The sequence below is a fragment of the Lepus europaeus genome, chromosome 3, assembly GCF_033115175.1.
Source record: "Lepus europaeus isolate LE1 chromosome 3, mLepTim1.pri, whole genome shotgun sequence".
NCBI classification, from domain to species: Eukaryota; Metazoa; Chordata; class Mammalia; order Lagomorpha; family Leporidae; genus Lepus; species Lepus europaeus.
The window spans coordinates 146,602,617-146,746,795 of record NC_084829.1 but is presented as its reverse complement, the minus strand read 5'-3'; the positions used below and the strand labels follow the sequence as shown (position 1 = coordinate 146,746,795).

The 144,179-nt window shown below is 39.1% G+C and overlaps 1 protein-coding gene across 3 annotated transcripts; it reads left to right on the top strand.

The window, feature by feature from the left end:
• The first annotated feature begins 23,839 nt into the window (after positions 1–23,839).
• On the top strand, positions 23,840–142,546 carry EPM2A (EPM2A glucan phosphatase, laforin). 3 transcript variants are annotated; one of them, XM_062186883.1, is made up of 4 exons: positions 23,840–23,955; positions 85,845–86,019; positions 132,774–133,015; positions 140,222–142,546. In XM_062186883.1, exons 2-4 carry the CDS (start codon positions 85,958–85,960, stop codon positions 140,497–140,499), a joined length of 582 nt encoding a protein of 193 aa, XP_062042867.1. In that variant the 5' UTR covers positions 23,840–23,955; positions 85,845–85,957; the 3' UTR covers positions 140,500–142,546. The 3 variants fall into 3 exon arrangements, with proteins under 3 accessions (XP_062042867.1, XP_062042866.1, XP_062042868.1); XM_062186882.1 differs by lacking the exon at positions 23,840–23,955 and adding an exon at positions 23,992–24,499; XM_062186884.1 differs by lacking the exons at positions 23,840–23,955; positions 132,774–133,015 and adding an exon at positions 23,992–24,499.
• Positions 142,547–144,179: the final 1,633 nt, after the last annotated feature.

Genomic DNA, 144,179 nt, shown 5'->3' with positions numbered 1-144,179 from the left:
ATAAAGTATCAGATATTCAAACAATGAGATAGATAAAGCCACATGAACAATATGTATGAATTCTGAATGACAATGTTGAGCAAAAGATAAGTTACAAAAGAATACATGCAACATGATTTTTTAAAAAAAATTTTATTTCAGGGCCAGCGCCGTGGTGCACTAGGTTAATCCTCTGCCTGTGGTGCTGGCATCCCAAATGGGCGCCGGTTCTAGTCCCGGTTGCTCCTCTTCCAGTCCAGCTCTCTGCTGTGGCCTGGAATAGCAGTGGAGGGTGGCCCAAGTGCTTGGGCCCCTACACCCCGTCTGGGAGACCAGGAAGAAGCTCCTGGCTCCTGGCTTCAGATAGGCACAACTCTGGCTGTTATGGCCATTTGGAGAGTGAACCAATGGAAGGAAGACCTTTCTCTCTGTTTCTCTCTCTCACTGCCTGTGATTCTACCTGTCAAATAAATAAATAAAAAAATGTAAAAGAAAATAAAATTTATTTTAATTGGTTTTTAATAGATTCAATATGATTTGTAGATACAATTCTAAGAACTCCCTCCATCCCTCACCCTCCTTTCTTCCCATTGTCTTTTCTCCTCCTTTTCTTTTTTTTTCAGTTTCTGATGTAACATATTTTAAAATTACATTATAGTAAAAAGGCATAACACTTCATCAAATAAGAAGTTTAACAAGAGCAAAAATATCCTAGTTTAGTGGGAATCTAGACAATAGCTATTAACAATAATTGAACAGAAAAATGACCATTTCACCTACATACAGTAAATTTTAAACTGTTCACAGATCATTAAAACTATAGTAGTATAATATTCTTAACAATTGGTTTGACAAAGTTATAAAACAAAGTTTTACAAAACCATATTTGTAACAATACTGATCCACAAAGGCATTTCTTTCTTTTTTCTCTTTTTTTTTTCTGTTTCTTTTCAAAATTTTATCTCCTACATACAAGGGAGAACATGCAGTATTTGTCTTTCTGGTGCTGGCTTATTTAATGCAACCTGATGTCCTTCAGTTGTATCCATTTTGCTGCAAATGGTAGAATTTTATTCATTTTTAAAGCTGAATAACATTCCATTATGTATATATACATTTTCTTTATCCATTCATCTCATGATGGACACTTTGGTTGTTGCACTATGATTTCATTCATACAAATCCTCAAAAATATGCAAAACTAATTTTTTATTATGAGCATCCTCAGAAGCAAATTCTCTATAAACATTTCAAGTTCAAGCGTTGTACTGAAACATATGAAACTACAGGACTTCAACAATTTTGACCCACAAAAATTAGCAAATATTATTTAATCAAGCAGTTTATTCAGAAGAAGAGAAATAGCAGAAGAGTGAGGAGGAAGTGGACAAAGAAGGAGACCAGATGATAGAGTGCATTTCCAAGCTAATTACCACTGTGACTCTCTAAATCTTATTCCTTTTAGGAAATGCTAGGGAAACAGTGAAACATGCATAAGAATTAGCTTATTTTGGGGGCAAAGAGTTGCAACATTTATACGCCATTCCCATTCCATTTCTTAAAAAGGATTTATTTATTTGAATGTCAAAATTAGAAACAGAGTGGAGAGACAGATCTTTCATCCACTGGTTCACTCCCCAAATGGCCGCAACTGGGCCAGGACAAAGACAGGAGCCAGGAGCTTCATCCGGGTCTCCCACATGGGTGCCTGGGACCCAAGTACTTGGGCCATCTCCCACTGCCTTCCCAGATGCATTAGCAGGGAGCTGGATTGGAAGCAGAGCAGCCAGGACTCAAGCTGTTTGACATATGGGAGGCTGGGGCTGCAGAATACAGCTTAATCCACTATGCTACAGCTCTGGTCTCTCACCCCCAAGTCCATTTTTGTTAGAGGTCTGCTCCAGGGTTTGCATAGATGTCATATAGCAACCCTTTCTACCTCTGACATCTCTAACAGTGGGTACCATCATATGTTCCCAAAGGGATTATTATTTATGCAAAGGATTAAAACTTACAATAAGCCCTTTCTTGTTTTGGTTGCAGTCCCAACTGGCAATCCTCCAAGCTACCCAATGGATGATTGAGGCAATATTCTCAACTGTGGTATATATTCTCCAAAATCCAAAGGTGACTACTAATGTCTGTGCTATTTTTTTTGTTAGTTGTAGCAGTTTCAAAGTACAATAACTTGTCTATTATTTCTAAGGGGACCTGCTTGCATACCCCAGAACACTGAATCTCTGAACACTCTGTTGATGTTACAGCATCCTGAATCTTTGAAGGAATTATAGCCAACAATCTGGTGCCCATTTTCCTCACTAGGCTATCCATGGAATTGTAAATTTTGATCCATGGTTCCAGTTATTCTGCTGAATATATTAGTTGGGTGTAGTGTCATGATAAATGTCCAGATGACAGAGGTTCATTTGAATTTTTTGGCTTGAGATCAGGAATTCTAGTCCTGGGAAGATAGTGATATAGATAACATCATCCACCATGATCCATATGGGAGGTCCTCTCAGTTCTGACTTGGACATATCAGCCAGGTACTGCAGCCCATTTGGTAAACCATTTGCTTCCTCTCATGGAAGAATTACTCATCTTAAGTCAGGCTGTGTTGAGGCATAACTCTAGTAATTGCTGTACAAGCAAGCCATCAGAGGAAGTAGGTCCAGATTTTGAAAGATGTAGAGATGCTCCTATCCCCTGTACAGGATTCTTTAAGCACATGAGCGTGTATTCTTTTGGTGGAAGGATTGGTGGAATCACTATTTAATATTTGCTATAAAATTGTAAAGTCCTTCCTTAAAGGTACCAGACATCCCCTTCCATTGATGGATACAAGTTCTAAGAATTGGCTCAGATTCGGAGACTGGGTAAGGATATAAGATTTTCTGTTGGGGTGACTGATAGTGTATTCTGCTTCGTTCTTGATTATATATATATATATATATATATATATATATATATATATATACCTATATATATGCCAAGCAATATCCTTGTTGGCTGCTTTTCTAAATTGCCAGTTGTAACACCCTGTTAGTTTTCAGTACAGATATGCCTATGAGAACTGGCCCAGTGCTTTCCATTCCAGTTTTGCTATTTATATTTTGATCTTCCTCAGATGAGTCCTCTGCAAAGTCCCCAAGAAAGGAGAGACTACTATACTGTAGCACAAAAGAGTGGAGCATTTATATAGCATAGGGAGTTCAGGATGATCTGAAGGGTCAACATTTTCAAACACAAAAAGCCAGATGTTCCCATCCCAAGTGTCTGGCAACCACACCTTCTTTGTGTTTAGCAATAATTTCTGGGCCTTTGAATCTGCCTTTTAATGAAATTTAGATATGTTCACAGTTAGATCTTGGGCCCACTTTTCAGTAATTTGCTCTCTGGTTATAGGTAATAAGGGTCTCTTTCATGCCATTTAGAAAAAAATTCCGATTTTCACACCCTGAGTGTGTTGAATTATGTCCCCAAAGAGATATGATTATATCCTAACCTCCTGTGGCTGTGAATGTGACCTTATCTGGAGTTTGAATCTTTATAGATGTATTCAAGTTAAAATTAAATCATACTGGATTAGAGTGGACCCTTCGTGCAATGATTACCATCTTTATAAGAGATAGGAGTGGGGGATTCAAGCACACACACACACACGTACACAGTGAAGAAGGCCTTGAGAAAATGGAGACAGAAATGGAAATGAATCAAACTGCAAGCTAAGATTCATCAAGGGTTACTGGTGATCACTAGAAGTTAGGAAGAAGCATGGAAGGATTATTGCCTAGAGCCTTCAGTAAGAACATGACATTACCAACATCTTGCTTTAGGAATTCTAGTTTCATCAACAGTGAGAGAATAAATCTCTGTTAGTTTAAACCACCCAGTTTGTGAAACTCTATCATGAAAGTCCTAGGAAACTCTACCTGTATAATTTTATAATTATAATCATGTTATATATTTTTAATGTTATTTCATTTTTATTTATTTGAGAGAGAAAGAAAGTGATCAGCATCTGTTTGTTTACTCCCCAATATCCAAAATAGCTGCAGTTTTGGAGCAGGCCAAAATTAGCAGCTCAGAACTTTATCTGGATATCCCATATGGATGTTAGAAACAAAGTACTTGAGCAATTACCTTCTACCTTCCAGGTACATCAGCAGGAATGCTGGATTAGAAGCAGAGACAGAACTCAATCCCAGAAACTCTGATATGTGTTGGGAGAAGCTTAACCTACTACACTACAATACCTGCTCTGCTGTCCCATATCTTTTAAACAATAGACCTATTGTGCTAGTATGGGAACCAAATCTGACACAAGTGATAGTCAATATATGTGATGTTATCCTACCAGACACAGGATTATTACTGCTCTGTGCCTAGAATTTCCCAACTTCATAATTCCATCCTGAGGACCCTCTTCTTAAAGCAATTTATTAAATCAATCGTTTGACTTTGGATTCTACCAGAAGCAAATTTTGAATAAGGAGTTGAATGAATGTGGTATATTTGGGGGGTGAATGACTTATTCATAAGGGAGTGAGGAAGGTTGAGACACCAGCTACCACTCTGAGCTACTAAAACTTAAATAAGACTTTATAGACTCAGAGCCAGCGTAAAACATACCCCACATTGAAAGGAAAATAGGGCTAATGGAATATTTATATAAATTCCCATATGTCTTTGTTTGAAGGTACTCCTGGGGTATTCTCTCCAGCATTTCTAGCCTGTTATGTACAGCAAAGTGTACTCCAGCATTGAATGATATCTTTCAAGCAAAAAAGTTAGGCATTGGCTGTTGATATGCATGAAGTAGTAAGGGCAATGGGAGATATATTGGACACCGGTAGCTTCCACCACAGAAAATTATATTATGGATATTATGTGAGAAATAAAACAGTAAATAGAAGTAAGAAAACAATATCATAAAATACACACTTTCAATGTTCTTTAAAGGATAAAATGAATTATTTACCTTGCTCTAATTGTACTCTTGATTTGTACAAGTAGTTTTATCTGACATCTCAAACTATTAAGGCATTAGTTGTATTTTAAGGATTTAGAGGAATATGTTGTCAAATAACCAACCGACTGTTGAGTCTAGGCCAGCAGGATGCTTTGTGCAATTTAGCTCAGAAAGAAAGCAATCTAACTTTCAAGCTCTTGGGCTTTAAATGTAGACTTCATTGCTAATTCTTATGACCAACCTCTGTTGATATGAGTGCATTTATTCCTGAATCCTGAAAATTTCAGCATTATAATATATATTACTGACAGGTATTTGCCAAGAAGTTTTTCTTATGTGAACTTCTCTCTCTTGATGAAATATAACATTCTAGATAAATGGCATACTATTAAAATCAATCATATTCTCAATGCTGATGATGAAGATCAATGCTTGCATATAATTTCCTACTTGCCAGACACTGTTTTTTGCATTTTATCATATGAGTATGATATTTTGTTTCATATCCAAATCAACTCTGTGAATAGGTTCATTTATTGTTACCATTTTATAGTGAAGAAATTGAGACAGACAAAGGTTTAGTAACTTGACCCAGATTTCACAGCCAGGAGTAACAAGCGTTAGAAACAAAAGTTGAGACAGCTTTTGTCAAAAAGGGGTTTCTGCAAAGAAGGGCACTAAGTTATGATTCAGGACTATGTAGTTAATGACTACATTAAATGTATATGACCCAATGCCAGGGTGGCTGGCTATTTAAAACGAATGTTAATGTATCTAAAGGGAGACATACTCTAATACAATAATAATGGGAGACTTCAACACCCCCACTTTCATCAACTGTCAGAAGAACCAGACAGAAAAGTAATAAAGAAACAAAAGAGCTATGGACCAAATGGACCTGACTGATATCAACCGAACCTTTCATTCCATAGTTGCAGAGCACACCTTCTCATCAGTGCAGGGGATTTCCTTTAAGATATACTATATGTTTGGCCATAAAGCAAGTCTCAGCAATTAAAAAAAATTGAAATTGTACCATGCATCTCTTTTGACCACAATGGAATGAAGCTGGAAATCAACAACTCAAGAATCTCTTGATAATATGCAAATACATGGGGACTAAACAAAATGCTCTGTAATGAACAGTGGGTCATAGAAGAAATAAAGAGAAATCAAAACAATTTCTGGAAATGAATGAAGACAACAATACAGCATATCAAAACTTATGGGCTAGAGTATAAGAAATGTTGGGGCCAGCACTGTGGTGTAGCGGGTGAGGCTGCCTGCAGTGCTGGCATCCCATGTAGGTGCTGGTTCGAATCCTGGCTGCTCCACTTCCAATCCAGCTCTCTGCTATGGCCTGGGAAAGCAGTAGAAGATGGCCCAGGTCCTTGAGCCCCTGTACCTGTGTAGGAGACCTGGCGGAGGTTCCTGACTCCTGGCTTTGGATCAGCACAGCTCCTGGTATTGTGGCCAGTTTGGGAGTGAACCATCAGATGAAAGACACTTCTCTTTCTCTGTCTCTCCTTCTCTCTCTGTGTAACTCTGACTTTCAAATAAATAAATAAATCTTAAAAGATTATAAAAATATCTACTCCCAACCTGTGTGTACTGATGGTCCTCTTCCCCACTTAATGCTGGTTAATGCCACTCTTAGGATCATTGGTTACTATCCTCACTCTGTCTTTTATGACCTTGTCTGAATATGATCAGAGTCGGCGAACTTGGTAGGCTTCCATAGCCTTGGCAACTCATATGACAGCCTAGGGTGGTTACTGGTGCCATATACTAGAGTGTCAATTTGTTGGGTCAACAACAGGAGTCACTGTGCACTTGCTCCTCATGTGGGATCTCTGTCCTTAATGTGCTGTACATTGTGATTTAATGCTATAACTAGTACTCAAACAGTATGTTTCACTTTGTGTTTCTATGTGGGTGCAAACTGTTGAAATCTTTACTTAATATATACTAAATTGATCTTCTGTATATAAAGAGAATTGAAAATGAATCTTGATGCAAATGGAAGGGGAGAGAGAGTGGGAGAGGGGAGGGTTGCAGGTGGGAGGGAAGTTATAGGAGGGGGAAGCCATTGTAATGCATAAGCTGTACATTGGAAATTTATATTCATTAAATAAAAGTTAAAAAAATATAAGAAATTTTAAATGTTAAACACTATAATGTTATAGCAATTGATGCTTACATCAAGAAATTGTAAAGGCATCAAATAAATGAGCTATGAATGCATCTGAAGGACATAGAAAAACAACAAACCAAACAAAATTAGTAGGAGGAAAGAAATAATCAAAATTACAGATGATAGTCAAAATTGAAACTGAAAAACACAAAACAAAAGATCAGTGAAGTGAAAACTGGTGTTTCAAAAAATAAACAAAATTGATACACCATTGGTGCCCCAAAAAAGGAGGAGACCAAATCAATAGACTCAAAGACGAAAAACAAAATTTAACAACAGAAACCACAGAAATAAAAAGAATCATTAGGAATTACTAGAAAGGCTGTATGTCAACAAACTGGAAAAATCTAGAAGAAATGGGTAGATTCCTGGACACATACAATCTACAAAAGTTGAGTCATGAAGACATAGAAATTTAAACAAACCAGTGCTTAAAGAGATTGAATCAGTAATAAGGATCCTTCTAACAAAGAAAAACCCAGGACTGGACGGCTTCACTGCTGAATTCTACCAGGCATTTAAAGAACTAATTCCAATTCTTCTCAAGCTAATCAGAACAATTAGAAGGGAGGAAATCCTCCCAATCCTTCTATGCAGCCAGCATCACCCTAATTCGTAAACCAGAGATAAATGCAACAAAGAAAGAGAACTACAGAACAATTTCTCTGATGAATATAGATGCAAAAATCCTCAACAAAATCCTGGCTAATGGAATCCAACTACACATCAGAAAGATCATTCTCCTGGACCAAGTGGGATTTATCCCTGGTCTGCAGGGATGGTTAAACATCCATAAATCAATAAATGTGATACATCAATTTTTTTGACAGGCAGAGTTAGACAGTGAGAGAGAAAGAGAGAGAGAGAGAGAGAGAGAGAGAGATCTTCCTTCCGTTGGGTCACCCCTCAAATGGCCGCTACAGCTGGCACACTGTGCCAATCCTAAGCAAGGAGCCAGGTGCTTCCTCCTGGTCTCCCATGTGGGTTCAGGGCCCAAGCACTTGGGCCATCCTCCACTGCCTTCCCGGGCCACAGCAGAGAGCTGGACTGGAAGAGGAACAACCGGGACAGAATCTGGCGCCCTGACCAGGACTAGAACCTGGGGAACCGGCACTGCAGGCGGAGGATTAGCCAAGTGATCCATGGCGCCAGTCGATACATCAAATTAACAAACTGAAGAACAAAAATCAAATGATTTTCTCAATAGATGCAGAGAAAGTATTTGATAAAACAACACTGTTCCATGATGAAAACCTTAAGCAAAAATTGGGTAGAGAAAGAACATTCCTCAACACAATCAAGGCAATTTATGACAAACTCATAGCCAACATCATATTGAATGGGGAAATATTGTAAATATTCCCAATAAGCTCTGGAACCAGGCAAGGATGCGCTCTCTCACTGTTGCTACTCAATATATCCTGGAAGTTTTAACCAGAGTCATTAGAAAAGAAAAAGAAATCAAAGGGTTACAAATATGGAAGGAGGAAGTCAAACTATCCCTATTTGCAGATGACATTATTCTGTATACAGGTGATCCAAAAGACTCCACTGAGAGATTATTGGAACTCATAAAAGAGTTTGGTAAAGTGGCAGAATATAGAATTAACACACAAAAATCAATAATCTTTGAATACACAGACAATGCTATGACTCAGAAAGAATTTCTAAGATCAGTCCTATTCACAATAGCTGCAGAAAATATTAAATATCTTGGAATAAATTTAACCAAGTAGATCCAATGTCTGTATGATGAAAATTACAAAACATTAAGGAGAAAAATAGAAGCTACAATAAATGGGAAAATCTTCTATGTTAGTGGAATTTACAAGCAATTTCCAGATTCAATGCAATCCCAGTGAAAATATCAATGATATTCTTCTCTGATCTAGATAAAATGACACTAAAATTCAATGGAAACACAAGAGACCCTGGAAAGCTAAAGCAATCTTAAATAACAACAACCAAAAAAGCTGCAGTTATCATAATATCAGATCTCAAGACATACTACAGGGCAGTTGTAATCAAAATAGCCAGGTACTGACAAAAACAATCGATGTGTAGCCCAATGGAATGGAATAGAAGCTCCAGAAATTAATCTGTGCATCTACAACCAACTTATTTTTGACAACGGAGCTAAAGTCAATTCCTGGAGCAAAGACTGTTTCTTCAACAGATGGTGCTTGGAAAACTGGATCTCTGTATGCAGAATTATGAAATAAGACTCCTTCTTTACACCTTATACATAAATCCACTCAAAATGGATCAAAGACCTAGATCTATGACCCAATACCATCAAATTACTAGAGAACATTGGAGAAACTCTGTAAGACATTGACATAGACAAAGACTTCTTGGAAAATACACCAGAAGCACTGGTAATCAAACCCAATGACAAATGGGATTACATAACTGAGAGGCCTCTGCACTGCAAAATGAACACTCAGAAAAGTGAAGAGACAACTGACAGAATGGGAGAAAATATTTGCAAGCTATGCAACTGATAAAGGGTTAATATCCAGAATCTATAGAGCTCAAGAAACTCAACAATAAAACAAACAATCCTGCTAAGAAATGGGCAATGGAATTGAACAAGCATTTTTCAAAGAGGAAATTCAAACAGCCAACAAACACATAAAAAAATGATCAGGATTACTAGCCATCAGGGAAATGCAAATCAAAACCATAATGAGATTTTACCTCATCCCAGTTAAAATGGCTCTCACATAGAAATCAAAAAACAATATATGCTTGCAAGAATGTGGGGAAAAAGATATCCTAATCCACCGTTGGTGGGAATGTCAACTGGTGCAGCTGTTGTGGAAGACAGTATGGAGATACTTTAGAAATCTGATTGTAGACCTACCATATGTCCCAGCCATCCCACTCTTGGGAATTTACCTAAGGGAAATTAAATCAGCATATGAAAATTATCTGTGCCCCCATTTTTATTGCAAGTCAATTCACAATAGCTAAGATAGGGAATCAATCCAGATATCCATCGACAGGTGACTGAAATGACTGAATAAAGGAACTTTGGCATACATACACTATGGAATACTACTCATTGTTAAAAAAAATCAAATCTTGTCTTTTGCAACAAAATGGATGCAACTGGAAACATAATACTTAATGAAATAAGCCAGTCCCCCAAAAACAAATACCATCTTTTTTCTCTTAATTGTGGTAACTAAAGAATATCTTAAACTTATGAATAGGAGTGAAATCGACATTCTGGGATTTGATGATTGTTTATAGCCCCTGACTTTACTGTTGAAGAATGGTTGTTCTTTCCTTCATACTACTTGTTGAACTCCTTACATAGTTAGAATTCAGTGAACAGAAAATAGATCTTTGTAAAAATTAAGAGTGGGAAAAGGAGAGAGAGAAAGAAGTGTGGGAGAGGGTGGAAGAGTAGGGTGCACAGATTCACTATGTTCCTAAATCTGTGTGTATGAAATTTGTATACCCTAAATAAATTTTTAAAAAGGGGGTCTCTGTAGATTCATGTAACCAAAACATGGAAAGGTCAAAGAAAGTGTTCACCTTAAAAAATGGATTCATCACTTCAAGATTTCATGGTTCTCTTGTGTTGCTTCTCTAAAGAGTTTTAGGTCACTCACACCAATTGTCTTTTTAAGACTGGAACCTTGGCTGGCAGTAGTCTGTTTTGATCTTAGGTTTTTTTTTTCTTTTTTTGTTTGTTATATAGTTTTTTTTTTATTTAATAAATGTGAATTTACAAAGTGCAACTTTTGTATTGTTGTGGCCCCCCCCCCCACAACCTCCCTCCCTCCCTCCCACGGCCCTCCCCTCTCCCACTCCCTCTCCCATCCTGTCCTTCATCGAGTGTCATTTTCAATTACCTTCATATACTGAAGATCAACTTAGTATATACTATGCAAGGATTTCAACAGGCTGCACTCACACTACTGCACAAGGTATAGGGTATTGTTTGACTAGTAGTGTTGTTTTTAAATTTCATAGTAAAACACATTAAGGACAGAGATCCTACGTGGGGAGCATGTACCCAGTGACTCCCATTGTTGATTTAACAATTGGCACTCTTATTTATGACGTCAGCATTCACCTGAGACTCTTGCTATGAGCTGTCTAGGCTGTGGAAGCCCCTTGAGTTCACCGACTCTGAACTTGTTTAGTCAAGGCCATATCACAGTGGAGGTTCCTTCCTCCCTTCAGAGAAAGGCGCCTCTCTCCTTGATGGCCTGCTCCTTCTGCTGGGGTCTTGTTCACCAGGATCTTTCATTTAGATTGTTTTTTGCCACCGTGTCATGGCTTTCCATGCCTGTGAGACTCTCATGGACCTTTTAGCCAGATCCGATTGTCCCAACGGTTGATTCTGAAGCAGGAGTGCTGTTTTGGGTGTTTGCCATTCTATGAGTCTGCTGTGTGTCCTGCTTCCCCCGCAGGATCATTCTCTCCCTTTTAATTCTATCCTTCATTATTTGCTTACACTGGTCTTATTTGTGAAATCTCTTCGACACATACCCTATCTTTTTGATCGGTTGTGTATTTATACTTATCACTTTACCAAGTGCGCTGGCATTGGTACCTGCCTCCTTGGTAAGACTGAGTTGAAATTGAGTTGATCTTAGTTTTAAAAAAAAAAAGTCTTCCTTTTTTGGATGAGGTTGGGTAACTTGGAAAGTAAGTAGTGTAACAAATTTCTTTCCCCTGAGAAGATTTAAGATCGCTCTTGATCAGTATCCCAGGGTGTTATTTCCAGGAATATACCAAAGAGATGAATGTGGTTTAAGATGTATGTTAAGGCTCTCGGCACACATGAATTCTTCCTCATCTTCCTCCGTGGCAGGTCTGCCTGTCATGAGCCCACAGTTGCTACATCTTATGGAGGTGGAGAACCAAAAGCAGCACTTCCAGCAGTTGGTGCACCAGTTGACTGAACTCAGCAGAAGTGCACGGGCAAGCTGGGGTCATAGTTGAACAGTTGTGCTGGGGCCTATTTTGTGCACTTCATTGATGCAAACCAATTCACCTTGAATTGACTGGATCAGACACAGAAATCCAAGCCAGTCTTTTCAGAAAGCTTTCTAACTGACCTCAGCAAGTAGGTAGTTCAAAAAATGAAGGATCATCAATGGAATGGTTGAAGAAACAATATGGTGGGATTGGTTCCCACCTTTTGTCACTTCTGGGACATCCAATCACCTGAAAATGAACAAAATCCAATTGTTTTGTGTGTGAGGTTTGAGGGTCATGTGTGTATTTGGTTTCATTCATTTTATCTAATTGTGTGAGAACAATTAACAGATGAATGGAAAACTCTATTAGATGTGTGTTACTGTACATGGGACTATGGTTTCCTTAAGATCCCCTTAATTGCTTCCTATAGTTTTATAGTGGACCCACATAGGTAAGATATTCTTAGTGTGGATCTATTTCAGATTTCTGAGGTTACCTCTGTGTCTGTCAGAAAGGGCAGCAAAGTGGGAAGAGTCAATGGCTCTTAATTCTGGTCTTCCCTATCTACTATCTGATTATTAGTGCCGGGACAGATCTATAGAGTGATCATGTAGACCACAGAAGCCAGTGGGGAGGCCCCAGTGGTTGAGTTCCTTCCACCTATGTGGGCACCATGATTGAATTTCCAGATCCTAAGTTTGGCCCATGTGAGTCTCAGCCAATTCAGGCATTTGGGGAGTGAACCAGTAAGTGGGAGCTTACCTGTCCTCCACCACCTCTTATATGAATGTACAAAACATTTTAAAAATGTGTATTATATAGACCATTACTTTCTTTTTTTAATTTTTTTAACTTTTATTTAATAAATATAAATTTCTGAAGTACAACTTTTGGATTATAGTGGCTTTCCCCCCCATAACATTCCTCCCACCTGCAGTCGTCCCATCTCCCACTCCCTCTCCCATCCCATTCACATCAAGATTCTTTTTTTTTCATTTTAAATTCTCTTTATATGCAGATCAGTTTAGTATATATTAAGTAAAGCTTTCAACAGTTTGCACCCACATAGAAACACAAAGTATAACATACTGTTTGAGTACTAGTTATAGCATTAAATCACAATGTACAGCACATTCATAGCCTTGGCAACTCATGACAAGAGCCTAGGGTGATTACTGATGCCATAAACAAGAGTGTCAAATTGTTAAGTCAACAACAGGAGTCACTGTGCACTTACTCCTCATGTAGGATCTCTGTCCTTAATGTGCTGTACATTGTGATTTAATGCTATAACTAGACCATTACTTTCAAAGAGCGATAGAGATTATTCTGAAGAAGTTCTATGGTTATACTATTTGCAAAACCAAAATGTCACTGCATTCATTTTCTTGAAGCAAATCAATTGTCTTATCATGGATTTGTTTAAGTTCTGCTGGATGGATCACTGACACTTGAGGTCACCTCATTATCAGTCACAGGATTCATGGAGGAACAGCATACAAACAAGGGGAAGCTTGTCTTTCTTGTCCTCCTTCATTTTCTAGGCATATTGATTTATAGATGAAAACAAATAAATAATAAAATTTAAAAAGTTGTTTTTATAAGAACCTCAGTTTCTTTGTGTATCTAAGAGAGGGGAACATGGAAATTCTTCTTGCTCTTTCAAATCTGCAGCTCTAAATAATTCTTTCTTTGAATTTTCTAGCCCAGTATAATATGGTACAGCTAACTTTTAAATTGACTAAATAATAAAGGCATTAATCTAGTGAATTAAGTTATGTTGCTATTAATCCTGTGGTAGAATTTCTAAATAGAATTATCCATTGGTACTTTACCTGGGAAATACAAACTTAATTAAACCAAGGAGTGTTTTCAGGTGAATCTAGTGGCCCTAAAGCGACTATGTCAGAGATGAACATTTACAGAAAATTAAAGATTCTAGGAATTCAATCTTTTCTTCAGAATAATAACAAATAATGCTTCCTAAACTGAATGCCACTGCTTTGCCAATATATTTACTTATAAAAACAATTTAATTTAATACTTTGAAATGTTTGATAACTGAATGAGGTTTTCAAATGTATATTAGACTTAACATTATGGACAATGTTTGCACTGTAAGCTTGTGAGGGCATGTACTCACCTAGCTAGTCCTGAAGGTAATAAGCAATAGAGTAAAGCAATTTACAATGTGCTAATTTCTTCTCTTGTGAAATAGGATAATTGAACTCATGACTTTGGTGTGAAGCGGTTCCCTTCTTGATTTTGTTTGATCTTCTCTTTTTCAACATTACATATTCAAGATGTTATTTTTCTCCAATTCTTCTTGGTAGAACCACTGTAACCTTTTAGACTTTCTATCCATTGTCTTAATTACAAATCATGATATATGAAACATATCAGCTAAAGTACATAATTAGCCTAAAATGTAATTGAATGATGTAAAACACATATTGGCCATACAAATACTTTAGTATAACCATTTTGGTATTCTTGTCCTTTGTTCCTCTAAAATTACTTTCTCTGGGATTGTCTGACTCTGCTTTTGTTGATGTAGTTTTTCCACTTGGAAACCAGCTTCCTCACATACGCTATCTTCCTTGTTTTCTGCCTCTCCTGTATTCTGATTACAAGCAGACATAACATCAATTCTGATCTCTCAAGCTATTGATGCTTCAACCCTCTTCTTACCTTTATGGTGCTTGTCACTAGTCAGTTATCATTCTGTAGCAAGTAATTTAGTATTATAAAATTTAAAAATATTAAATTTTGTGCTGCACTGTAACTTTTTGCGTGTTTTTCTTTCCAACCACTACATTATAAACACCTTGGGAGCAAGGATCACTTTTATAATTTACATGCAGAGTTGCATGTTTCAAGTCATATAATCCAATATCTTACACTTCAAAAATACTTGTAAATATTTTATGCTACATACTTGTCTTTTGTGGACGAATTTGAAAACATGAAAATGTTGTTCTTTTCATTTACCACTGCATAGTGCAGATTAACACCTACTGTATGCTGATCAGATTAATAAGCATTTTCTATTGAAAAGTAGGAGTTCAAAAGTCAAATAACTTAAAGGGGCCACAAGGTTTCCATATAAGTTCACTTGCCTTGTTATTGTAACTTTTTAAAAACATATAATGCATTTACCATACACATTCATCTGTTTAAAGTATACAACTCAATGACTTTTAGTGTATTCAGAGTTGTAAACCATCACCACAATCAAGGTTAGAACATTTTCATACAAAAAGAATCTCATATTCTTTAGTTTTCTCTTAGCTACTTCCCATTTCCTTCTAATCCTTAACCCACTGCTACACTCTTTCACTATTTGACTTTCTTTTTTTTTTTTTTATTTTTGACAGGCAGAGTGGACAGTGAGAGAGAGACAGAGAGAAAGGTCTTCCTTTTCGCCGTTGGTTCACCCTCCAATGGCCGCCGCGGTAGCCCCGACCGGGACTAGAACCCAGTGTGCCGGCGCCGCAAGGCGGAGGATTAGCCTAGTGAGCCGCGGCGCCGGCCATTGACTTTCTGTCTCTATAAATTAGCCTATTCTGGACATTTCATTGAAATGAGAGAATATAATATGTGGTCTTTTGTATCTGGTTTATTTCACTGAGCATAATTCTTCCAAAATTAAGCCTTGTTGTAGCTTATATAAATATTTCATTCCTTTTATTGCCAAATGGACATATATAATTTGTTGATTCAACCATTTCATTACAATTTGGGTTGTGTCCAATTTGGAGCTTTTAATAATAATGTCACTATGGATATTCATGCACAGCTTTTGTGTCGACTTATGTTTTCATTTCTTGTGGAGGACTGGAATTGATGGGTCCTAAGGAAAATTTCTTCTTAACTTTTGAGGAACTGTCAAATTATTTTCCAAAATAACTGTACTATTTTACATTCTTACTCACCATAAGTAGGGACCCAATATCTTCACATCCATGCTATTTATTTAGTTTTTATTATTTTTTATATGATAACATGTTTTTATTTTATTTTTATTTATTCAATAATATAAATAATATAAAATAATATAATTTTTATTATATGAAATGGTATATATACAATTTTATTATATAAAATTTTATTACATAAAATTATATTATTTTGTATATTATACTTTATTAATAGCATAATATAAAGAATATTTATTATTTAGTTTTTAAATATTATCATATAAGAAAACAAGAAAACAACTCATGAAGTAGAAAGATAAGCAGCAATTTGACCTCTATATCATGTTCAGTGGTAGAGACTATAGTGTCAGGAATGCACGCCTACACAAAAGGGAGGAAGCCTCAGCTGTGGTCCACTGTATGTGCCTTAGAAGCTGTACACTCTTTTTGCCAAATTTTCTAGTTTTGTTCAGTGAATATTTGTGTAAAATTTTTCAAATTTGCATTTTGGCAACTGGTCAACTAAAAGTTTGCATATGCTTGTCTGTTGGAGTTTCTGTTATAGAGAGAATAACAGTGGCTTCTAACATCATAGGCAACAAAATCAAAGCTACTGGGATTAATTCCCTCAGAAGGAGCAAAATTGGCCATTATTGCAAAGCTTCCACTCAGTGACTTTCCTCCTTCTTATCTGTCACTCCTTCATGGGTCACTTTGTAAGTTCTGCAAGCCATCCCCTCCTTTTGCAGTGGTGTAGAATCCTCTTATGAATAGCAGCTGACCACCAGTTGATCACAATTTTACCTGAAATTGAAGTAAAATATTCTAAGTCAGGTGAAGAAAACTTTTCTACCTGAAAAAGGCTTCTCTGGTCTCCTTTCAGGGGAGGAATAACTAGAATCTTTGTTTTCTGTTATACTCACCTCTCATAGGTTCCTGAACTATGGAAGGGAGGTCTATGGAGTTTCTGGTGAAGTTCCTGAAGAATTAAATTTTAGTGGAGGGTAGAGTGATTCATATGGAAGATCCCTTAAAAAAGACAGTCATCATCACAAAACATGTGTACAAAGTCCAGGCTGCTGTGTTAATCAGCTTTTTATTACTAAAATAAAATGCCTGAAGCAGACTAGCTTTACAAAGGAAAGAGGTTTATTTTGTTGTTGTTGTTGTTGTTGTTTTTAAGATTTATTTATTTATTTGAAAGTCAGAGTTACACAGAGAGAGAAGGAGAGGCAGAAAGAGAGAGGTGTTCCATCTGATGGTTCACTCCCCAATTAGCCACAACAGCCGGAGCTGCACCAATCCGAAGCCCAGGAGCCAGAGCTTCTTCCTGGTCTCCCATGCAGGTGCTTTCCCAGGCCATAGCAGAGAGCTGGATTGGAAGTGGAGCAGCTGAGTCTTGAACTGGTGCCCATATGGGATGCTGGTTTTCAGGCCAGGGCGTTAACCCACTGCACCACAGCACCAGCCCCAAAAGGGATTTATTTTGATTCACAGTTCTGGAGATTCACAGTCTAAGATCAGATGATCCCAGTATTTTAACATATAGTGATGACATCCTTGCTGTCAGAATTCTGAGTTGGTGCAGAGTGCCATATGGAAAGAGATTGGGAGATTCCATGTCTGTATATAGCTTTGTCCTTATTCAATCCAGGATTCAATCATGAATTCAATGAATTTAATCATCCCATCTAATGTACTCACTTTTCCAAAGGCCTTACCTCTAAATACCACAACTGGATTAAGTTTCTACCCTCTTAATACTATTAATTTATGACTTTGAAGTGTAAACTCCTCCATGAGTTTAGTGGCATAATCATATTCAATCCATAGCAGTTACTGCTCTAAATCTAGTTAGGTATGTCTATATGAAGGTGCTTTGAAAAGTTTATGGAAAAATGGAATTATCTAAAGACAAGTTTAATTTGATGTAAAGAACTTTGAAACCCAGGTATAATTTTTTCATGATATACATTTCCAAGAATTTTTGAAGAGCCCTTGTATTTGTCCTTGTTGATATATGTGATCTATTTACAATTTTGCTAAGGATCTGTATCCTTTTGTAAGCATTCTGAGGTTTACCAAACTGTATCTAAGCAGTTCTAATTAATTTTTAAAACATGTCTGAAGTCAGGACTTTACCATGCTATAGGAGATAGGAAGTGAAATGTGCCATATCTGTGCATTCATAGTCCTCGTGGCTTTATATATATTTGTCTCTATGGCATCAGATTTGACAAGAAATGAATATCTTACAGGAAGAAAGATATACCCAGAGGAAAAGGTTTGGAAAATGAAGCAAGGATTGAGTTTTAGTTTCCACTACAGTAAAGCACTATAGTGTGTGAGCTGCATACTAATATACTGGGTAGCCAGCTGGAAGAGCTGTTGGGTCAGAAAAATCCCGACTTTGTCAACTCTAATCTGTATGGCCTTAGGAAAATCAGTGAGTGTCCCAAAGACTTGGATTTTTCCCCTTGTATCATGGGGGTCATCATTACATCATAGAAAGGTTGAGAGTTTTAATAAGATTTAAAGTCAGGCACCCAACACAGTGCTTAGCCCACTGTCAACAGGAGCTCAATAAATAAGAAAATGTATCTTAATTGAGAATTAAGGTGCCAGATTGACTTCATGTCCTATACTATTCAACAAACACACCTAAGAATTATTCCATTGTTTATAAGATTATCTATGTCTCGATTTCTTTTACTATTTCAGGAACTGTCTCTTGATCTCATGCAAATGCTTATAGTTTAAATCCTAGAGGTTTTTGTAAATGGTACTGAGAGGGCAAAAACTTAATCTAATTATGGTGTCAATGTTGTGGACCTACTGGGAGGTTCTTAGGTCTATGGGGGCATGTCCTTGGAGGGTAGTTGTGAGAGTGTTGGTTAAACGACAAAACTGGTCCCAGCAGCTGACTCTGCTTCCTGGTTCATTATGTGTTTGTTTCTTTTTACTTGCTTTGCCATTTCTATTTTCTGGTGTCACAGGACAGCTGAATGGGGCATGCCTGAACATGGACTGTGAACCTCCAAAGTGTAAGCTGAAATAAACCTTCTTCATTCATAAGTAGCTTGTCTTAGGTACTTCACTGTTGTAATAAAAAGCTGACTAATACACTGTTGATTAAGGCCAACTCTCAAAGTTATATATGAAACCTTATAGATGTTTATCTATTAAAGATATGAGTGATTTCTGTGTAGTCGCATGGATAAATTCAAAGGTTAGTATAATTGCCCAGTAGGAAGTTATTCAGTTTTCTGTGTAATGCAGCAATCTTTATCTAGCATTTTTTAGATACTTATACATTTTATCTTAAAGTTTCTTTGACCTAACTTTACTATCCAGATTGTTCTACTATTAATTTACATGAGAATAATTTTACAAAATTACTATTTGAGGATAGTAGCACATTCTTAGAGAAATGTGTATCGTTGAATAAGTAGTCTGTTCCACTAATTAAATGTGGTATAATACCTCCTCCACATTACTTCTGCATTTCTAACATTTTAATTCCTACTAAGAACCAGAAATTACTAGGAAGCCCAGGATAATCACTCAGCTCCTGGTTTAATCTTTCTTTTGTATTGAGAGTCAACAGGATTTCACTGAAGATTTCTCATTTCCAGTTACCACAAACCCCTTTCTCCTTCTTTGAGTGCTCTTCCTCCAGCTAACAGTGAGGTAAAAGAATGTTTTCAAACTCATCTTCTGCCTGCACCCCAATCAGCTTCATGCTTCATGTTTATAATACTTTTACTCCTAAAAATCTTTTTTTTTTTTTTTTTTTTTTTTTGGAGAGAGAGAGAGAGAGAGAGAGAGACCTCCTATCGACAGGTTAACTTCCCAAATACCCACAACAGCTGGACCAAATCTGGGAGCATGGAAATTCCGCCTAGTTCTACATGGGTGCCAGGGTCTACTCACTCCCTTTACCCTGCTACTCAAGTACATGAGCCGTCACTGCTGCCTCACAGGGTCTATGTTGGCAGGAAGCTGGAACTAGGAGATTGAGCCAGATATTGCACCCAGGTACTCAAAACAGGCATCTTAACTGCTAGGCCAAAGCCCACCCTTACTTTTGCTCTTAATGTAACATACCTACAATACCTACAATGGTTAGGAAAAAAATAAGTAAAGAAAATGCAAGTTCTTAGAAAGTATTGGTCAAGGTTGCCCCTACCCGCATTCTCTATTCTCTACTAAGTATGGATGAGCAAGCTCTATTTAAGCTCTCTCTCTCTCTCTCTCTCTTTTTTTTTTCCTCCAAACCCTTGGCAATGCCCTTGGGAGTTTCAAATCACTCCTTGCAGCCAGCACTCCTTTATTACTAAGGGTTGAGGTATCAGGACTTCTACCATTTTTGAAAAAAGGTATTAGCTATCCAACCATTCAAGTTAGTCCCAGACCTAGGAGGATCTTTTTACTTCTGAAAGAAGCTCTAAACTGGTGTCTCTAACCTGGATGTCCTTTCATTTGGCTTGGCCCTCTAGTTTCTGTAGGTAGAGTCAATTTAGGTTATTGCTTAAGAAAACAAAGGCTTGAATGATCTGTTGAGAATTTCTCAACTGAGAGGTAAAGAGAATAGGTGTGGCTCCTACAATGATGGGCATTGGAAGTATGATGGAAAGACAAGTCAATGTCTTTTGAAAGGGCACATGCTTATCTGTAATTTCATATCTGGAACATTTAAACACTATTTTAATAGCATAAATTCAATGTCAGAAATGTGGCTAAACAGGCTACTGGGGATGTACTGAAGAGGCACTACTCCTCTATGGTGGGATGGGTGGGATGTGGAATCATTGGAATCTACTGGAGATAGATTTGTATATGTAACAAGAAGGGACATGAATTTTTTAAATAGTTGAGAAATGCTGTGGGATTTTGGACAAAGACTTAGGACAGCTTGTGTCCTATTTCTTCAGATTCCCAGCAGGGTTTCAATTTTCCAGCCCGGAAAAATGTTATCTATAACATGCAAAAGTCTCTCAGTTGTACTGAAACTTTTTCTGGAAGGTTTTTGTTTGTTTTAAGCTGCAAAATGAAAAATAATAAATGTGACAATTGAATTCTTAAATCTGTTTTGTGAAGTGGTAAACTAATACTTACCATGGTCTCTGAACCATTTGGATAAAATGTGGATTACATCAGTGAGCGTGTATCTACATACACAATATTATAAGGGAAGATTTATGACAACTCAGGAGCTAGTGAAAGATTGCTTCAGAAAACATAAATCAGGAAAGATTCAAGCCATAGCTTTTCCTAAGGGGGCTTTGAAAGAATTTACATTTGAATTGGCTCCTAAAACTCTAAGTTTAAATTTATCACACATTATTCAAGAAATACTATAGTTATATAGAAGACAGCACTATAGAAATGAAATGATACAAGTTTTCTTTGATCTTTTAAAAATTACTGTCAGAATTGTTATTCTATTGAGATGATTTTTACTCTACATTCAGCTCATCCCCATAGCACCAAGTATCAGAACTCAGATAAATTATACAAGTAATTTTTTAAATAATTACCATAATATTTTTGTAATATAAAAAGAAACGTCAAATGAAGAACCCAACAAGGAAAAAGATCTGGGAATAACATACTTTTTTAACTGGTAAATTTCTTCATCTTGGCTTTTCAATCTTTTTCTGTTGCCCATAGGATTTGTGTATAACGGCATAAAAATTGCAATTTCCTAAGGCACAAGATCAAATAATCTCTAAATATCAATATATTTATGTCTTTATAGATTCCTCATGATTCACCTGACCATCATTCCTAAGGATAAAATCAGTTACAGGAAATAATTACACGTAGTTCACTTTTTATTAAGAGCTGATAGAGTATGACATTTAAATATGCTGGGACTTAAATGCATTATGTATATTATATATACACAATGAATCACATATCTTTTATTATGGATAGGATAAACAGGATATTATTATAGGATAAACAGATACCTTTTAGAACCTGGCTCTGTTCCTTCCTTGCTGTGAGATGTTTACTGAACCCTACTGTGCCTCATTCTCCTCACATCTAGAAGGGGAATAATAATCATAGTTACCTCATAGGATTGGTAAGATAATTAAATGAGATAACATGAATATGAAAACCATGTGTCTGGCACACAGGAAGGGCTCAATTGCAATCATTAAGGCTTATGTTTCCAAATGATTGATGGTCAAAGTGCAATTGAGGTTTTTAAATATGTCTTTTACCCCATATTTTGATACTGTTCTTTCTATTTCCATCTTACTTGGTGCACAACATAGCTATCAAACTTGTACCATGTTAAGCTTTTGCCATAAAATAAGTTTTAGCTTATCTTGTTTAGGAGTTCAAAGGGTGCTTATTGTAATGGTTAAAATTATTTAATATTTATGAAGACAGAAAAGTAAATAATATCTGAGGTGGATGTTTGGTCTGGTTATTAAGATGCCACAGATGCAGGCAGCAGAGTAGAATGTGAAAGTTCTAAACTGTTAGCTCCCAGGTCCTTAAGAAATAAGATCAATTAAAGTCTGAATTCCATTGTGGACAAGAAGTATTCTTGGCCAGATGAGTATTATTTTCCTAAAATTAGTCTAAAAATATTTTATTACAGTCGTTTGAATAAACTGACTCACATGCCATTGTGAGTTAATGTCTGTTTTGCTACTGAATCAGCCGTATTTGGCCAGCCTTGCTGTCTTCACATTTTTCTTGATGTTTATCCTTAAGCTTAGCAACCAACCAAACTTTGAGTGAAGCACCAATGTTTAAAGAGTGAAGCGTATTATTAATTTACTAACGGTCCCACAGAGACTGAGTTTGCGTAGTTTACATTTTTTGTACCTCTATTTTATTCTGAATGCCTGAGATTCTGGCTTTTTCGTTACTATTCACAAGCTTCCAAACACTGGAAAAATGTGTCTTTGTGTGCCTTTAATTCACTTCAGAGATTTGTGTTATGTTAGATGTTGGTGACTACACAAATTTTAAGGACATGAGAAAAATTTCATTAAAAAATGTAACAAAATGTAAACAGGATATTTAGCTTATATCAGTGACAGACTGAAGTATCCTCTCCCCCAAAGATGTCAGTACAGTATTTTTCTTCTGGTCAATTAGTTATAAACTTGTTTCTTGACTCGAAAAATTTTTTAAGTTTAAAAAATTAGTAACCTCTACTAAATTTAAACACAGGGTCTTATTTTTACGCTGTTTCAAAAAAAATCATGGAAATTATATATTACAATCTCTGAATTATAAGTTTTTTTAGACTTGAAGGGGACTTGGAAGTATTTACTTCAAACACATTGAGAACGCGTTGAATACAAACTTAAATGCATTATGTATATTATATATACACAATGAATCACATATCTTTTATTATGGATAGGATAAACAGGATAAACAGGATATTATTATAGGATACACAGATACCTTTTAGAACCTGGCTCTGTTCCTTCCTTGCTGTGAGATGTTTACTGAACCCTACTGTGCCTCATTCTCCTCACATCTAGAAGGGGAATAATAATCATAGTTACCTCATAGGATTGGTAAGATAATTAAATGAAAACAAAGCACAAATACAGTGTTTTTCAAGGGAGAAAGTGATTGTCCTATCAGGCGTCGGACTGCAGAGCCAGGGCAAGGCACACAATGATCTTTTCTCAGCTCATGGTCTTGCGCTCGGCGGTGGCAGGTCTTCAGACTGGACGATTCGCGTACACCTCCAGATCACAAAGCACCCGGGGTCCAGAGGGAACAAGTGACTTGGCTAAGACCCGAGGCCGCTACCCAGGGGCCAGTCCATTCTTCATGACTCTCTCAGAGACCATGTCCAGGCTCCTGTAAAGATGCCCGGGCAAGCGCGTGGCTTAGGCTTCGCCTCCCTGTTTCCAAGCCCCGTCTTCCCGTCCCTGCCGCCGTCCGAGGAGGCGTTCTAGGTAGGTGCCCGCCAGCAGAGCCCGGCTGCTGGCAAGGCTGTGGCGGCTCTGGCGGCAAGCACAGGCCTGGAGGCGGCCCGGGCTCCGGGGCCGCGTGATAAGGCCCAAAATAGGTGCAGACCCACACGTGTCCCCGCCAGCGCCCGGGCCTCCGCTCCGACGCCCAATCGCTGCGGCCGCCTGGCGCTCGGGCCGCGTGGGCCGGCGCGCGGAGACCGGCCCCAGGAGACAGCGCCCGTCGCCATGCGGTTCAGGTTCGGGGTGGTGGTGCCGCCCGCCGTGGCCGGGGCCCGCCCGGAGCTGCTGGTCGTGGGGTCGCGGCCGGAGCTGGGGCGCTGGGAGCCGCGGGGCGCCGTGCGCCTGAGGCCGGCGGGCACGGCGGCGGGCGCCGAGGCGCTGGGGCTGCAGGAGCCGGGCCTGTGGCTCGGGGAGGTGGAGCTGGCGGCCGAGGAGGCGGCGCAGGACGGGGCGGAGCCGGGCCGCGTGGACACGTTCTGGTACAAGTTCCTGAAGCGGGAGCCGGGAGGAGAGCTCGCCTGGGAAGGTACTGGCAGCGAGCGCCGCGCGCCGGGCCCCGGCCCGCTGTGGCGCGGCCCGCATCTGCGCGGCGGCTTCCCCAGGCGCTGTGTGCCCGCGCGTCTGCGCTCCGCGGGCGCCCCGGCTGGCCCTGCGGGGCCGGCCGCGCTTCCCCGGGGTCCTGCGCTGGGCTCGGCCGCACGGCCGCCGTGGCCCCGCACACCCGCTCGCGCCGGGCGTCCCTTCCCGCCGCCTCGCCAGCGTCGCGGGCCGCTCCTCACGGTCCCGGGCCTGTGCTGCCGCTCTCCTCAGCTCTGCCTTGTGCTTTGCGAGGCCTCAGAAACCGGATCCGTGCTACTTAAATATAGGGATTTTTTTAAGAATTTGAAACTCATGGAAATTAAATATAGGGATTTTTTTTTTTTTAAAGAATTTGAAACTCATGGAAAGTCCTGAGTGTTCCCATGTTGGTTTTTTCTTTTCTTCATTCCAGTTTTATGACAGCTGAGACAGCCTGATTATTCTTAAAGAATACTATGTGCCCGTTACTAATACCACCAAAGAAGTGTACAAAGGACCCACATAACACTTTAAGCGTATTGCCAGTGCAAGCTATAGTGAAATCATTTCTTAAAATTCATGGGAAGAAATGGAGCTAAAAGTAGGTGTTTATTCTGGTGCAAGGTTTTTTTTGTTTAAATCTATGCATAGTTTTCTTGCAATTTGCATTTTCCATGCATTATGAGAGGGTTTTTTCCCCCTCCCAAATAAACTACACCTTATGCCCATTTCCCACGGACATTCTGTAGGACACTCATACATGATTTGTATGTGTTAGTATATATTTTCACTTTCACAAAAACTGTATAACGTATAATTTTGAATCTCGTGGGATTTTTTTTTTTTAACTTAAAATGTTGTGGGTACCATACATTTCCTGACACTACATAGAGATGTATTTCTTTTAAAAAAATTTATTTGGGAAGGAGAAGGGAGCAGAGACGGAGACAGAGACAGATATTTAGAGAAAAACAGAGCATTCTCCCTTCTGCTGATTGACTTCCCAGATGTCTGCAAAGGCCAGCACTAGGCTAGACTGAAGCTGTGAGCCCAGAACTCAGTCCAGGTCTCCCATGTGGGTAGCAGAAAGCCAATTACTTGAGCCATCCATACCTCCCAGGTCTCAATTGGTATGGGACCTAGGTACTCCAATACAGGACACAGGCATTTTAGCCAGAGACTTAACTGCTAGACCAAATGTCTACCCCTATTTCATTTTAAAATGGTAGCAAAAATATTTTGCATCTACCAATGTGCATTAAGGTTGTTTTTAATTTTGAATTTTTCTGGTATAAACAATAATGGCTTAATTGAAAGTCCATGTACTTTAAAGTTATCTTTAAACATTTGGAAATTTTTCTGTGGGATAACTTCAGAGAAGTGAAATTATTAGGTCAGAATTAAGGACTGCTATGTTATACCCCAAAAAAGGAAATAGAAGTGTAGACTCTTGCCAATGACATGTGAATTGAGATAACTTTTTTTTTTTTAACTGAGATGTGCAAGGTGTTATATTGGAGTATGTGTGAACAACAGTTGTTTAATGCCAATGCAATGAATGATATTTTACAAGTTTATATGAAAAAATTGACTATTTACTTGATACTTTTGTGTTAACAAAGATTCAGCAAAGAAGATGAGTATGCTGACCTATGTTAATTATTATCCTTGTTCCTCTCCTTGTACTCCATTGGGTTTTACGGTCTGGTAGCATTTATTGTCCTTTCCTTTTGCCATGCCAGAAATGAAAGGTGCCTGCTTCAGTTTAATCTTCCTTTACAGGCAATAGTATTATTAATAGAGTAGAATTATTTTATAATAAAATAATAAGGTAATACCTGACCATTTTAATAAAAGTTCAAGTAGTGGAAAATGAAGGTCTACCTTTCTCCAAACTCTCCCCCTTTCCTGTTTTTGGTCTTTCTAATATTCCTCCAAAAACTCTATATAATTAGTGTTGCTACTTCTTATTGTATCAGTTTTAATTTTCTGTTTTTAGTTTTTCTGATACCATAACAATATACACAATATATTTCATTAAAATTTTATAGTATGCATTGATACTTAGTGGATATGCATACAGTTAACCATCATCACTTACCATGAATGATAAGGAATTTAATGCAAATTCATTATCTTTTTCCTACTGATTTGTGTATTGCTATAAAATTGTTGACGTTCTATTCTAAAAGTTCATTATTGTAATTCTGCTAAGTTACTTCACAAGAAAATAAGAAAGATATCTTACCTGCATATTCTTATCTCCTTATTTTGGCTTCATTCTAATTGTTAGGATTTTATAGTTTATATTTTGTTTTCTAATTGTCACCATGCCTTCTAATTTTATGTAAATAGACTGATTCTTAGGTTTGTAAGTTAACAATCATTATGAGAAGTGGTGTAACAAAGTGTTTTAAAATCCAGGATTCTGGAGCCAGATTTTCTGGGCTCACCAGTCAGTGTGTGGACCTAGGATGAGTCACTTCATCTCACTGTGCCTAAAATCTCACTATATTGCCTAAAAAATGAACTTTATTAGAATACAAGATACACTAAGTAAAAAGAGGGCATATGCTAAATGTTGTATAATAGTTATATTATTCTTACTATTATTATTTGGAAATCAAGTTGTGCCAGTAGACTGATAAGAAGGGAAATAAATTTTGTGACATAGAGAATGTATTTCTGAAAAGAAAAATTCCCCTTTCTTCACTGTTAATCATCCTCAAATTTTATTTAAAAGTAATACCAGACTTTGTTTTACGTCATATTTGGAGAGAAATGCTTTTCTACAAATTAATGTAATCTTTCTTGTTAATTTTTTAAAAAGAATAATTATGCTAATCCTCAAAATTTTTTACCTTAATTATACTAGTTTACGAGTACAAATTGCTTACCTCTTGAAAACACTTTTTCATCTGCTGTGAATCTCATTCACTGAAATATTCTTCTCAGATACTGTTTTTCATCTCTAGAAATTCCATTACATACAATTTTTTGTTCATCTCTTGCTTTCATTGCTTCTTGACCATTTCCCTTGTATCTGTTAGATTTGTATATTCTCTAATGAGTGATTTTTCTAACAGTTAAGGTTAATATTTCCCTGCCATTTATTTAATGCCTTTTCTTGGTACTGTGGCTGAGCTTTATCTGTGGATCTCTTTTACACATTTTAGATTACATTGCATGTACGTTTAAAAAATAAAAAGTTTATTTAGAATAGCGTTATATTTACAGAAAAGTTGGTGAAGATAGTGCAGACTGTTCATTTACTCTCTACCCATTTCCTGTATTGTTAATATTTTATGCCATATATTAGTAGAAGATACACATGGAAATTAAGGAGCCAGTATTGATTTTTTTATTAATTAGGGTCCATATTTCAATCAGGTTCCCTTTTTTTTGGTCTAATATTCATTTTCCTTTTTCAGAATCTCACCCTTAATACCACATTGCATTTAGTTTTCATGCTTGTGATTGTTTCTCATACTTTCCCTGTTTCTGAGATGACCTTGGCAGTTATGCAACATATTCATTAAATACTTTGTGGAATGCTCCTCAGTTGGGATTTTCCCAGTGGTTTTCTCATGATTAGACTGAGATTATGGTTTTTTTTAAATACAATGACATACTTTCAGTTTATTTCATAATCAAAAGATTAACCCTCCCTTAAGTAAAGAATTCAACAAATACTAAAAAGAAAAAACACTGTTCTTCAACAGTAAAGACAAGGAGTGTAAACAAGAATCAGTTCTCAAAATGTTAATTTTGCTTATATACATTACTTTTTGGTAGTCTATTAGTTACCACAGAGTAGCAAAAACCTATGGTATTTTTGGGGGAGACTGGCTTATTTGACTAAACTTAATGGTTTCCAGTTGCATCCATTTTGTTGTGAAAGACAGAATTTCATTCTCTTTTATAGCTGAGTGTGTGTGTGTGTACCACATTTTCTTTATCCAGTCATTGGATGATGGGCATCTGGGTTGATTTCATATCTTAGCTATTATGAATTCAGCTGCAGTACAGATGCTCTTTCATATGCTGATTTCATTTTGTTTGGGTAAATTCTCAGGCGTGGGATGGCTGGGTCATATGGTAGATCTGTTTTCAAATTTTAGAGGAATCTCCATATTGTCTTTCACAATGGCTATACTAGTTTACATTCCCACCAACAGTATATTTGGGTACCTTTTCTCCACATCCTTGCCAGCATTTATTGTTTGTTGAATTCTGTATGAGAGCCATTCTGACTGGGGTGAAGTGAAAGCTCATTGTGGTTTTGAGTTGCATATCCCTGATGGCTAGTGATCCTGAGCACTTTTTTTTATGTGTCTGATGGCCATTTGAATTTCCTCTCTTGAAAAATGCCTGTTCAAATCCTTTGCCCATTTTTAACAGGATGGTTTATTTGTCGTTGTTAAATTTATTGAGCTCTTCATAGATTCTGGATATTATTTTTCAATTCAATAGTTTGCATATATTTTTTCCATTCTGTCAATTGCCTTTTCACTTTGCTGAGTGTTTCTTTTGCAATGCAGATATCTCTCATCTATGTAATCCCATTTGTCAATTTTGGCTTTGGTTGCCTGTGCTTCTGGGGTCTTTTCCCAAGAAGTCTTTGCCTATGTCACATCTTGCAGGGTCTCCCCAATTATCTCCTCTAGTAATTTGATGGTATCAGGTTGTAGATTTGGGTCTTTGGTGCATTTTTACGTTTTTTTTTTTTTATAACTTGTAAGGTAGGGGTCTTGTTTCATACTTCTGCATGTGAAGGGAATTATGGGTTTTGATGAGATGATTACAGAGGCAAAATGTCTTTTTTTTTTTTTTTTGACAGAGTTAGACAGTGAGAGAGAGAGAGACAGAGAGAAAGGTCTTCCTTCCGTTGGTTCACCCCACAAATGGCCACTATGGCCAGCGCACTGCTACCGTTGCACTGCAACGGATCCAAAGCCAGAAGCCAGGTGCCTCCTCCTGGTCTCCCATGCGGGTGCAGGGCCGAAGCACTTGGGACATCCTCCACTGCCTTCCCAGGCCACAGCAGAGAGCTGGATTGGAAGAGGGGCAACCGGGACAGAATCCGGTGCCCCAATCGGGACTAGAACCCAGGGTGCTGGTGCCGTAGGCAGAGGATTAGCCAAGTGAGCCGTAGCGCCAGCCGGTAAAATGTCTGTTTTTTTAAAAAAATTTCTTTATTTAAAAATGAGAGTTACAGAGAGATAATGAGAAAGAGACATCTCTCATCTGCTGATTTGCTCCTCAATGGCAGCATTGGCTGAAGCTTTGACCAGACCAAAGCCAGGATCCCGGAGCTTCATCTGGGTCTCCCATATAGGTAGCAGGAACCCAAGTATTTGGGCCATCTTGCACTGCTTTCCAGGTATATTATCAAGGAGTTAGATTCAAAGTAAAGCAGGTGGGTCTTGAAGTGTCACTCATATGGGATGCCATCATTGCAGGCGGTGACTTAACCCATTGTGCCATGCCTTTATTGTAAAATGTTTTGCTTGTCTCATCATATCAAGTGTGTATGCCTTCAACATGACTCATTTCTGGGGCCAGGCATTTGGCCCAGAGGTTAAGACATTGCTTAGGGTACCCGCAATCCATGTTGATGTGTCTAAGTTCAAGTCCCAGCTCCACTCCTGATGCTCTCTTTTTGTTAATGTGCACAATGGGAAGCAGCAATGTTGTCTCAAGTGGATGGGTCTGTGCCGCTCATGTGGGAGACCCAGATTGAGTTCTGGGATCAAGGCTTCAACCTGGTGTTTCAGGCTGTTATAGGCGTTTGAGGGGAGTGAACCAGCAGATGGAAGCTCTGTCTGTGCCTTCCAAATAAATAAAATATGTAAATTTAAAAATCCAAGTACTGTTGATACAGATGGTGATCAAGTAGCTGAGGTAGTATTAGTTTTCTGTCATGTAAAGTTACTGTCTTTCCTCCGTTTCTATGCACAGCTCACGTTTAAGGAGTGGGAAGTTATATGCTACCTCCTTGTTGACAGGATATTTATATAAACTACTTGGAATTTGTTTGCCTGGGGGATTTGTTTCTTCTCACCTTCATTTATTTATTCAATAACTTTTAAATTAGTGTGCATCCATGGTTATTGTTTTTTTGCTTTGGGTCTCTTACTACTTTCTTAGTTTTGTTGTTCAATTTGTTGTAGATTTCGCCATTGAGAGCCCTTTCAGTAGTCCCTGTGTCTCTGTGATGTTCCCTCATTGTTATGCGTATTATTTTTTTGTGTATTTGTTTTTGAGAACTTTTTTACTTTTTGGCACTAAGAAGTGCTCTGGGAACATCTTTTGTAGACCTTCTCACAATAAGATTAACCATTTCTCCCAAGAGCTCTGTTTTGTGTCAAATGCTATTAGAAACCAAGATTTGAGTACTTGGTGTGCTTGTTGCTTCAGGCATATTGTTGTTTGTTGGTCCTCTGAACCCATAGAACATTGAAATATTTATGGATATATTAGTTAACATTATGTGTGCCTGGGGAACAGATACATACACACATATGTATATTAGTATGGTCTAAACTGTGTTTTTCTTGTAAAATCAGATTAATTGATTTGGGATTTTCTTCTTTCATGCTAAAGATTCTAACTTTTTAATTATAGCCTTCCATTAAATTGTGTCCCCACCCAATAGTGCTCTAGATAAGGTTTTCTATTTTTAGATTTCAATGACTGTACATTTGACATTCAGATTTTTTTACTCAAATATAGTTCGTCTTCATTTCATATTATCTTTTGTACCACAGTAATGTCTGTGTTGCAGTGGAATTGATATATGAAGATTTTGAGTCATTTAATACTCTATTAAGATTTAAGGAGACTTTATGTCCATGAGATAACAAATTACTTTGCTAAGTTTTTATAACAAAGTACCACAGTTTGAGTGGCATAAACAAGAGAAATCTGTTTGTTGTCCCACAATTCTAGGGCCTAGCAGTTTGTGATCAAGTTGTCGGTTGGGTGGATTCCTTCTGTGGGCTGTCTGAAGTTTCTATTCCAGGCTTTTCTCTTTGGATTATACATGACCACTTTCTCCCTGTCTCAGGCTCCAAATCTCCTCTTGTAAGAGCACTGCTCATATGGGATTAGAGCAGACCCTTATGACCTCCTTTTAACTAGATCTCCTCTATAAAAACCCTATCTGCAATGAGTGAGGACTTCAGCATATGAATTTTCAAGGACATAGTCCAACCCAGAATGGATAATAAGCTTTTTTCAGTATTTCACTCATCAAATTGTTCTTAATATTCCAGGTGTCATGATTTGGCCCTTTCCCTTCCATACTATATCACTTGTAGCAGGGAGAACAAAGAAATTTGATGAGTGAATTTTAATAGCTCATACATAAACTCTGAACTTTGAGACATCATTGATGAGAAACTCTGTTATTTATTATTAGTGGAAGGGGAATTGAGAGAAAAGAAATATGAGAGAAATACAGAGGTGTGTTGACTCTCCTGATCCTTTCTTATGACATCTCTCTTAATCCTCCCTTCTTTCTTTTTCAACAGAACATTCATTTAATGTGTTGCTTCAGCCAGAATGATCCAAAGTTTTGAGAACATTGTCGAGAATTTTTTAAAAATTAAAAATGAAAGGTGTTTTTTTCTCCTCATTCTTGATTCAGACCATAGTCTCCTTCATACCCACAGCAAATTGTGCCAGACTAAAACAGTACAGGAGTAGAAATTACTGTAGTTTCTCATTATGTCTCCCTACATACACAGTTCTTCAGCATTTGCCAGAGTTCATGGGAGCAGAAATGACAAGGCTTGAGACTTTTAGGTGACCTGCTCATTTTCTCCTGAAGCAGATGGAGCTATAATCTTAGACCAAATTAAAAGACATACGGTAAATGCTTACACAATGGAAGGAAAAAAGGTTTGAACCCTCTCCTGCCTGCATTGTTCCCCAAAAGACGCTAGAGCAACTACAGTCTTTTGAGATGATCATTGGTGACATTATCAGAAACAAAAAAGTAATACTTTGGATAAAGCATTTGTTTGAACTAGTATAACAAAATTTATAATGTTTAGAAAATAAAATGTTTCTGATGTGGCTTTTTCCTTTGTGCAAACTAATGCTAGTGTGTGTGTGTTTGTGTGTATGTGTGCATATGTATGTGGTGTTATGTGCATGTGTTTTAGTGTGTGTGTATGTGTGCACATGTGTAGTAAGAGTAGATGGGAAGGGGCCGGTGCTGTGGTGCAGCAGGTTAAAGCCCTGGCCTGAAGCGCCGGCATCCCATATGAGCGCCGGTTCTAGTCCTGGCTGCTCCTCTTCCGATCCAGCTCTCTACTATGGCCTGGGATAGCAGTAGAAGATGACCCAAGTTCTTGGGTCCCTGCACCCATGTGGGAGACCAGGAAGAAGCACCTGGCTCCTGGCTTCAGACTGGTGCAGCTTTGACCGTTGCGGCCATCTGGGGAGTGTACCGGCCGATGGAAGACCTCTCTCTCTGTCTCTACCTCTCTATGTAACTCTTTCAAATAAATAAAATAAATCTTTAAAAATGAAAAAAAAAAGAATAGATGGGAAAAAGATTATGAATGGTGCTTGCAGAAAGGTTTCAAGTGGCCTAAGGAAATTGTGGAAGTCTGAGAGGATGTCAGATTCCTGTGAACCAGGCAGACAGACACTGGCAGGGCATATCTGACCTGGGGACTCTGCTAGGTTGGGAGTTGCCTCTGTGTGTTGGTATCAGTGTTGGTGTCTGGACTTCCATTTCAATAAGTTCAGTAGCATGTTTTGTTATTTGAGCACCATCACCAATTTGAATTTCATTAACTGGAAAATTCTCAGTCTTTTTGTTCCAGATTAATATTTGAGAGAGAGAGAGAGAAAAGAAGAAGAAGGAGAAGGAGAAGGAGAGGGAGGGGGAGGGGAGGGGAGGGGGAGGGTGGGAGAGGAGAGAAGGGAGGGGATCTTCCATCCTCTGGTTTATTCCCCAGATGGCCAGAATGGCCAATGCTGGGCTTGTTGGCAGCCAAAAGCCAGGAGCTTCATACTGGTGTCTTACATAGGTAGCCAGGGCCCAGACACTTGGGCTGCCCTCTGCTGCTTTTCCCAGGCCATTTGCAGTGTGCTGGGTTGGCAGCAGAGCAGCTGGGACACAACCAGCACCCATATTAGATGCTGTCATCACAGGTTGTAGCCTCAACTGCTATGCCATAATGCTAGTCTTCAAGTGCTCAGTTTTCTGCTCTGATGCTGGGGTCCTGGCCTGTGTCTGGCTAGCCCAGGTCTGTAAATATAGCCATTATATATAAGAGTGAGAAGCTTAATGTTTTCAATTCTGTGACCTTCATGCTTTTATATGGTAAATTAGAATGTCACATTAACATAGAGCTCTATCCTGAATTTTAGATAATTAAAACCTTAGAGAATTAGGGGAATGTTTACTATGAAATTATTTTCTTGTTCAGTTTGATCATAAAAGGCTCTATACTGTTTCTATGAGCAATAAGAATTTTTAACATAGTGTGATCTGTAATGTGAAACTTTCTGGATATTATATCTGTGGATTTTTATGAATTCTTAGTATCTTTAAGAAAAACTAAATTAGTTATCCAGAATCTAGTTAGTGTATACAAATAATTGTAAATGGAAGTAAAGCATTTTACATAAAGTATGGACTAAATAAACCCTAAGTGGTTTATTTATGTTAGTTTTTGGTGATCTTTCTCACATTTTTTCAGAATGAAGGGGTATCCCATAAAAGAAATACTTATTTTTGAAACTTTTTATTTATTTAATTTATTTGTAAGACATAGAGACAGAGATCTCTCTTCTGGTAATTTACTCCCCAAATGCCCACAACAGCTAGGACTGAGCCAGGCTGAATCCTGGAGACTGAAATTGAGTCCAGGTCTCCCACAGGGGTGACAGGGATCCAACTATTTCACAACTTCCAGAGTGCAGGTCAGCAGAAAGCTGGAATCAGGAGTGGAGCCAGGGCTTGAACACATGAACACTTATGTGGGATTCAATTGTTCTACCTGGTGTCTTAACTGCTATGCCAAATGCCTGCCCAAAAAAGTATTTATTGAAAAAGTTCCGTATCCTAGTGCTGTGTGTATTTTTTGCACAGACTTCTGTCTTTTCTTACATGGCCTGGTTAAAAATGTGATTCTGAAGTTTTCACTTGAAAACATTTTCTTTTGATTACGATTGAAGAGGTTTTATTATTTCTCAGAGGGAAGTACTTAGAATTCATTACTGAATCAGTCAGTCTAATTAGAAGTGAGGATTGTAGAGATGCATAATCCAAACCAGACTTAAAATATGCAAAAACTCTTTTGGATATTATGATATTACAAAGGAAAATTGCCATAAAAACAAAAATGCCTTAATTTCATTAAATCACATATTTAGAATTTGCTAAAACTTTATTTTAGTGAAATATAAAAAAACCACTAATGATTCAGGCTCAGTATTTGATGTCTGCGTTCTTCTCAGTTAATGAATGTCTTTGAATCCCTATACCCTGGAGTTGGGGTGCGAGCTGAAAGTTTCAAAGATGAGAAACATTAGGACTGGTGTTGTGGTACAGTGGTTCGCTGTACCCCATATGAGTACTGGTCAATTCCTAGCTGCACCATTATCAGTCCAGCTTCCTGCCAATGATCCTGGGAAAGTAGCCAAAGATGAACTAAGTGTTTGTATCTCCGAAACCCATGTGGGAGACCCAGATGGATTTCCATACCCTTAGCTTTGGCCTGGCCCAGGCCTGGCCATTGTAATTATTTTGAGGAATGAACCAGCAGATGGAATATTTCTCTATCTCTCTGTCTCCCTCTCACCTTAATGCTGCATTTTTTAAAAAAATTATTTAATGTATACAAACTTCATGCATTTCATTCCATATATACAAATTTAGGAACATAGTTATTCTTCCTACCTCACCCTCCCTCCTGCCCACAATCACAGCCTTCTTCAACCTCTCTCTCCTATTACCACTCTTAATTTTTACAAGATCTGTTTTCAGTTTCCTTTACTTACCCCACAGTAAGTAAAGAGTTCAACAAATACTATGAGGAAAAGAAATCAACACTGTTCCTCAACAGTAGAGACAAAGGCTGTAAGAATCATTGGCTCTCAAATGTCAATTTCATTTTTATACATAACATTTTAGATACTCTATTATTACCACAAATAAAGGAAAACATATGCTATTTGTCTTTTGGGAACTGGCTTATTTCAATAAGTATAATGGTTTCCAGTGGAATCCATGTTTTTGTAAAACACAGGATTTAATTTATTTTAAATCATTGAGTAGTATTCCCTAGTATATATATGCCATAATTTCTTTTTCCAGTCATCAGTTGATGGACATCTGGGTTAATTTCACATCTTAGCTGTTGTGAATTGAGCTGCAATGAAAATGAGGGTACAGATAACTCTTTCATATGCTGATTTCATTTCCCTTGAGTAAATTCCAAGGAGTGGAATGGCTAGGTCAAATGGTAGGTCTATATTCAGCTTTCTGAGGTATCTCCATCCTGTCTTCCATAGTGGCTATACCAGTTTACATTCCCACCAGCAGTGGATTAGGGTACCTTTTCCCCCACATCCTTACCAGCATTTTTGCTTCATGATTTTTGTATGAGAGCCATTCCAACTGGGGTGAGCTGAAACCTTATTTTAATTTTGATTTGCATTTCCCTCATGGCTAGTGATCCTGAGCATTTTCATGTGTCTTATTGGCTGTTTGAATTTCTTCATTTTGAAAAATGCCTGTTCAAGTCCTTTGCCCATTTCTTAACTGAATTTGTTGTTGTTGTTGTTGATGAGTTTCTTGAACTCTTTTTTTTTTTTTTTTTTACAGGCAGAGTGGATAGTGAGAGAGACAGAGAGAAAGGTCTTCCTTTTTGCCGTTGGTTCACCCTCCAATGGCCGCTGTGGCCGGTGCATCATGCTGATCCAAAGCCAGGAGACAGGTGCTTCTCCTGATCTCCCATGTGGGTGCAGGGCCCAAGGACTTGGGCCATCCTCCGCTGCACTTCCAGGCCATAGCAGAGAGCTGGCCTGGAAGAAGGGCAACCGGGATACAATCTGGCGCCCCAACCGGGACTAGAACCCGGTGTGCTGGCGCCGCAAGGTGGAGGATTAGCCTGTTAAGCCATGGCGCTGGCCCTTGAACTCTTTATATATTATGGCTATCAATCTTTTATGAGATGCATAGTTTGCAGATATTTCTCCCATTCTGTTGGTTGCCTCTTCACTTTTCTGAGTATTTATTTTGGAGTGTAGAAGTTTCTGATTTTAATGTATTCCCATTTGTAAATTTTGGCTTTGATTACCTGTGCTTCTGGGGTCTTTTCCCAAAAAGTCGTTGCCTATACCAGTATCTTATAGATTTCTCCAATGTTCTCTAGTAATTTGATGATATCACATTTGTTCTTCAGTTTTTAAATTTGATTTATTACATTTATTAATTTGTGAATTTTGAACCATCCCTGTATGCTAGGGATTAAATCCCGCTTGGTCTGGGTGAATGATCTTTCTGATGTGTTGATGAATTCCATTAGCTAGTATTGTTTTAGGATTTTTATGTTTATTTGTCTATAATTCTCCTTCTCTCTTGTATATTTTTCAGGTTTAGGAATTAAGATGATGCTGGCTTCACAGAAGGAGTTTGGGAGATTACCTCATTTTTTGTTCTTGTGAATAGCTTGAGATAAGAATTGGAGTTAGTTCTTTAAATGTTTGGTAGACTTCAGCAGTGAAGCCACCTGGTCTTGGGCTTTTCTTTGTTGGAAGGGTCTTTATTACTGATTCAGTCTCAATCTTTGTTATTTGTCTGTTCAGGTTTTTTTTTTTTATGTCTTCATGACTCAATTTTGGTAGATTATATGTGCCAGGAATCTATCCATTTTTTTACATTTTCTGATTTGTTGGCATATAGCTGTTTCTAGTAATTGCTGATGATTCTTTTTATTTCTGTATTATCTATGGTTACATTTCCTTTTCATCTCTGGTTCTATTGATTTGGTTCTTCTCCTTCTTTTTTTTGTTATTTGGGTCAATGATATATCAATTTTTTTTTTCAAAATGCCAGTCTTCATATCACTGATCTTTTGTGTTTTCTTTTTTTGGTTTTAATTTTGTTTATTTTTTCCCTAATTCAGTTATTTCTCTCATCATGCTATTTAGAGTTTTGGTTTGTTGTTTTCCTAGGTCCTTGAAATGCAATGATATCTCATTTATTTGGTGCCTTTTTAATTTCTTGATGTAGGCTCCAGTTTCTATAAACTTACTTTATAACACTCCTTTTGCTGTATCCCATAAATTTTTTTTTTGACAGGCAGAGTGGACAGTGAGAGAGAGAGACAGAGAGAAAGGTCTTGTCTTCCTTTTTCCGTTGGTTCACCCTCCAATGGCTGCTGCAGCTGGCGCACCACGCTGATCCGAAGCCAGGAGCAAGGTGCTTCTCCTGGTCTCCTATGCGGGTGTAGGGCCCAAGGACTTGGGCCATCCTCCGCTGCCCTCCTGGGCCACAGCAGAGAGATAGACTGGAAGAGGAGTGACCAGGACTAGTACCTGGTGCCTCAACCAGGACTAGAACCTGGGGTGCTGGCGCTGCAGGTGGAGGATTAGCCAAGTGAGCAAGTGAGCCACAGCGCTGGCCTTTTGATTTCTTCCATGATCCACTGTTTATTTAGGAGCATGTTTTTTTAGTCTCCATGTGCTTATATATGTTCTAAAAATTCTTGAGTTGTTAATTTTCAGCTTAATTGTGATCTACAAAGATGTATGGTATGATTTTAATTTTTTGGAAATACTGAGACTTGCATTGTGGCCTAGCATGTGGTCTATCCTAGAGAAAGTTCCATGTATTGATGATAAGAATTTGTATTCTGCAACTGTGGGATGACTGTTTCTCTAGATATCAGATAGGCCCATTTGGTTCATGTAGATTAGCTCTGTTTTTTGTTGTTGTTGTTGTTGTTGTTGATTTTCTGTCTGGTTGATCTGTCCATTGATGAAAGTGGGTTGTTGAAGTCTCCCATTAGTATTGTATTGGAGTCTGTGTCTCCCTTTAGGTCCATTAGTATTTTTTTTTTTTAAATATCCTGGTGCCCTGATATTGGGTGCATATACATTTATTATAGTCACATCTTCTTGTTGATACCTTAATCATTATATAGTGTCCTTCTTTTCTCTTTTAACAGTTTTTGTGTTAAAGTCGATTTTGTCTGATATTTTAGGATGGCTAAACCTGCTCTGTTTTGCTTCCTGTTAGCATAGAATATTATTTTCCATCCTTTCACTTTCAGTCTGCATGTATCTTTGGTGATGAGGTGTTTTTCTTGTAGGCAGCAAAGAGGTAGGTCTTGTTTTTTTAATACATTCAGCCAGCTTATATCTTTTAATTGAAAGGTTTAGACGATCTACATTCAAGGATACCATTGATAAGTAATGACTTGGCTCTGCCATTTTTCATAAATATTCCTATCATTTACTTTAGATTTCCTTTTACTTTTACTGGGAGATTTCCTGCCATCACACTGTTTCATAATTATGACTGTCTTTTTCTGTTTCTGTGTGTAGGACATCCTTAAGCATCTTTTGTAAGACTGCATGCGTGGTAACAAACTCTTTCAATTTCTGTTTGTTATGGAAAGTCTTTGTTTCACCCTCATTCCTAAATAAGAGCTTTGCAGGGTACAGTATCCTGGGTTGATAGTTTTTTTTTTTTTTTTTTTTTTGCCTCATAAGACTTGGACTGTGTCTCTCTATTCTCTCCTAGCCTGTAGGGTTTCTGATGAAAAGTCGGCTGTGAGTATAATTGGAGACCAACTGAAAGTAATCTGGCATTTATCTCATGAACATTTTAGAATATTTTCTTAACCTTTTACTGTGGACTGTTTGACTACACTGTGTTGTGGTGAAGATCTGTTCTGGTCAAATATATAAGTAATTCTGTGAGTCTCATGTATTTGGACATACCAAATTAGGGGAGTTTTCTGTAATTATTTCATTGAATAGGCCTTTTAATCAATTCTCCCCACACCTTCAGGAACTCCTAAGACTCATATATTTGGTCATTTGATAGTATCCCATATATCTCTTTTTAATTTTTCTAATTTCTTCTTTTTTTATTTGACTTAAAAATTTCCAAAGATTTGTCTTCTAGCTCAGATATTCTTTCTTCTGCCTCACCAAATATGTTGTTAAGGCTCTCCTTATTTTTCATTTGGCATATCAAATTCTTCATTTCTAATATTTCATTTTGTTTTCTCTTCAAGATGTCAATTTCATGTGAATTTTTCATTCATGTCATGTATAGAATTCTTTAATTTGTGAATTTACTTCTCATTGCTTCTGAGTAATCTTATGATTACTCTTTGGGATTCTGCTTCAGGCATTTCATCAGTCTCTTCATCTTCATATTCTAATGTTGAAAGGTTGTTGTATTCTTTTGGGGAGTCTTATTGTCTTCCTTATTCTTGTTTCTTTAATATCTGCATTTACTTTTAGGCATTTGTGGAGATACTTTTTGGTTTTTTTCCTCTTATAGCTTTTATCTTTGACTATGCTTCTATGGCTTAGTGGAGTGTCTGCTCTTTCAGTGAATACCCAGAAGAGTGTGCTGGGCGTGGCCAGGAAGCTCTGGTCAGTGCTCAGAGTGGAGTGAGTACCCAGGGTGATACCCAGGTTGATGGTGGTAGATCTCCTGTTTTTTATCAGCAGGGAGGGTTTGATCTCTTCTGTTGGCATACTCTCACGCTCACCTCTTCTCTTCTAAGGTGAGCAATGCCAAGGTGTTAGCTCACTGTGGGTGCAGTACTTATCCACTCTGATTTAAGAACTGCACAAAGGATCTGTGCAGTCCTCAGTGTGAACACAGATCTTGTTGCAGTCACCCAGCCCATGCAGTCACGGAGCTCAGAGCATGTGAAGCTGCCCACAGTGATTGCCCAGAGACTCATCTATACCCTGCCCCCTTTTGTGTAGTCAGAGTTCCCACAGTCTCAGCACAGAAGACCCCACAGTCACATATAGAGGATCTTCTCTGCCCCACTAGACTACCCCATCCACAGAGAGGCAGAGAGATTCCTTGAGCCAGCTGCCCTTGGGTGCTCCACTTTGGTGGTTTCAGTCCCTTAGCCTGTCATAAGTTGAGAGGCTGGGGGCGGCTCACAGTCCTATATGGGTGTCCAGCCCCCTGTCATTCCTCCCAGCGAGACTCGAAATCAATGAGGAGTGCAGACTTTTCTGTCTGGTAAACCCCTGTATCACATGTGTACACAAGAGCCACAGGTTGCAGCCCCTTCTCATTTCACAGTAGTGTTTTCTCACCATCAATTGCCAGGTTCATGATCCTGAGCCCCTGCTACAGCTACTGACAAGATGGCGTCTTGTCTAGACCAGTTGCTGGGTGCATGCACAAGAGCTGGCTCAGCTGTTACATATGTCCAAAATGGTGCCCACCCTCTCTCAGTTGCTGGATGCAATTGTGGTGGTGACACAGAGAGAGAAATGTCCCATTTTTCTGCTATGTTAGCAGGTACATAGTCCTCCACAGAGCTCATGCTGGATGCAAACCAGGGTCTCCCCACGGCTTTATTGCCAGTGGCATGGCCTGCTGCAGTCCCTCTCCAAAGCTGGCATTATCTCAGGCTCTTGGCTGCTGGGATCCTGTGTTGTGTCAGTGCCTGTGATGTGTGCCTGTACCCTCCACATAGGTACACAAGTCCCTCTTACTTCTGTAGAATTTCCACTGCAGTTTAACCCTATCTCTCCCATGAACTCTGTCTTTCAAATAAATACATAAATATTTCAAAAAAAGATGAAAACTTCACAACTCTTGAGTTTATGAGGCATTTTTCAGCCAAACAACAACAAAAACCAAACCAAAACAAAACAAAACACCAAAAAAAGAAAGGTAAGAGAAGTTTGAAAATGTGCATATGTGCCCTGTAATGGGAGGAGTTCATCTCTGTGGGCATTCAGGAAGGAGAAGGTGCCAGGGAAGGCATTTTAAAAAAAATTATTATCCCTGATTGTCGTTTAAATTTTGGTTTTCTTTTTGCAAAAGTTTTTAAAAGATTTATTTGAGAGAGAGAGAGAGAGAGAGAGAGAGAGAGAATGAGAGAATATGAATCAGTTGCCCATCTGCCAATTCACTAAGGAGCCATGAATACCACCTAGAGACACAGGTGCAGGATCCAACATCTGCTGCCTTCCTGCATTAATAAGAAACTAGAGCTGGCAGTAGAACCAGTATTTGAACCCAGGCTCTGACGTGGTTTTCCCAAAGGCGTCTTAACTGCTAGGCCAAATGCTCTCCTTGAAAAAGACTTTGTACAAGGATAGTATGTTGAACTTGATGGTTAGTGAAGAATTAGGATCTCCTCTCATTTATTTTGTTTCTGAAATTATGGGAATAAACATAGAAAAATTATTTTTAAAATGTTAGTTTGGATCTCAGAAGAAAATGGGTGCTCTAATTTTATCCTCCATGAGAGCTGGTGAGGAGAAGGATAGTTTCATTAAACTGAGAAGGGAAAAACCAAAGTTGGAGAGATACAGAGGCATTTAATTCTGTGATGGCGAGTCTTCCTGGGAGTGTTGTGGTGAGCTGGGCCAAATTGCATGAACATCAGCCCTTGTGTGAAGGAATCCTGAGGGAGAAGACTGCTATAGGATAGCTGATGAGGAGGGTACAATGGGGACTGCAGCAGGATGGAGGAACCACCCACTGTGGGATGGTCATTAGAGCCTTCTTACTATAAGCCTAGAGGACTTGGATAGGAACAGACTTGCCTTCCTGCCTTCCTGCCTTTGTTTCTCTCTCTTTCTCTTACTCTCTCTTTATTTTAAACATTCTACTGAAAGGCAGTATATAAACAAAGAAATGCATGTAAGTATACAGATGAGTTTTTGTCATCTGATCACATTACACTCATCATCAATATCCAAATTAAGTACCCCAAGAGTCCTCACTATTATCCCCACAGCTTTTTTTTTACATTATTACATTTATTTTTTTATATTTTAACATGGAAAAATATTGTCATTTACATGTATGATTAGTGAAGCAATATTTATAACTCTATGCCAAATGATATAAAACCCACCCAATATTTATACTCTATGTATTAACAACCATGGATAAGAGAAAACGTATGATATTTGTCTTTTTGGATCTAGCTTATTTCACTTAGCATAATGATCTCCAGTTACATCCATTTTGTTGCAGATGTTGTTCTTTTTATGACTAAGTAATATTCCATCATGAATATATGCCTCATTTTCTTTATCTAGTTATCAGTTGATGGACATCTAGGTAGATTACATATTTTAGCTGTTATGAATTGAGTAGTTAAAAACATGATAGTGCAGATATCCCTTTCATATGCTGATTTCATTTCCTGTGTATACATTCCCAGCACTGGGATAGCTGGATCATAGTTTAGATCTATTTTTAGTTTTCTGAGGAATTTCCATATTGTTTCCCATAATGGATGTACCAGTGTGCATTTCCAGCAACAATGTATTAGGGTAATTTTTCTCTACAACCTTACCAGAATTTGTAATTTGTTAAGTTTTTAGATAATCACCAGTCTAACTGGGGCAAGGTGACATTTCATTGTGGTTTTGATTTGCATTTCCCTGATGGCTACAGTGATCCTGAGGATAATTTCATGTGTCTGTTGTCCATTTGTATTTCATCCTTTGAAAAATGCCTGTTCATATCCTTTGTTTATTTCTTATCTGGATTCTTTTTTTTTTTTTGAGCTTTGTGCATTCTTTAAATATTCTTTTTCTTTCTTCTTCTTCTTCTTCTTTTTTTTTTTGACAGGCAGAGTTAGACAGTGAGAGAGAGAGACAGAGAGAAAGGTCTTCCTTTCTGTTGGTTCACCCCCAAAATGGCCACTACGGCTGGTGCACTGCTGCTGGCGCGCTGCGCCAATCCAAAGCCAGGAGCCAGGTGCTTCCTCCTGGTCTCCCATGGGGTGCAGGGCCCAAGCACTTGGGCCATCCTCCACTGCCTTCCCAGGCCACAGCAGAGAGCTGGACTGGAAGAGGACCAACTGGGACAGAATCCAGTGCCCCAACTGGGGCTAGAACCCAGAGTGCTGGCGCCACAGATGGAGATTAGCCAAATGAGCCATGGCGCCGGCTGCATTCCTTAAATATTCTGATATTAATCTTTTACTTAATGCAAAGTTTGCAAATGTTTTCTCCCATTATGTTGGCTGCCTCTTCACTTTGTTTCCCTTGCTCTCCAGTAGTTTCTTAGCTTGATGTAATCCAGTTTGTCTATTTTTGCTTTTATTTTGTGTAATTATGGAGTCTTATGCAAGAAATCTTTGCCTAGTCCAAGGTCTTGCAGTGTTTCCTCTATGTTTTCCTCTGATAATTTGGTAGTTTCAGGTCTTAAGTTTAGATTCTTGATCCATTGTGAGGTTTTTTTTTTTTTTTTTCAATTTTATTTATTTGAGAGGCATAGTTACAGACCATGAGAGGAAGAGACAAAGAGAAAGGTCTTCCCTCTGTTGGTTCACTCTCCAAATGGTGAGATGAGTTTTGTGTAGGATAAAAGGTAGCGGTATTGTTTCAAACTTCTGCCTGTGGAAATCAAATTTCACCAGAATCATTTGTTGAAGAAACTGTTCTTGCTCTACGTATTGCTTTAAGCTGATTGGTGAAAGATTAGTTGGTTGAAGATGCCTGGATTAATTTTTGGGCTTTCTATTCTGTGTTATTTGTCCATATGTCTTTTTTTTTTTTTTGCCAGTATCCAGGCTGTTTTGATTATAACAGTATGTCCTGAAATCTGATACTAGTATGTTTCTGGCTTTACTTTAATTATTTTAGATTGCTTTGGCTATTTGGGGTCTTTTGCTTTTCCATATAAATCTTAGGATTTTTTTTTTCTAGATCTGTGAAGAAAGTCTTAAGAATTATGATTAGGATCACATTAAATCACATTAAATTATGATTAGGATCACATTAAATTGCTTTGGGTAGTATGGATATTTGATTATATTAATTCTTCCAATCCATGTACATAGAAAGTTGTTCAGTTTTTATGTCTGTTTTTATATCTTTCATTAATGTCTTATAATTTTCATTTTCTTTCTTTCTTTTTTTTTTTTTTTTTGATAGGCAGAGTGGACAGTGAGAGAGAGAGACTGGGAGAAAGGTCTTCCTTTTGCCATTGTTTCACCCTCCAATGGCCGCCGCAGCCAGCATGCTGTGGCCGGCATACCGCTCTGATCCGAAGCCAGGAGCCAAGTGCTTCTCCTGGTCTCCCATGCGGGTGCAGGGCCCAAGGACTTGGGCCATCCTCCACTGCCTTCCCGGGCAATAGCAGAGAGCTGGCCTGGAAGAGGGGCAACCGGGACAGAATCCGGCGCCCTGACTGGGACTAGAACCCAGTGTGCTGACGCCGCAAGGCGGAGGATTAGCCTATTGAGCCGCGGCGCCGGCCATAATTTTCAATGTAGAAATCTTTCATACCCTTGGTTAAATTTATGCCAAGTTATTTAAATTCTTTGTAGATATTGTGAATGGGACTGATCTTCCAAGTTCTTTCACTCCAGACATTGTTGATATAAGAAATCTATTGATTTTGCAAATTTTCCACAAATTTTTTTAGGAATTTTTTTTTTCTTTTTCTTTTTTTTTTTTTTTTCCCATGCTTCTTTTTTTTTTTTAAACTTTTATTTAATGAATATAAATTTCCAGTGTACAGCTTATGGATTACAATGGCTTCCGCCCCCCAATAACTTCCCTCCCACCCGCAACCCTCCCCCCTCCCGCTCCCTCTCCCCTTCCATTTGCATCAAGATTCATTTTCAATTCTCTTTATATACAGAAGATCAATTTAGTATAAAGATTTCAACAGTTTGCACCCACATAGAAACACAAAGTGAAACATACTGTTTGAGTACTAGTTATAGCATTAAATCACAATGTACAGCACATTAAGGACAGAGATCCCACATGAGGAGCAAGTGCACAGTGGCTCCTGTTGTTGACCCAACAAATTGACACTCTAGTTTATGGCGCCAGTAACCATCCTAGGCTGTCGTCATGAGTTGCCAAGGCTATGGAAGCCTTCCAAGTTTGCCGACTCTGATCATATTTAGACAAGGTCATAAAAGACAGAGTGAGGATAGTAACCAATGATCCTAAGAGTGGCATTTACCAGGTTTGAACAATTATACAGCATTAAGTGGGGAAGAGGACCATCAGTACACACATGTTGGGAGTAGAGCCATTGGTGGTAGAGTAGAGGTTATGATTACAAAGGAATGAGGCCCAAGTGCACTAGACAGGGCCTAGAACAAAGGACAGAGTCATTATTAGAGGAGCTAAGAAAGGTGCTGTCTAAGCTACAATTAAGTTTTCTGATTGAGAGGCAAATAGAACCTGATAGAAGGGGCTTGATAATAATCTGGTGGGCTTTAGGCCTTGTAAATTCAGAGGCCCAGACCTATCTATCTCTTCACATGGGGTATATCCTAAGGGAGGTGTGAACCTCCTAGGGGAAGGCACTCTGTTGACTTTCATTACTTGGCTGGCCTGGGAGGAGAGCTGGCCAGGTAAAGGCAGGGGGCATCTCTAACAAGAAATTTACAGTTCTGCCTGCAATGTTGCTGACCCTACTTGACCATCCCCTCAGCTGCAGTGGTCACTTTGGAAGTTGGGCTGAGTGAAGGGCTTTTCAGCTTAGAGCCAATAAGATCTGTGGCTCTGACCTGGGCATCCTTCGACTCCAGGGCAGGTCCATTACCAGTGATCCAACTCTTGGCAGAGCTGCCAGGGCTCTTCACAAGCTGACTTCTGCTGAAGCCCAGGCTTACCACATTGAAAGCCACTGCAGTGGACTGGCCTGTTGGGTCTCCTTGAGGGCAGATCACTGTACAGATCAGCCATTAATAGGCCTGCCACCCATTGCTTCTGATGCCGAGCTTTCTTTTCCTCCTGGTTTGTGTTAAAGCAGACCAGAGGATGCAAGTCAAGGGAGTGCCCGTTTCCCATCTCTAATCTTCGGTGGCCTGAACTACAAGTCTATAGTCACAGGCATGTTCTGTAGTAGTTTTTCTAAGGTAGACAATGCCCATGAGGAAAATTATATTCTCACTTTAAAACTTTCTTTCCCTTTGGTCTGAAAGGGAGGTTTTTTCTACTTACTGTATACTTCGCTGATGGCGAAGTGAATCTAGCTATGAGATTATTATTTGAGTTCTTATTTTGGCTATGCTATTGCAGAAAAATGTTAGCCATCTCTTTTATAAGGTCTAAAGATTAAATTGTGCATCCTACAGATTCCTTCAGAATAGAATTAGTTTCCTACCTTGAAGAGAATAGAGAAATGAAAGAACAAGTTGGGCTTAGAATAGAGAAATGAGGGAGCAAGTCCTAGATCGCTTGCTGACAATAGCAATATCACATGAATACTTAGCAAACCGTTTCAACCATTAGATAACAACTTAAGAAAACATTTACCAGAAGGTCCAATGCCTTCTATAAATTTTAAGAATCATGTATTTGAAAACACCTCTTAAATATCTAACATGGTGTAGTTTGTTTAGCCAGTAAACTTAAGCACAACCATCTAAAATGTTTTTAGTTTCTTTCTACCAACAAGTCTAAAACATATGATACACAGATTCAGGTCCCACAAATTAAAATGTATCTTTGATTGATTTTAGCAGCTTAAATTTATGGACAATCTTATCTATAAGCCATTTAAAATAAAACTCTTAATAAAATTTCCCCATGTGGACATACAATATGTACACACATATAATATAGCATAATAGACCAATACATCAATTTTAATAATAGCTTTTAAAATCTTTAACTCTTTTTGTAGATTGCCAATTGATTTGAATTGCTTTTTCTTTTTAGTAACCTCAGTTAACCATACTTTCTCTCAGTTGGTACTGTTAATACATTATTGGCTTCATCTGTTTACAGAGCCATCCCAAAGTACTGAATACAATAAAAGTGGCTGGAAAAAGTCCATAGGAACCTATAGGAGGACAGCTAAACACAGAACCAACAACGCTTTAGTTTTATGAGCAGCAGATATTCAAATTTTTGAAAAAAGCCCATATTTAAATAACCCATTGCTCTTAATAAAAATTCAGCTGTTTTTGAACAATTAGAATTTAACAGACATCAAGAGAACATAATAGATTACTTTAACACATTGCTTTAACAGAGCATCAGAGTTTAATTCTATGTCAAAGAGAAATTGAGCTTCCTGTGATCTTTTGCTATGAGGTTTCCTTCCTTTACCTTCTTTCATATTGGTGACCGTGTTTCTGTGTTTCTGTGTGTAACACATCTTTAAGCATCTTTTGCAGGGCAGGATGAGTGGCAACAAATTCTTTCAGTTTCTGTTTGCTATGAAAAGTCTTCATTTCACCTTCATTCACAAATGAGAGCTTTGCAGGATATAGTATTCTGGGCTGGCAGTTGTTCTCTCTTAGTACCTGGGCTATGTCTCGCCATTCCCTTCTAGCTTGTAGGGTTTCTGATGAGAAGTCTGCTGTGAGTCTAATTGGAGATCCTCTAAGAGTGATCCGACGTTTCTCTCTTGCACCTTTTAGGATCTTTTCTTTATGTTTCACTGTGGTGAGTTTGATTACAACATGTTGTGGTGAGGATCTCTTTTGGTCATGTTTATTAGGGGTTCTATAAGCTTCCTGTACTAAGATGCCTCTGTCCTTCTCCAAACCTGGGAAATTTTCTGCTAGTATCTCACTGAAAATGCCTTCTAATCCTTTCTCCCTCTCCATGCCTTCAGGAACTCCTAGAACCCGAATGTTGGGTTTTTTAATAGTATCCTATAAATTCCTGACAATATTTTTTAGATTTCTAATTTCTTCTTCTTTTCTTTGGTTTGCCTGTTTCCTTTCCTGTTCTCTGTCTTCTAAGTCTGATATTCTCTCTTCTGCTTCGCCCATTCTGTTTTTAAGGCTCTCTAATGTGTTTGTCATTTGATCTATTGAACTCTTCATTTCATTATGATTTCTAGTCACTATCAGAGTTTCTTGTTCCACTAGTTGTTTCATTTCATTTTGATTCCTCCTTAATATTTCACTTTCACGAGAGAGATTTTCTATCTTGTCCATGAAGGATTTCTGTAGTTCAAGAATTTGTTTTTGAGAACTTCTTAATGTTCTTATCAATTTTTTGAGATCTGCTTCTTGCATTTCTTCGATCTTATCATCTTCATAATCTTGAATTGGGGTGTCTTTTTCATTTGGGGGCGTCATAGTTTCTTCCTTGTTCTTGTTAGCTTGGTTTTTGCGTTTGTTGTTTGGCATGTTGGAGATATTTGGTTTCTTCACTGTGGTGTTTTTTCTTGTTACACTATGGCTCTATATTAAGTGGACTGTCTGCTTTCAGTGGAGCCTTAGAGGCTTGAGATGAGTGTGGACTGAGAGCTGTGTTTGGTTCTTCAGGGTTGAGGGTGTGTCAAGGATGACACTCCCAGGTTAGGTGTGGTAAATCTCTCTTTCTTTTTTTGATTCAAAAGGGAAGTAATTCCGCACAGCTGAACGTAATTGGAGGTAGTTAGCAGGCAAATGATATACCCACAGGAGCCAGAGATCGGAAGCTCTTTCCCAAGGACCACACAGGGAATCTCTGCTGCCCTCAGTGTGGGCTCCAATTCTCCTGCAGTCTCCCACTGGGTTGCCAAGTTAGATGCTAATCTCCTGTTATTTCACCCCTCCCCCCAGAGTCAGGTGTTTCTGCTAGGCTCAGGGCTGGTGCAGACCTGAGGTCGCCCTGCTTATGACGTATGTCCAAAATGGCGCCTGCTCTGTCTTGCTCGCCTGTGAGAGGTGAGCGGAGAGAGAGAAACTTGTGTCCGTATCAGTCACTTTTTTTATTTTTTTTTTTCTCTCTCTTCTAGTTAGCCTGGTGAACTTTTCCCCACGGAGTTTCAAGCCTCGTTCCCTCTAGCCTCCTCTTTCCACTTGCCTGCTGGTATCTCGGGCTATGGAGGTTCGGCTCACCTCGCGTTCCAGCGCTGGCGCGTTGAGTCTGCTGCTGGTGTCCCGAACTTGGGCTCCCACGCTCTCCACGCAGGTCCACTGTGAATCACTAGTTCCGGAAGAGTTTCCTCTGCTGTTTCATCCCCTACTCTTCCTTGACACTGCAGTATCTCCACTTATATTAAACTTTCTCTCCCCCCGGACTAAGTGTGCTTCCTGCCTATTCCGCCATCTTGCCGCCTCCAAATTTTTTTAGGAATTATAATAGTCTCTTAGTGGAATCTTTTGGTTCCACTATATAATAGATCATGCCATCTGCAAACAGGGACAATTTGACCTCCTCCTTTCCAATATGTATTCCTTTTATTTCTTTTTTGTTCTTTTTTAAAATATTCATTTTATTTATTTGAAAGACAGAGTTACAGAGAGAGGTAGTGCCAGAGAGAGAGAGAGAGAGAGAGAGAGAGAGAGATATCTCCCATGTGCTGGTTCACTCCCCAAATGACTGCAATGGCCAGAGCTGAGCTGATCCAAAGCCAGGAGACAGGAACTTACTCTGGGTCTCCCATGTGGGTGCAGGAGCCCAGGGACTTCCACTGATTTCCCAGGCCAAAGCAGAGAGCTGGATTGGAAGCGGAGCAGCCAGGACTTGAACTGACGCCATATGGGATGCTGGCGCTGCAAGCTGCAGCTTTAACTCGCTGAAACACAGCTCTGGCCCCTGATTACTTTTTCTTGCCTAATAACTCTGACTAAAATGACCAGAACTATATTGAATAGTGATGGAATTGGGCATCCTTGTCTGGTTTCTGTTTCTTAGTGGAAATGCTTCCAGATTTTTCCCAGTTAATATGATGCTGGATGTGGGTTTCTCATTTCTTGCCTTGATTGTGTTAAGGTATGTTCCATCTGTCTTCAATTTGCTTAAAGTTTTTATGATGAAAAGATGTTATTTTATCAAATGTTGCTTTGCATCTGTTGATATAATCAAATGGTTTTATTCTCAATTTGTTAATGTGATGTATCACATTTATTGATTTGTATATGTTGAACCATCCCTGCATCCCCATGATTTTTTTGATGTGTTGTTGGATTTGATTAGCTAGTGTTTTGTTGAGGACTTTTGCATCTATATTCATCAGGGATATTGGTTTGTAGTTTTCTTCTTTTGTTGTATATTTCTCTAGGTTTGAAATTAGGTTAATGCTACCCTGATTTATAAGGAAGGGTTCCCTCCCTTTAAATTTTTTGAATAGTTTAAGAATAACTGGCATAGGCTTACCTTAAAAATTTGGTAGAATTCATCAGTGAAGCCATGGGGTCCTGTTTTTTTTTTTTTTAAGATTTATTTTTATTTATTTGAAAGAATTACAGAGAGAGATCGGTCAGTCTTCCATCCACTAGTTCACTCCCCAAATTGCCAACATATCCAGAGCTGAGCCGATCCGACATCAGGAGCTAGGGGCTTTTTCTGAGTCTCCCATGTGGGTGTAGGGGCCCAAGCCTTGGGCCATTATCTGCTACCTTCCTAGGCTATAGCAGAGAGCTGGATTGGAAGAGGAGCAGCTGGGACTAGAACCAGAGGCCGTATGGGATGCTGGCCCTTCAGGCTAGGGCTTTAATCCACTGTGCCACAGTGCTGGCCCTGATCTTAGGCTTTTTTAGACTTGTGTATTTGGTAATTTTATGGTATCTCATAGGTCCTGAATACTGTTTTAGGTCTTCTAATTTTTTCTTCTTTTTTTTCTGACTGAGGTGTTTCAAAAAACCTGTCTTCTAGATTGGATGCTCTTTTTCCTACCTCACCAAGTCTGTTTGGCCTTTCCACTGAATTCTTGTTATTTGGCTTATTGAATACTTCATTTCTAATGTTTCTCCTTAGCTTTTTTCAATATCTCTGTCTCTTTGCAGTTTTCCAACTATGTCATGTACTTATTTCCTTGTTACACTTACTTGTTTCTCTGTTTCTGACTAACCTTACAGTTATGCTTTTGAATTCTTTTCTAGTAATTTCATCAATCTCACAGTCCAATATTAATGTATTATTATGTTCCTTTTGGAGATTCATATTGTTTTCCTTGTTCATGTTTCTTGGATTTTTTTTATTTAGTAAATATAAATTTCCAAGGTACAGTTTATGGATTACAATGGCCTTACCCCCCCCCCCATAATTTCCCTCCCACTCGCACTCCTCCCATCTCCCGCTCCCTCTCCCATTCCATTCACATCAAGATTCATTTTCAATTATCTCTATATACAGAAGATCAATTTAGTATATATTAAGTAAAGATTTCATCAGTTTGCACCCACACTGTTTCTCAGATTTCTACATTGATTTTTGTGCACCTGTGAATTTTCTTGTTACTATCTTCTGTGGAGCATTTTTTGTTTGTTTGACAGAATTAATCCTGTAAATGTGCCTCTGGTGCTTGATTGTAAGCCTAAGGCTTACATTTGTGTTCCAGGGATGTGTGCTAGGTGGGGCCAGGGAGTTCTGGCCACCTTTTGTGGTTGGAGCAAGGGTCCAGAGTGACACCCATCACGGGTGTGTGTGAAGCACCTCTGGCTACAGTCAGTTGGGGGAAGAGATATTGGAGCCAGCTAATGTGTTTACAGTCCTTGCCTTTCTCTGTGTCAGGGTGAACCAGCTGATTTACAGCCTAGAGTGAGATCATGGTGCCACTGCACTCTACCCATCAGGCACTTGCAGCATACAGAGCACTGAGCCTCTCTGCATTGCGTCCCCCGATCTCTCTGGGATATCTGTCTGTAGCTTGCAGGGAGCTCTTAGTCTCCACAGCCCAACTGGGCAGGTGCTCAGGAACCCCACTGCAGACTGATACTCTCTCAGCTCTGTGGCCTATGCCTAGAACTCTCACAGTCACAGGGCGTAGCGGATCTGCTTTCTGCCCTGCAAGCTACTCTGTTTCAGGCTCCAGCGTCTCTGGCCTCAGTGGGACTACCTGCTGTTTTTAAATCAGAACAGAGTTCTTTGTGCTACTCCACCACAGCAAATTAAGTTGATGCTTTGTTGATTTGAGAGGAAGGAGGCAGCTTGTCCTCCTTTCACCAAGCAAAGTAGTTGCTCAGACCCTGACGACTCCCCAGGTTGGATTCATAGCCAGTAGGGACCATGGTATTCTCTTTCAGTCAAAGCTGCCAGTGGCAGGGACTTTGGCAGCCTGAGAAGCCTCTTCCCAGCTTACCTTGGCTGGATGGTGCTTCCCAGCTGGGAGCTGGCTTGTAGAAGCAGGAGTGGTGGACAGCGAAGAGCATGTGTGTCCTCCCTCCTTGTTGCTCCACCAAGTCTGTTCTGTTCTATCTGATCTGTGCTGAAAATTCCTCTCAGTCAGTTCTCTGGGAACATGGCCTCCTTTTACTTTTCTGGTATCTGTGGCTGAGGTCAGTGTGGCTTCTCACTATTCAGGCATCTTGGATTCTCTGGGACAACTTTTCTTAATGTCTTTCTTAGCTTGAGCTACTTCTGTTGCCATGCTTTCTGGCCCTTCACATCTAAAACATCAGGTTACTTGTCAGTGAATTCTCTAGGCATGCCAGTGAATCCCTAACCCAACTATGTAGAAAGATCTCCTTGGAGCTTTTTTTTTAAACTTTTATTTAATAAATATAAATTTCCAAAGTACAGCTTATGGATTACAATGGCTTCCCCCCCATAACTTCCCTCCCACCTGCAACCCTCCCCTTTCCTGCTCCCTCTCCCATTCCATTCACATCAAGATTCATTTTCAATTATATTTATATACATAAGATCAATTTAGCATATATTAAGTAAAGATTTCAACAGTTTGCACCCACACAGAAACACAAAGTGTAAAATACTGTTTGAGTATTAGTTATAGCATTAATTCACAATGTACAACACATTAAGGACCGAGATCCTACATGAGGAGTAAGTGCACAGTGACTCCTGTTGTTGATTTAACAAATTGACACTCTTGTTTATGGAGTCAGCAATCACCCTAGGCTCTTGTCATGAGTTGCCAAGGCTATGGAAGTATTTTGAGTTTGCCAACTCCAATCTTATTTTGATAATGTCATAGTCAAAGTGGAAGTTCTCTCCTCCCTTCAGAGAAAGGTATCTCCTTCTTTGATGGCCTGTTCTTTCCACTGGGATCTCACTCACAGAGATCTTTCATTTAGGTTGTTTTTTTTTTTTTTTTTTTTTTTTTTGCCAGAGTGTCTTGGCTTTCCATGTCTAAAATACTCTCATGGGCTCTTCAGCCAGAACCTTGAAGCTTTTTAAATACACAGATTCTTAGACCAGTCACAGACCCACATAATTTCTATGAGTGGAGCCTAGAAATACATATTTTTGATAACAGTTTTATTGAGTTATAACTCATACACCATAAAATTCACCCTTTCAGTACAGTCAGCAGCTTTCAGTGTATTCATAAAGTTCTATAACCATCACCATTAATTCTACACTCATAAAAGAAATCTCATCCTTGTTGTCAGTCAATGCCTGTTCCTTCTCCCCCATCGTCTGCAAACATTGATGGGCTTTTATGTCTCTGAATTTGCCTAGTTAAAGCAAATTGTATAGTAACTGGCTATGTAACTTTCACGAATCGTAATGTTCATGGTTCCTAGGTATTGTGGCTTGACTCACTTCTTCATTCACTTTTATTGTAAGTAATATTCCATGGTATGCATGTATCACATTTTGTTTATTCTTTCAACAGTTGATGTATATGTGGGTTATTTTCATTTTTTGAATAATGGTGCCATGAACATTTGTGTACAGGTTTTCATGTGGATATATCTTTTTACTTCTTTTTGAGAATATAGCCAGAAGTAGGATTATTGAGTCATATGGTAACTGTATATTTAACTTTTTAAGGAACTGTTTTCCAATGCTACTATACTATTCTGCATTCTCACCAGAAGTGAGTATGGAAGTTTCAGTTTCTCCATATCCTTGTCAACATTTGTTACTGTGTTTTTCATTATTGTCACTCTAGGAGGTGTGAAATGAGAACTTATTATTGTTCTGATTTGCATTTCTTTAAGGATGATGTTGAGCATCTCTCCATGTGCTTATAGGCTGCGTGTAAATGTAGAGGTTATTTATGTATATGTATACATCTTGTTAGAATAATCCATTGAAATCATTTGTCAGCTGAGAGCCCAGTCTGACCCTTCCACATGGGCGCCAGGGACCCAAATACTTAAGTCACCATCTGCTTCCCATGGTGCACCATTGGCAGGACATGAGACTTAAACTAGGCATTCTGATCCGTGATGCTGGTATCTTTTTAATTTTTTTTTTGGTGTGTAAATGGTTGTTTTAAATCATGTATTGCAGATACAATTCTAATAAAATAATGATGCTTTGCTCTTTCCTTTAACTTTCTCTCCCTCCCTCCTCTGTCTTCCTTTCTTTTTTTCTTTTCTTTTTGCAATAACATGCTTACAATTTATTTTATAATCACATACTTAATGCTTAACAAAATATTGTGTTCAGCAAGTAAATGGCCAGTGTTTCACAGGAATATAGAAAAGGGCTGTAAAATATAATCAATTCATAGGAGGTCAATTTTACTCTTATGCATTCAGGATATTTTTATACTCTGTATATGAGCTAAGAGAAATTAGAGAAAACATAATGATATCTGTCATTTGAAATCTGGCTTATTTCACTATGCATAATGGTCTCCAGTTGCATTCATTTTGTTGCAAAATACAGGATTTCATTCTTTTTTATGGCTGAGTAGTACTCTGTCATGTGTATAAACCACAGTTTCTTTATGAAGTCATAGTTGATGGGCATCTGCATTGATTCATATGTTACCCATTGTGAATTGAACTGCTGTTAACATGGAGGTAGAGATAACTCTTTCATATGCTGATTTCATTTCTTTAGGGTAAATTCTCAGGAGTGGGATGCTGGGTCATATTGTAGATCTGTTTTCAGATTTCTAAGGAATTGCCATGCTGTTTTCCATAGTGGTTGTACTAGTTTATATTCCCATCAGCAGTGGACTAGGTAGGGTACCTTTTTCTTCACATTCTCACCAGCATTTGTTATTTTCTGATTTTATTTTTTGACAGGCAGAGTTAGACAGTGAGAGAGAGAGAGACAGAGAGAAAGGTCTTCCTTTCTGTTACTTAACCCCTAAAATGGCCGCTACGGCCGATGCACTGCGCCAATCTGATCCAAAGCCAGGAGCCAGGTGCTTCCTCCTGGTCTCCCATGCAGGTGCAGGCCCAAGGGCTTGGGCCATCCTTCACTGCACTCCCGGGCCACAGCAGAGAGCTGGACTGGAAGAGGGGAAACCGGGACAGAATCCGGTGCCCCAACCAGGACTAGAACCTGGGTGCTGGCACCGCAGGCAGAGGATTAGCCAAGTGAGCCTTCGTGCTGCCCTATTTTCTGATTTTTTAATGATAGCCATTCTAACTGGGGTGAGATGAAATCTCATTGTGGTTTTGTTTGCATTTTCTTGATGGCTAGTGATCCTGAGCACTTTTTTCATGTGCCTATTGGTCATTTGTATTTCATCATTTAAAAAGTGCCTATTCATGACCTTTGGCCATATCTTAACTGGATTATTTGTTTTGTTGTTGTTGAGTTTCTTGAATTTCTTGTACATTATGGATATTAATAGTTTGTAAATATTTTCTCCCATTCTGTCATTTGCATCTACTCTTTTTTGAATGTTTCCTTTGCTGTGCAGGATCTTCTTTTCTTGATATAATTCCATTTGTCTATTTTTTGCTTTTATTGCCTATGCTTCTGGGGTCTTACCCAAGAAATCTTTGTCTGTACCAGTGCCTCGCAGTGTTGCCACTATGTTTTACTCTTGGTGGTTTCAGGTCTTAGTGTTAGATCCTTTATCCAATGTGAATTGATTTTTGTATATTAAGTCAGGCAAGGGTCTTCTTTCTTTCTTTCTTTTTCTTTTTCTTTTTGGCAGGCAGAGTTAGACAGTGAGAGAGAGACAGAGAGAAGGGTCTTGCTTCCATTGGTTCACCCCCCAAATGGCCGCTACGGCCGGTGCACCGTACTGATCCAAAGCCAGGAGCCAGGTGCCCCTCCTGGTCTCCCATGCGGGTGCAGGGCCCAACCAAGCACTTGGGTCATCCTCTACTGCCTTCCCGGGCCACAGCAGAGAGCTGGACTGGAAGAGGGGCAACCGGGACAGAACTGGTGCCCCAACCGGGACTAGAACCCGGAGTACCGGCGCTGCAGGCAGAGGATTAGCCTACTGAGTCATGGCGCCAGCCAGCAAGGGTCTTATTTCATACTTCTGTATGCAGAGATTCAATTTTCCCAACATCATTTGTTAAATAGACTGTCCTTTCTTCAGGGATTAATTTTAGCTCATTTGTCAAAGATTAGTTTATTGTGAATGTGTGGATTAATTTCTGGGGTTTCAATTCTGTTCCATTGGTCCACACATCTATTTTTGTGCCCATACCAACTGTTTTGATTACAAGCACCCTGTAGGTTAGTCTTGAAGGCTGGTACTCTGATACATATGGCATTGTGTTTGTTTAAGATTGCTTTAGCTAAAAGGGTTCTCTTATATTTCTTTATAAATTTTAGGGATGTGTCTCTAAAAGTATTTTTACACTTTGTGTTTCTGCGTGGGTACAAACTGATGAGATCTTTACTAATTATATACTGAATCAATCTTCTGTATATAAAGATAATTGGAAATGAAAAAAAAAACCTGGTGTTAAATTCGAAATGGCATAGAAAATTAATTAATTTTAAAAAAATATTATGTAGGATCTCTGTCTTTAATGTGCTGTACACTCTTATTTAATGCTATAACTAGTACTCCAACAGTATTTTTTTTTTCACTTTGTGTTGCTATATGGGGGCAAACTGTTGAAATCGTTACCTAATATATACTAAACTGATCTTTTGTATATAAAGAGAATTGAAAATGAATCATGATGTGATTGGAAGGGGAGAGGGAGCGGGAAAGGGGAGGGTTGTGGGTGGGAGGGAAGTTTTGGGAGGGGGAAGCCATTGTAACCCATAAGCTGTACTTTGGAAATTTATATTCATTAAATAAAAGTTTAATTAAAAAAAATTTTAGGGATGATTTTTCTAAATCTGAAATGAATGTCCTTTGTATTTTGTTTGGGAATCTGTAAATTTCTTTGTGCAGTATGGACATTTTGATGATGTTGTTTTTTCTAATCCAGGAACATGGAAGATTTTTGCATTGTTTTATGGCTTTTTCTATTTCTTACTTTAATGTCTTTTAATTTTCATTGTAGAAATCTTTCTTATAATTAATTTTTTAGCTATTGTTATTATTGATTAATTTTACAAGTTTTTCCTCAGCCATGGCATTGTTTGTATATACAAATGCTATTGATTTTTGTGTTTTGGATTTATATTCTGCAGCTTTTCCAAACTCTCTTATGAGTTGCAATTGCCCCTTAGTGGAGTCATTTGGTTCCCTTACATGCAGAATCATGTCATCTGTAAATAAGGATAATTTGACTTCCTCTTTCCCAATTTGTATCCCTTTCATTTCTTTTTTTCTTGTCTCTGACTCTGACTAAAACTTCCAGAACTATACTGAAAAGAAATGACAAGAGTGGGCATCCTTCTCTGGCTCTGGATCTAGCCAGAAATGCTCACAGCTTTTTCTAATTTAATATGAAGCTGATTGTGGGTTTGTCATACATATATTCCCTGATCGTGTCGAAGTATGTTCTTTTTATACCTAATTTTCTTAAGTTTTTTTTAAATGAAAGGATGTTGTATTTATTAAATGCTTTCTCTGCATCTATTGAGATAGTCATATGTTTTTTATTCTTAAATGTGTGTATGTGATATATCATGTTTTTTGATATATGTATGTTGAACCATCCATGTGGAATACCAATATCTTAACTGCTGTATCAAATACCGTCTCAGGCTATGTATTTTTAATTATTGTGTTGCAGGAGTCCAGGTTTTTGAAAACAAGAGCACTTTTATGGTTAGCATACTTCCTGGCTCTGTTTCCACCACTTAATTGGGCATAAACTTTAAATGTGTATAGGCAACCCCAATGTGTTTATTCTAGATACACTGCTGTATGCCAGGCCTTGACACCCCCACCTTACTAGCTGCATTTTGTGTGGGTACATGCACAATAAGCATAGTGTCATTTCTTATATGACATGGCACCTTTACTGGACACTGGCAGCTGTCATGGGTTTGCACTGATAACGAGCTATTTCCAGAACTAGTACCTGAAGTCATGTTTCATACTCACAGATATTCTAAATATTTTTACCCATGTACTATTCTAAAGTGTACTCATTTGTATCTTACATATTATAAGTCTACATATTCTGATATTCCACTCTCTTACGATAGCCCTTTAATCTCATGTTCCGATAAAATGACTTGAGTTTCCATCCCGTGCGCTGAGGAATCTGATTTTCTCTCCTCTGTGTTACCTAGAACCACTTTTCCTCAGTATAAAGGCACTTCAAATAGATCATAGAATGATAAAATTAAGCAATATATTTGTTTCATTGCAAAACACTTTGAAATCCACGCATAGGTCTTTAAAAATAATATTCATATCCTGTGATTTTTAGATAATATTCATTTTCTGTGAACTTTTTGAATACCTTTGTATATGTGCATTTTAAAATTATTTTACGGTGAAGTTAATATTTTAATTCCACTTTTCTATGAACATTTTTAAAGAATTCTAGTGTATTTTAGAAAAGCTGTGGCATTTCTGACCTTCACATATTATCAATATCTGTGTCCTCCCTCTGTGGGAAGATTATTTTTTGCTCTGTTGAGGAAATATGTATATCTTTTTCACATGGCTGGTTCTGGTTGATAAAATGTGAGAGGAATGGTATGTGCTACTTCCTGTTGCTTTGCATCATTCTTTCTTCTCTCTGCCAAGAGCTGACGATTGCTGTTCCAAACACTGATTCGTGATGGCTCTGTCTGGTGGTCCCAAGCTTAAAAATCATAATAATGTGAAGAATATCTGTATGCCAATCTAAAATGCACTCTAACATGAGAGAGAAGTACAGATTTGCTTTTCTACACTACTGGTAATTTGAAGTTGTTTATTGTCACAGTGTGTCTCAGTACCTAAAACAATGCCTGATGTTCATTACATACTTGATGAATGAATAAGTGTGCTCTCCAGAAATCTCAAATCAGAACACTCTTGTTCTGCATCTCGTCAGTTTGTCACTTGCCGGTGAGTTTGTCACACAAGATGAAGATGCAATGTTGTTTCAAGTGTCAATTTTTCTGCAAGGGAAAAAGACTTTTTTTTTTAATTAAAATATGCATGTACCATATGGAACAGAACAGAAAACTCACAGGAATTTTGAAAATACAGTTTCACCTAAGTTTCATGGCAGATGACATCTGCTTCAGGCTTTTTCCAAGACTTCTTGGATAGTTTGAGAAGCCAGAGATTCTCTGACCTTGATCCTATCTTCTCTGAAACAGTGTTTAGAGAAAGAAGAAATGTCAAGGGCTCTTTAGGAGGGGTTAGGTGGTGGTAACAGCAGTGGACCAGGACCAGCAGTCCTGGGCTCCAGCCCTTGCTTTGCTACTCAACTAACAGGAGTCTATCAATAACAAGATGTACTAACTCCTGCTGTCTGCCGCAGTGGATCTTTTGGAGTAATAATACATTTGAAAGTACTTTGAAAAGTATTAAACTTTGTTATTCTTATTGAAAAGTGGTATGAAATTCTTGTCATCTTTTCAAATTTGGAGATTTTTGTTTATATTCAAATTCCACTGGGTGGCAGTATTTCACTTGTACTCTACTGTAATTTTTACTCTTTGTATATATAATCTCTCAGAAAAGAATTTAATCACTATTTTAAATGATTACCTTATTCGCTCCCAAAATTGTCTTTCTCCTGTCTCATTCCATACGGTCCCTTCCTTCTCAACAATTAAGAAAAACAATTCTCATTCATTTTAAAAAGATTTATTAAAGCAACTGTGAGGGCAGTTTGCCTAAAACTTTCCAATTTATCCACAATTCCTTCTTAATTGAGAAGAAGTATTAGTTAGCTTAATTTTGCTGAGACGTGAGCAAATTACTCTGATGTAGATGATTAAAATTAAAATCACCTACAAAAGATCTTGCCATTGGCTCTTCATGAAGGCTTTAATAATAACATTTTCAGGGGCTCGCACTGTGGCTTACTTGGTTAATCCTCCGCCTGTGGTGCTGGGATCCCATATGGGCACCGGGTTCTAGTCCCGGTTGCTCCTCTTTCAGTCCAGCTCTCTGCTGTGGCCCAGGAAGGCAGTGGAGGATGGCCCAAGTGGTTGGGCGCCTGCACCCGCATGGGAGACCAGGAGGAGGCACCTGGCTCCTGGCTTTGTATCGGTGTAGCTCCGGCCGTGGCCGTCATTTGTGGGGTGAACCAATGGAAGGAAGACCTATCTCTCTGCCTCACTGTCTAACTCTGTCAAATAAAAAAAATAACCTTTTCAGTACATTCATGTAGATGTTTTTGACTGATAATGCCCACTATACCTGTTTTATTCTGTACATCAAAAGATCATGGCATGATTGTTACACTGCATCTCTTGATGTTTATGACATGTTTATGACATGTTTGAGAAACACTTTCTCATGTTTCCATATTAGTGTACTTCATGTCCTAGAATTAATTCCTAGAGAATTAAATCTGCAGAATGAGTTAAAAAAGAACAATATACTTGTAAAGCTGTGTTCATGTTAAGGATTCAGTGCGAGTGAGGGCAAAGGTGTATTGCAGTCATCTTGCTGTGTACACTTATTCTGTATGTGTGCACTTGTAAAGAGCCCATTGATACAGATTTTCTTTAAAAAGATTTATTTATTTCAAAGGCAGAGTGACAGAGAAATCTTCCATCTGCTGGTTCTCCCCTACCCCCTGCCCCCAAATGGCTGTAATAGCCAGGGTAGTTCCAGCCCAAAGCAGGAGACAGCAAATCTATCTGGGTCTCCCACAGGGGTTCCCAGGGGCCAGGCATTTGGACGATCTTCCACCGCCTGATGCATTAGCAGGAAGCTGGATTGGAAGCAGAACAGACAGGATTCAAACAGGCATTCTGATATGGGATGCAGGCATGGCAAGCAGTGGCACCACAATGCCTGCTCCTATCAATGCAAATTTTAAATAATTATATTTTATATAAGAAAAATATAGCAGCTTTGGAAAATTATGCTTGTTAAAGTTATTTGTAAAGCTTAATATAGATAGAGGAAATACTCTTATTTTGAAAAAGGTGAAATTTTGTGGAGAATTTTAATTGTTTTGTACCAAATAAGTCTGCTACTTTCGTGGAGAAAAAGAATGTCTGAAGTTAAGTTGATATGCTATTAACAGTTTCATATATTTCTCTTATGGTCATAATTATGAACCACATTTTCTCTCATAATATACAGGTAATGATAAGCTGTGTACACTATTTATATAAGCATTAAAGAGACTTTGTGAGGAAGATACTCAATAGTTCTTCACTGGTTCACAAATAATCCTAGGAAGCACATAAAATAAAATCCCTTATACTTCCTCATTACATATATTTTTTTTACTTTTGACAGGCAGAGTGGACAGTGAGAGAGAGAGAGACAGAGAGAAAGGTCTTCCTTTGCCGTTGGTTCACCCTCCAATGGCCGCTGCGGCCAGCTCATTGCGCTGATCCGAAGCCAGGAGCCAGGTGCTTCTCCTGGTCTCCCATGTGGGTGCAGGGCCCAAGGACTTGGGCCATCCTCCACTGCACTCCCTGGCCACAGCAGAGAGCTGGACTGGAAGAGGGGCAACTGGGACAGAATCCGGCGCCCTGACTGGGACTAGAACCCGGTGTGCCGGCGCCGCTAGGTGGAGGATTAGCCTGTTGAGCCACGGCGCCGGCCTTCATTCTATTCTGACATACCTTCCTCAAATGCCTTCTCTTTCAATTTGCTAGTGTCTCTGTCCCAAAAGCATCTCTTATGACACTGTCATTTTCTTTCCTCCAGTTGCCTTGCCCTCACCCAACACCCTCACTTCCCTGTTCACTCTTCAGTGATCCACAGTATGGGGTCTGCCTTCAATATCCCCATGAAAAACCTTTCAGTGATGTTATTTTGTAACTGGAATGTCCATTTTTCATCGTTGTTTTCCTGCTTGCAGTATTTACTGATATCAATTATTCTGTCTCTTTTGTGGGTTCTGGAATTCTCTTTTCCTGGAATGCAGTATATTATAGCATAAGTTCATGGGCTCAAGATTCAGATCCAGTCTGTATTGCAAGTTAGACAGTCACCCCACAGTATCCATGGGAAAATGTTTCCAGAGTTCCTTTGGTTTCCACAATCTTTGGATACTCAAGCCCATTATATAAAGTGATCTACTATTTCCGTGCGTCCTATACTCATTTCACCATATACTTTAGATCATGTCTGATTATCTCTAATACCTGATACAATGTAATTGCTATGTGAATAACTGTTACACTGTATTATTTAAGGAATGGACAAGATGAAAAGTCTGTACATGTTTATTACAGATGTAATGATACAATTTTTCTCAAATATTTTCCATCTGAGTTTGGTTGAATCTGTATATTATGGAATTTATGGACTTGGAGGGATGGTCATTCTACTTACTGGTTGTAAATAGAAATGAGAAAATCATTAAGCATCCTCTGTTTTCTCATTTTCAAGAAAGGGCTAATAGTACTGTCTGCTTCACTGGATTGTTCTAAGGAAATTCAATTAAATAACTGATTAAAAGTATTTAACAGAAAACCTACTTCAGCTGGAATTCAATAACTCAATAATAGCTCTTAACTGCTACTCTTTCTTCTCTGCCAATCCTTCTAGTGTATTTGTAAAACTGTACCCTGATGAGGCAAGCATTTTATAACACCAGGTTAAGATGCTGCTTGGGATGCCCGCATCACAAACTGGAATGCCACTTTTAGTCCTGGCTGCTCCACTTCTGATCCAGCTCCCTACTAATACACCTGGGAAGGTAGTGTATTATGGTCCAAGTGCTTGGGTTCCTGCCCGCCATGTGCGAGACTCAAATAATGTTCTGGGCTGCTGGCCTAGCCCCAAATGCTGAAGCCATTTAGGGAGTAGCCAGCTGATGAAAGATACCTCTGTTTCCCCACAGCCCCACAATCTCTCTTTCTGTTTCTCTATCCCCATCTCTCTATATCTATATCTATCCCTTTTAAATAAATAAATATTTTAATAAAAATCCTATACACTGACTTGCAACACAAGTATACTACGAGGCACTCAAATTATTTTAACAAAAGCTTTGTTCAGTCCGATATTTTTCAAGACAGGAATATAACAACAGTAACTCTACATGGGCCCATGTGTTCCCAAATAAGATCATTGATTTTCTCCGTAATTCACTTTAGTTCAAATTCTGGCCAGTCTCTGACCAAACCAGGCTACTTCACCCTAAAACTGAAACTAAAATTCTCAAATCTTTTCTCTTTGAACTGTTTTCCATAAAAATTTATCTTATTTTCTCTACTTTCATAAAATAACATTTATTCAAATGCAAGTGTTGATTTTTGTTAATTTCTTCTTGGTTTATTCTTACACTTGGGATGCTGTTAATATATTTAAATAAATATGCAGTTGAATATTTTTCCATTGGTTACTTTGAATTGAAAGAGATAGGGACATGCAGTTCCTAAGGAGATATCATTTATCCTCTATTATTTTCAGGAGAGAGATGATGCGTTCCATCCCCTTTATCATCATTTATGGCTTGACTAGAGCTTGTTTCTCCCCACCTCATTAGCTAATAAAATCCTGATTTGTTTAGGTGGTGGTGGGATCAATCATTGGTCTAGTCAGTTATGGTAATCTCATTCCTCATGGCTAGCAGGTGGTCTAAAGATGTCCGTGTCAGCTCATTGTGGCTGATGAGATACAGGAAGTCTTCATGGTAAGGCTTCCAGGAAAGCTTTTGCTTTTCTCATGAAAAGGCTCAGCTGGCATGGCCCTTCACCCTTCTTCATGGGTAGGGTCCAGACCTGGTGCCCAGAGTTCACACTCTGAATGTGAGATGACAAACATGATGACACCGTCAGAGTGCCCAGAATGCCAAAGCAACATTTAGAAAGAGCTTGGTATTGACTAGTTCTGGACTGCCTGGCATTGTACCTCCTGTGTGAGACAGAGCCTTGTAGTTCTTTAAGTCACTGTTTCTCTGTTGCATGCCACCAGGTATAGTCCTAGGAAAAACAAAATCCTTCTTCAACTATTTCTTATGCATGTGATATTTATGATTATGGCAACTTTTAAGATAGCTTGCTAATTGCTAGTATTAAATATACTCTTTTACTTTCAGACTGTAATGTCTCATTGAAAAGATTAAAAACAATCTGGCTTCACAATTTCATAAACAAGTTCACCTTTAAAAATTCTATTTGACCGCTCTATCCTCTATTTCAATTAGCTATCCCTGTCCAATTTCTTTCCAGTAACTAGGGCAGTTACTATATGATATTCCTGTCACCTATATCCCCGTAATATTTCTCAAATAATTTATTTTCATGGAAGAAAATAAAGCATGAAACCATCAGAGATGGTTTTCACAGCAGAATTTTATCCACTCAGGGAATATTTTATTAAATTATTCAGTCTTCAGAGAAAAATCTCAATTGAAGAGCTATTTCATGCCAAAACATTAAATAACTATGTAATCGCCCAAATGCATGTTTTCCTGGACTAACAAGATGAAGATGGAGTTAAATGTAAAATAATTCTCAATGTTCCGAAGAATTCCCAAGGTGAGTATGGTCATTTTAGACTTTCTAAATCTGAATGGTAAGGCATTTTGAGATGTCGCTACCTGGGAAGCTTTTCTCCTTCTAACACAGCATTACTTGTGTATGTAAGACACACAGGTAGATGATGTGGGAACTTTTATGTAGGCTTCAAGCTCTGTCAATGAAGTAGAGAAATCTGGTTAGAAATTTTTACTTTACATAATGAGTCTAATACTAATACAGACATTTTATCTATTTTTGCAGTAGGATTTATGTTCAGGCAATGAAACACAAATTTCTAGTCAATTCTGAGAGTGCTGAGAGAGAAAAAATGACCTGCCAATTTGGAAACACCAACAAAAGTCTAGACACTGCTGTAAAAATTGTTTTAATGACAGTGCAGAAACTGACATTAAAAATTACTAGGATAATTAAATCAAAATGTATTAAACATGAATAAACATCTCTGCATGTGACATAGAAAGTAAATGCAGCATCCAGCAAATATTTCCAATTATGCATAGATGGAGCCTTTACTAGGCTGATCTTTTTGTAGAATCCCTGGAGTCTTGGCATAATTAGCTACAGAAAGATTTGGTCACTTAAATCAGGAGGTCAGATAGTTTGGTTTCTCTTCAGATTATCATCACATTGAATGAATCACTAACATCTGGGTGCTTTAAGCCAAGTCCTTTGGAGAACAATTCAAGTTGCAGATTTTTCTTCAAAAATTATTTTAAGGAAGCCCTGTTATTTTGTTTCATTTTAAATAGAAGCATAGTATCATGGAGATAACATTATTTGGGTTCTGTTTTTCAGAGAGTCTTCTGTCTTTGAGATACCATTGTGAGGTGTGTTCATGAAAATCATTAATTAATGCAATTTTTCACATTTAAAAATACAGTTTCTTAAATGATAGAGTTGTGAGTAATTAGTAATTCTGTTCTCTAAAATAAAGTCTACTTTTCCATGAATCTAATGGTTCTTCATTTATATGTTGTAATTTGGATTCCTATGGACTAATAGATTGTTCCTCTACCCACTGAAGTGAAAAAAAGTATCTCTTAATAATTCTACCTCACAATGATACAACATTCTTCAATTTCCTCCAGTTTCAATCTTCTGTATTTAGGTAGACATGACAAATCTATCATAGCTTTCATTCTCAGTGAGTCAGTTGCTCCTTTGATTCATAGTACATGGAAAATGATATTTGAGATGAAATCTATCTGCAAAACTTAGATATTCTGTCTGGATATCAGTTATATAGTTTTAAAACTATTTTCACAATGCAGTTTTGATTCATTCACTAATTTCTTAATCAGCAAAGGTCCACACACTGTGAGAGTCAGGCTTTCTGCTTTATGTGCCCTCAGCATAGCACAGGGCTGCATATGTAACAGATTGTCAATAACACTCGATTACTAACTGAATTAAATTCTGGAATATTATACCTATATGAGTATATTGTTTCACCAGGGCTGCTATAACAAAATACCCCATAGGCTGAGAGTATTGAAAAACAAGAATTTATTTCTCACCATTCTGATAACTACAAGTCCCAGATGAGAGTGCTGGCTGATCTGGTTTCTGGTGAGGTCTAATGGACACCAACTTTTTGCTGTGTCTTCACATGGCCTTTCCTCTGTTCCAGTGGGGAGGCAGAGGTTCTGATGTCGTCTTCGTTTTGTAAAGACATCAGTTCAATTGGATTTGGGCCCCACCTGAGAGTTTCATTTAACCTTACTAACATCCCTAATAGTCCCATCTCTAGATATAGGCACACTGAGTATAAGGCACCCACAAAGAAATCTGGGGGAGCAGAAGTATGGCACAGCAGGACAAGCTGCTGTTTGATGCCCATATCCCGTATCAAAGTGCCTCATTTGAGTCCTTGTTGCTCTGTGCTTCCAATACACCTTCTTGCTAATGTACCTGGGAGACGGCAGATGATGACACAGTGCGTGGTCCCTGGCACTCACGTGGGAGATCCTGGATAGAATTCTTGGTTCCTGGCTTCCATTCCTGGCTTCCTAGGCCTGGATGTTTTCATTTGTGGAGTAAACCAATGTATGGAAGATTCTCTCTCTCTCTCTCTTTCTCTCTCTCTCTCTCTCTTTCAAATAAAAAATTAAATAAATCTTTAAAAAATGAGGGGTACACAATTCAGTCTGTAAATAAAATAGTAATCAGTAGTAAATAACTATTGAATTTTGCTTTTTCTACTCCTTTTTCCTATTTCTTCAACTATTTTGATATAAGCCTGTGTTTCACTGCTTTCTTTCTCTAATCATGGGAATTTTCTCTTATAATATTTTCTGCTCTGTGAGGTTTGGCAGGCACTAATTAAATCTCCCCTTAAAACTTTTAGCTGGAACTTATCAAGGCTCTTCTGGGAGTTTTCCTTAATGATCCTCTCTGGAGGCTTGGCAGATCCAAGGCTAAACTTTATTAATCACTCCTGCTGTTCCCCTTTCTGCACACCTGACGCTTACCTTTGAGAGGACCAGCACAGCACCCAGGCTGCTCAACAGCTGTCTCAAGGACTTCCACTGAATTTTTTCATTGAATTTCAAAATATGTAAATGGATTTGAGTCTGATTATTAATGACAACAAATAATGATAAATATACTGTGTGTGGAGGTCTCGGCCCCACTAACTTAGATTTCTACTATAATGCAATCAAATAATTGGGCTTAGGCTGAATGGCTCATTTTTTTTACTAAAAGGATTAGAGTTTACATATACAAGTGTACAGAAAGATGGGTGCTTATATATCACAGATTCCCATCTACTACCTGCCATAAAATAGGAATCCTCTGTGATAATGTTTTCTGTCTTGTAAGACACACACACACATTCACCTATGCCAAATGTTTTATTTATGCTCAACCTACCCTGTTTGATATTTTGTTATCTAGTTCCTCAAATTCTTGCATTCTTAACATAATAAATAACATTTTAATATATATTTTATCTCCAAATATAATACTTGTTTGCATCATTGCTACTTGTTTGTAGTTCATCTTTTTCTGCCACTTACTTTGATTATTGTTACTTTTATTGACAAATACTAATTGAATGCCTTTTGGAGTACAATGTCATATATTGATATATGTATACAATGTGGAATGAATGCATCAAGTTGCTTAACATATCCTTCACCTTACTTATTTGGTTTTTGTTTTGAGAACTTTGAAATTTATACTCTTAGCTGTTCTGAAATATAGATTGCATTATTATTGACTGTTGTCACCAGCTTTACAATAGATCTCAGTAACTTATTCTTGCTAACTCAAACTTTATGCCCTTTAACAAACAATTCTCTATTACCTTTTCCCTGCTCTTAGCCTGTGGTAAACACTTTTTTACTTGCTACTTCAAATTTTTTAATTTCTACAAACATGTGAGATCATGTTACTTGTCTTTCTGTGCCTGGTTTATTTCAACTGAAGTCCTGCAGGTTATTCTTGTCATTGCAAATGACAGGCTCTTTTTTAATGGGGGAATCCTGTTCTCTTGTGTGTATGTGCAATATTTTCTTCATTTGTTGATGGGCATTTATGTTGATTCTATACCTTGGATGTTAGAATATGGAAGTGCAGATATCTGTTTAGCATTTTGATTTTAATTCCCTTGGATATTTACCCAGAAGTGGGATTGCTAGATTATTTGGTACTTTTATTTTCAGCACTTTATTTTCAGAAGCTACATAGCATTTTTCATAAAGGTTGTGCTGATTTACATTCTGACCAGCAGTGTATTAGGGTTCACTTTTTTCTATATTCTTCCCAACACTTCTTTCATCTTGTTTTTCTGAAAGATTAATTTATTTATTTTGAAAGTCAGATTCACATGGAGAAAAGGAGAGACACACAGAGATCTATCCATTGGCTCACTGCTAAGATGGCCACAGTGGCCTGCACTGGGCCAGGCAGAAGCCAAGAGATTCTTTTTTTTAAATATTTATTTTATTTATTTGAAAGACAGAGTTACAGGGAGAGGTAGAGACAGAGAGAGAGGTCTTCCATCCACTGGCTTATTCCCCAGATGGCCACAACGGCCGGAGCTGTGCTGCTCTGAAGCCAGGAGCCAGGAGCTTCTTCCAGGTCTCCCACGTGGGTGCAGGGGCCCAAAGACTTGGGCCATCTTCTACTGCTTTTCCAGGCCACAGCAGAGAGCTGGATCATAAGTGGAGCAACCAGGACTAGAACCAGTGCCCATATGGGATGCCGGCACTTCAGGCCAAGGCTTTAACCTGCTGTGCCACAGCACCAGCCCCAGCCAGGAGATTCTTAAGGGTCTCCCATGTGGGTGGCAGAATCCCAAACACGTGGTCCATCTTCTGCTGTTTTCCAGGCCATTAACAGGGAGCTGGATCAGAAATGAAGCAGCCAGAACAGGAACTGGTGCCTATATCGGATGTTGGCAGTGCAGGTAGCAGTTTATGGGCTAAGCTCCAAAGCTAACCACTGCTTACCAACACTTCTTTGAATGAGAATAGCCTTTCTAACAAGTGTAAGGGTCATCCCATGGAAGTTTCAATTTGGATTTCTCTAATGATTAGTGTTGTTGAGTTCCTTTTCATATACATGTTGGCTATTTTTTTTTCTTTTTTAATAAAAACATTATTTATTTATTTGAAAGGCAGAGTTGTGGAGAGGCAGAGGCAGAGGCCAGAGAGAGAGGTTTTCCATCTGCTGGTTCACTCCCCAAATGGCCATAATGGCTGGAGCTGGGCTGATCCGAAGCCAGGAGCCTGGAGCTTCTTCTGGGTCTCCCATGCGGGTGCAGGGCCCAAGAACTTGGGCTATCTTCAGCTGCTTTCCCAGGTGCATTAGCAGGAAGCTGGATTGGAAGTGGAACATCTGGTGCCCATACGGGATGCCAGTGCTGCAGGAGGCAGCTTTACCGCTGACACAGTGCTGGCCCACATGTTAGCTATTGTGTGTCTTCTTTTGAGAAATGCCTGTTCAGGACCTTTGCTAACTTTAATAATTTGTTTCCTTGTTATTGTTATTGAATTATTTGATTTCCTTAAATATTTTAGACATTAATCCTTTGTCAGCCGTGTTGTTTACAAATATTTTCTCCTATCCTGTGGGTTGTCTTTTAACATTGTTTATTATTTCTTTCCTTTTACAAGATACTTTGAATTTGATGTGATCTATTCATTTATTTTTGTTTTTTGTTGCCTTTGCTTTCAGGGTTATATCCAAAAAATCATTGCTCAGACCAATGTTATGTAGTTTTTACCCTATTTTTTTTTTCTAATAACTTTACAGTTTATGGTCTTCTACTTAAGTCCTAATCCATTTTGAGTTGATTTTTGCAGGTAGCATGAGATAAGGGCCCAATTCTATTGTTCTGCATGTAAATAACAATTTTACCAGCACCAGCACCATTTGTTGAAATCTGCTCATTTTCCATTGTGGTTCTTGGCACTTGTGTTGAAAATCAATTGACTGCAAATATGTGGATTTATTTCTGGGCTTTATTTCTTCCACTGGTTGATGTGCCTTGTTTCCTAATGCTACTATCATGCCATCTTGAATACAGTAGCTTTATAAAATATTTTATGGGAGTATTCTAACTTTGTTATTTTTGCTTAGTTTTTTTTTGTGGCTATTTAAGGTCTTTTGTGGTTTCATACAAAGTTAAAGGTTACTTATTCTTTTTTCTTATGAAAAATATGATTGGCATTTTGATGGGAATTGCATTGACTCTATAGTTAACTTTCGATAGAATAGATTTCTTAACAATATTAATTCTTTCAATCCATGAACATGGTATGGATTTGCATTTATTTGTATTTTCTTGGATTTCTTTCATGAGTGTCTTATACTTTTTAGTGTGCTCTTTCAGTTCCTTGACTAAATTCATACCTATATATTTTACTATTGTTATTATTAGCTGCTTCTGTCAATTGGATTTTTTTTTAAATCTCATTTTTGGACAGTTCATTGTTAGTATATACAAATGCTGCTGATTGCTGCATGTTAATTTTGTTTCTTGAAACATGACTAAATTCATTTATCAGTTCTAATACTTTTATGTTGATGGAATCTCTAAGGCTTTCTATATGTAAGATATGTAGTCCACAAAGACAACCTTGTACTGTTCATAATAGGATATATTTTATTTGTTTATGTTACCTAACTGCTGTGTTTAGGAGTTCCAATACTGTGTTGCTAGGAAATGCTAGGAGTGGGCATCCTTCTCATGTCCCTGATCTTAGAGGAAAACTTTTCAGCTTTTCACTGTTACGTGTTATAGTGATGAAAATTTGACTAATAAAATAGGATTGAATTTTTTTCACTCAGTATAATTCTCTGGAGATTTACAGGTTGTATATCAATAATTTATTGTATATTGTGTCAGTGAACCCATACTTTATTCTTTTTTTTTTTGTTAAAGATTTATTAATTTATTTAAAAGGCAGAGAGAGAGAGAGAGAGAGAGAGAGAGAGAAAGACATCTTCCATCAGCTGGTTCACTCCCCAGTTGGCTGCAATGGCCAGAGCTACACCGATCACGTGGGTGCATGGGACCAAAAACTTGGGCCATCCTCCACCACTTTCCCAGGCCACAGCAGAGGGCTGAATCGGAAATGGAGCAGCTGGGACCCGAACTGGTACCCATATGGATTGCTGACACTGCAGGCAGTGGCCTTAACTGCTATACCACAGCACCAGCCCGGACCTGGGCCTTCTTCTACTGCTTTAGTGTACATTATTGCTGTTGTGTCTTTTTTGATTTTTATCTGATTGATCTGCTCTTTGGTGAAAGTAGAGTGTTGAAGTCCCTCATTATTATTGTATTGGAGGTATGTCTTCCTTTAGATCCATTAACTTTTTTAAAAAATAAAACTGGATTCCCTAATTGTATGCATATACATTTACTATAATTACATTTTGAATTAATCCCTTAATTGTTATATAATGATATTCTAGTCTCTTTTAACAGTGTTTTTCTTTTTTTTAATGTGACAGGTAGAATTATAGACAGTAAGAGAGAGAGACAGAGAGAAAGATCTTCCTTCCGTTGGTTCATTCCCCAAATGGCCACCACGGCCAGCGCTGCACTGATCCGAAGCCAGGAACCAGGTGCGTCTTCCTGGTCTCCCACGTGGATGCAGGGGCCCAAGCACTTGGGCCATCCTCCACTGCTATTCCAGGCCACAGCAGAGAGCTGGACTGGAAGAGGAACAACTGGGACTAGAACCCAGCACCCATATGGGATGTCGGCATCACAGGTGGAGGATTAACCAAATGAGCCATGGCACCAGCCCCCAGTTTTTGTCTTAAAGTCTATCTTGTGTGTTATGAGTGTAACTTCTCTTGGTAATAATTGATTTCCATTTGCATGAATATATTTTTCCATCCTTTCACTCTGTGTTTATCTGTCTTGGTGAAGTGTGTTTAGACAGCATATGGATTTTAAAAACTTTTTTTTATCTATTTGGAAGTCAGAGTTATATAGAGAGGGAGAAACAAAGAGAGAGATAGAGACATTTTTGATCCACTGGTTCACACCCCTAATGGCTACAATAGTCAGGGCTGGACCAGACCAAACCCAGAAGCCAGGAGCATCATCAGGGTCTCCTACATAGGTGGCAGGGGCCCAAACACTTGGGCCATCTTCTGCTGCTTTTCCAGGGCATTAGTAGGCAGCTGGATCACAAGTGGAGCAGGTGGGACTCGAACCATACCAATATGGAATATCAGCATTGCAGTTGTTGGCTTTACCTGCTACATTACAATGCCAATTCCAGTGGATCATTTTTTTAATCCAGTCAGCCAGTGTGTATCTTTTAACTGAAATATTTAGTTCATTTGCATTAAAGGTTGTTATTGACTTGTCCTGGCATTTTCCTATAAATGTTCCTTTGTTTATAATTTCCTTTATTATTTTACTGGGCGGTTCTCTGCCTTCATATTTGTTCATGATCCTGATTGTCTTTCTGTTGTTCTCTGTGTAATGAGGTTGTCTGGCTAGTAACACATTGTTTTAATTTTAGTTTGTCTTGGAAGATTTTAATTTTCATTTATGAATTAATGCTTGACTGGGTAAGGAATTGTGGGTTGTCTGTTTTTTTTTTTTTTTTTAATTTCCTTTAGAACCTGGACTATATCACTCCCTTTTGTCCTGCCTCTAGGGTTTCTGTTAAGAAATCAGTTGGTAGTTCCTTCAAAGATAATCTGGCATTTCTCTTTTTGAAGTTTTGGGACATTATCTTCATGTTTTACTTTTGTAAGTTTGACCGTAGTGTGTCATGGTGAGGGTCTTTTCTGATTATATCTATTTGACATTCAATGTGTTTCCTGTATTTGGATGTCCACGTCTTTCTCCAAATTGGGGAAATTTTTTGCTGTAATTATTTCACTAAATTTTGATTTTCTAAGTCATTCTTTTTTCCACTATTTGCAGGAACTCCTGTGACTCATATATTTGGTCTTTTATGGTATCCTATAGATCCCAACACTGTGGTCTTTCTAAATTTTTTTGTCTGACTGAGATACCTCCAAAGACCTGTCTTCTAGACCTGATATTCTTTCTTTTTTTCTGCCTTAAAACATCTGTTGTTAAGGCTATCCCCTGTATTTTTATTTGATGTGCTGAACACTTCATTTCTAGTATTTCTTATTTGGTCTTCAATATCTCTATCTCTTTGCTTTTGTCTATGTCATGTGCTGACTTCTTAATTTCATTATACCTCTTTTCTGTGTTTTTTGAGTAGCCTTAAAACTATTCTTTTGAATTCTTTTTCAGGCATTGAATCAATCTTCTCTTCATCACAGTCCAATATTAATGGATTATTATATTCCTTTTGGGCAGATACATTGCCTTCATGTTCATCTTATTTTGTGTTTCTCGATTGTTGTTTATATGTCTGGGGAGTTTCTTGTTAGTCTCTCCTCTGTGGGATTTTTTTTCTAATTGAGCTTTTTATTCCCTTGAAATGTGCCTCTGGGGCTTGGTGGAGTACATGTGGTTCACACTTCAGTTCTGCAGGTGTGTGCTCTGTGTGGCCAGGAAGTTCTGGTCATTGTGGATAGGGCAAGAGTTCAGAATGACACCCAAGTTGGGCCATATTGGAGCACCTCTGGGTACAGCAAGTGAGGATGAGGGGATGTTGGATCTGGGTCAGGTGTTTTTGCAGGGTGATCCAGCTGATTCACAACTAGAGTGAGTACTTGGTGCCTGCACACCACACCTACCCAAACATGTGCACTGTACAGAGCAACAGTCTACTCGACAGATCTTTCCCCCACATGCAGGGGCCTCTGAGTTTCCACATCTGGGCAGGTGCACCAGAACCCAGCTGCAGCTGGCAACCCTCTGAGCTCCATTGGCTATGCCAAGAATTCCTACATTCACATAGTATAGGGAGTCCACTCTCCACCCTGCAAGCTGCCCTGTCTCAGCCCTGGCATCCTCCAACAGTGGTGAAACTGTCTGCTGTTCCCTGACTGAGGACACAGGTCAGCTGATGCTCCATCACAGTGGATTAAGTCTGGGGCTTTGGTGAGGGTGGGGGAGGGAGGCTATGGGGCTTCACTTCACAGAGCAAAGTAGTCACCCGGATACCCACCAGCTTCCCAGGCTGGTCTCAAAGCCAGTGGAGACTGTGGATTTCTCATTCAGTCAAAGATTCCAGCATCAGGGGCAGCAGCAGCCTCCTCTCTCCTTTTCCTGGGAAGATGGTACTTCTCTGCTTTGAAGCCTGCCCATGTAGACACAAGAGTGTCTGTCCTTTCCCCTTGCTCCCTATGGAGTCTCTGTTCTGTTCTGTGCTGAATATTTTTCTCAATAAGTCCCCTGGGAACATTGTTCTTCCTTTGTTGTTTGGGTAGCTTTCTGTGGTTGAGGTTATGGCAGCATCCCATCTTGGGTATCTCTCATTCAGTTTGAAATCTCTGTAGTCCTTTGTATGAACCACTCTCTATTGAAACCTAGACATTTTTGATATTATATAATGAGACTGAATCTTCTGCAACCTCCAGTTTTAACTGAATTCCTCTGATACTGTTCCAGCAGCAGAATGGGAGTACTACCTCATTACCTAGGTTCCCTACTCAGTCTCCATTGATAACTGAAGGAATTGGACTTCTGGTACTGAATGGGGTGGGTGTTCCAGCTCTCCAGAAGGCCTCCTCTGATACCTCCCCTAGTGGAGAGTGGTAGGAATGCCTTGTTACTACTGTCCATGTGGCCTCTGCTCATAATGGGAGTGGGAGGCAAGTAAAGGTGCTGACTGTTCACTAGGTTGTCTCTGACAGCACCTCAGCCAGAAGTGAAAGGAGTGCCTTGTTCCTGCCAAGTTCAGGTTGAAAGGCCACCTTCCTACCTGTCTCCATTGATATTGCCCTCATGGTTTCTGAGAGTCTGAGCTCACTACTCTTTATTCTCTGATGCTGCCATGGTAAGGGATGAGGCTCTTCATTGTAGCCTGGTGAGGTAGAAGTCAAGGCTTTCCACTTGACCTTTGTAGTGTGAGAGGATGTGGTGCTACTAGAGTAGAGCAATTCTTTTCTGGAAAATTTCTGCCTTGCTAGACTACCCTTTTCTTTTTTCCTTGGCTATGTTGTCTTTTGTTTATTATTACCAGAATGCTGGCTTCTTTAGATCTAAATCTAGAACATATAAAGCAGAATGAAAATCAAAGGAACACTTTACAGTGTTATTATTTATGTCCCAATGTATGTAGATGTTCTGTCTTTCAGTGTAACCTTATGTCTGTTTTATATCAATGTACAGTCCAGTGATTTTAATTGAACTTAGTGGGAGGAATAGGGGAATATGTATGTACTCCTTTGTCCTGGTTGCAGAAATTCCCCTGTACAAGACTTATTTTATTGTTCATTTTTCTTTTATTTAGGTTAATTCAAAAGGCAGTGACTGGGATGGGTGCTGTGGCACAGTGAGTTAGAATGCCACTTGGGGCACCTGCATCCCATATAAGAGTGCTGGTATGATTTGATTTCCAGTTACTGCACTTTGGATTCAGGTTCCTGCTAATGCATACTGGGAAGCAGCAATTGATGACTCAGTTGGTTGGATTCCTCCCACTCAGGAAGGTGTAAGATCTGGATGCAGTTTTGGTCTCCTGGGATCCTGGCTGTAGCCTGGACTGGCTCCAGCTGTTATGGGCACTGGGGGAGGGGAGTGTGTGAACCAGTGGGTAGAATATCCAGTCTCTCTCCTTTTCAAATAGATTAAAATAAATTAATAAATATAAAAATGATGACTTACCACCTAACAGATATTTAACTGACCACAAAATAGCTTACATAATGCAGATTAACCATGTATTTGTAAAAATTAGTAATTGCCAAAATAAGTCTTGGAATGAAGAATTTTGAGGAAGATTGTATATGTAAATACTTTTTCTTGAAAATTATAATTTTTACTTGAGTTTTTAAATAATTATTATAATTATAAATTAAATGTAATTTATAATTTAAATATAAATTTTAAAATATAGCATTATAAGTTTATAACACTTACCAGTAGGAGCCATAGACATTTTTTTTAAATTTTTTTTTGACAGGCAGAGTGGACAGTGAGAGAGAGAGACAGAGAGAAAGGTCTTCCTTTTGCCACTGGTTCACCCTCCAATGGCCGCCACGGTTGGCATGCTGCGGCTGGCACACCGCACTGATCCGATGGCAGGAGCCAGGTGCTTCTCCTGGTCTCCCATGGGGTGCAGGGCCCAAGAACTTGGGCCATCCTCCACTGCACTCCCTGGCCGCAGCAGAGAGCTGGCCTGGAAGAGGGGAAAGCGGGACAGAATCCGGCGCCCCGACCGGGACTAGAACCCAGTGTGCCAGTGCCGCAAGGCAGAGGATTAGCCTAGTGAGCCGCGGCGCCGGCCATAGATATTGTTTTATGGTACTACAAAGTCACAACTGTTCTTTGTAACAAATAGAGCCAATTATGCACCCCTCATCCAATTCCATTTCCCAGATGTAATCTCTGTAAGTGTCAGATGTACATCCTTCTGGTTTTTAGTCCGTGTTTACATTATCAGTCATGCTCTGCCACCTCATGTCTCTCTCCTGTTTTTCTCCTTAGCTTTTATTTCTTGTGCATCCTTGTAAGTTCATCCTCCTCCATCCTGCTGTTAAGCATTGAGATGCTTTCAGGCTCAGTTCTGGAACTCTGTTCTTCTCCGTCAATGCTGTTTTTCTCTGTGACTCATCTATCCTTATCTCAATTACTGTTTGTACTCAGATGACTCATAGATTTGTGTTTTTGTTTTTTCCAGTTCAGATTTCTGCTCTGAGTTTCAAACCAAAGTGCCAACTCTTTATTTGGCATTTCTTTATGGATAACTGCAAATTTAATGTGCCAAACCCAGTCTGGTGATCTTCCATTCCGCTTCCAGATTTTGCATATCAGTGAACAATGTCCCATAAAAAGGAATCATATTTGAAGTTTTGGAATCATTATTGATCCCTTTTCTCCTTCACCTCCCGTATCCAATTAATCCTAAAATCCTGTGGCTTTTCCTTCTGGGATCTGCCTGCTCCTTTTCATTTCTACTTCCGAGATTTTATTATCTCCTATCTGGGCTAACATGTACTTTCTAATTCTATCTCACTATTTTTTTTAAAGCTTTATTTATTTAGTTGAAAGTTAGAGTTACAAAGAGGAAGCTCTTCCATCCATTAGTTCATTCCACAAATGGTAGCAGTAATGGCCAGAGCTAAACCAAGCCAAAGTTAGGAGTCAGGAGCTTCAGCTTCAGCTCTCACATGGGTGGTAGGGGCCCAAGAACTTGAGCCATCTTCTGGTGCTTTCCCCAGGCCATTAGCAGGAAGTGGATCATCCCATATGTGGATGCTGGCATTGCAGGAAGAGGCTATACTTGCTATGCCACGACACTGGGCTCTATCTTATTATTCTTGAATTACATTTTAACTCTATTAGCAGAAGTTTTTTTTTTTTCAAAATAAAATTCTCATCCAGTCATTTGCCTGCTTAAATTAAAAAAAAATTGAATGTTCCTGTAGTAAACATCTCAATCTTAACATGATCTAGCACAGCACCTATCTTAGTGAATGTTTGTGGAAGAATGAATAACCTTATCTGGTTTGAAGAATTTGTTATTAGAATAGTATTGATACACTTAAGTATCTGTGTGCATATCTTTCTTTACTCTTGTTAATATTTCTGTTGGATCTATTTACAGAAGTGGGGTTGCTAGTATAGCTTGATTTTCTTCTATTAAATATTAAGGTTGATAGAGAGGTGGTGTAGTGCTTTGTAGCCATCAAGAGAAGAAAAGGCATAAAAAGAAGAGGAGCCTGACCTAAGAAAGCACTCATGATTATTCAGAGCGGCGTCCTATACATTCTGGCTGATGGAAGGAAATTATATCCCAACAAATCACCCAATAACTTAATTTTTTTTCATTTTGAGATTTTATGCTAAGAAACTTTGGGTTAAATATTTTATAAGACAGAGCAAGGAGCAAATGAATCAAAGTTTTATATTCTCAACAAATGTGATTTATTACTATAAACCACTTAGACATTGATTTTCCTTATAGGATTTTCTTAATATTTTACAAATAATATAATGAAATACATGATGTTAAATGGAGTGGTCACATAAGAATTGTTAATAAAAACATTGTATATTTATACTTTTCATAGCAATCAAGGTGTACTTAATAATGTCTTTTACTATTCAGGGTGCTATAACAAAATACTATATACTGAATGACTTTTATTTTGTATTTATATAATTTATTTATTTTCATAATAAGTGAGAGGAGAGAGGGAGTGAGGGAGAGAGGGAGAGAGAGAAAAGAGAGATATCAATCTGCTGTTTGCTGGTTCATTCCCCAAATACCCACATTAGCCAGGACAGGGCTGGGAATCTGGAACTCAGCCTGAGTTTCCTGCATGGGTGGAATGGACCCAAGCATTTCAGCCATCATGTGCTGCATCCCTGACTGCAATTAGCAGGAAGTTGGATAGGAAGTGGAGTAACCAAGACTCAAAACATGCACTTTAATATGGGACGTGGGTGTCCCAAGTGGGACTTAACCACTGTGCAACATGGGTAGTTTTTTTTTTCTTTTTAAGATTTTATTTATTATTTGTCAGGTAGAGTTACAGACTGAGAGAGAGAGAAAGAGACAGAGAGAAAGGTCCTCCCTCTGTTGGTTCACTCCCCAAGTGACTGCAATGGCCAGAGCTGCGCCATCTGAATCCAGGAGCTAGGTGCTTCTTCCCAGTCTCCCATGTGGTTGCAGGGACCCAAGCACTTGGGCCATTCTCCACTGCCTTCCCAAGCCACAGCAGAGAGATGGACTGGAAGACAAGCAACTGGGACTAGAACTAGCACCCATATGGGATGTCAGCGCCACAGGCCAAGGATTAACCTAGTGCAACATGGCTCCAGCCCCATGGGTAGTTTTTATTTTATTTTATTAATTTTTTTTCAATTAGTAAAGAGTTTATTTAATGTGCATACATTTTTTTGCTCATTTCTTTTTCTTTTAAATTTTATTTAGTAAATATCATTTTCCAATGTACAACTTATGGATTACAATGGCTCCCCCCACCAATAACTTCCCTCCCACCTGCACCCCTCCCATCTCTCGCTCCCTCTCCCATTCCATTCACATCAAGATTCATTTTCAATTATCTTTATATACAGAAGATCGATTTAGTATATGTTAAGTAAAGATTTCATCAGTTTGCACCCACACAGACATAAAGTGTAAAATACTGTTTGAGTACTAGTTATAGCATTAATTCACATTGAACAATACATTAAGGACCGAGATCCCACATAGGGAGTAAGTACACAGTGACTCCTGTTGTTGACTTAACAATTTGACACTCTTGTTTATGGCGTCAGAAATCTCCCTAGGCTCTAGTCGTGAGTTTCCAAGGCTATGGAAGCCTCTTGAGTTCGCTGACTTCGATCTTATTTAGACATGGTCATAGTCAAAGTGGCAGTTGTCTTCTCCCTTCAGAGAAAGGTACCTCCTTCTTTGATGGCCCCTTCTTTCATTCTTTCTACTGGGATCTCACTTGCAGAGATCTTTCATTTAGGTCTACTTCTTTTTTTTTTTTGGCCAGGGTATCTTGGCTTTCCATGCCTAAAATACTCTCATGGGCTCTTCAGCCAGATCCGAGTGCCTTAAGGGCTGATTCTGAGGCCAGAGTGCTGTTTAGGACATCTGCCATTCTATGAGTCTGCTGTGTCTCCCCCTTCCCATGTTGGATCCTTCTCTCCCTTTTTGATTCTATCAGTTAGTATTAGCAGACACTAGTCTTGTTTATGTGATCCCTTTGACTCTTAGACCTATCAGTGTGATCAATTGTGAATTAAAATTGATCACTTGGACTAGTGAGATGGCATTGGTACACACAATCTTGATGGGATTGTATTGGAATCCCCTGGCACATTTCTAACTCCATCATTTGGGGCAAGTCCGATTGAGCATGTCCCAAATTGTACATCTCTTCCCTCTCTTATTCCCATTCTTATATTTAACATTGATCACTTTTCAGTTAAATTTCAACACCTAAGATTAAATATGTGTTGATTACAGAGCTCAACCAATAGTATTAACTAGAACAAAAAAAAATACTAAAAGGGATAAAGTATTAAATTGTACATCAACAGTCAGGACAAGGGCTGATCAAGTCACTGTTTCTCATAGTGTCCCTTTCACTTCAACAGGTTTCCTTTTTTGTGGTTGGTTAGTTGTCACCGATCAGGAAAAACATATGATATTTGTCCCTTTGGGACTGGCTTAATTCACTCAGCATGGTGTTCTCCAGATTCTTCCATTTTGTTGCAAATGACTGGATTTCATTGTTTTTTACTGCTGTATAGTATTCTGTAGAGTACATGTCCCATAATTTCTTTATTCAGTCTACTGTTGATGGGCATTTGGGTTGATTCCAGGTCTTAGCTATTGTGAATTGAGCTGCAATAAACATTAAGGTGCAGACAGCTTTTTTGTTTGCCAATTTAATATCCTTTGGGTAAATTCCAAGGAGTGGGATGGCTGGGTTGTATGGTAGGGTTATATTCAGGTTTCTGAGCAATCTCCAGACTGACTTCCATAGTGGCTTAACCAGTTTGCTTTCCCACCAACAGTGAGTTAGTGTTCCTTTTTCCCCACATCCTCTCCAGCATCTATTGTTGGTAGATTTCTGAATGTGAACCATTCTAACCAGGGTGAGGTGAAACCTCATTGTGGTTTTGATTTGCATTTCCTTGATTGCTAGTGATTCTGAACATTTTTTCATGTGTCTGTTGGCCATTTGGATTTCCTCTTTGGAAAGATGTCTGTTGAGGTCCTTGGCCCATCTCTTAAGTGGGTTCCTTGTTTAGTTGTCATGGAGTTTCTTGATCTCATTGTAGATTCTGGTTATTAATCCTTTATCTGTTGCATAGTTTGCAAATATTTTTTCCCATTCTTTCAGTTGCCTCTTCACTTTCTTGACTGTTTCTATTGCAGTACAGAAACTTCTTAATTTGATGTAATCACAAGAGTTAATTTTGGCTTTGACTGCCTGTGCCTCTGAGTTCTTTTCCAAGAAGTCTTTGCTGGTGCCAATATCTTGCAGGGTTTCTCCAATGTTCTCTAATAATTTGATGGTGTCAGGTCGTGGATTTAGGTCTTTAATCCATGTTGAGTGGATTTTTTGTGTAAGGTGTAAGGTAGGGGTCTTGCTTCATGCTTCTGCACGTGGAAATCCAGTTTTCCCGGCACCATTTGTTGAACAGACTGTCCTTGCTCCAGGAATTGTTTTTAGATCCTTGATCAAATATAAGTTGACTGTAGATGTTTGGATTGATTTCGGGTATTTCTGTTCTGTCCCCTTGGTCTATCCATCTGTTTGTGTACCAGTACCATGCTGCTTTGATTACAGCTGCCCTGTAGTATGTCCTGAAATCTGGTATTGTGATGCATCCGGCTTTGTTTTTGTTGTACAAGATTGCTTTAGCTATTCAAGGTCTCTTGCTTCTCCATATGAATTTCAGCATTTTTTCAAGATCTTAGAAGAATGTCTGGTATCTTGATTGGTACCGCATTGAATTTATAAATTGCTTGTGGGTGAATGGACATTTTGATGATATCGATTCTTCCAATCCATGAGCATGGAAGATTTTTCATTTTTTGGTATCCTCTTCTATTTCTTTCTTTAAGATTTTATAATTCTCATCGTAGAGATCTTTAACGTCCTTGGTTAAGTTTATTGCAAGGTATTTGATTGTTTTTGTAGCTATTGTGAATGGGATTGATCTTAGCAGTTCTTTCTCAGCTGTGGCATTGCCTGTGTATACAAAGGCTGTTGATTTTTGTGCATTAATTTTATATCCTGCTACTTTGCCCAACTCTTCTATGAGTTCCAATAGTCTCTTAGTAGAGTTCTTTGGATCCCCTAAATAAAGAATCATATCATCTGCAAAGAGGGATAGTTTGACTTCTTCCTTCCCAATTTGTATCCATTTAATTTCTTTTTCTTGCCTAATAGCTCTGGCTAAGACTTCCAGAACTATATTGAAGAGCAGTGGTGAGAGTAGGCATCCCTGTCTGGTACCAGATCTCAGTGGAAATGCTTCCAACTTTTCCCCATCCAATAAGATGTTGGCCATGGGTTTTTCATAAATTGCTTTGATTGTATTGAGGAATGTTCCTTCTATACCCAATTTGCTTAGAGTTTTCATCATGAAAGGGTGTTGAATTTTATTGAAGCTTTCTCTGCATCTATTGAGATAATCATATGGTTTTTCTTCTGTAGTCTGTTAATGTGGTGTATCACGTTGATTGTTTTGTGAACATTGAACCATCCCTGCATACCAGGGATAAATCCCACTTGGTCAGGTTGGATGATTTTTCTGATGTGTTGTATTCTATTGACGAGAATTTTATTGAGGATTTTTGTGTCTATGTTCATCAGGGATATTGGTCTGTAATTTTCTTTCAATGCTGCATCTTTCTCTGGCTTAGGGATCAAGGTGATGCTGGCTTCATAGAAAGAATTTGGGAGGATTCCCTCTTTTTCGATTGCTCTGAATAGTTTGAGGAGAATTGGAGTCAATTCTTCTTTAAATGTCTGGTAGAACTCAGCAGTGAATCCATCTGGTCCTGGGCTTTTCTTTGTTGGGAGGGCCTTTATTACTGTTCAATTTCTGTCTCCATATGGGTCTGTTTAGGTTTTCTATGTCTTCATGGTTCAATTTAGGTAGGTTGCATGTATCCAGGAATCTATCCATTTCTGATAGATTTCCCTGTATGCTGGCATACAAGTCCTTGTAGTAATTTATGATGATTCTTTTTATTTCTGTGGTGTCTGTTGTTACGTTTCCTTTTTCATCTCTGATTGTATTGATTTGGGTCTTTTCTTTTTTTAGTTAGTTGGGCCAATGGGGTGTCAATTTTGTTTATGTTTTCAAAAAACCAGCTCTTCGTTTGGCTGATTTTTTGTAATTTTTTTTTTGATTCAATCCTGTTGATTTCTTCTCTGATTTTAATTATTTCTCTTCTCCTACTAGATTTGGGTCTGGTTTGCTGCAATTTTTCTATATCCTTGAGATTCACTGAACGCCCCTTTATTTGGTAGTTTTCCGATTTCTTGGTGTAGGCATCTATTGCTATAAACTTTCCTCTTAATGCTGCTTTTGCTGTATGCCATAAGTTTTGGTATATTGTGTTATTTATTTATTTATTTATTTTTGGACAGGCAGAGTGGACAGTAGAGGGAGACAGAGAGAAAGGTCTTCCTTTTGCCGTTGGTTCACCCTCCAATGGCCGCCGCGGTAGGCGCGCTGCAGCCGGCGCACCGCGCTGATCCGATGGCAGGAGCCAGGTGCTTATCCTGGTCTCCCATGGGGTGCAGGGCCCAAGCACTTGGGCCATCCTCCACTGCACTCCCTGGCCGCAGCAGAGAGCTGGCCTGGAAGAGGGGCAACCGGGACAGGATCGGTGCCCCGACCGGGACTAGAACTCGGTGTGCCGGCGCCGCAAGGCGGAGGATTAGCCTAGTGAGCCGCGGCGCCAGCCAAGAAAGATGTGTTTCTTGTAAGCAGCAAATAGATGGGTTTTGTTCCTTAAACCAATCAGCCAATCTGTGTCTTTTAAATGGACAGTTGAGGCCATTAACGTTCAATGTGACTATTGATAAGTAGTAACTTTGCCCTTCCATTTGCCAAAGATATTTTCTAATATATGCTTTGAGCTTCCTGTGATCTTTTGCTGTGAGGTTTCCTTCCTTTACCTTCTTTCATATTGATGACCGTGTTTCTGTGTTCCTGTGTGTAACACATCTTTAAGCATCTTTTGCAGAGCAGGACGAGTGGCGACAAATTCTTTCAATTTCTGTTTGCTGTGAAAGGTCTTTATTTTACCTTCATTCACAAATGAGAGCTTTGCAGGATATAGTATTCTGGGCTTGCAGTTTTTTTCTCTTAGTACCTGGGCTATGTCTCGCCATTCTCTTCTAACCTGCGTGGGTAGTTTTAAAACTATAGAAACTTATTGCTTACAGTTGTAGAGACTGTAAAGTACAAGACCATGGCACCATCAGATTCATTTTCTGGTGAGAGCTGTCTTATTGGCTCATAGACGATATCTGTTAATGTGTCCTCACATACTGGGAGGGAGCAAGGAGTCTCTTGGGCCTTTTACTAGGTAGTTAATACCATGTATGCAAATTCTGCAACCATGACCAAGTCTTCTCCCACAGACGGTACCTCAGAATATAATCACCTTCAGAGTTAGGATTTCAACATATGAAATTTGGGGTGATGCAGCAATTCAGACCATAGCCACTAGCGTAGTTGATATTGGGTAAAATTGTGGACAAATGGTATTTTCAGAAATGTATTCTGTCTCTTAGTCCTTTGCTCCATGGTCCTGGAATGAAGATAGCATGTCTTGATACATGTGATATGGGCAGAAAAGTAGCTTAAAGATACCAGGTGTCATGGGACTAGGGGAATCTGATTACTACTAGCTTCGCCTCGAGTTCTGTGACCATCAGCAAGCAGTTTCATCTCTGTGAGACTGAGTTTCCTCATGTGAGAATAATGGTAACCACCCTTACTTGCAGACCTCATTGACCTGATCATTTGTTTGATCACTTATCAATACATTTCTTTATATTTAAGCATTTATTGTTTGAGCAGATACTAAAACACTATAGTCGTGGTATTAGTCATAAATTTGTGTACTAAAGAGATGAAAGTATTACATATAGGGGCATTAACGGTTTTAAAAAAAAACCTTTTCAACAGCTCATCAGGCTGTAAAGTGATTCTCAGTACTGAGAGAACCATGAAGTTCTGAAAGAGTTAATGTGCCTACAGAACCATGTGATTTTTCTGGTTAACCCTTTACCAGTCCCTCCTGTTACCTCTTTCACATTGATCTATTTTTGTCCCTGCTGAAATGTCACAATTAAGCAAGTTTATATTTGTTTTATTTTACTATTTATTTTACATCAGCCACTTAGAGGCTGTTTAAGCAAAACAGCAATTTAATTGCTTTGTTTTTCATTTCTTCTTGTTCTAGGCAATGGGCCTCATCATGATCGCTGCTGTACTTATAATGAAAACAACTTGGTGGATGGTGTTTATTGTCTCCCAATAGGACATTGGATTGAGGCCACTGGGCACACCAATGAGATGAAGCACACCACAGACTTCTATTTTAACATCGCTGGCCACCAAGCCATGCATTATTCAAGGTAAAAACTGTGGTGTGTTTATAAGCATAGAAGTAGGACAAGAGGTAGTATTAGGGTGATAGAAGTAGTTAATGTGTTGAAAACTGCTGTGTCTCTTTTTTGAGGGGCCCACATAGGCCTGCAATGCTTTCAGGAGTTAAATTAAATGACTCAGTGTGTTAGCTTTCCTGGTGCTAGTAGTGGATTCTTTTTTATAGAATTCTTTTATTAACCATATACTCTGGTATCAATATATTTTGTTTTTTTCTTTGATTTATATTTATTTACTTGCATGCATTTCATAAATACAACTTTAGGAACGTAGTAGTTCTTCCCACCATACCTGCTCTTCTACTCAGCTCGCACCCTTCTTGCTCCTTCCTCTTCTATTCCTAGTCCTATTTGTTGTTAAGACCTGTTTTCAATTATCTTTACACACAGAAGATTAACTCTATTCTAGGTAAAGAGTTCAACACTTTGTATGAGAAAGTAAAAGAAAAGAAAAAAAAATAACAAAATTGTTCCTCAACAGTCCAGACAACGGCTGCTCAAAGTCATTGCATCTTTTTTTTTTTTTTTTTTTTTGACAGGCAGAGTGGACAATGAGAGAGAGAGACAGAGAGAAAGGTCTTCCTTTGCCGTTGGTTCACCCCCCCCCCCAGTGGCCACTGTGGCTGGTATGCTGCTGCCGGCGTGCAAAGCTGATCTGAAGCCAGGAGCCAGGTGTTTCCTCCTGGTCTCCCATGCAGGTGCAGGGCCCAAGGACTTGGGCCATCCTCCACTGCACTCCCGGGCCACAGCAGAGAGCTGGACTGAAAGAGGAGCAACCGGGACAGAATCCAGTGCCCTGACTGGGACTAGAACCCGGTGTGCTGGCACCACAGTGGAGGATTAGCCTATTGAGCCATGGCGCTGGCCTGTCATTGCATCTTAAAGTTAATTTTGCTTTTTATTTTAAGCATTCTTCTGGTCTATTTGTTATCACAGGTGTGGGAGAGCATATGTTATTTGTCCCTTAAGTATGATGTTTTCCAATTTCATCCATTTTGTTGCAAATGACAGATTTTGTTCATTTTTACTGCTGTGTAATATTCCATAGTGTACATTTCCCATAATTTCATTATCCAGTCTAAAGTTGACGGTCATTTGGGTTGATACCATGTTTTGCTATTGTGAATTGAGCTGCTCCACTGAATTATCAGTGTCTTTCATAGAGATAAAAGTTTCAAGAACACAAATATCTAAGAATTAAATTTTGCATAATAGGATGCAGGGTGAATTCATTCATTCAGTCCAAGTTGTGTGGTTTGCTCTGGGTAATCAAAGATGAAGGGACAGTGATGCCTGCTCTCCAGGAACGTGTGCCCTACTAGAAGATAAGCATATAAAGAGTAGCAATACAGTGAGATGATTGATGTGATGAAGTTGTATATTCAGTGTCATGAGGGACAGGAGAAATCTTCAGTTGTAGGAAAATCTTTATGAGGAAATGGAACGTGAACATAAATGTGAGGGACTTTTTTTGGAGGAGGATATCTGGGAAAGGGAGGTTGAGGTAAAGAGAAGAGCAAGTGCAAACTTATGGCAATCAAGTGAGCAGCCAAGATACTTTGAGAGTAAACAGATGTACTTTTTTCTTTTTTGTTTTTTCTTTCTTTTTTTTTTTTTTGACAGGCAGTGTAGACAGTGAAAGAGAGAGAGACAGAGAGAAAGGTCTTCTTTCTGTTGGTTCAGCCCCAAAATGGCCACTGTGGCTGGCGCACTGCGCTGATCCAGACCCAGAAGCCAGGTACTTCCTTCTGGTCTCCCATGTGGGTGCTGGACCCAAGCACTTGGGCCATCCTCCACTGCCTTCCTTGGCCACAGCAGAGAGCTGGACTGGAAGAGGAGCAACTGGGACAGAATCTGGCGCCCCAACCGGGACTAGAACCTGGGTGCCAGCGCTGCAGGCGGAGGATTAGCCTAGTGAGCCGTAGCGCCAGCCACAGATGTACTTTTAATATTTAGCCTGGACAACAGGTATACAGCAAGACATATGACATCCTAGAGATTGTGCCATGGACAAGCGATTCTGGTACTTTTCTATATTCAGATTCAGAGATTTAAAAATTAATATATGCTTCTATGTTCAGGCTATACTTGGTATAATACTGCATCTCCATCTTCGAGAGAATATTTTTTATATGGAAGAATGAATTTGCATTAAAAACATGGATAACCAATTTAATGAGACATTAGTGGTAAAGGACTGTACTTTCTGTCTCTTAAAAAGGTTTATTGCCAATTGAACATACTTCAAGAGATATAAATTAGACTTTTATGAATATCATACTTTACTCTGTTTTAAAAATGTTACAGTTTAGAAAAAAGCAATCTTATAATTTAGTCTCTTTAGATGAAAAAAAGATATATGGTAATTTTAAAAACTCAAAATTATTTTTTGTTTTTTTTTTCTTTTTCTTTCTTTCTTTTTTTTTATTAAACTTTTATTTAATGAATATAAATTTCCAAAGTATAGCTTATGGGTTACAATGGCTTCCCCCCTCCCATAACTTCCCTCCCGCCCGCAACCCTCCCCTTTCCCGCTCCCTTTCCCCTTCCATTCATGTAAAGATTCATTTTCAATTCTCTTTGTGTACAGAAGATCAGTTTAGTATATATTAGGTAAAGATTTCAATATTTTGCCCATATAGCAACATAAAGTGAAAAAACTACCATTGGATTACTAATTATAGCATTAAATAGCAATGTACAGCACATTAAAGACAGAGATCCTACATAATTTTTTTTTCAAATTAATTAATTTTCTTTGCCATTTCCATTTTAACACCAGGTTGTTTTTTTTTTTTTCATTTCCAATTCTCTTTATATACAGAAGATCACTTCAGTATATAATTAGCAAAGACCTCAAAACTCAAAATTATTTTAAACACAGCAGAACAACACATTTGTGCATTAGGTGAAATTACTTACTTTGGATACAGAGTAAGTAAGAAGTTGTGTTTGAACCCTAGATCTCTCATTTAGTCCTGGGTAACCTTGGGACAATTATGTAATGGTTTTTGCAGTTTGAGTTTCCTGAATTGCAAGGTGAACTGGTAGAACTAGACGCCTGCTAAAGGCAGCTCTGCAAATGATCAAGGCTTAATGCTAATTCTTAAAACTAAAGCTTATGGACATTTTCCCAACATGTTATATCTACCTAAAAATGACTCTGCTCCCTGTCATCTTCTCTGATTTCAGACCCAGGTACCAAACAACAACAATCTCATGCTGCCCCTAGGTGGTACTTTCCCTAATCTTTGTGGCCCAGGCCATGTATTCTGTCAACAAAGCGATTATCTAGAAGCACACAAATTTTATACCTAGTATTCCACAATCTTTAATGTATCTTTATACATCTTATGTAATGATAAAATAGTTTTATATTACTCACATTTAAAATCAAACTGACAAAAATTTCCTTTTGTAGTAAATAGAGGATAGCCAAAAAATTTTGCATGCAATAGTACCTAATTACATTGTTCGCAATCCTGTAATTCATAATCAAGACATTATTGGTCAAAGGTGGAAACTAATTTCAATTGACACTTACATCTGATTAACTGATCTGAGAATCCTTTTAAACCTTAAAACCAAGATTATAATTGTTCATACTGGTTGCAAAGGAAGACAACATATTCCTTCTTCTTGTTGAGGTATTCTGATAGAGCAGTGGTTTCCTACTGATTATTAACTTGGTATATGAGTTTCCTCTAAGAGTTCCTCTTCCCAGTATAAATAGCATTCTTCATATTTTATATGGCCAAATTATTTGATGGATTTTTTGTTTTAATGATTTAAAAATGTATTTTATGAAGCCTTTAGATATATTAAGTAAAATCTTTACATTATATGTCTAATTATATTAGGACAATTTATTTATTTTTATATTTTTTTTATTAAACTTTTATTTAATGAATATAAATTTGCAAAGTACAGCTTATGGGTTACAATGGCTTCCCCCTCCCAAAACTTCCCTCCCACCCACAACCCTCCCCTTTCCCGCTCCCTCTCCCCTTCCAATCACACCATGATTCATTTTCAATTCTCTTTATATACAAAAGATCAGTTTAGTATATATTAGGTAACGATTTCAACAGTTTGCCCCCATATAGCAACACAAAGTGAAAAAAAATACTGTTGGAGTACTAGTTATAGCATTAAATAAGAGTGTACAGCACATTAAAGACAGAGATCCTACATATTTTTTTAAAATTAATTTTTTATGCCATTTCCAATTTAACACCAGTTTTTTTTTTCATTTCCAATTATCTTTATATACAGAAGATCGATTCAGTATATAATTAGTAAAGATCTCATCAGTTTGTACCCACGCAGAAACACAAAGTGTAAAAATACTGTTTCAGTACTAGTTATAGCATCACTGCACATTAGACAACACATTAAGGACAGATCCCACATGGGATGTAAGTACACAGTGACTTCTGTTGCTGACTTAACAATTTGACACTCCTGTTCATGGCGTCAGTAATCTCCTTAAGATCACTAAGAATCAAAGGGATCACACAAACAAGACAAGTGTCTGCTAATACTAACTGATAGAATCAAAAAGGGAGAGAAGGATCCAACATGGGAAGTGGGATACACAGCAGACTCATAGAATGGCAGACATCCTAAACAACACTCTGGCCTCAGAATCAGCCCTTAAGGCATTCGGATCTGGCTGAAGAGCCCATGAGAGTATTGTAGGCATGGAAAGCCAAGATACCATGGAAAAGGAAAAAAAAAAAAAGAAGAAGAAGACCTAAATGAAAGATCTCTGTGAGTGAGATCCCAGTGGAAAGAATGGGGCCATCAAAGAAGGAGGTACCTTTCTCTGAAGGGAGGAGAGAACTTCCACTTTGACTATGACCCTATTGGAATAAGATAAAAGTCAGCGAACCCTAAAGGCTTCCATAGCCCTGGAAACTCATGACTAGAGGGCAATTTATTTTTAATGTCATACCAAAGGAAAATATTAGTGGGGCATATGATGTTGTGCAGTAGGCTAAGCTGCTGCCTGCAATGCTATAATCCCATATATGAGTGTTAGTTCAAATCCTGGCTACTGCACTTCCAATCCAGCTCCAAGCTAATGTGCCTGGGAAGCCAGGGTAAAACTGCTCAAGTACTTGGGCCCCTGCCACCCATGTGGAAGACATGATTGGAGTTCTTGGATCCTGGTTTTGGCCTGGCCCAGCCTTGGCTGTTGTTGCCATTTGGGTAGTGAACCAGCAGATGGAAGATGTCTTTGTCTGTCCCTCCCTCTTTCTCTTTGTCACTCTGTTTTTCAATTAATAAAATAAATCTTTAAAAAATGGAAAATATTGGAATTCTAAGATGGTGGATTTGGAAATGACATACTGCGCTAAGCTAAGGATGAACCACAACACGAAAAAGTATAATGTCTTGGACCTGTGTGGAATGTGTGGCTATGCAGCACGAACACAGTCACAAGCATAACTGCAGCAGCTGAGAGCCAGAGCAGGAGGCAGCTTGGAGATGGAGGTGAGACCAGACTGCAGCAACTCCTGGTGATATAGCCTGAGGGAAAGCATGGCATGAGTTTGGACTGGAACCCTGGGGGCTAGTGGTTGCTAGCGATTGCCCATGGACCCAGAGAAGTAGAAGGAGTTCATTTATATTATCATAGCTGCCCCACAACGGTGTCTGTTGCCCAGCTGGGACAGGCAGGTGCCATTTTGGGTTTGGACAAGAGTTGCAGAAGGCTTTGTGCACAAGCACAGCAACTGGCTGAGACGGGATGCCATCCTGTGCAGTACAAACGGTAGTGGCAGGGAGACAGCAATATTTGGGCAGTGGCTGTTGTATTCACAGGTGATCCAGAGATTCTGGCAGAGGGAACAGTCTGCAGTCCCCACTGACTTTGAGTCTGGGTAGGAGATGGCTGGACAACTATGTAGGATGGTGAGGCTATCTCAAGGAACATCTGCCTCTCTATTGCTGGACAGGATAGCAGGGCAGAGCCTTGTGTGCTGAGACCATGGAGACTCGGTGTCTAAATGAGAAGGTACAGGGGTATATCAGAATCTCTGAGAACTCACTGGGTACAGTTCCACATGCTCAGAGCTCCTTAGTTACCTAAGCAGGTTATTGCAGGAGGAACTGTGCTAACAGTGAAGAATGCACAGATCATTTGTGTGGTTCATACAGTGGTGTAAAATACCCTGGGGACTAACACTCAGGGATTGAGATCTATGACATCCAACTTGGGTGTTACCCTGCCTGGATACTTGCCCCACCCCTGAGCACTGACCTGAGCTCCCTGGTAACACCCACCATGTACCTCTTGGTATTCACTGAAAGTGCAAACATTCCATTAAGCCACAGAGGCATGGCTCAAAGATCAGTGCCATCAGAGGAAAAAAACAAAAAACAAAAATAAACTCCACAAATGCCTAAAAACAAACACAGAAAAAGAAACAAGAATAAGGAAGACACCATGATCCCCACAAAGGAACAAAATAGCATGTCAGTACTATAATGTGAAGATGAAGAGATTGAGGAAATACGGGTAATAGAATTCAAAAAATTATTCATAGGATTACTCAAAAGCAATCAGAAGCAAATTTATGAACTAAAGAAAACCATACATGACATGAATGAAATTTTTTCCCATGAAATTGAGATTTTAAAGAGAAATCAAAATGAAATACTAGAAATGAAGGATTCAATAGATTAAATAAAAATTGTGGTAGAAAACTTTAACGACAGACTTGATGAGGCAGAAGAAAGAATTCCTGAATTAGAAAACAAATCTTTGGAAATCTTTCAGTCAGATGAAAAAAAAAAAAAACAAAATAAGAAGAAATTAGAAAACTTAAAAGCAGTGTTGGAGATGTATTGGATACAATCAAACAACCCAACATATGGGTCTTAGGAGTTCCTGAAGGTGTGGAGAGAATAGACTAGAAGGCCTATTTAATGAAATGATTACAGAAAACTTTCCCAGTTTGGAGAAGGAAAGAAAGAAAGGGATGCCTAAGTAGAGGAAACACATAGAATTCCTAACAGACATCAGAAAAGATCTTCACCCTGACACATTGTAGTCAAACTTTCCACAGTAAAACATAAAGAAAAGATTCTAAAATTCTGCATGAGAGAAATGCCAGATTACTTTCAGAGGTTCTCCAATTAGATTCACAGTGGACTTCTCATCAGAAAGCCTACAGGCTAGGAAAGAATGGAGAGATATATTCCAAGTCTTAAGACAAAAAAACTGTCAACCCAGATAACTACCCTGAAATTCTCTCATTGTCAACCCAGATTATTGTACCCTGAAATTTTCTCACTAATGAATGAGGGTGAAATAAAGACCTTCTATGAGAAACAGAAATTGAAAGAATTTGTCACTACTCTAGGCTCCAGGATATGCTACACAAGAAATACAGTAAGATAGCCATCATTATGCAAGAATGTGAAGGCAGAAAATTGTCCAATAAAAGTACAAAAGAAATCCAAATAAAAATAGGAATATTTCTGGAAAAATGGCAGGGTCAAGTTGTTGCTTATCAGTAGTCACATTGAATGTAAATGACCTCAACCCTCTAGTTAAAAGGCTGAATGGGTTAAAAAACAAGACCCATGTATTTGCTGCAAATAAGAAACACATCTCACCTGTGAAGATACATGCAGGCTGAAAGTAAAAGGATGCCAAAAGATATTCCATGTGAATGGAAAGCAGAATGGTCAGGTGTTGTCATACGAATATCAGACAAAAAACGCTTTAACATAAAAACTATCAAAAGAGACAAAGAAGATCACTACATAATGACTGAGGCATCAATTCGACAGGAAGATATGACTATAATAAATGTATATACATCCAATTACAGGGTGCATGGCTATTTAAAAGAAAGGTTAATGGATCTAAAGAGACATAGACTACAGTACAAGAGTAACAGAGGATGTCAACACCCTATGTTTATCAATGGACAGATCACTTGATAGAAAATCAACAAAGAAACAATGGAGCTAATCAACACTATAGACCAAATGGACCTAACTGATACATACAGAACTTTTCACTGCACAGTTGCAGAATACACATTTGTCTCATGAGGCCATGGAACTTTCTCTAGGATAGACCATATACTAGGCCAGAAAGCAAGTCTCAGCAAATTCAAACAATTGAAATCATACCATCATCTTCTCTGATCGTAAAGTAATGAAGCTGGAAATCAACACCTCAAGAATCTCTAGATCATGTGCAAACACATGGAGCTGAGCAACATGTTCCTGAAAGAACAGTGTCATAGAAGAAATCAAAAAGAAATAAAAAAAATTCTGGAAATGAATGAAGATGCCAATACATCATATCAAAACTTATGAGATATAGCAAAAGCAGTGTTAAGAGGAAAGTTTATAGCATTTGGTGCCTATGTGAATAAATTGGAAAAGTACCAAATAAATGAGTTATCAGTGCAACTGAAGTACCTAGAAAAAAACAAAACAACAAACCAAACCCAAAGTTAGTAGGAGGAAAGAAATAATTAAAATTAGAGAATAAGCAGAATTAAAATGGAGAAACAGTACAAAAGAAAGGTGAAATGAATACTGATGTTTTGAAAAATAAACAAAATGGATAAACCATTGGCCCAACTAACAAAAAAAGATCAGAATTAATAAAATCAGACATGTAAAAGGAAATGTAACAACAGATATCACAAAAATAAAAAGAATCATCAGGAATTACTACAAAGAACTGTATGCCAACAAACTGGGAAACCTAGATGAACTGGTTAGATTCCGGGGCACATATAGTCTATCAAAATTGAGTCAAGAAAACATAGAAAACCTAAACAGATCAATAACCAAGACGGAGATAGACTCAGTAATAAACACTCTTTTAACAAATAAAAACCCAGGACCAGAGAACTTTACTGCTGAATTCTACCAGACATTTAAAGAAGAACTAATTCCAATTCTTATCAAGGCATTCAAAACAATTGAAAGGTAGGGAATCCTCCCAAACTCGTTCTGTGAAGCCTGCATCACCTTAATTCCTAAGCCAGAAAAAAATAAAACAGAGAAAGAGTACTATAGACCAATATTCCTGATGAACATAGATGCAAAAATCCTCAAAAATATTAGCTAATCAAATCTAAAAACACATCAGAAATATCATTCACCCAGACCAAGTGGGATTTATCCTTGTATTCAGGGATTGTTCAGTATTTGCAAATAAATCAGTGTGATACATCACATTAACAAACTGAAGAACAAAAAAGATAGGATTATCTCAATAGTTGCAGAGGAAGCCTTTGATAAAATACAGCATCTTTTCATGATGAAAACATTAAGCAAATTGAGCATAGAAGCACTGTTGGTGGGAATGTAAAGTGGTGCAGCCACTGTGGAAGACAGTATGGAGATACTTTAGAGATCTGAATATAGACCCTACAATAATATCCAGTCATCTTACTCTTGGGAATTTACCCAAACCAAAAGAAATCAGCAACTGAAAGTGGTATATGTAACCCCATGTACTTTGTAGCACAATTCACAATAGCTAAGATATGGAATCAACCCAGGTGTCCATCAGTTGTTGACTGGATAAAAATTATGGTATATATCCACTATGGAGTACCACTCAACTGTAAAAAAAAAATATAAAATCCTGTCTTTTGTAACACAATGGATACAACTGGAAATCATTATACTTAGCGAAATAAGCCAGTTCCAGAAACAGATAAATGTTTTCCCTGATGCAAGGTAACTAATAGAGTCCCTGAAATGTAATATATTGGAGTGAAATAGACATTTTGATATTCAGTGATTGTTTACAGTCCTTGTCTCTTCTGTTGAGTAACAGTGTTTTTGTTTTGTTTTGCTGTTGTTTTCTTCATATTATTTGTTGAACTCTTTTACTAAGTATAAGGTTAACTATATGGCCACTAAGTAAACTGAAAGTAGATCATTGCAAAAAATGAGAGTGGGCATGTGAGAGGGAGGCGGGAAGCAATAAAATATGGATGGGAAGGAGGGTACTGGGGGAATTGTCACTATGTTCCCAAATCTATTTATATGAAACACATGAAATTGTATAACTTAAATAAAGTTTAAAAATGTGGAAATCAAAAAAAAGTTAATGTGAAAATATTTTCATGTTTTTTGCTTCTTAGCAAAGTTTCTTTACCAAGTTTTGATTAAATTCCAATTTAAAGTTAAAAATGTAAAATATTGATGGTAGATATTAGCACTATCTTGGTAATTGATCTGATGCAAGCAAATCTTATTTCTTTTTAGGAATCATTTAAAATTTATAGCTAATGTGTGTGAAGAAATCAGGTTTTGCTGATAGTGCTGTTGTGGATTCAGTACAATTATATAGTAAACAGCTGGATCCTGTGCTGCCTTGTGTATTACAGTAGCATTGTTATTTAAATTATGACTGGAATGTCTGGGTCACACTGGTGAAGCAAGGCATATTGGAAAAGAGAGATCTGGGTTTTCAGACCTCAGGTTCTGTTTGTAGGCATGATAGTAAGAAAGAAGGATTATTTTGTAAGTTAAGGAAATTGAATTCATAAATCCTTATTTAGATAAAATATGGCAATTTTACTATTATAGAATTTTAATATAAGAGCAGAAAAATGAAAATCTCTAGGGTAAAGGAAGGTAATTTATAAGATGCAAACTGTTGCAGAATATTTTTATGTTAATGAAAATGACCCTATAGAGCAGGGAACAATTAAATTGGAGAAAGAGCAAAGTCTTTGTGTGAGGAAGAATGAACTGACTCTGGGAGAATGCTGTTCATCTCTGTCCATGTGAGGAAGGCAGAGAATTTGGGATTTGATGTGTAGGTCAGTGTAGTAATGAGAGCATGTAGAAGTTCAGTTTTTGATTGTTCCTGTTTTCCTAGTGAAATATGAAGCAAGGTCATCAGATGAGAGTGAGAAGAGAGAGGAGTTTTAGACTTGAATGAGATATATAGACTGGAAGACTAACAGAATGTAAATGTAGTAACTCATGAATTTTAATTTTTACAAAACTCTCCCAATTCCAATATTACAGTGGCCATGACAACTGAAGAAGTATTATTCTAGCATAATGTGAATATGAAAGACAGAGTATTTTTTTGACAAGCTCAGAAAGCCTTTTTCTAGTGTTTTCTAGTAAACTCTAACCAGATCAGAAAGAAGTCTAAGTAATGCACTAAAATAGTGTCTTGAGATGTTTGGAATTTTATATCATGTTTTTCAGAGCTAGAATCAAATGCATGATACCAACCTATAGAAAGTCCACATCAGGAAGCCCAGTTGGCCTATTTATATTAGAGTCAGTGAACACATTGATTAATGTTTCTATCTTGTTTTCAGACAGTTGGTATCTATAGGTCATTTTGCCAACCACTGGTGACACGTTAATTGGATTAAAGTGAGTCTTATGTAGATAATGGGCTTGTCTTTGGGTGAACGGGATAGGAGAATTATCAAACTTAAGGAGGACAGCTCCATGAAAAAACTGTAGTCAAAATGCATTTGCTAATTACTATATATTAGTGTGCTAATTAACTTTGTCATTGGCCATTTCTGTATCATAAAGCCCTATTATGACTTTTCTATTGACAGACTTATTTACTAAAAATCAAGATATTTATTCTTAGGGTTTTTCAAATTATATAATGCTTTCTTCGTCTTTCTTCTCCTAAGCCTCTTAATTGTTCTCTTTGAATATTCTATGTACTTACTGCTTCTGACGAATGAATCGACATTGCTGAAATATTAGCTTAATCAATTAGTAGGTATAAATATTACTCTGAAAATATGTTGGGTGTGTCAACACAGACACACACATACACTCACACGCATGCACACTCATGCTGACACTATCTCCTTGTACAAATTCTCCACTATATAATGAAGCGATCATTTACTACCTACCTGTGATGTGTGTGCCAGGGTGTTGGCACAGTACTTTAGGATCTTGAGTAATGAAATCAGAGAGCAGATTTTAGATATCATAACCAGGATTAAATTGGGTAAGTAAAACAATCTTTTTTTTTTTTTTTTTTTTTTTTTTTGACAGGTAGAGTGGATAGTGAGAGAGAGAGAAAGGTCTTCCTTTTTGCCGTTGGTTCACCCTCCAATGGCCGCTGCGGCCGGCGCATTGTGCTGATCCGAAGCCAGGAGCCAGGTGCTTCTCCTGGTCTCCCATGCAGGTGCAGGGCCCAAGGACTTGGGCCATCCTCCACTGCCTTCCCGGGCCATAGCAGAGAGCTGGCCTGGAAGAGGGGCAACCGGGACAGAATCCGGCGCCCCAACCGGGACTAAAACCCGGTGTGCCGGCGCCGCAGGCGGAGGATTAGCCTGTTAAGCCATGGCACCGGCCAGTAAAACAATCTTAATACTTTATAATTCTCAGTTGGCTCTGACTGAGAGAAAAGGAATCTTATGCAGCATCCTCTCATGTGGTAGATGAACATAGTCAGAACCAAAGTCATTGAGGTACTGCTCTGCAATGCTAATGACTGCTAAATGTCAGAGATGCTGTTCCCAGAGTCTTTTCCACCTGCCATTTAACTGTTTTATTGTCCTGAGACAAGGCTCCCTTTTTCTTAAATCAGAGCATTCCACCATCAACTTCTGATTAAAATACAACTGGCTACAAGCAAAGACAAAAAACTTGCTTCCTTTCACTACTCCAGTTTTAAAGTTTGTGTGTTCCATATAATTCCAGATAACTCTAACTGGTTATAAGAAAGGTATGAAACCCATTTCTTTTTCTCAGCACATTCCTGCTATTTTTTGAAAAGGAATATGAATTTATGTAGTCATTTGCCTTGTAGTTTAACTCGCTCCATTTCCTTTCTGCATCTTAATATATTAAGCTGTCATATTCATTGCTTGTCTTATTTCCTTTGTTCCTAGATTGTAGATCCTTTCTCAACACGCCTTTCTTCCCTAAGATTTTTTTTTGCCCTGTTTTTTGCTGAGACAGTTTTTATTAAACTTCCTGGTTTAGTTGCTATCATTGCATTGCCACACTTTTGCTTCAAACATGTTTGCTGCCCTTAACATTGGAGTAGGCACATGGGTGTTAGAGGAAGGCATTTTTATGAGGGGCTCTTACAGTGTATACCCCATCAATTGTTTTCTACTGCTCCTCCAACTTTATTATACTGCATGTGACTCCTTAATAAAGTTTTATGAACACTTGCTGTATACAGTCTCAAAGCCACAGACATATTTGCATTAAATAGGAATTCACGAGAGTTTATTTAAATGGTGACCATTTCCCTTCCCTAGTGATTTCATAATTTACTTTGGCAAAGATTTTTTACTTGGCCAGACTTCCTGAATCTACAGGTAAGTCCATTTGTGAACTTAAAATTCAGTTTTAGCAAAGAACCCTGCCAAGTCAATTTTCAAAACTCTACCATAGATTTCTGATCACCCTCCTTTTCAAATGATTCCCAGGTGATGTCAGATCACTTACACCTGACTTCAGCAGGAATCCTGTTAGATGGGTTTAGCTATCTTCACTCTGTTCTTTGGCTTTAAATTCTCATTTGCCTCTGCTATGCTCAGAGTTTAACCAAATCTCTGTCTCCCACTGAAAAATACGTGTCCATGGTCCCTTTACCTATCACCATGGTCCTGAATGAAAAGTTGGCTTAACTATGGTGTAATAAGAACCTCTGACTGATATTTTTCTCTAACAGTTTGAGAGTATATTTTGGGCGTAATTTGAGGGGGGGGAGAAACCTGAAATTAAAATGAATGGTCAACAGAGGAAGAAAATACAGCATCTCAAAAAATGGTAAATTAAAAACAGTCAATTTGCTAGAAAAATAGCAGGTCTACATAAATAACCAGTAACCACTTTGGTGCAAAGTGAAGTGTATTTGTATCTATAAAGCTACTCGCATATTTACAGTTGTTAATCATTTCTTAGAAAAATTAGAATGGAAGAAACATGAGTAAGGCGAGAGGAGAAAGCAGGAAGAAGGATGGAACACAGATTTCTTTTTAGGAGTTGGTCACTTTTCATTTAGCTATCTTGTGGTAGTAGGTGGCAAAATGCTTTTTTTTTTTTTCTTAACCCATTTCATTCTTACATATGCTCTGTCCCTTCAAAGTTCACTATTAATAATCTCTAATGTTACTAGGGGTTTGGAGATAGGGCTCTTTGTGTGTCTCAATGCTTGTAGCCATAGCAATGAGTTTTTATAAAGCTTCAGACTTTTCCAAAGAAAACAAAGCCCAGATCTGTGTCTATTTCTCTGCAATACTACATTATCTTAATTTTTTTAAAAATATTTTATTTGAAAAGCTGAGAGGCAGAGAAAAACAAGTAAACAGAGACAGAAATAGGGACAGACAGTGAGAGATTCCATCTATTGATTCACCCCAAATGCCTGGGAGACCAGAATTCAGTCCAGGTCTCCCATGTGGGTGAGAGGGACCCAAGTATCTGAGTCAAAATCTACTGCCTTGCAGGGTGTGCATTAGTGGAAGCTGAAACTGGAGAAGAGATGGGAGTTGAATCCAGGCACTCCAGTATGGGATGTGGGTGTCACAAGTGTCTTAACTGTTGTGCCCCAAATCCCTGCTCCACCATGCTTTAGATACTATAACTTTTTAGTACATTTTAATATCAGATATTATAATGCTTCTTGCTTTGTTTTTCTTGTTCAAAATTGCTTTGGTTAATAGAGAGGTTTCTTAGTGTGTGTGTGTGTGTGTATGGTTGCATATGAATTTTAGGATTTTTTTTATCGTTCTATGAAAATGTCCTTGTCGGCCGGCGCCGCGGCTCACTAGGCTAATCCTCCGCCTTGCGGCGCCGGCACACCGGGTTCTAGTCCCGGTCGGGGCACCGATCCTGTCCCGGTTGCCCCTCTTCCAGGCCAGCTCTCTGCTGTGGCCAGGGAGTGCAGTGGAGGATGGCCCAAGTGCTTGGGCCCTGCACCCCATGGGAGACCGGGAGAAGCACCTGGCTCCTGCCATTGGATCAGTGCGCTGCGCCGGCCGCAGCGCGCCAGCTGCAGCGGCCATTGGAAGGTGAACCAACGGCAAAAAGGAAGACCTTTCTCTCTGTCCTCTCACTGTCCACTCCGTCAAAAATAAAATAAAATAAAATGTCCTTGTTATTCTGATAATGATTGTACAGAAACTATGTATTGCTTTGGATAGCATAGACATTTTAGCACTGTTAATTCTTCCATGCATGTGTGATGTCTGTACTTCCTTGTGTTCTTCAGTTTTTTAAATCAATATCTTATAGTTTTGATTGTAATAATCCTTGTCTTGTTAAATTTATACTTGATATTTATTTCAGAGTTAGAGATAGAGACAGAGACAGAGATAGAGAAAGCTCACATCTGCTGGTCTATGCCCCAAACAGCTGCTAGGGCTGATCTGGCACCTTATTTTGCTTGTTGGGTGAGGTCATTGCTCCCTGAAAGTTCTTGATGCTTGTTGGCATATAGTGTCATCTGCACGTTGAAGGATTAGGACTTTTTCAGTCTTTTTTATGGTCTAACTGATTGTGCATGTCCTTCTAGAAATTGTAAGCAGTCTAATTATTTTCCCTTGGCCTATGGACACTTCTGCTACTTCATCACTAGATGGTGCCCTAAGTCAGTGTTTGCCCTGAGTTAACTGTTGATGCATTGTCACTCTTCAGCAGTAGAGGATGCCCATATTCCAGGTTTCTCCTAGATTTGCAGTTGGTACGCTGTTTAGAATGCTTTGGAGAAGTGTCTGAAAAGAGGTAGTCTATCCCTACAAGCCGCTTCTTTGGACCATTATAGGTGCAGATGCCTTATATACAATCATTGATATGAATTTCAGGTTCCATGAAGCTCTGCCCGGGTTTTACTATGAAGGTACCAGGCCCAGGTTCTTATAGAATGCATTTATGCCCACCTCTCGTACTCTACCAAGTGGACCATCACTCTCTTCATATTATACTACACAGGGCTGGGGGAAGTAGGGCTAGGTAGTTATGTGACCACCAGTACTGTAGTGCTGGAACATACCAGGAGTCCACAGTTTGCTGAGATGAGTGCAGCACAGGGGTAGGACCAACGTTCACTCTTCTATGGACTCCCCGCTACTGAGATGGACTCATGTTCTGAAACTACTGCAGTCAGCCACAGGTGTTATTCACAGGGATGTAAGTCTGATCAACATGGGCCATGGGTTTCCACTTCGCACTGTGGCAGATCCTGAGGCTCCATCTGTAGGCATTGCTCTGGGGACTGGGACTGTTAGGCTCTGCACAGTGTTGGTTTTTACCAGCCCAGCACTGAGTTCTAAGACACAATCCTTTGCTCACTTTTGTGTCCTGTTTCTAGAGGCTGGTGCTTTGCTCCTTGCTCTCTGCTGCAAGTTGGGGAAAGGATGGTGAAGCAATTCCTTGGCCATTCAGGCTGACATTAAGTTGAGTTACGCCTGGATCTCACAGCCACAGGAGCCTATATGCAGTCTCTGGTGCTTGTACCAGACCCACACAAAGCTAGTGGTGATGCAGGCTCAAGCATGAGTCCATTCCACTGGGTCACAGATTTCTGTCTGATAGCAGGACAGGTCTAGAGGCTCTGCCTACAAGTATTGAGCTGGGGATAGGGCCGGTTGGGCTCTGTCTGGTGCTGGGTGTCACTGAGATGGGACCACCAGACAGCTCCAATACAAAATTCTGTACTCTCTCATCCTAGCTACTAGAGCCGAGTCTTGCTCTGCTGTCTGCCCAAGGTTGAGGAAGAGGTGGTGGAGGAAATCCTTAGCCTCACTAAGGAGGATGAAGGGACTCAGTCTGTAGATATTGGGTTTCCGGCCTAGAAATCGGTTCTGTAGGGCCCCATCTGGTCTGAGTTTTACTGTGATGGGCCTGGTAGTGGGTTTTAAGTCTAAAGTTGGATCTTAATTCCTCACGCCTGCCCAGGTAGCAGATACAGATTCTTTCTCAAAGCTTGCAGCTGGGGAGGAGTGACACACAGGAAGCTCCTTGTCTTCTTCAGTTAGTCTTTCTTATCCTTTTGCTGGAAGTAGGCTCTTCAGTCTCTCATCTGGTTTCCTTAGCTCTTGTGAAGGTAGCTTTGTGTGTGCATAGCTGTTCAAACTGGTGTCTGTGGGAAGATGAACACTGCAGGATCTACTTAGTTACCATCTTGCTCCACCTGTTCATACTTGGAATTTTGACCCCTTCCTAGGCTAATGATATATAACATGAAACCATCCTGCAACACTGGCCAGAGACTGTCACAAGGGATTGTTGCTGAGCTGAGGTAGATGGATGTTCTGTAGCTTAGGTGTATTAAATGCATTTTTGATTTACATTGTTTCCAGCTTATGATGATATTAAGACTTAATCCACTTGTTAGCAAAAGAGCATCTGGATTCCATATGCTCAGTATTGTGTTAGATTTTGCTAAAATTCTTCTACTTAAATAACAATGAAATTATATGACATTTATTTATATCACAAAGGTGTTCCTCACTTTGTGAAAAGATTCCTTTGCATTTAGACAAAATAGACATTTTTCAGGATACAGCTACAAAATGGGATCTTTCTCTTTCTGGCCTCAATTAATAATATTTGAGGGAGCAGATGTTTTGCCCAGCAGTTAATATGCTGGTTGACACCCTTGCATCCTCCATTGGAGTACCTGGCTTAGAAACCAAGCTTTGGCTCCTGACTCCAACTTCTTACTAAAGCAGACCCTGGGAGAAAGTGATGGTGACTCAAGTAATTGAGGTCCTGCCACCCACGTGAGAGATCTGGATAGAGTTCTGGTCTCCGGCTTTAGCATGACCCATTTTTGGTGTTATAGTTATTTGGGGAATGAACCAGTGGAGGAAGCACACTCTTCCTTTCTTCATTTTCTCTCCTTCTCTCTTTTTATCCATGCTCCTAAGATAAATAAATAAAAGTTAAAACATCACCCGAGGAGGGGCCTGCATCATGGCATAGCCAAAATTAAGCTGCTGCATGACTTCTGGATCCACCTTCCTGCTAATATGTTTGGGAAGTCAGCAGATAATGACTTGAGCAGTTAAGCCTCTGCCATGCATGTGAGCAACTAGTATGGAGTTCTCAACTCCTGGCTTTGGTCTGGCCTAGCCCTGGCCATTGTGGTCATCTGGGGAGTAGACTAACAGATGGAATATCTCTCTCTCTCTCTCTCTCTCTCTCTCTCTCTCTGTGTGTGTGTGTGTGTGTGTGTGATTCTGCCTTTCACATAAGTAAGTAGATAAATAAATATTTTTAAAAATTCTCAAGCTTTTTTTTCCTGGCTGCTGACACCATGATAGGAAAAATAAGAAGGAAAAGCATTCTTTAAAACTATGAAGAATAATTAACCAGTCAACTCACATTTCAAAGACGGGTAATGAATGAGAAGTCAGCATGTGGAAATTCATGGCCTGGTGAACTGCAGATTGTGGATTGACATTTATAAAACTACATGGGAAGGCATCCCACGTTTTATGCTACCCTTTTCTGCTGCTCTACGATTTTCCGTATTTCCAGTCCACCTGTCTCTCTGGCCCCACCGCACTTTGTTTCCATTGTCCCGGCAGCTATGCTGTCTCCCACCTTTCCTTCTCTTCCTCGCCCACTGTCTTCCTTTCAGATTTTTTCTATCCTAATGTCCTTCCCCCCTTTCTTCATTGTCTTCTTAATACTTTATTCATTAGGTACAATATGTGATTTAAGTCCGTATCTAAACACATATTTAAAACATTTTGTATTTTCTGATCTTAATATCTTAGGTGACTTTGAGCTGTTTTAATTCTAGTCATTCATTCATCAAATATTTTTCAATGCTTCCTTTTTGACAGTAGCCAGGAACTAGGGTTACAAAGTTAGCACAGCCTAGTCTTGCATTCAGAAGCTAATAAAAGCAATAAAATATGTATTACTGTGAAAATCTTAATGCAGTGAAGTTAATTTTTATGTCTGTGATTTTTCAAGTTGTTTTCTGTAAGTGGCCTCCATGAATGAAGATCTCAAATTCATTTTTAAATATTGCTAAAATATGACTTTTATTTTGAAAACTTAGTTAACATTTAATGCAAAAAAATTTTTTTTAAAGAGGGAGAGACCATGGCACTTACAATTTTTTAAAGGAAATTAATGAAAGTTTTATCTACCTCATATTCTGTTTTCTCATCCTAGTAAAGTCTTTTCAGATTATACTATCAAGAATTTGTTAATGAAATCCAGTAAAAGCCTTCTGGGTAAAATACAACACAGTCTCCAAATTGTACTTTGGATTATTATCATTATTTAAAATAGAATTTTGCAGAGTGTTGGGTACAGGAATGTTTCCTTAGAGATGTATGATACATGGCATAGCTTATGTACATCTACCTGTGCGAAGTGTATGTCCATATCCCATGTGTAGGAAAGCATGCCTTACTCTGTGTGGGAAGAGTGGCTGGGTAATAGTATTAGATACTCTACAGAAGTCTTCTTGGTAGACATTATGATCTTCGGATTAGTATAGTCTATAAAATTTTATAGTAGACTTTTGACCCAAGACATAGTAATAACTTCTAAAAAATTACCTTTATTAATCTTCTTTAGTTGGTATATCAGGTATCTATCACATCCCATTTTGAACTCTTTTTTTTTTTTTGTCTCCCCCCTCTTGGAACTCTTTGATATGCATTAAGACTGCTTATGTTTAATTTTCAAGTGTGTACAACTTCAAAGTCTGAAAAATATTTCTGGATTTTTATAGAGAAAATAAGTAAACTTAGAAGCAAATATTTCTAAACATAATAGGCAAATGAAGATCTAAAAATTATGTGAAGGCATCTAATCCTCTGGTAATATTAACAACTGTCATTAAAATCATTAAAAATTGAAACCACTTATGAATTTGGAATTTAGCAATCTGTGTTGATTTAATTTTCACCTCTGTAAATTGTAAAAGGCAAACTAGATTTTTCTACATATTTAGATTTGTGAAATAGCCTTTATTTTAAGATTTATTTATTTATTTGAAAGGCAGAGCTTAAATAGAAGGAGAGAGGGAGAGAGGAAGAGAGGGAGGGGGGAAGAGAGAGAGAGAGAGAGAGAGAGTTAGAGAGAGAGAAAGTCTTCCATCTGCTGGTTCATTCCCCAGATGGCCGCAACGGCTGGAGCTACACCGATCTAAAGGCAGGAGCCAGGAGCTTCTTCCAGGATCCCACGTAGGTTCAGGGACCCAAGGACTTGGGCCATCTTCCACTGCTTTCCCAGGCCACAGCAGAGAGCTGGATCAGAAGTGGAAGAGCAGGGACTCAAACTGGCTCCCATATGGGATGCCGACACTGCAGGTGGTGGCTCCATCAGCTACACCACAGCACTGGGCCTGTGAAATATCCTTCTATGACATGTGTCATCCTAGAGCAGGTTTTTCATTGTTTAATTATGAATCAGCTTTTAATTAAAGAAATGTTATATTTATCTAGAACTCAGTGAAGTATGATATTACAAAATTAGACTGAAATAAGGTTTTTAAATGAAAAGGATAATATAGGCATCTGGTGCGATTTTTGCTTTTAGAATAACTCTGAATGAAAATGTTTCAGGGTTCTAGTAATAGTAATGAGGAGAAATAATGAGGACTGAAAGTCATCTATCGTGTTATAAATGGTGAATCCAAACCAGAGATTCTCATTAAAAAGAAGAAGCCATAAATTTAAAAAAATGCTATAAAGTGCAGAGCAGGTCAGTCATTTAATGGAACATATGTATAATTAAAAAGCAAAATAAAGGGAGGATAAAATATGACTGCATGCTTGGACAGATGCAGACAGTAGTTACTAAATTATATTGCCACATTGACTACTTCCTTCACCTTGTTTAAATATATCTGTCTTGATCTGCTTTCTTGCTAATGCAAATAGTTTTTTGAGGGGGCATCAGAACTTTAAACCTGGAGTGCATGCAAAGGTGGCTAGTGTACAGAGGAAAATTAAGGAAATGACTATTATTTCAGACCCTCAAGAAAGCAAACATAGTTTCATGAACTACTAAGCTGATAGGGATTTAGTTTCATCATTTTAGGGCACAGGTGAAGGGCTGTTCACCTGAGTGCCCCAAAACAGTACAACAGGCTGTGGAGACAGAGATTGTAAATGTTGGAGTGCTTTCAGAACGAAGTAACAGTCTTGATTGGAACATGAAATTCGTCCGCAAAATGAACTTGAAAAATCTTAACAGAAGGCTGTTGTCTGTTCTGAAAGTTCTGATAGAAATTTCCCCTGTGGCAGCCTCAGATCCCAACCAGGCAAGCAGGTTGTTAGAAAAATGTCATTTGTATTGAAAGTCAGGTCCATTCTTATAGATCCGGTGGTGAAGAGAGGCCAGCATACAAGAAGAAGGAGTAGATTAAAGAACAAAAATAATGGAGACCACAAATGATGAAAAAAGAGATGACATCTGAGATATAGAGATGCAGCTTGGCTACAGTTAGGCAGAGCAGCCTCCTCTCCTGTGGTTCATTAGCCAACCAGAGGCTGACTGTGCATTGTTGGCAATTTAGAGATGTTTGTCAGAAGTAACAGAGAGTGACTGGTGCAAAATTTTAGTTGATAGAGTGGAGAGATGGGAATAGAGAAGGGTGAAGAAACCAGAATTGTAAGGAAATTACAAGCAGAATTATAGAGGATAGTAGAGTTATTTGATCCCAAATAATGGAGACTCAGATGAAGGTGACTGAGTGCTTTATCTTCACTATGCAAGAACAAGAGTCAGTATTGCAGGGCAGCGACTACTTAGCTTAGAAAAGCCCGTTTACAGGGACTTGGCAGGTAAACAGTTCCTTACACTGATACAAAAAAAAAAAAAAAAAAAAAATCCAAAGCTGCCCCTGAATGATAAGGGTGGCTCACTGTTTCTAAACTGTGCAAAGAATGTGTTTATGTTTAACACCTACCTTCCTTCTGGGAGTCTAGACGTTGGGCACAAGCTAGGCAGTGGGTGTCTACGCACCAGCTACAACAGAAGCCATGCAGGGTGTCTGCCATGCACTTCCCAGAGATAAAAGCCTTCCGATGTGTTACAACTTGTTCTGGAGGAGGTTAGTACTTGTTGTCTTCCAAACTTTTCCTCATGGCCTTTTCTCCTTTGCTGATTTTGCTTTGGGTGCTTCTGTTGTAGCAAATCTCAAATGTGTGTCCAACTATATGCTGAGTCCAGGAAGATCTTCTAACAAGTTATAGAACCCACATGTCTTAGTTTGTTCTCAGTTCCAGAGGCTGAGTGGTCCAAGATCAAACAGTTGGCAGATTCTGGCGTCCGGGGAGGGCCTGCTGTCTGAGATGTCCTCTTCAGGTGAAATGGAAAGGGCGAGGGAGCTTTTTCAGGCTGCCAAGGGCATTAGTTCCATTCATGAGGGTTCTTCTTTTGTGATCTAATTGACCCTTATAGGCCTGCCTCCTAATGCTGCTACTGTGGGAGTTAATTTCAATGTATGAATCCTGAGTACACCAATAATCAGGCCATAAAATTGAGGATGACTTGAGAACCCTGGAATACTCACTTTGCAGAACCTAGTTCCCCTAATGTCCTAAGCCAGTCCTGGCCGGTCAGACAGGCCATCAGAAAGCCCTGTGCCAGCAGTCATTTGGGTGTAGGCTTACTGCCTGAGCCTGGACTCTGAACAGCCTCTGAATCCAGAGGACATGTGTGCCCACGCCCAGAGAGTTGGAGTCTTCCCACTGTGTTTTCTAATTATTTCTACTTACATAATGTAGGTACTAAAATCATGTGCTCTGAATTGCCAGGGTTTGGACTCCAGCTTTATCATGATCTAGCAGTAGGACTTTGGGTAACTGAGTTAACTGCTGTGTGTCACCTGTAAAATAATGATAATAATAAAATTTAGCTCATAAGATTTTTCCCAAGACTAAATGAGATAAAACATTAACAAACTGAGTAAGCACATGTTTAATTATTATCATAATTGCTATTATAAACAGGAAACCAAATCATTTTGTCTCCCAGAACTCAGTCAGTATGAAGATCTCCCAGGACCCTACATAAAAACTTGAACAGGTCAATAATATCTTCAGCCATTTATAAGTAATGAAATTTCTATACTTACTTAAGTCCTAAAATGTAATCTTTGTTTTCTACTCAGAAAGTTCACTCCTGTGAAACAGTAAAAGTTTTAAATTTCATTTACAGGCAGAGTGGATAGTGGGAGAGAGAGAGACAGAGAGGAAGGTCTTCTTTTGCCGTTGGTTCACCCTCCAATGGCCGCTGCGGCCGGCGCATCTCGCTGATCTGAAGCCAGGAGCCAGGTGCTTCTCCTGGTCTCCCATGCAGGTGCAGGGCCCAAGCACTTGGGCCATCCTCCACTGCCTTCCCGGGCCACAGCAGAGAGCTGGCCTGGAAGAGGGGCAACCGGGATAGAATCCAGCACCCCAACCGGGACTAGAACCCGGTGTGCCAGTGCCTCAAGGTGGAGGATTAGCCTGTTAAGCCACAGCTCTGGCCTACAAGAAGTATTTTATTATACTTGCTTTGAATTCAATCGAACTTACTATTCAACTTTTAAACGTAGGTTTATTTTTATAAACAATGATTTAATGGTAAACAAATTAATGATTAAAATAATAATTTTTGCCTATCTTCAACTATTTTATGCATTTCTAACCCTATACCATCAGTCTGGTCTTGGGGCATGATCAATGAGGATTTATAGGACTTAATACACTCACTATTGGCCCCACAGAAGAAATGTGTTTAGGATCAGAAGTTACATATTGATGTTTTTTGGTTGTGATTATTTTATATTTTGACCCCCCCCACTTTTTAAAAAAAGATTTATTGATTTATTTGAAAGTCAGAGTTACACTGAGAGAGAAGAGGCAGAGAGAGAGAGAGAGAGAGGTCTTCCATCTGCTGGTTCACTCACCAATTGGCCACAACAGCCAGCCAGAGAGAGAGAGAGAGAGAGAGAGAGAGAGAGGTCTTCCATCTGCTGGTTCACTCACCAATTGGCCACAACAGCCAGACCAGCACCAATCTGAAGCCAAAAGTCAAAATTTATTCCAGTGTTGAGGTAGTATGATGCATAGCCATGGAAGTTCAAACAAACCAAATCAAACAAGTAAAACAATCCATGCAGTCTTGGGGAGTGAAAAAGTAGTTCTCAATGGTAAATAAGAATGTTACCTTTAGGGAGTTGACACTCCAGAACAGGAAATAGACTTATGAAAATGTGCTACTATGGGTGGCAAAAGTCAAGTATATAAAGCTCCTACTTTATGAAATCATCAAATATTAACCTAAACTTCAAGAACCTTAAGAAACAATTCTATTTAAATACAGGGCTCCATTAAGCAGAAATTGGCTCTAATTTAATCTTAGCAGCTCAGTAGCCAGTTACCAAGCTCTAAACCAAATCCTCTGCTTTATTTTATTCTTAAACATTGTTTTACATAAGCAGGAAGTCATAACAGTGAACAGATACTCACACCTACAGTTGCTACGGAAATAAAGCAGTGAGTGAGAATCTAGGTCAGGTGTAATGAACTTGACAGACTCTGTAAAGCTTTGTAGGCAACTGTGAATTTCTGTTGAATTCTGAGCATGACAGATCAAAATTGTTTTTGTATTTCTTAGAGTTGAGAACATTTTCCATAGCATAGAGTTAAATTATTATAATTTTTCTTTTTTGTTTCTGCTGCCTACTCCTGAAATAACTTTTTCTTGTCTGTGCTTTTTTTTATTTTTTTTAACTTTTATTTAATGAATATAAATTTCCAAAGTACAGCTTATGGATTACAATGGCTTCCCCCCCCATAACTTCCCTCCCACCCGCAACCCTCCCCTTTCCTGCTCCCTCTCCCCTTCCATTCACATCAAGATTCATTTTCAGTTCTCTTTATATATAGAAGATCAGTTTGTGCTTTTACACAGTAGGATTGTACAGTCTGTACTGATAATATTAAAGTGGACACTTTATAAACTATACCACATGATGAGTGATTTTCCAGTGAATTCTGATCAGGACAGTGGAGGAGCATGGAGGTTCATGAACAGCCCCCTGCCCTACTGGAGCTTGCTACCCATTTGGAATGACAAGGCATTAATGACTGGACACTTTATTAGTAATGCAAAAATTAAAGTAGTCAAGATGAGATCAGAACACCCAAGAAGCAGCAAGAAATCAGTGTCTGTGGTTTGTTTTATGTATCAACTTGGCTAAGGCATGGCATTCAGATATCTGATCAGACATCATTCTTGATGTTTCTGTGGAAGTACTGTTTTGATGAGATTGAAATTGAAATCAGTAGAGCTAGAGTAAGCAGATTGCCCTACATGCCAGTGGGCCTCAACCTGTCAGTTGAAGGCCTTGGTAGAAAAAGACCGACTTCCCTGGGAGAGGAGGAAATTCTGCCTGCAGACTGCCTTTGAAGTTGAAGGGCCATCCCACCCTACACATTTTGAATTTGCCAGCCTCTGTAATCATATGCGCCAACTCCGTGAAGTAAATCTCTTTGCCTGATAGGTATAGCATATTAGTTCTGTTTCTCAGAACACTGATTAACACAAAACCACTGGCAATTGAGGGCTGTGGTTTAAGCAAAGAAAATCTGCAGGAGGCCTGATGATGACATATCTTTTTCTTCTTTTTCCTGTGTTTAATCTTCTCCCTACATGTTGAGCTGCTAGAGGTCAAGGGGAGCAATATCAAAGGTCTGGTATGAAAAAAGACTTGGAAGGGGAGTGTCTTTTAATCCTTAGGTTTAAAGTAGTTAGAAATCACTTTAATGTGCAAAAAAGATAGGATTTGTCATATGGATTTCTCTCTCCACAGGTTATTAGGAAGGCTTTTAGAGGCCACGGGCCATCTTATGGAGGCAAACTAGATGAAAAGTCTACATGTTACTCTTTAAGTGCTCATATTCTGTGTCTCCATGACCCTATTTCTGCTTATAGACTAAGCAAGACAATCAAAGTTTAAGTGCTATGAAAACAGGCAAAACTAATCTATCCTCTCGTAAGTCAGATAGCGGTTATTCTTATAATAATTAGAAAGGAGAATGAAGGGAGTTAGCTAGGCAGGCTGGTGCAAATTGTGGTCCTGGGTCTGGGTGGGGTTATATGGATATATTTAGTATGTAAAATCATTTTTGAGTGGTATGCATATGTGTGTTTTAAATGTATATCACATTTCAATAAAATGTTTTTAGAAGATCCTAAACTCAGTCTTTTTAAAATTTAAAAAATTGATAGGATCTGAAAGTCCTAATGAATCCCCAGGATAAATAACCAAAATAACTTGTTGCAGCATTTCCTTTGAATGGTTTCCATTAGAAAAATAGGTTTCCATTAAAGGTAAACAGAAAGAGACGGTAAAGTATAGGCAAAGAAAAACAGATTTATTTTGAAGTCCATTAACAAATTTTTAGTAGCTCTGCCTGAATTATGTTTTAGATCTTTGGCACTACATTTATTTTGCTTGTTAATGTTTATCTCAAGAATTCAGTGAGGCCAAATGATTGTATTTGTGAAAGTGCTGTTCAATGTTTGTTAAAACATGATGGAGAAGCCAAATAATAGCTGTAACACTAGATCATAAACGGTATGAATAAAGCCTCTTAACAGTGTATTTGAAACTTCATGGATACTGTCAGCAACTGGAATTGTTTATTGTTTCTATAAAGCAACAGGACCATTCACCTTTCTGCTCAGACACAGCCTCCCTGACCCCCATCTTCCTTGATGACTCACAAATACCATGCCAGTTACCTACTTTGAATACCAAGGAGAGCAGGATGGATAGAATTTTCACTCACACAAATGTGTGTTAGAAACAGTGAAACATGTGAATTTTTTTAGAACTCCTTTGGCTTTTTAAATAAAATAACAGAATTTCAAATTATGAGTTTTTACAAAATCAGTATTTATTTGAAAGGCACAGAGACAGTCCAAGGGAGAGAGCTCTCATCTGCTGGTTCATTCCCTAGATGCACACAAGGGCTTGGGGTGAGCCAAGATGGAAGCTAGGAGCTAGGAACTCAATCCAGGTCTCCCACATGGGTGACAGGAACCTGATTACTTGATCCATCACCTACTGCCTCACAGAGTCTGCAATAACAGGAACTTGAGTCAGAAGTCAGAGGCAGGTATCAAATCCAGGCACTCTGATAGAGGGTGTGGGCATCTTAAATTACAGACCAAATGCCAGCTCTCAAATTATGAGTTATTAATTTGAAGCAGCTAAATAGTACCCTTTTGTAAGGCGTGCAGGTCACTGGCAATGCTCAGTATTCCTCATGACTGCTACATTCCCTCTTCTCCTTTGATTATTTTATGTTGAGAACCGTTCTTCTTGCCTTACATAAATATAAAGAATTATACCATTTAATTCCTGGTTTCTTTGAAACAAAAAATACTGGATAGAGAAGACAGCTCATTAATATACCCCTCAATGTATCTAGTGGCAGAAATGCTATGCATTGCTAAGCAAAGGAAACTGCTGTCAGTACAAGCTTCTTTATATTGATAGAAACAGGTGTTCTCTTTTAGCTGTCAAGTAAGCTCCCTTCTGAGAATCTCAGATAAGTGTTCCAAATTACATCCAAGAGGAAACTTCCCCAAAGCATAATTACTTTTCATCAGGGTGCCACAAATAATGAAAGGAAAAGGACACTGGAAGTATATTGTATTCCACTTAATCACCATCATTTTAAAAAGCTGATGTAGAATTCCTTACTTTAAGACAAATCTTCTGGCTTTGGTGGTAAATTAGGCATATTTTATAAACACTGGATTATATTTTTCTAATTCATGTTTGGCTGAGAAAAGCTGACTAGCTATGGAATATAAGAGATAAGATTTGCAGCTGCTATTTTCAAGCAGTACATTTTTGTCTATTCTGCAATAGCTTCTTGTGTTTCTATTCGTATTGCATGAATATCCTTCTCTATCTTTCATGGTAAGATGCATTTCATCAGGGTAGCTGTCTATGCAGGAGGCTGGCAGATTCCTTACTTCACCTTGCCTCTGCGTTCTCCATCTCCCTGTACCCTCATCCAGGAGCTAAACTTACAGATAACAATGACACATTAGTGTAAGTGCAAATGGTAAAGCTTTATCCAATGGTAAACAATTGGATAGAACAGTGCCTAAGAAAGTCTGGTCATCAGAATCTGATGGAACATTGCCCCTCATTTGAGAGGTGTTGTAGGACAGAGTGATTTAATTTGAGGCACAATAGAAGATCTAGGAATGATAAGCTAGGTTTGGATACAAGCTTAAACGTTGATTATATATGGAGAAGTTGCTCAGACTCTGCATCCTTTGTTTAATTCTGTAAATATCTATTCTATAATAATATCACAAAGTCAACTTCTCTAGGATTGTATTTGATTAATGACAGTAACTATAAAGGACGAGCAGTATTTCTGAGAGGTATATAGACTAATGAGGTGATGGGAGGAAGAGCCAAGCAAGCAGATGCATCTTTACCCAGGGTCAAGTCCTGCATTCAGGTTACCTTCTGTTTCCATAGTTGCTTTCTTATTCTTCTCCATAGGCAGCTCCTCCTCCCTTGTTGTTTATGCTTTCCAGCTCACATCGTTGAGAGCCTTACACCTACATAGCCTCTCACTCTTTGTACCCTGTCTTTGATGACTGTTTCCCTTTTCTCTGTAGCTGCAAGAGTAGATAGACGTGTTAATCCACAAAATAAAATTTGCTTTGATGATTAAGTTACTGTGGAGGGTAGCTGTAGGTTTCCAAATAAATTATTCATAGGGATCAGGGATTTGCAAACTTTTTCTGTAAAGAGGCAGACGGGATATGTCTTGGGCTTTGTGGGCCATATGGTTTGGTTTCAACTATTCAACTCTCCTGTTGTTTTATGAAGGTAGATTGTGGACAGTATGCAAACAGATGAGTATGGCATCACTCCAATAAAATTTTATATATAAAAACAGAACATGAGCCAAATCCTACATATGTGCCATCATTTCTAGTCCCTTGAAGATAGAGATGAATCAAATTATAATAAAATTTCGAAGAAGATCAGTTATTTATATAGTCTAGTTGTCCCCTGGAAAACAAAGGCTAGCTAGTGAAATATAGTTTTAAAATGCTATATAATGTGTCCCCTATTAGAGGTTCACCAACACATTAGTATGCTAACAACCCTGACATTTTGGGTATGTCCTGTTAATAATAGGATGATCTATAATAATATAATAGTATTTGCTGTATGCCCAAAACTATTCTAAATGCCTTTATATATATTATTTCATTTAGTCTCACAACCACATGAGGTATTCAGTATCATTAATTCCATTTTATAATTGGTGAAACTGAGGCACTCAAAGTTCAGTAACCTGCATGACCTGAGAATTAGTGAAGCTGGGAACCAAGGTTATGCAGCATGCTGCCCTCCCATATGTGTGAAATACTGTGACTGCTGGGAAAGTGTCTTAAATACCATTCTCTTCATTGTATGTGTTGGAAGCATGAGGCCAAGAAACATTAAGGTGGCTTTGCCAAGGTTAAAAGTGTCTTTAATAAATGACATGGGTCTACAAATCAGTCAAAACTCTACCTGTTACTTGAAGAAATGGTTAACATAATCCTTTATGAAGATATATGATTCTTTTCAAAATGAATAATCACTTCTGATTTCCTTTTATAATTCAGATTTTAATAACCAGTTTCATTTCGATGGGTAAACATGTAATTTCATTTTTTTTTTTTAAATTTTTGACAGGCAGAGTGGACAGTGAGAGAGAGACAGAGAGAAAGGTCTTCCTTTTTGCCGTTGGTTCACCCTCCAATGGCCGCCGCGGTAGCGCATTGCGGCCGGCGCACCGCGCTGTTCCGATGGCAGAAGCCAGGTGCTTATCCTGGTCTCCCATGGGGTGCAGAGCCCAAACACTTGGGCCGTCCTCCACTGCACTCCCTGGCCACAGCAGAGAGCTGGCCTGGAAGAGGGGCAACCGGGACAGGATCGGTGCCCCGACCGGGACTAGAACCCGGTGTGCCGGCGCCGCAAGGCGGAGGATTAGCCTGTTGAGAAACAATTATTTTCACTCTCAAAATTCTGATAGATAATCCCTTGTCAGGGGTAAGATGATGAAAAATTTTTACCTATAACGCTTATCTCTCTCCTGGGCTCTAAATCAATGATTTCTAAACCTCAATGTACAAAAAATCATTTGGTAGTGCTTATTACAAAAAAGCTGTAGACACTACCCCACCATCTTGGAACCTTGGCAGGAATGTTTCAAAAGAGGTTTCCAAGAGATCCTAGTATGTGATAAGGGATGTGAACCACTGCTCTAAAGTCACACTTGTTATTGCCCACTAAATGTGTGCATCTGCATTAACAGCAAACATTCAAAATGCTACAAGGGATGAAACAATACTTATGCTTATGGTCTGTTGATCATAATTAATAAAATCGTGCCACATTCTAAGCCATAAATAGGACTTCATTACTGTACATGCTGTAACATCCCTTCAGTTTTGTGTAAATGAGACCTTTAGATTGACATGCATGGTTGCAGAACCAAACCAAAAGACGCAGGGATTCTGATAGGTTGCTACAAATCTGTATTCATGGCTCAAATATAGACTGATCTCTACCTTTTATGTGGCTGTCTTAATGGGAGGAACTGAAATGGAAGAAACAAGTATTTTGGAGGATTAGGTTTTGCCAACATCATCTACATACTTACAAATATATAATCATTTATAATAGAAGACTTTAGAAAAGAAATCATATATGAGTGTAGTAGAATTTAGTGTAGAAATAGACAATCTAGGAGAACAAACAGAAATTGCCAAGGGACTTGAGACAGCCTGATTACTACTATTGAATACTAAATTTGTCTTTAAGTTTTTTGGCAGTTAAGGCAAAAAAGGAAACGTGTTGAGTTATGCAGTTTTATATTCTGACTAAAAACAGCTTTCACATTTATCTGCAGAGAAAATTGTTATTTTTGAGCTGAATTCAACCAATAATTTAACACATATGTCCTTGAGATAACACAGTTGAAAATGTGTTCACCACAGTTTTCTAAAAGTCAGAGAAATACTGTTCAATCCATGTTTGTTGAATGAACTGTCTAAAATATCCTGAGTCAGTAGGACCACTTCTGCATTCATTCATTCATTCATTCAGTTATTGCTTCAATCACCTATTTGCTTTTAACTCCATGCTGATATGCTGGTAAGTTCTGGGAATGTGGTGGTATGTGTGATACCATTCTTGTTCTCAAGGAACTTGCAACTCAAAGGAGCAAGATCTCAGAAAAATCAACAATTCAGAGTGAGAGAGGCCTTCTTTGTGTTCCTTTGACTTTATTGGACAATCACAGTGAGCCTGTGGAGGAATCAAGGAAGCCTAAGAGAGCCCATCAGACAGAATAGCAGGGAAAGCTCATTCCAAGAAGAGTAGCAGGAAAAGAGCAGGCAAAGGCAGGTGCATGGAACTTCAGGAAAATGATAAATATTTCCTCTACAGGATGAAGTTAATATGGGACTGTGGGGTTAAAGACATATGTAGGGGGACCAGCACTGTGGCATAGTGGGTAAAGCCACCACCTGCAGTGCTGGTATCCCATATGGGCACCAGTTCGAGATCCACTTCAGATCCAGCTCTCTGCTATGGCCTGGGAAAGCACTAGAAGATGGCCCAAGTGCTTGGGCCCCTGCACCCAAATGGAAGATCTGGAAGAAGATCTTGGCTCTTGGCTTCGGATCAGTGCAGCTCCTGCTGTTGCAGCCAATTGGGAAGTGAACCAGCGGATGGAAGCTTGCTCGCTCACTCTCTCTCTCTGCTTCTCCTTCTCTCTCTGGGTAACTCTGACTTTCAAATAAATAAATAAATCTTAAAAAAAAAAGACATGTAGGTTCAGTTTCCAAAGGTCAGAAATTAAGTTTTCATATAAAAGCGATGGGTAGTCATTTTAATATTTTAGGCAGGGATGTCAAATGATTTGTGTTTTAGAAAGTTCACTCTAGAGCCAGGAAAGGTCATTATGAAAACATAGCCATTTGGCTTCGTGCAGCAGGGAAGGGAGACAGATCCTCAGGTTATTTAGGAAGATGGTGGAATTCACTTCTTAAGTGTTGAGGATCTGAAGGAAAGCAGTGGTAAAAAAAGATCAGGAGACAAATTCTACAACTAATTGGAGATTGACTGGGATGGCTTAGTTAGTGACCATGAGGAAAGGGAGAAGGAGGAACCAAGTAAAGCTTCTTGGGTGAGATGACTGAGTGGCTTGTGGCATAATTTAATGTGTTCAGAAACGATGGAAGAGAATCAAATTTGTGAGTAGGGAGCAAAGGGTGGAAGATGGTGAAGATGATCTCATTCAATTGATAGTAATGAGACATTTAGTGGAGAATTCTGAGAGAGAGTAGAGGTCTGACTTGGAGGCAATAGTTTTAGAATATACCAGCATACAGATGGTAGTTAAAGCAATGGATGTTGCTGTGATTCCTAGGAATATATAAAGAGAATAGAGGCTAGAGTTTGGATCTCTGAGAAACACTAAAAAATAGAAGGCATGCAGAGGACACAGAGTTCATAAAGGAGACAGAAGCCTGATAAAAATGAACTAGGTGATTGGAAGTGATCAATATTATACATGCAGTCACCTAGTGTTTCTGTGAAATAGCAACTGTGCCAGGTGGGGCTTAATTGTAATAACTAATGTGGAATAAATTTCCTCAGAAATCTTGAAAATAAGCTTGTGCATAGCACAAGGTAGAAATGACAATGTTTCGGGCAATGGAACACGAAGACAATTATAGTTTACAAAATATTGAGACCAATTTTTACCAATTAAGAACTTCACTGAATAGAAGTAAAGTATACTCAGTGGAAGAGATGATGAATTAGCTGCAAGTGGGAGCCCTAGGTACTTGAAAGCACTCATTGTGATTAGATCACATATTTGAGGTTTACTGTCTTATAAATATGGTAGTTTTAGTCTGAGGATGATAGGTGCTTCATTCTCCGAGTTATTAGACTTCATGTTTGCTTTCTTCAAGGCCTTTCTTAATTAGGAATAGCACAAATAGATCAAGTTTCACTAACACTGGCTCTCTTTCCCTATATCTATGGATTCTTGGATCCTTGGCTAACTTAAAGAAGACTGAGGCTCTTTGATTTGCAAATGCTTAGGAAGGTTTAGTGACTATGGTAACTTCTCTTTGAACATCACTTGATGTGTAACCGACTGCAGGCTAGGTGAAAGAAGAATTTCCTAGAGATTTTGTAGGGCCCTGCTGTTACAGTATTTTTTTAGTTATGCATCTCTCCTCAGACCCTATCATTCCAATTACTCACATTTCATAGGAGATTGGAGGTGTTTCTCTTAAGTCCTCCTGAAACCTTGTCTAATTTGTGACATCACTAATTGCAACATTGCTAATTGCATCAGTGTTTCCAGTTGCTTAAATTCTTTGGTGCTTATAGATTTCAAATCTTATGTGTATCCTCCTTAATATTCAGTAGCCATGCATTAAAGACTCTTTTTTTAAAGATTTTATTTTTATTTATTTGAGAGGTAAAGTTATTGACAGTGAGAAGGAGAGACAGAGAGAAGGGTCTTCCATCCGTTGGTTCACTCCCCAAATGGCCGCAACACCTGGAGCTGCGCAGATCCAAAGCCAGGAGCCAGATGCCTCTTCCTGATCTCCCATGTGGTTGCAGGGGCCCAAAGACTTAGGCCATCTTCTACTGCTTTCCCAGGCCACAGTGCAGAGCTGGATCGGAAGAGGAGCAGCCAGAACTACAGCCGGTCCCTATATGGGTTGCCGGTGCCACAGGTGGAAGATCAAGCTACTGCACCACGGCGCCGGCCCCTGCATTTAAAACTCTTAAGGTACACATTTTTAAAATAGAACAGCAATGGGAAAATAGGTTCCTATCATGAGGTCTCTGAGCACTGCAAATAAGGAGCAGAGAGGAATGTTTTAGAATCAAGGAACTTCATTATGAAAACACAGCCATTTGGCTTCCTGCAGATTCCTCACTGGGAAATCACTGGAGGGCTAGAGGGATTTTTAAACGTTTAGTAATTGCAGAATTTTTTAAAATAGTGAGATTCTGCTCACTATGATTAATAATAGACCTCTAATATCAGCATAACAATAGAGATAAGATGCTTTTCTTTTTGTTTGTTCTAGCAGGGGGATCTTACTTCCCAGTGAACCTGAGTATTATCTATTGTACTGAACTATTGTGATATATGCCGATTTATAATAAACTGCAGATTAAATTATTAGAGTACTTTCTGCTACTCAAAATGAGATTTAAGGGCCAGCGTAGTATTTTTATGGGTCCCTGTGACAATGCACAATCTCAGGCTCCAATTCAGACTTAATGAGTGGTGATCTACTTCACATGATCCTCAGACAGTTTGTGCATTAGTGTTTGAGGAGCAGTGGTCTAAGTGGGTGATAATGATACAATGATCTCAAACTATTTTTTTCACCCAGAAAATGGTAATGAAAACATCTGCTATTGCTCAAAATACTTATTGGAATCCCTTTATATACTAGGAATTCCTTGTATTTCATTGTCAAACAATTATTTGGGGATGAGAAGAAGACATTAACATAAAAAAGAAGAAAAATTATGACTTTTTTACATTTTCCAAATGTCTTGTTTGCTACATTCATTTTTGTGCTGGAGCCAAAATAAAGACCCACAGGTCCAAATAATGAATTTTAAGCATATCTCTTGAGTGACTTAGTTAAATAAATAAATCTGTTTCATTTTACATCGCTTTGTAGTGGGAATTTCCTCAATATATTATAAGTCGTTCAGTTGATAGACTACGTGTCCTGTGTACAAAGTTTTTACAACAGTAAAACCTTACTTTTTAACATTTACATAGTAGAAGATTGAGTATAAGGGAGAATAAGTTTGGATAACTTGATCTTATCAAGCTTTTGGGTTGTGTGGATGCTATTAGCGCCATGCTTAGTGAATGGAACGTTAGCTAAGTTAAAATCTTGTAAAAAATGTAGTAAAGAAATATAGTAAAGAGCATTTGTAAACTTGGAGTCATTTTTTAAAACCGTGTAATGAAGTTTAATTTGGGGATGTTGTGCTTCTTTTCTTTAACATTTTATTGAAATACAGCGTATCCATGTAAGTATACAGATAATTGAGTTTTTGTCCTCTGAGCACAGTCATATCCAGTCCCCACATTAAGAATAAAACATAACTAGTATTTTTGAATTTGCTTTTCCCCAACTATTGCCTATAGTTAATGTGCAAGTTCTGTTGTTCCTATTGCTAAAATACATCCTGGATGTATCCATTTTTTTTTCCATTAGCACGGTTACTAGCTGAAAGTCTTCCTCTTCCTTTAGAGTTTCTGCTGCCCAATCTATTTCCCACACAACAGCCATTGTCATCTCTTAAAACTAAATAAGTCAGTGTCACTCTTCTGTTTAAAAATTCATCATTTTTCATTGCTTTTCTATTATCAAGTAAATGCCCTTGCACATCAATAAGGTGCTGTGTGGTCAGTGTAGGTCAGGATTAGTCCTACTCTCCTTCTTGTCCATCTCACTCTATATTTCTAAGTTTCGCTCATTTTCCAAAATATACCTGACTTTCCATAAGGACTGTGTCTCTCTCTCCTTTTACTTTGTCAGGTCTTTATTTTTGTGTCACCTTTTTAAAGAGGAATTTCAAATATTGCTGGAAGTCTAGCTCTGTGGGGATTTTCTATTTTAATCCCATGCTTGTGTCTGCAATAACATACTACAAATGGATTCTATACATTCCATACATTTTGCATCATATCTTCATTTGTTTGCTACTTGTCTTCCTCAAAGTATGTGGGCTGATGTGAAGTCATACTTTGACTGCCTTGCTTCTTGTTGTTTGGTGAGTGCCTGCCAAAAAGAAGACATCATTACATATTTGTTAAATTGAGAGAATGACTTTAAAACAAATACAGAATTTAATTTTTTGATTTTTTTATTCTCTGATCTTCTGTGGTTCCTAATTCATCATGAAAGTGATTAATTTTAAATAAATCCTTTCAAGTTCATTATGTGAGACAATCTTAAACATGACATTCTACTCTTTCAAAGAATGCTCAGCATTACAGACAATGTTAATATGCTAAGAGGTTATTTTAATGGAACATTTTGTTGAAATTTGAATCAAGGTAACCAGCCAAGGCTGCTAACCTAGTTATTTGTTCCAGTCTTTGTGCTACCTTGTGATTGACTTCAAGGAAGTGAAGTATGCTAGTAGCCTATTTATTACCATAACCTGTCAGTGTGGTGTAGAAATCAAATTCCAGACCACAAACATTGAAAAATAAGATCAAACTATCTTGGACTCAGTGTCTGAAGAAGTGACAACTCTAACTTATAAACCTGAGAGTTTATATATATATATATATATATATGTATATATATATATACACACACAAAAACATATATAATTTATAAGTCTGAGAGTTATGTATAAATATATATATACATATATGTGTATATATTTTAGTATGTATATATACACATATATGTATATATGTATATACATACATACACATATATATATATATTTCAGTATGTTCTTCGTTGCAGTCTATTCTCTGAAAGCCGTGTGAGAAGGTCTCGGACTGCACTGGATATGTTGAAACTAGACACCTCAGAACTCTAGAGCTAAGTCATGAGATCAAGAAGCAAGCCCAAGTGGTACAGACAAGAGCATAGTGATCTTAAATCATGTGGGAGGTGCTAGGTGACAGACTGAAAAACATGAGTGAAGGGTAGATGATGAGTAGTGTTGTGTATAAGAGAACAATTTGAACACCACAATTAAATGCTAATTGTATTTGTAAAATTCCAGATATCAAGATGAATGAAGGAAAATATCTGTTAAAATTCAGCCAGAGCCGCGGCTCAATAGGCTAATCCTCCGCTTGTGGCACCGGCACACAGGGTTCTAGTCCTGGTTGGGGTGCTGGATTCTGTCCTGGTCGCTCCTCTTCCTGTCCAGCTCTCTGCTGTGGCCCGGGAGTGCAGTGGAGGATAGCCCAAGTGCTTGGGCCCTGCACCCGCATGGGAGACCAGGAGAAGCACCTGGCTCCTGGCTTCAGATCAGCGCGGTGCGCCAGCCGAAGTGCACCAGCTGCAGTGGTCATTAGGAGGTGAACCAACGGAAAAGGAAGACCTTTCTCTCTGTCTCTCTCTCTCACTATCCACTCTGCCTGTCAAAAAAAAAAAAATCTGTTAAAATTCTTGAGGTCGCTTGATGCATTGATATTTGAAAAGAGTGTGGATGACTGAATGGCAGTATATTAAGCCTGAGTCTATAGGTATTTATTAGTTTGCTAGGGCTGATGGCTTAAATAACACAGAAACGTACTGTTTTACATTTATGAATCCTAAAAACCTGAGACCAAGATGTCTACAGCGTTGATTCCTTCTGAGGGCTGTGAGGGAAGTAACGGTTTCAGGCCTTCTCCTGGGCTTGTAGGTGGCACCTACTCTGTCTTCACATTGTCCTCCCTGTAGGTCTGTGTCTCGATTTACCCTTCTCATAAAGATGCAAGTCATATTGGATTAGGAATCACTATGATGACCTCAGTTTAACTTGATTATTTTGTGGAGATCCTTTCTTCAATAAGGTTACGTAAAGAGCTGGGTATCAGAACTTCAACATATGAATTTTGGGGAGGAGAACTGAATCCATAACAGGTTTTCCTAATTAATCATAAAAAACACTTTCTAATCAAGAAAATAAAGCATTATCTCCAATATATTTACTTCATAAGACTATAAATTATATAGTACTTCTGAGAAAATATAAGAAACAAACGACACTTACAGAAATTAGCCTGTGCTTTATATACAGTATAACCTATAAACCTTAGCAAACTGCAGTAAAATTATGTTTTAGAAAAGAAGCTAATTAATATAATTCTCTAGATTGGAATTTGGCTTTCGGCAATTTTCAGCCTTTACTGGAGCATCTTCCCTTTTGGGGAAGAAGTTTGTAATTAATAATACTTGATGCTGGAGGATGTATTTCAGAAGTAGCTGTATGTGCTAATGAAGGTGGGAGCTTACCAAAGGTTGGTTTTAATGTTCTCTTGCTTTTCCACTAATGACATCTAAATTACAGGACTGACACTTTTTTTCTTTACTTATTCTTTAAAAGCCAGATCACATTTTAACTTCACATTGAATTGCCCATAAAATATTAAATAAGGTAAATGTAGCACAATTATCCAACTTAGGAAATGTGCTCAATTTTAGGCTTTTCAATTCTTAACTGATCTTTATAAAGCACTTTAGAAAAATCTATTTTCTGTGTGTTTGAAATGGTGCTGCTGTGTTTGTAGGGTAGGAAGTGGGCACAATTCAGTAGTTGTGGTCTCTTGGTGTGATAAATAAATTAAAAAAGGCCTATGTTCATATATCGATTTCATCATTCCTGTGGCTTTCCTAGCACATTTTTTTCCTATGGACAGAAAATAATGCTAATTTTCACCTTCAGAAAAAGGTTATTCTGCCATTTCTCACAGCCAGTAGTGCTGGGACCTCTGATGTGCAGTCCATGTAATGGACTTGTCTCCTGGTATCTCTTGTCTTTTCCACACCACTCCTCCTGTCAATACCCTGTGGTGATTTTGCGAAGTGTTTGAGTGCTCATTCGGCCTGATTTACTCATTATTGCCAGTGAGGCCTCCTATGACTGACAGTTGAGGTGGCACAGTGGCTCTGATTCATATGCTTCAGTAGTTGTTGGACCACAGGCCTTGGCCTGACAGGTGAAACCAGTGGTGTAGGATTTTGATGTGATTACCTGGGACCACAAATACAGATTCACTCAAATGAACTAAATTGATTTTGATTTGCAGTCCAAATAAGTAAGTTTCCAGAATGTCAGCCATCCATTTATCTTCCTGATCTTTAGCTAGATTGTAGTATTTCTGGGACAGATTTTATTTAAATCCAACCTGGTTGAATCAGAGTGGAAAGAGTAAACATCCAAGTTTTAATGCCTTTTTCTATAAATTCCTACTACATACAACTATATTAAATATTGGCTATGGCTCAGAAGTAGGTTTTCAAAGATACTTTACTCTGAATTGAACAACTGAACACACGTTCTTTCTTATAACTTACAACTTCTCGTTGCTTACTCTTGTCATCATTTGCAGTCTTGAAACTATATTTTCAAATGCTTGTAGGGGAGAGGTATTGTTTTAACTGTATGTGCACACATATAGAGCTAAGCAAGTCAGGTTTTTTCATCTGCACATTTTTGCTGCTGTTCAAAGTGTCTGGGGTCTGTATCCTAAGTATCTGTGATGTGCTCATTGAGATCTACCAGGTTCTTGGTTCTGGAATCTGGCTGTGTATGTAATCAAATTAATTTCTGAACAAAGACTAAAAGGCAATCTGCAGGATCGCAGGTCTCACTCTAGACTCTCTTGAGGTGTATCTCTATGAAAAATTCTGGTAATAGGTGTTTAGATAAAAGTATTTCATGTGGCTTGAATTAAAAGCCAGGTTTGAGAACTTCTGCATTGACTTTGAGAACTCTTTGGTACAGTGTTTTCGTTGGCTTTTCCAAAAAATCTCCTGTGAAGTTGCCAGAAATCTCTGCTTAAACTATAATTCTTGGTGAATTATTACTAAAATAATTCTCTAGAAGTTTTATAATGTAATTTGTAATTTAACTATAAGCTATAACTTAATTTCATTATTATGCCTTTGAATTTTGGTATTTTTCCATTACACTTAATAAATACAAGCTATTTATTATCCAAATCACGTATTTCAACATGTATTGTCTCTTAAACATTCCTGATATTAAGATTGTTTAAGGGCCAGCGCCCTGGCTCACTTGATTAATCCTGCTCCTTTGGTGCCGGCATCCCATATGGGCGCTGGTTCTAGTCCTGGCTGCTCCTCTTCCAATCCAGCTCTCTGCTGTGGCCTGGGAAAGCAGTAGAGGATGGCCCAAGTGCTTTGGCCCCTGTACCCATGTGGGAGACCCGGAAGAAGCTCCTGGCTCCTGGCTTCAGATTGGCACAGCTCCGGTCATTGCAGCCATTTGGGGAGTGAACCAATGAACAGAAGACCTCTCTCTCAGTCTCTCCCTTTCACTGTCTGTAACTCTACCTCTCAAATAAATAAATTAAAGTCTTTAAAAAATTTTTAAGAAAGATTGTTTAAAATATTATTGATGTCAAATGAGGATTAAGAGTAAAATAAATCAAAGTAGGGCCAGCGCCGTGGCTTAACAGGCTAATCCTCCGCCTTGCGGCGCCAGCACACCGGCTTCTAGTCCCGGTTGGGGCGCCGGATTCTATCCCGGTTGCCCCTCTTCCAGGCCAGCTCTCTGCTATGGCCCGGGAAGGCAGTGGAGGATGGCCCAAGTCCTTGGGCCCTGCACCTGCATGGGAGACCAGGAAAAGCACCTGGCTCCTGGCTTCAGATCAGCGCAATGTGCCGGCCATGGCGGCCATTGGAGGGTGAACCAACGGCAAAAAGGAAGACCTTTCTCTCTGTCTCTCTCTCTCACTGTCCACTCTGCCTGTCAAAAAAAAAAAAATAAATAAATAAAATAAAATAAATCAAAGTAGATTTTTTTAAAGTTAAAAAGTTATTTATTTAAAAACACTTCCTCTCGAGTCTGATGCCATATCAAATTAAACCAAGGAGTGATGGTACAAGGCGGCAACTGCTTAGAGCCACCTGTAAAGATGGCAATTGCCTCTTTAACTCATTAGCATAATCTACTAAGTAGTGATACAGAAATCCAACTCATTCACTTTTTCCCAAATAAGTGTAAATTGTATACAATACTCCATACCCCAAAAAATTACTTTATAAATTTTCTTTGTAATCAAAGTAGATTTTAATAGTGTCAAATCATTCTCTATTGAACAGATAAGTAAAAGTTGGATTACTGTTTAGAAAGTACATCATGCATCTTGTTATCTCTAGTGCATCATGTAACCAGAAATATTTCACCTGCTATTAGAGAACAAATTCAAATAGCATGCACATGAGGACATTCTAGCTGTCTGGTTAAGCAGAACCCATTGATTTGTGTGTTTGTCTCTGCAACCAGTGTAATGGTTCAGTACAGTTTGCTTCATAACTTTAACTGTCTCTCCTTTACTAGAATGCTTGCTTCCAGAGTTTAGCTTTTGTTATTTATCTCCTAGGTTCAGATATCTTATTTTTAAAAGGGGACTCACTTAATACTTATTTGTTAAATATGGATTCGGACTTCTAACTGAAAGAATCAATTATGTTATGAAAAGATTGGAAATATCTTATATAGAAACTAGTGTTTATATGTGAGTATGTCTCTTAAGGGCTCATTTCCATCAGAAATGTGGTGTGGGAAATACACATATTAAAGTACCAACTTTGGGCTTGTTTATCTTTGACTTGTTCTGAATTTCTCCATCATTTAAAAAGCAATCTAAGACCAGGGTAAAAAAGATGATAAAATCCTGTTTAGCAGCAACTTAGGATTCTATATACTGGCACATGTTTGAGATTCTGATTTCTTATTTTGTGGGCTCCATTGTGCCAATTTACCGTTTGTATTTCTCTATGAACTATTCTTTAGCTTCTATGCAAATCTGTGAAAAATCAGCCAACCACTTTATTTTGGCATTTATTGACTAGCTAAGTGCTACCAACTCAAACAGTGTAATATTCATTTATGCTTTGAGTAACATTTGGAATTTAGCTTGCTTGCCATGAATATTCATTTAAATATCTTACCTGTCCTCTTCAAGAGCTTCCCAGTGAAACGTGCATCACTCCTCAGTGGGTTGTGCAGCTTGGTTCTATACATGGTGCACACGGCCCTCGTCCCGGCACAGGATGCTTTCGTGTACGCAATCCACCCCGAAGTATGCGTATTGGAGCTAGTGGTCCCTCCCACTAAGCATCTAGTAAACTCCTGGAGGAAGTTTTAGGATATAGTGTACAGAGGAATGGAGCACCTGGATGGAGGCCTGACCTGCTCCAACTCAGCAGATACTAGGAAGAAGCAATCACCCAGGGGTTATGAAGTGTCCGTGCGTGTGAAGACTGAATACTCAACTAATGTCTTGGATGGTCACAGCTCTTCAGTGCTCTCTGAGTGCTCCTGATAATAACCTACTCCTTGTTCACTGGGTGCAGTGGAGAATCTGAGAATTTTGGGGCACTGCCTCATTTTTTCAACATTTTTAACTGTTTCTTGTATTTCTAGATTTTCTCCTTTATCATTTTCCCCCATAATAATCCAAAATAAAGATTTTTACAGAGCTGGAGCTGCAGCTCAATAGGCTAATCCTCCGCCTTGCGGTGCTGGCACACCGGGCTCTAGTCCCGGTTGGGGTGCCGGATTCTGTCCCGGTTGCCCCTCTTCCAGGCCAGCTCTCTGCTATGGCCCAAGTGCTTGGGCCCTGCACCCCATGGGAGACCAGGAGAAGCACCTGGCTCCTGCCTTCGGATCAGCGTGGTGCACCGGCCGCAGCGTGCCGGCCGCGGTGGCCATTGCAGGGTGAGACAACGGCAAAAGGAAGATCTTTCTCTCTGTCTCTCTCTCTCACTGTCCACTCTGCCTGTCAAAAAAAAAAAAGATTTTTACAAAGAAGTTCCAAATAATCCTTTAAACAAGAATGCAGGCCAGCACCATGGCTCACTTGGCTAATCCTCCGCCTGCGGCGCCGGCACCCCGGGTTCTAGTTCCATTTGGGGCGCCGGATTTTGTCCCTGTTGCTCCTCTTCCATTCCAGCTCTCTGCTGTGGTTCAGGAGTGCAGTGGAGGATGGCCTAAGTGCTTGGGCCCTGCACCCCATGGGAGACCAGGAGGAAGTACCTGGCTCCTGGCTTTGGATCGGCGCAACGTGCCAGCCGTAGCGGCCATTTGGTGCGGTGAACCAATGGAAGGAAGATCTTTCTCTCTCTGTCTCTCTCTCTCACTAACTCTGCCTGTCCAAAAAAAATGCAAGCAGGAGGGACTTAAAATCTTATTCTCGGGGCCCACATCATGGCACAGTAGGTTAATCCTCTGGCTGCCATGCTGGTATCCCATATGGGCACCAGTTCTAGTCCTGACTGCTCCTCTTCCGATCCAGTTCTCTGCTGTGGCCTGGGAAAGCAGTAGAAGATGGCCCAACTGGGCCCCTGCACCCACATGGGAGACTGGGAGGAAGCATCTGGCTTCTGGCTTTGGATCAGTGAAGCTCCGGCCATTGCGGCCATTTGGGGAGTGAACCAATGGATGGAAGTCCTTTCTCTCTGTCTCTCCCTCTCACTGTCTGTAACTCTACCTCTCAAATTAATAAATAAAATCTTAAAAAAAGCTTATCCTCCTTTTCTATAGGGTAAGTAGCACTCAAATTCTAGAAATATAGTGCTATATCTTTTGAGATAGTTTCATTGAAGATGGGTAACACATGTGAGGACTGTTTATGTCATTGTCAACAGGATAAAGCAAAATATGTTAGATTTTACATAAACAATTAGGATGTTCTATATCCTGCGTCACTCAAATGAAGGATATACAGAACAATGGAAACTAACTGAACAGTCATTGCAACATAGAACAGACTCAATTACTGCCAGAAGTCAATTATAACTAGATATGTGCTCCACCTGTGTTTATTGTTCATTCATTCCTGCCAGTGCTATTCTATCTGTTATTTATTTGTATTGACTCCTTTCAAAATGCCTGTGAATTAGTTATGTTTAGACACATTCTCAGGATGAGTATACAAAAGGCATAGAGATGGTTAGAAACTCCACCCAACATCAGACAGTTATTTCCAAGTGCTATGATTGGCATTGAACCCAGTTTTTCTGCTTTGTATTCGGTGCCTTTTCCTTTATACCATGCTAAAAATGTATAGTGCTGTTCAGATATCCAATACTAGGTTTTGGCTATTCTCTATATCTCCATTTAGTACATACATTCATATTTTAAAATATTATATGGTCTTTGGTATTATTATCAGAACAGTGTGACTAATGATCCATAAACTCTCTGAGCCAGATAGGTTGGTCTCTTCTGTTTCATATTCCTTCCTCTCTACACATGGTAAGGAGTTCTGTACCACTTTTATTCTCCTACTCTGAGCTTCTTAACCTTGGCATTGCTCATATTTCGGACTAAGACATTCTTTGTCATGGAGGGTTGTGGTGTGCATTGTTGAATGCCTAGCGACATCCTTTATCTTAATCTATTATATTCTAGGGGCTGGTGCTGTGGTGTAGCGAGTAAAGCTGCTGCCTGCAGTGCAAGCTGGTTCAAGTCCTGGCTTCTCTATTTCCAATCCAGCTCTCTGCTATGGCCTGGGATAGCAGTAGGGGATGGCCCAAATGCTTAGACCCCTGCACCCACATGGGAGACCAAGAAGAAGCTCCTGGCTCCTGGCTTCGGATTGGTGCAGCTCTGACCGATGCGGCCATCTGGGGAGTGAACCAGCAGATGGAAGTCCTCTCTCTCTCTCTTTCTCTTTCTCTCTCTCTCTCTCTTTCTCTCTCTGTCTCTCCTTCTGTGTAACTCTGTGTTAACTCTGACTTTCAACTAAATAAATAAATCTAAAAAAAAATTCTGATAGCACCCCCTGTGTGACAGTAAAAAATGTCTCCATAGTTAATTGTCAAATATCCCATGGGAGGCAAAATTGCCCTTAGTGAGATCACTACTTTAAACTCAATATAAAAGGAACTTCATGAAAGTGTAGTCCCTTTGTTTAGTCCCCATCCTGAATATTAGGCATTTTCAGCAATTAATGATTTAGGCGTTGTATTAGTCAGATCAAGGCAGACTGTGCTGTGGTAACAAGTGATGTCCAAATAAGCTTAACGCAGACAGTCCTCTCTGATGCAGGTTGATGTTCAGGTTGCTTCAGACTTCCAGAAGCTTGGCATCTGCTGTGCTTTGATGATCCTGCAGCAGGGAGAAAGACCACAGAGAGTCCTGCTTACCACCTAAATGTATCCATCTGGAGGTGGCACACGTCACTTTAGCTCACATTTTATTGACAAAAAGCGAGTCACACGACCATGCTAACTCTGAGGTAGATGGAAAGTTTAGACCTTCAGGCTTAGCAAGGAATATTTCAGAGTATTAGTGACCATCACTAATACCAGGGTATTTACCTAATAACTACTGTCTAAATGCTTTGTATCACATTTATGTGACGTGATTCCAGCAGTGATTGAAATGTATCAGCTGGTTTTCTGTAAAGTATATATACAAGTGAAATAGTAAATAAGATGATGGATGCCATATGCAATAAGTTATAGTAATGTGCATTAAATGTCTATTAACTTGCAAAATATTTGCATTTTTGTGACATTTACATTTCATGAAGTAAATGATATGTCTCCATTTTTTTTTTTTTTTTGACAGGCAGAGTGGACAGTGAGAGAGAGACAGAGAGAAAGGTCTTCCTTTTGCCGTTGGTTCACCCTCCAATGGCCGCCGCGGTAGCGCGCTGCGGCCGGCGCACCGCGCTGTTCCGATGGCAGGAGCCAGGTGCTTCTCCTGGTCTCCCCTGGGGTGCAGAGCCCAAACACTTGGGCCATCCTCCACTGCACTCCCTGGCCACAGCAGAGAGCTGGCCTGGAAGAGGGGCAACCGGGACAGGATTGGTGCCCCGACCGGGACTAGAACCCGGTGTGCCGGCGCCGCAAGGCGGAGGATTAGCCTGTTGAGCCACGGCGCCGGCCGATATGTCTCCATTTTTTATTGCTGCTGTTTTTGATGTCCTCCAGTAACATGTCATTGTTCATTCTGATTAAATTTATTCCTAAATGTTTTATGGTTTTGTTATTATTTTTGAACAAAGTCTTTTTTTTTGTTTTTCTTCATTCCATTTCTTTCTGACTATTGGAAATATAAAGAAAAGCTATCTGATTTTTTGTATATTTTCCCTCACTCAGATATCTTAATAATTTAACTGCTTTATATAGCTTTTTGAATTTAATCTCTTAGAGAAGTGATTCTCAAGGTTTGACCTTTGAACTAGTGTTAGTGTCATAAAAATTTGTTACAAACCCAAATTCTTGAACTGTCAACTTAGATATGTTGAATCAGAAACTGAGTATACAGCTCAGCCTTAGAGATTTTTAGATATAGAATCTTAACATTTTTTTCTTTTTTACTAATAGAACATTGCTGCTTCACTCTCTTACATTGTAGCATCAGTTGAAACATAAAGAATGCTGGGTCCTAGTGGCATTAATCTTGATTTTTGTTTTTTATTTAGAAGAAGTTTATTGTTTGTGATTTTCTGGTCTGTAGCATATTTAAAATGCCTCATTCTCTTTGTGATTTTTATATAGCATTTTAAATAGGAATGACTAATGAATTTAGCCATTGTTTTCCAGAATGTATTAATATAGGAGTTTTCACCTATAATTTATTAGTATCTGAAATGTATCGATTGGCTTTGTAATGTATGCATTCATGGAAGAAACACAATTTGGTGGACTTATTTTAACATATTGCTAGATTTGGTTGGCTAATAACCCCGTCATTCTAGCTAATTGAATTATGTATTTTCCCAAAAACAGCAAACCAGTACCCTTTTTTATTTTAATAATAATAATAATAATAATATCAGTTCTCATATTCTTAAACATCCAGCTTTTCTTATGCCAGATTTAAAGGTTAATTGCATTTTAACACTACATATTTTATGCAGCTCCTTAGACCTCAAATTAGAACGATAATAACAGTTAACCCCATATGTTCTCATTAGAATTCTACCAAATCTCTGGCTGGGGAGCTGCCCTCGCCAAGTGGAACATGTAACCATCAAACTGAAGCATGAATTGGGCGTTACAGCTATAATGAATTTCCAGACTGAATGGGATATTGTCCAGAACTCCTCAGGCTGTAACCGCTACTCAGAACCCATGACTCCAGACACCATGATTAAGCTGTATAAGGAAGAGGGCTTGGCCTACATCTGGATGCCAACACCAGATATGAGCACCGAAGGTAAGGATTGAAAGAATCATTCTAGCCCCTTGCTGATGTGTTTCAGAGAAACTTCCTGCTGTTTGCCTATCATTTGATTGGCATTGATCAATCCATCTATCTAAATTAAGGGTCCGAAACATGAAAGGCAGACATGGAATAAACATAAGGCTTTAGATTTAGTGTATTTTACACATGCCTTTTGATGGTTTGACTGAGCATCTGTTTAATGTGGCTTTGATTTTTATTCTTCGGCATATTTATTGTGTATCTGTTGTCTGCGTGACATTATGCTGTTGGCTGGAAACATGAGGGTAAAAAAGACAGGCACACTTGTGCTCCTTGTGGAGTTTATGGTCCTATAGATATTGCAAGTGCTAGGCAAATGACTAAAAACACAAATTTAAAGCTATGTTGAGTTTTTTTGCTAGAAGATATGTAGATATTGCTATGGGAGGATGAACAAGCAATTGGACTTAGGGAGAAGTCAGGGAAGATTTTCTTGGGAAGTGATATTTGAGCTAAGAATTAAGGGAGCTGGGGAAGAATGAGGTGGGAGAATGTGCCCCAGGCCTACACAGAAGAATCTCTAAGCAGGAGACAGCACCAAGTGTTAGAACTAGAAGACTAATGTGGCTGCTGATGAAAGAGCAAGGGAAGAGTATCTTGCTGGATTTGGCCCACAATCAATGCTTTAGACTCTATTTTAGAGCAAGGAGAGGCAGTAGAAAGGTTGGGAGGTTGGGAAATGCTGAGGTCCATTTTTTTTTTCTTTAAAAGTGCACTTTGCATGTAGATTGGAGGTAGAGCTGGGAGGCCAGTTAGGAGGTGAGCACACTAATTAAAGTGGGAGGTAATATGGGATAATGCAGCCCAGGCAGGGTGGTGAGAGTGAGAATTCATTTACTGCACAGGTGCTTGCTTAGCATGGCTTTGTGAGAGGGGATATATAGTGTGGCGGGTGCTGCCAGGGAAGCAGAATCAAAGAAGGCATAGTTTTGATCTACTGGTAGGATGCAGTAAAACAAGTCCAAAAAAAATGTGAGAGGAATGACTAACATGCTGTTGGCAGGGGGAGGGAGTGATTAACATGCAGTACATGGGAGGAACATAGAGATGCTACATGCATGCTAGAGCATTTGAGGTGGCCATAGCCTTGACAGGTTAATGTGGAAGGAGGGAGGCATTTTGGGTGGAAGAAGTAGTGCTGGCCAAGGCACAGAGATGTGGGATCTTAAAGGAATGGTGCATAATTCCACCTGTTTTGGAACAGGGTGCTTATCCAAAAAAAAAAACCCACAAAGCTATTTGTAAGCAAAGAAGCAAGTTACATCAATAATATCAATTCTGCATCAGCAGGGGGCAGCAGAGAGCTGTGGAAATGGCACTGGCTGAGGGAGTGTGCAACCTGCTGATCTGGGGGAAAGAAGGAAGACAGGGGTGCCTAGCAGGAAGCAAGTCTAACATCAGCTCTTTTGCCCAAACACATAGTGTGCATCAAACACTCTGCTCAGCAATTTACAGTCATTAACTTATTTAATTCTCTTAACAAGACTCCAGACATATATTGTAGTTATCTTCATTTTGCAGAGAAAGGCTGAGTTATAAAAAGTTAAGTAACCTATTCAGGAGACCAGGGTATAGTGACATGGCATAGATTGCCCAGCTGGCAGCCAGAAGCAGGGTGTTGCAGATGCAGAGACCCACAGGGTCTCAGGAACTCAGGTTCATGATCAACTCAAGTTACACAAAGTCATGAGTTTCAGGGGAGGTGGTTTCTCTCTCAGAGAGCAATGGTTCCCACGATGGATGACCTTGAGTATCACAGGGAACCTATGCAGAGGCAGCCTTGGACCCATATAACATCTCAGGTAGTCCTTCTAGTCTTTGTCTGAACTGAACTGTCATGGTGGATGGGGCACAGTTTTTGGTTCTGAAAGCAGGAGTAGTAATTTACAGTTTGGTAACTCTTCTCTAACCTTCCCACCAACAGATCAATCTGTGTGGCTCTAAGTATTATCACGAGAAAGTATGGGTTAATTCAGCTGAATAGTTTTAGAACTCCAGAGAAAAATCCATTGAAAGCGTTGTGAGCTGCTGCATAATGCTGTCGGATAACATCGGAAGAGGAAGACAGTCTGTTAGGCTTGACTGTCACCACTGGTTGTTACAGACCTGTTCTAGTCGATTATGCTATCGATCCTTACTCTTGTACACTGTGTCATATGCAGATGAGGTGGCTTAGATTTCTTTTTCACCTTTTCTTCAAAATTTTTGGTTTGTGTCTTTGACCTGGGAGATAAGGATCACCCAAATCCAGCACTCAGCTAAACAGAACAAAACAAATCTTGTTAAAATTTCCTTGGCATAGAAATTATTCAGATTGAGTGTTGACCTCTCTGACAGACTGAATTTAGCCCCACCATCTACAAAGTCACTGATCATAGAGCTAGAACAACCTGGACTTGAACTTTGTAACCATTGGTAACTGTGGTACGGGAAGGCTAGTTCCTGCATTGGGAAAATGGGGAAAGTGCTTTGTACCTTGCAGATTGGAACAGTAGAGCAAGATAATTAGTGTGAAATGGCTTTCAATATCACAAAGTTGAGGCTGCATTACAGATTAAATTGACCTTGTCTATCTTAACACTCCAAAGATGGAAAAGAAGATATGCTCAAATAAAATGTTAATATATTCAGCCTTATATATGCTGGATAAGAAGGATGTGTGTGAGTGTGTTTGTGTGTGTGTGTGTGTGAGAGAGAGAGAGAGAGAGAGAGAGCATGAGAGAGCGAGAGAGCGAGAGACAGAAAGAGAGAGATTAGAGAGAGATTGAAAATTGTGCCTTGAGTTATTTCTTCCAGGGTCAAACTTTATACAAAGCATAGCTTTCAGGCCTTTTGAACCCCTCCCTTATCCATGCCTCAATGCCCCAGGCTGTCCCCAGGTAGCTGACAAACACTCTTTTCCTCCATCTCTTACCACTTTGGCTTATTTAATGGTGATTTCCAGAGTGGTTTTAATCATTCTAGTGTTAAATTAATCTAAAGCAGGATGGGCCACAAGTTAGGCAAGTGGGAGCTGGTAGTGTCTCAAGTCCAATAGACATTATTGGCTTTTGTTGTTGTTGGTTTTTTTTTTTTTTTTAAGATTTCTGTATTTGTTTGAAAGGCAGAGTGACAGATGGAGAGCAGGAGGGAGAGGGAAAAGAACATAGAGGGAGTGAGGGAAGAAGGAGAGAGTGAGAGATCTTCCATTTGCTGGATCACTCCTCCAATGCACTAACATTTGCAGTTAGGAAGGACTGAAGTCACGAGCCTGGGATTATACCAGGTCTCCCTGGGTAGGTACTCAAGTCATTTGAGGCATCATCTGCTGCTTTCCTAGGTGCATTGGCAGGAGGCTAGATTGGAAACAGAGAGCTAGGGCTTGAACTGGCACTCTAATAATATGAATGGGCATCCCAAGTGTGGGCTTAACATGCTGCCCCACAACACCTGCCTCTGTTTTGTTTTCATTCCTGCATTTAATGAATGCTTTTTGAGCAACCGAGACTCAGGGCCTGTTTTAAATTTCAAAATAAGAACCACAGACTTTATAGTGTTTTGTTTGATCTGTATGGGGTTTACATGTTTCAACTTAGTTGCCAGCAATTTAAAATTTGGAATATTTTTCATGGTTAAAAGATCTGGATTTCTGTCTTGTCCTGAGGTTTTACTTTTTATATATTATTTTTTAAAATTTATTTATTTATCTGAAAGGCAGAGTTACAGAGAGGCAGAGAGAGAGTGAAAGGTCTTCAATCTGCTAGTTCATTCCCCAAATGGCTGCAAAAGCTGGGGTTGGGTTGATCCAAAGCCAGGAACCAGGAGATTCTTTCAGGTTTCCCATGTGGGTGCAGGGCTCCAAGCACTTGGGCCATCAGCCACTGCTTTCCCAGGCCATAGCAGAGATCTGGATTGGAAGCGGAGCAGCTGGGTCTCAAACCGGTACCCATATGGGATGCTGGCACTGCAGGCAGCGGCTTTACTCACTGCACCACAGTGCTGGACTTGGTTTTACTGTTTTTAAGGATGGAATTTTTGGAATCGAATTACATTCTATTTAAAGCCTATCTATAGGAAAGATAAAAATCAGCTACTCTAGTTGAACTGGCTCTATTGGACAGGAAATGTGGTCTTAGAGACCCTCTTTTCATTCCTTGGTGGGTATCCTTCCTGGTATGGGCTTTAAAGCAGAGGGAGATGGGCTATTGGATACAGGGAGCTAATCTAGTGTAGAGGCACAGGTATAAACCGTAAGGAGGTGGTACTCTCACAAGCACAGCACAACCAGGAAAGTGGGATGTAGAGGGATTAACTGAGAATTCAGACTGACAAGAAGGTGCTGAAAGGGCCATTGATCAGGCTGGTTAGGGAAGGACCATAAAGGAGCAGTTAAAACCAGTGACTTTGGAGTCCAACAGGCTGGATTGCAGTGGCCACTTAGAGAACAACCTGGATACATCTCTCTGCCTCAGTTCCTTCATATGTACGCTGAGGACAACAGTGTCACTGACCTCATAAGTAACAGGTGGCTGAAAATGACTTATTTTGTGCAAAATGCGTAGAACAATGCTTGACAGATAGAAAGGGCTCAGTAAATGTTATCTGCTATTAATCAACGCAGGGTGATTTGTAGTCACTAGAGTTCAGAAAAACCAAAGGCTCCGGCTAAGGCCAGGCAAGACAGGTGGACACCCTGGTCTGACTAATCTCTGGTGCCCCCTTTATATTATGTGTCCTGGGAGAAGACCACTCATAGGTGGCTACATTCTGATGAGTCAAACTCATGTGTAGCTGGGAATCTTTGGTGCTTTCCCTGTGACCACTGACAAATACCTGGCAGAAGGATGTGAGATCGTTGATCAGAAAAACCTCAAACTAACACCTATGCCTTTTTAACTTCTAGACTGTGTATATGACTCCTGAAGAGTCTTTTACAGATAAAAATGAAAAGGGAAGGGATTGCATTGTTTGACAGTCGTTGGGACACCTCTGTCTGGAGAGCATGTCTGGAAAAGGGATCATGACCTATGTTAGCTGTGTTTGGCAGCCTGGATACACTTACGCTGGGCAGGCTGAGCACCTGGGCCAAGATAATGAGTCCAGCAGTTCCTGCTACAGTGGCCACTGGATTCCATTCGTATGTTGAGCATGTGGCAAAACCCCACATTGCATATTCTTAATTATTTTCTGCCAAGGTATACAGTATCAGGTGGCAACCATCGTATGGAACTTGTCAGGTGATCCCAGTTGTGGTGGAAATAGCAAGAACCCACCCTTCTCAGAGCTATCAGTGGGGTCTTTTCCCACCCAGTGTTCTTGGAATAAACTGCTCACAGCCCCTCCACAGGATAAATGTGGTGCAGCTGGGTAGGCTTCATCTTCCTCAGCAGCATAAATAAAGAATTCCTTGGAGGTTTTGCCTCCTCTGCTCCCCAACTCAAAGCGTGGACTGAACACACAGTGCTGTTCTCAAGATTGGCCATGACTACCTCATTGGCATGTCTCAGGTCCACACCATGTTGCTGCTCCAGAGATATTTTAGTGTCTCTGTGACAATATCAAAGGATTGATACGGCAGGCCCCCCTCACCATAATGTCAGAGAACCTGGTGACCAGACATGGGGCTTTAGGTGAGTTAGATTTCATGGCTCTGTTTGGACTATGAGAAGTCAAAATAAATAGGAGCTGGTGTGTCTTTGACTCAGATAACCTCAGAGACCAGGCAGGAAGCATGAGTGTGGCAGCAGGAACTAGAGAGTGATGAGGCTTAGGAGCCATCAGGTGTGCCCTGCCTGTAGCTTTAGATCTCTTGTTAGAAGGATGAACAGAGCCTGAGAGCAAGAGTAGAATATTATTCTAACTCTCTTCTCTGAGAGCATGGGGAGCCGGGTAGACAATGATTGAGATGGCCTTCAAGCCACCACAGGGTCTGCAGTAAACTATGTTCTTCTAAGGTGTTGATGCCCAATCTCAATGTGTGTTGGCCCCCACAGGGGCACTTGCATTTTAAGAGAGAACATCTGAGAAGGGAGGTTAGACTTACTTGAATGACTCACATGTGAGAATTGTGGGTCTCAGTGAAAATTCACAGTCAAGCTCATACGGGGACGGCTTTTCCTGTCCTTTCAGTCATCCAGCTAGAATGGTAACGTGAAGGCAAATAGGGCCCTTCTGTGGGGTCCTTGGAGGAACCTTAGGGGGCCCTGTGTCCCTGTAGAACTGTTGACAGGGTGTCAGGCAGGACAGAGTTGGCCACTTCATAGGCATGTGATTGTAATGCAGGACTATGGATTTTCCTTCTTTCCTTTTGCAGCAGTTTACTTTGGTTCCCACCAGACGCCAAAACCCCCAACTCCTGAGCTCTCTCTGTACCTAGAGCCTGGGAGCTGAAGAATTCCAGGGAACCTGAAATACAAAGAGATCACTGGAGAGGGGGGCTCCTCTGGTCCACTGGGAGAGAGAGGACCTGGCTCTATCAAGACTCAGCAGGGCATGGCACACCCCTCTGTGGGATGGGAAAGCATTTGAATAATAATCAAAATAACAATCATAAAGCTGTCATGACCATAATCATAATTAACCAATAACATAGAGATTCAATCATACTTAGTACTCATTGCATCATGACAGGATAAACGAATGATCAGTTAGCACACATGTAGTCAACCATTCCATTGCACTGAATTTTAACATATTAAAATTAACATATTAAACTTCAAGTTTCATTTGTCTAACCAATGACCAAGATTGATCCCTTTTTTGTGTTTTACTATTTTTTTGTTTTGTTTTTTCAGATTAAATGAAATTCAGGTGACAGGACCTGACAAGTTTTCTATAACATTACCTCAGTCTCTGCCTAATTTCTGCGAGCCCTTGTGACAGTTGTAAACATCCAGTCTTCTGATGATAGGTGGTATTGACATTTCTTTGGAGGGAAATTTGCATCAGTAGCAAAGTCACTCAAAGGAGCAGCCATATCTGGGGAAGGTTCAGAGTGCAGCCATTGCCTCTCAAATTGTCTCATGTTTTCCTTCAAAACAAAGGAATGGAGCAAATGTTCATGTCCTGGGCTCACCCTGTGAGTGGGCCTGGGATTTCTCCAAGTACTGGCAAAGAAACTGGCAGCCACGGGGGCAGTTTCTTTATTCACCTGTTTGTGCTGTGCTTTCTCCACCCTAGGCCGAATACAGATGCTGCCACAAGCCGTCTGTCTCCTTCATGCCCTTCTGGAGAACGGACACACCGTGTATGTCCACTGCAATGCTGGAGTGGGCCGCTCCACTGCCGCCGTGTGTGGCTGGCTCCAATATGTGATGGGCTGGAATCTCAGGAAGGTGCAGTACTTCCTCATGGCCAAGAGGCCAGCTGTGTACATTGATGAAGATGCCTTGGCCCGTGCACAAGACGATTTCTTCCAGAAGTTTGGGAAGGTTCGATCTTCTACATGCAGTCTGTAGCAGCCCATTTGCCTCCTCTTCCTCTCAATTTCCTTAATTCAAATGATCTAGAAACAAAGATTCTACTTGAATGGAAAGGACTGTGAATGAGAACTTGTCTCTTAGGCTGCTCTGGTTCATCCAGGGGATAATTTTCTATTGTTTAGGTTGGGCTGTGTCCTAGAAATATTTTGCCTAAGAAGTTATGATACATAAGCCAAAGCCAAAAACAGCTGGTTGTGCAGTGCTGTTCTGTGAATCAGATAGGAAGGGAATAGGTGCAGGTCCTGCTGCATACAGATCGAAAAACCCTGTGTTTTACTCTGCATGTGCTGTACAAAGCACTATGGATTCAGGAGAGCATGTGCCTGTTGCATCATAGCCTCTTCACCTAAAGAAGAAAAAACAGAGAGGTACATGGACTCACACACACACATGCATACCCACAGTGCTTCCCTGCTGAGCTGAACCAAATTTATAAGCATCAGAGTCAGTCAGTTGCCCAAACAGGGAATCACAGTAGAAACTTGGACTGTGACAAAGGAAGAGCTCAACATAACTAAAAGTGAATGGCTTTCTAGACTTTGTATCTGCATGCTGCCTTGCAGTGGTCACAGTCTGGTCCAGGGCATCACTTTCCTTACCCACCCAAGAGCTTTCAATCAAAACATCCCTCATTCTCTATTTGTTCCCATTTGCGGCTTAATGAGCATGAGTGCTTGCTGAAAGCCTCCTGCTAGTAAGGGATGACCCATATTTCCTTGATTCTGCTGTTTCCAAGATAACGTGTTGTTTCTCCACCATGGTGTAGTGAATTTAGCTTTGCCTTTCTTCAGCTAAGGTTGATGCTCTGACAAGCAGTTTCAATAGTGAAATATGGAAAAGCGGTACAGTGTTCTGATCAGTTGCCAACAAATTTATGAAAGTAGTTGCATTTTGTGCAACCTGATTTAAAATACAGTGTACTGTCTCAGCCAATGTGGCCTGAGCCATAGCTCTTGAGAGGAGAGAGCCCCAAATCCACAACCTAGGACTGATGCTGGTTCAGTCCTCAATATGCACTTCCTGTGCCTCCAGAATATGAGATTTGCTACCTTAAATTGTGCAGAAAGTACCAAGGTGAGTAAGACTTTGCCTTCAAAAGTGTGTAGCCTTCAAACAGACCTGTGTTCAACCAACTGTCATGTAGGATTGGACTGCGAAAGCTATGCTAGAATAGAGGAAAGGAAAATATCTTTTAGTCAAGTGCCTCTATGTGCTAGGTGCTTTACAATCTTTGTGATCTTAACCACGTTGATCTTCATGGCATCATCTCTGCTTTTTAGAAGAACTAAGGCTCAGAGATGTTAAACCAACTGTCCACTGTCACATGGTAAATAAATAAATGAAATGAGATTCAAGGCTAGATTTGTTAGAATCAAGGATCATATTTTTTTCTCCATTACACCATAATGCTTATTTATTTATTTTGGCTCCTCATTTTCTCCCCAAAATACAGAATGATTGATAGGGGAGACTCTGACAGGAGGCATCAGAAATTAGAAGTATACGAGATAAGTTCCGGTTGAGCTCAAAGGAGAGAGAGATGTCTCATTATTGTGGCACTCAGGCAAGATAACATTTCCTCTGGGCAGAGGTGGCCAGGCAGGATTCATTTCTTCTGAACTTTTACAAAGCTAAATTTATAAGCCAGCATCGAATAATGTGACATCTAGCTCCATTGCTAATAATAGCTAGAAATAGCTATTGTAGTGAAGAACCCATTTATAGCCATAATGTGTTATGTAAAATTTAATTGTATGGTTGGAATATTTTAAAATAATTACATACATGTATGTGTGTGAGAGTTTCTTTAACATCTAACCAATCTAGATGCATAATTTCTATTACAGAAACATCTTTTTGAGTAGATTATTCCCTTCCTCTCCTTTTGCTATGAAAAACAAAAATCGGTTTAAGACTGTTAAGAATGTTTTGGAATTACTTCTCTTGTCCTCAGTGAGTGAAATGTCTAATATGTTTCAAAAATCAATTGGAATCTTTGCTGAATAAAAAATTTTAAAAGACATTTTTGAATTTTTCAGTGTTATCAGCTTAGTCTGAAATCCAGAAATAAAAAACCATTGCATTTCTTTATAGGTAAAGGGGACAGTCAGTTGAGCTGGATTGTTTTCTCCTGTCACCCTTAGGTTCTCATTAATCAATGAAAATTGGCAATTACATGAAAAAGCAGGTCAAAGGGGAAGACACCACAATGAAGACATGAAGATGGAAACTTGAAGAGTGTGCCTGAGACAATGAAAGCACAAAGCTGTCTCAGCTTTAGCTACTTGTCATTAGCATTAACAAAACTTTTCAAACAGGGCTTTCTCAAGGAAAACCCTAAGTCTTAAATCATGGTAAAGAAATGGGCCGGCGCCGCGGCTCAATAGGCTAATCCTCCGCCTTGTGGCGCTGGCACACCAGGTTCTAGTCCCAGTCGGGGCACCGATCCTGTCCCGGTTGCCCCTCTTCCAGGCCAGCTCTCTGCTGCGGCCAAGGAGTGCAGTGGAGGATGGCCCAAGTCCTTGGGCCCTGCACCCCATGGGAGACCAGGAGAAGCACCTGGCTCCTGCCATCGGATCAGCGAGGTGCGCTGGCCGCAGCACGCAGGCCGCGGCGGCCATTGGAGGGTGAACCAACGGCAGAAGGAAGACCTTTCTCTCTGTCTCTCTCTCTCACTGTCCACTCTGACTGTCAAAAAAAAAAAATTAAAGAAATGTGCAAATGGGGTGGATTTTCTTAAATTTAAAATATGTTCCTTCCATTATTTTCTGTGCTGATGTTAGGTACAGTCTTTAAAAAAACACATAATGTCTATGACAAACATTAAGTATTTAGCTTGACCTAAGGAATAATAATGAAAAAATGTATTCAGGACCTTGGAAATGATAGATTTGAAAGCAACTTAGGTAGAAAATGAAGACTTGCAACACATGAAAAACCACTGAATAGCTAAATATAGTCACTTAGATCAGAAGTTAAAGCTGAAAGTATCTTTAGAGATCATGTTACCTCATTCCAGACCCAGAGATGTCATATGACTTTTTCCTATAGCAAGGAGGAAAACTCTGGATAAGGCAGGAAGATAGACTCTGGTGTCGAGGGATTGTAGAAATCACAAAAATGAGAGCAGATATTGTTAGTGGGGAAGAGTTGGTGGGAGGTTTAATGGAAACTGGAGTAAGTACAAGAAAACTGGCTAAGATGAGAAATAGCAAGGAATAGTGACATTTACAAAAGAAGAAAATGCAGTTTAAAGTGGGGGGCATTGTGGGAGGTCAGGGGCATGTGCCCAGGATACTGAGGGATGCTAAGTATCTACCTCCTTCTCTTCTCTGCTTATATTACAGTAGGAAAAAGGGTCAGCTAGGTGTAATTTGTTATCAAATCATGGGATGGCTGCGCAATTGCCTATTACCTGCTAGGAAAAAGAGAGGGGCCGACATTGTTGCCTAGTAGATTGAGCTGCTCCCTGAGACACTGGCATTCCATATGGATGACAGTTCTAATCCCTGCTGCTCTATTTCCGATCCAGCTCCCTGCTAATGTGCCTGAGAAATCTGTGGAAAATGGCCCAAGTGCTTGGGTTTCCCATGTGGGTTCAGCAACCCAAGCACTTGGGCCACAGCAGAGAGCTAGACTGGAAGAGGAGCAACCGG

Coding starts and splice junctions, on each gene's coding strand:
- EPM2A (XM_062186882.1), top strand. CDS start 24,199: ATGCGGTTCAGGTTCGGGGTGGTGGTGCCGCCCGCCGTGGCCGGGGCC. Junction 24,500..85,844: donor AGGAGAGCTCGCCTGGGAAG/GTACTGGCAGCG, acceptor TTCTTGTTCTAG/GCAATGGGCCTCATCATGAT. Junction 86,020..132,773: donor CAAGCCATGCATTATTCAAG/GTAAAAACTGTG, acceptor TGTTCTCATTAG/AATTCTACCAAATCTCTGGC.